Source organism: Theropithecus gelada, chromosome 11 (assembly GCF_003255815.1).
Source record: "Theropithecus gelada isolate Dixy chromosome 11, Tgel_1.0, whole genome shotgun sequence".
Taxonomy (NCBI): Eukaryota; Metazoa; Chordata; class Mammalia; order Primates; family Cercopithecidae; genus Theropithecus; species Theropithecus gelada.
In genome coordinates, this window is record NC_037679.1 from 82,014,457 (window position 1) to 82,155,110 (window position 140,654).

Here is a 140,654-nt window from a genome sequence, read left to right on the forward strand (position 1 = left end):
GGAGGTTGCAATGAGCTGAGGTCACACTATTGCACTCCAGCCTAGGCAACAAGAGCAAAACTCCATCTCAAAAAAAAAAAAAAGAGGCCGGGTGCAGTGGCTCATGCCTATAATCCCTGCACTTTGGGAGGCCGAGGCAGGTGGATCATGAGGTCAGGAGATCAAGACCATTCTGGCTAACACGGTGAAACCCCGTCTCTACTAAAAAATACCAAACAAAATTAGCTGGGCATGGTGATGGGCACCTGTAGTCCCAGCTACTCGGGATGCTGAGGCAGGAGAATGGTGTGAACCCGGGAGGCAGAGCTTGCAGTGAGCTGAAATCGCGCCACTGCACTCCAGCCTGGGCGACAGAGCAAGACTCCGTCTCAAAAAAAAAAAAAAAGAAAGAAAGAAAAGGAATTAATTTAATTATTCTTATTCTACTATTTGATGTTCTGCTTTGCTTTGTAACACCTAAACCAAATAAATATTCACAGGTGATCAGGTGTAGTGGCTAACACCTATAACCCTAGCACTTTGGGAGGCCAAGGCAGGAGGATGACTTGAGGCCAGTTCAAGATCAGCCTGAGCAACATAACGAGATCCCACCTCTACCAAAAAAAAAAAAATTAGCTGGGTGTGGTTGCACACACGTATGGTCGCAGCTTTTCAGGAGGCTGAGGCAGGAGGATCACTTGAGCCCAGGAGCTTGAGGCAGTCAGTTGTGATCATGCCACTGCATTTCAGCCTGGGCGACAGAGCAAAAGAACAAAAGAAAAAAATATTCCTAGGTAGTTAGCATTTGTGTTTGTAAACCTAAGCATTTAAAGGTGCCTCTTAATTTCCTGTAGGCTTCAACTGTGTTACCCTCCCAGGATGATTTCTCGCCCACGAGCAAGCTCCAGCGTTTGCTGGCGGAATCTCGTCAGATGGTGACGGACCTGGAGCTGAGCACGCTGCTGCCCATCAGCCATGAGAATCTCACTGGCAGTGCCACAAATGTATGCGTTTCATTTTCTCTTGACTATATTTGTCACATCCAAACGCACCACTGAACACCAGTGTGCAAATATCACCGGCAGGGCGGCCTTTCTGTTAGAGGAAGAGTTTCTGTGTCTCTAGGGAGGAAAGGGAACATGCTTGTTTTAAGGAGGAAAAAGTTACACTCAGATGTCACTGGACCCAAACTTCCTCTTTCTAATGATCTGGGGCATATGAAGATAAATTCTTGGGGATTTTTTTTGGGGGGGTGAGGGTACAGAGTTTTGCTCTTGTCGCCCAGGCTGAAGTGCAGTGGCATGATCTCAGCTCACTGCAACCTCCACCTCCCGGGTTCAAGTGATTCTCCCGCCTCAGCCTCCCAAGTAACTGGAACTAAAGGCATACTCCACCCTGCCCAGCTAATTTTTGTACTTTTAGTAGAGACGGGGTTTCACCATGTTGGCCAGGCTGGTCTCAAACTCCTGACCTCCAGTGATCCACCCACCTTGGCCTCCAAAGTGCTAGGATTACAGGCGTGAGCCACAACACCCAGCCAGAAATATTTTGAAAAACAAATTTTATTATACAAAGTTTCAAGTCCAGGCCCGGTGGCTCATGCCTGTAATCCCAGCACTTTGGGAGGCCAAGGCGGGTGGATCACCTGAGGTCAGGAGTTCGAGACCAGCATGACTAACATGGAGAAACCCCGTCTCTACTAAAAATACAAAATTAGCCGGACATGGTGGCGCATGCCTGTAATCCCAGCAACTCGGGATGCTGAGGCAGGAGAATCGCTTGAACCCGGGAGGTGGAGGTTGTGGTGAGTCAAGATCGTGCCATTGAACTCCAGCCTGGGCAATAAGCAAAATTCTGCCTCAAAAAAAAAAAAAAAAAAGAAAAAGAAAATTTCAAATATGCACCGAAGTAGAAAGAATGGCACAGTCACTCACCTTTGACCACCATCAATTTTATCTTACCCCATCCATACACGTTTTCTTTGGAAGCATTTTAGAGCGAATCTCAGCATCATATCATGTCACTCATAAATATTTCATGATCATGATGTCTAACAGATATGGACTTTTAATTTAAATTTTTTTTTTTTTTTTTTTTTTTTGAGACTGAGTTTCACACTTGTTGCCCAGGCTGGAGTGCAATGGCACAATCTCAGTTCACTGCAATCTCTGCCTCCTGGGTTCAAGCGATTCTTCTGTCTCAGCCTCCGAAGTAGCTGAGATTACAGGTGCACGCCACTGTGCCTCACTAATTTTTGTATTTTTAGTAGAGATGGGGTTTTACCATGTTGACCAGGCTGGTCTTGAACTCCTGACCTCAAGTGATCCACCCGCCTCGGCTTCCCAAAATGCTGGGATTACAGGCATGAGCCACCCTGCCTGCCTCATTTTAATTTTTTAAATTAATTTATTTTTGAGACAGCGTCTTCCTCTGTCGCTCAGGCTGGAGTGCAGTAGCTATTCGCAGGCGTGATCACAGCTCACTGCTGCCTCAAATTCCTGGGCTCAAGTGATCCTCCCACCTCAGTCTCCCAAGTAGCTGGGACCACAGGCATGCACTACCATGCCCACTATGTTTCCCAGGCTGACATTGAACTCCTGGCCTCAAGTAATCCTCCTGCCTCAGCCTCCCAAAGTGTTGGGACTATCGGCATGGGCCACCGTGCTCAGCTTATTTATTTATTTTTCAGAGACAGTCTTGCTCTGTCACCCAGGCTGGAATGCAGGGCCAACTTGAACCTCCAACTCCCAGGCTCAAGTGATCTTCCCACCTCAGCCTCCTGAGTAGCTGGGATTACAGGTACACAAAACCACACCCAGCTGATGTTTTTATTTTTTGTAGAGACAGGGTCCCACAATGTTGCCCAGGCTGGTCTCAAACTCCTGGGCTCAAGTGATCCTCCTGCCTCAGCCTCCCAAAGTGCTGGGATTACAGGCATGAGCTACTGCACCTGGCCTGGCTTTTCTTAACAGTGTCTTTTAAAAAGCGAAATTTAAAATTTTGATTACTTCCAACTTAAACAGGTTTTTTATTTTTTATCTTTTTAAAAACATTTTTTTTGAGACAGTCTCACTGTGTCACCCAGGCTGGAGTGCAGTGGCGCAATCTCGGCTCACTGCAAGCTCCGCCTCCCGGGTTCATGCCATTCTCCTGCCTCAGCCTCCGGAGTGGCTGGGACTGCAGGTGCGTGCCACCACGCCCAGCTAATTTTTTGCATTTTTTAGTAGAGATGGGGTTTCACCGTGTTAGCTAGGATGGTCTCCATCTCCTGACTTTTTTTTTTTTTTTTTTTTTGAGATGGAGTCTCGCTCTGTCGCCCAGGCTGGAGTGCAGTGGCCGGATCTCAGCTCACTGCAAGCTCTAGCTCTGCCTCCCAGGTTCACGCCATTCTCCTGCCTCAGCCTCCCGAGTAGCTGGGACTACAGGCGCCCGCCACCTCACCCGGCTAGTTTTTTATTTTTTTGTATTTTTTTAGCAGAGACGGGGTTTCACCGTGTTAGCCAGGATAGTCTCGATCTCCTGACCTCGTGATCTGCCCGTCTCGGCCTCCCACTCCTGACCTTTTGATCCATCCACCTCATCCTCCCAAAGTGCTGGGATTACAGGCGACCACACCTGGCCTATTCTAGTAGTTTTTTTGTAGATTCCTTAGGATTTTCTACACAATCATGTCATTTATGAATAGAGACAGTTTTTTTCCTTTTTCCAATATTTATGCCTTATTTCATTTTCTTCCCTTACTGCTCTGGCTCGGACCTCCAGATGAGTGTTGAATAGAAGGAGGAGAGCAGACATCTTTGTCTTATTTCATGAAATACTCTCTGATGGCATTTCTTGCTTAGGCCTTCTTCAGATTGGTATTTTGTTAGATTCAGAGTTCCCTGGAGCATTTTCTATGTGACGCGAATAGATCCAAAACTAGAACATTAATCATTTTAGAATCAAGATGCTCATTGCCATGAGCCTAAACAGGTAGTTGCAGAGATTACCTTAAAGAAGAACAGGATCCAAAAATAGAAGTTTTTCAAAGTATACCATGTGTGCCCTATAAGCTTTTCAAAGTGGAAACCTTGCTGGACTCTAGTGTTTCCTAGGAAGATTTCTTCTTCACAAGCTCTCTCTGAGGCATTAGTGAAGCATTGCATTTATACTGGGGCAGAGGAACGTTTTTATGCCAAAAGTGTTTTGGTGCTTAACTATCCCTTTAAATGTATGCAGTGAGGCTGCTGCTTCCCCTGTGTCTGGGGAGAACCTTTATGACTTTTCTGGTCATTCTTTGGCAGCTATTTCTTTAAAATCTATTTTTAAAAATTGAGATATAGGCCAGCCATGGTGCCTAATGCCTGTAATCCTAGCACTTTGAGAGGCCAAGGCAGATGGATCACTTGAGCCAAGGAGTTTGAGACCACCCTGGGCAACATTGGGAAACCCCACCTCTACAAAAAAAATTTTTTTTTTTAATTAGCTGGACACCCTGCCATGCACCTGTAGTCCCAGCTACTCAGGAGGCTGAGATGGGAGGATCACTTGATCCCGGGAGGTCACGACTGTAGTGAGCCGTGATCTTGCCACTGCACTCCAGCCTGGTTGACAGAGTGAGACCCTATATCAAAAAGAGAGAGGGGGGGGATTCACATTTTATTATTTACATATAATTCACCCTTCTAAAGTATACGATTCAGTGGTTTTTTAAAATCATATTCATAAAATCATGCAGCCACTACCCCTATCTAATTCTAGAATATTTTAATCACCCCAAAAGGAGACCCCACACCCACAGCCACAGCCACTGGCTACCACAATCTACTTTCTGTCTCTATGGATTTGTTGGACAGATAATTTTAATCAGACTTTGTTGAATAGAATTCAGGGGATCCATGAACTTTGATGGAATAAAGATTGCATGCCCGTTTTATATATTATATATATAATATATATAAAATATATATAATATATATAATATATATAAAAAATATATAATATATATAACATATATATAATACATATAATATATATATTATATATATATAAAACAATATATATATATTGTTTTGAGACAGAGTCTTGCTCTGTCACCCAGGCTGGAGTGCAGTGGTACGACCTTGGCTCACTGCAAGCTCCGCCTCCCAGGTTCACGCCATTCTCCTGCCTCAGCCTCCCGAGTAGCTAGTACTACAGGTGCCCGCCACCACGCCTGGCTAATTGTGTGGGTTTTTTTTGTATTTGTAGCAGAGATGGGGTTTTACCGTGCTAGCCAGGATGGTATCAATCTCCTGACCTTGTGATCCACCCGCCTCGGCCTCCCAAAGTGCTGGGATTACAGGCTTGAGCCACCACGCCTGGCCTGTTTTTTAATTTTTATTTTATTTTTGAGAAGGAGTTTCACTCTTTCCTTCACTTCCTGGTTCAAGCGATTCTCCTGCCTCAGCCTCCTGAGTAGCTGATATTATAGGTGTGAACCACCATGCCTGGTTAATTTTTTGTATTTTTAGTAGAGACAGGGTTTCACCATGTTGGCCAGGCTAGTCTCAAACTCCTGACCTCAAGTGATCCTCCCAACTCAGCCTCCCAGTGTGCTGGGATTATAGGCATGAGCCACTGCACCCTGCCCAAATTCACATTTTCCAAACAAGAGTTATAGCAACAGATGTCTCCTCCTTGTCCTCGTGGCTTCAGGTTGTCCTCTCAACCTCTTCTTTAGGATTTTATGTCAAATTCCTGAGATATAATCAAGCACTCCCTCACTTTTATCCTGCTAGTGTGGTGCTGTGTGTGTGTGTGCCTACACAGTGTGTGTGCCTACACAGTGTGTGTGTGTGCATGCATGTGTGCGTGTTTATCTATCTCCATCAGAGTGCACATCAGATACCCGACAGGTGACTGCGTCCATGCCTCCTGCTCACTGTGAGCGCCTCAGGACCCTTCTCCACCTTGGCACCCTGGCTGCAGCACCCAGCATCTGCCACAGGGAGTCTCAGGGCCTAACTTGAATGGAACTGATAGGAACATGCAGAAAAAAGACAAAGCTGGCCAGGTGCAGTGGCTCACACCTATAATCCCAGCACTTTGGGAGGCTGAGGCGGGCAGATCACGAGGTCAGGAGATCAAGACCATCCTGTCTAACACAGTGAAACCCTGTCTCCACTAAAAATACAAAAAAGTTAGCCAGGCGTTGGTGACCTGTGACTGTAGTCCTGGGTACTTGGGAGGTTGAGGCAGGAGGATCGCTTGAACATGAGGTCAAGGCTACAGTGAGCTATGATCACACCACTGCACTGCAGCTTGGGCCATAGACTGGGACACTGTCTAAGAAAAATAAAATAGGCCGGGCGCGGTGGCTCAAGCCTGTAATCCCAGCACTTTGGGAGGCCGAGATGGGCGGATCACGAGGTCAGGAGATCGAGACCATCCTGGCTAACACGGTGAAACCCCGTCTCTACTAAGAAATACAAAAAATAGCCGGGCGAGGTGGCAGCGCCTGTAGTCCCAGCTACTCGGGAGGCTGAGGCCGGAGAATGGCGTGAACCCGGGAGGCGGAGCTTGCAGTGAGCTGAGATCCGGCCACTGCCCTCCAGTCTGGGCGACAGCGTGAGACTCCGTCTCAAAAAAAAAAAAAAAAAAAGAAAAAGAAAAAGAAAATAAAATTAGCTGGACGCAGTAACTCACACCTGTAACCCTAGCTCTTTGGGAGGACTACACAGGAGGATTGGTTGAGCCTGGGAGTTCGAGACCAGCCTGGGCAAGAAAGCAACACCCCATTGCTAAAAAATAAAAAATAAAAATTAGCCAAGTGTAGTGGCTCACGCCTACAGTTCCAGCTACTAAGGACGCTAAGGTAGGAGGATCATGACTTTGAGCCCAGGAGTTCAAGGCTACAGTGAGCCATGATCACACCATTGCACTCCAGCGTGGGCAACAGAGCAAGATCCTGTGTCAAAAAATATATTTTTGTGAGAGTGTTTGAGCTAGAAAGAACCAGAAGAGATCTCTGATTCCAACATTACATTTTACAGGAAGGGAAAAATGACCAAATCTCTTTACTCAACATCCTACAGCTAGAATCAGAAAATCATTTAATTGGAAAAACTGTTGGCTCCAGATAGCATACATTTTCTGGTACATTAACTGATTCTAGAGATATTGGGAAGACAGAATTTAAATAACAGGGATTTACTTGGCAACATGCTTTACAAACCCCTCCCCCCATGCCTTTGTACTAAGTACAGCTAGGTACAGAAAAAGCAAATAATTTTGTTTAAAAATTCTTAATTTCTGCAATAAGGAAGCAGGGTAAAGTTCTGAGCAGCCTGTGTGCTTCTCCAAGGCTTTGCCATCTGTTGCTACAGACAAGGGTTGTAATTCAGAGCCTTGCTGTGAGACAGGCACTCTCCCACGTTGCCAGGGAGCATGAAATGATTCAGTCCTCCTGGCGGGGAAATTGGCAATGTTTTCTAAAAATCACCGAAGAACTGACACTTTGACAATGCAGTGTCACCTTGGGAATCTCTCCCACGGATACTTCTTCATGTGTATGAAATGGCATAGGCACATGTGTTTCTTTGCAGCATTGCTTTACGATAGCAAACGGTAGCAGGCCACCCAGTGTCCAGCAAAAGGGAACTGAGGGAATACGCTGTGGTCCACCCACATGGTGGAGTTCTGAGCAGCTGCAGAACAGAATGAGGTGCTCTAGGATGTGGAAATATTTCCAGGTATATTGCTAAGTGAGAAATGTGCAAGATACTGAAGATTCATATGGCATTCCACATACATAAGGAGATGCCCACAAGCAGTGGCTCACATCTGTAATCCCACCACTTTGGGAGGCCAAGCTGGGAGGATTGCTTGAGCCCAGGAGTTCAAGACCAGCCTGGGCAACATAGCTAGACCCTGTCTCTACAAAAAAAAGGTTTTTAAAAACATGAGTGGGGCATGGTGGAGCACACTTGTAGTCCCAGGCCCTCGGGAGGCTGGGACAGGAGGATCTTCAGTGAACTGTGATTGAGCGACTGTACTCCAGCCTGAGCGATACAGCAAGAGCCTGTCAAAAAAAAAAAAAAAAGAAAGAAAGAAAAGAAAAGAAGAAAAGAAAGAGGATGGAAATAAGAATATATATTTGTACAAGGACACAGTGGAAAGATGACATAAATTTTACCAGTAGGAGGTATGAGGGATGAGGTAGAGGCGGGACTCCTCAGTTTATACCTGTTTTTATTATTTTGATTTTTAAACTATTCAAGAAAAACTCCAATAATTTAAAAATAGACAAAGAAGAAAAAAGGAGTGAGAGTAAGAGGAAGCACAGCTGAGCACATTGCCTCATGGCAGGCTTCCTCCTTGCCTCGAGGGTAGGAGTGGCGAGCAGACCCTACCATAAACTGAGCTTGGAGTTGTGCCTGCTGCATGGGCCTGGCCGTTCTGATTGCTGGCTTGAGATGGTTGGTGTTACCTGTCGGGGCTCTTGGCCTTTCTTGTGGCAGGCTGATAAAGCCTGCGAATCCCTTTGAGAATGAAGTTTTTCTTTTTTTTTTTTTTTTTTTTTTTTTTTGAGACGGAGTCTCGCTCTGTAGCCCAGGCTGGAGTGCAGTGGCCGGATCTCAGCTCACTGCAAGCTCCGCCTCCCGGGTTCACGCCATTCTCCAGCCTCAGCCTCCCGAGTAGCTGGGACTACAGGCGCCCGCCACCTCGCCCGGCTATTTTTTGTATTTCTTAGTAGAGACGGGGTTTCACCATGTTAGCCAGGATGGTCTCGATCTCCTGACCTCGTGATCCGCCCATCTCGGCCTCCCAAAGTGCTGGGATTACAGGCTTGAGCCACCGTGCCCGGCCGAGAATGAAGTTTTTCAATGAATAAGAGAAAACACAGCATGGTAGCAAGGCACGGTGGTTCATGCCTGTAATCCCAGCACTTTGGGAGGCCCAGGCAGGCGGATCACCTGAAGGCAGGAGTTCCAGACCAGCCTAGCCAACATGGCGAAACCCCCTCTCTACTAAAAATACAAAAATTACCCGGGCATGGTGGCGTGCCTGTGATCCCAGCTTCTCAAGAGGCTGAGGCAGTAGAGTTGCTTGAACCCAGGAGGCAGAGGTTGCAGTGAGCCGAGATCGCGCCACTGCACTCCAGCCTGGGCAACAGAGCGAGACTCTGTCTCAAAAAAAAAAAAAAAAAAAGAAAATCAGATGGTAAAATACGTGGGCAATTTGCATAAAGAGGAAGCAGCATAAGTAAAAGCACAGAGGCCTGAAAGCACCCTTGGGTGCCCCTGAGGAACTGTGAGGGATCCTGGCGTGGGTGGAATGCAGGCCACACAGGCAGGAGGAGGTGAGAAGGTGGGCTCACCTGCAAGCCAGGGGTCACCACAGAATGCACCGGGGTCTTTCCGGGCATCATCTCCCCTTCATTCCTCCCCCTCACCTCTCCACTCCCCTCCTTCCCCTTTTCCCCACCCAGACACCTAAGCAGGCTAACGAGGCAGCGCAGCACTTAGAGTTGCTGATGCTTAACTACTGACCACTGTTTTCAACAGGGCTCACTTAGGGCTCACTGGATCAGTGCCTGTGTTAGGGCTGACAACGAGCCAGTTATATCTGGGTATTAGCTGATGGCCAGCCTGTAGCTGTGACACACATGATAAAGCAGACAGAGAAGTCCTTCTAGATTAGAGACAAAGGGGACCCCCACACATGAATGGGAAGTCAAGAAGCCTTTGTTGGATGGGTGGATGGCAATTGTATGCAGTCACTTCATTATATTTTGTTCATTTCCTAAGGTCTTATTTATTTATTATTTTTGAGACTGGGTCTCACTCTGTTGCTCAGGCTAGAGTGCAGTGGCACGATCATGGCTCACTTGCACCTCAAACTCCCAGGCTCCAACGGTCCTCCCACTTCAGCCTCCTGAATATCTGGGACTATGGGTGTGTGTCCCCACGCCTGGCTAATTTTTTTTTAAGTATATTTTTTGTCTCCCTGTGTTGCCCAGGCTGGTCTCAAACTCCTGGACTCAAGAGATCCTCCCACCTCAGCCTCCCAAAGTGCTGGGATTGCAGGTGTGAGCCACCACACACAGCCCCTAAGATCTTTTTTAAATTGACAATAATTGTATATATTTATAGTGTATAGTGCAATGTTATAATATGTATATAACGTAGTGGAATGACTAAACCAGCTGTATCTATCACCTCTCAGATTTATCATGTCTTTGTAGTAGAAATATTTAGAATCTATTCATTTAACAATTTTGAAACATATAATACATTATTATTGGCTGGGCACAATGGCTTACACCTGTAATCCTAGCCCTTTGGTAGGCTGAGGTGGGAGAATCACGTGAAGCCAGGAATAGGCAACAATGGGAGACCCTGTCTCTATAATTTTTTTTTTTAAACACAATACATTATTTATTTATCTTTTTTTTTCTTTTCTTTTTTTCTTTTTTTTTTTTTTTGATACAGAGTCTCGCTCTGTCACCAGGCTGGAGTGCAGTGGTATGATCTTGGCTCACTGCAACCTCCACCTCCCAGGTTCAAGCGATTCTCCTGCCTTTCAGCCTTCCAAGTAGCTGGGACTACAGGCGCCCGCCACCATGCCCAGCTAATTTTTGTATTTTTAGTAGAGACGGGGTTTCACCATGTTGGCCAGGATGGTCTCGAGCTCTTGACCTTGTGATTCGCCCGCCTCGGCCCCCCAAAGTGCTGGGATTGCAGGCATGAGCCACTGTGCCTGGCCAATACATTTTTATTAACCATAGTCATGATGCTGTGCAATAGATCACTGAAACTTTTTCCTCCTGTCTAATCGAAACTTTGTACCTTTGATCAATAGCTCCCCTTTCCCCAACCACTCCCTCCCCCAGCCCCTGGTAACCACTATTCTACTGTATGCTTCTATGGGTTCCACATTTTTTTTTTTTTTGAGACGGAGTCTCGCTCTGTCACCCAGACTGGAGTGCAGTGGTGCGATCTTGGCTCACTGCAAGCTCCGCCTCCCGGCTTCATGCCATTGAGCTCTACGTTTTTTAGATTTCATGTTTAAGTGAGATCAGGCAGCATTTGTCTTTCTGTGCCTGGCTTCTTTCACGTAGCCTAATGTCCTCCAGGTTCATCCACACTGTTGCAAATGACAGAATTTTGTTTTTATGGCTGAATAGTATTCCATTGTGTGTATATGCTACATTTTCCTGATCCACTCATCTGCTGACGGGCACTTAGATGGCTTCTGCATCTTGGCTGCGGTGAACATGGAGTAGAGTGCAGATATTTCTTCATCTAACATCTTATTTTTATTTTTATCTTTATTTCTTTTTGAGACAGTGTCTCACTCTGTCGCCCAGGCTGGAGTACAGTGGCGTGATCTTGGCTTACTGCAACCTCCACCTCCTGGGTTCAAACAATTCTCCCACCTCAGCTTCCCACATAGCTGGAATTACAGGCGGGCACCACCATGCCCAGCTAATTTGTGTATTTTTGGTAGAGATGGGGTTTCACCATACTGATGAGGCTTGTCTTGAATTCTTGACCTCAAGTGATCTGCCCACCCTGGCCTCCCAAAGTGCTGGGATTATAGGCATGAGCCATGGCGCCCAGCCTCATCTAATGTCTTTTAAAGGCATTTCTGCTATATTTGTGTTTAGTCTTCTTAATAATTTTCTAGTTTTTCTATCCTGGATACTAATCTGGGAGTTGTTTTCTAGAACTCGGAGGTCCCAGAAGAGTCAGCTCAAAAAAATACCTTTGTCAGTTATTGAAGGAAACAAAAGGCAACTTCAGTATTCATCGTGATCATGGGTAAGTCACCTTTGCTTATCTCACCTTATATCTCAATTAATATTTAATAAGTAACTTGGGAACATTGATAACGTTGAGTCAAGGCCATGCATTTGTTTGACTTGTAATACTTTCTCTTTTGCTCAACTGATTTATACATACCTTCTAAATTTAATCAGAGTAAAATGTCATTACTTGCAAGAGAAATGCCGATCAAAAAGTTCTTGTTCTTCTGCACTCCAGCCTGGGAACAGAGTGAGACTTTGTCTCTTTAAAAAAAAAAAAAAAAAAAAAAAAAAGAGGCCAGATGTGGTGGCTCACACCTGTAATCCCATCACTTTGGGAGGCCGAGGTGGGTAGATCATGAGGTCAGGAGTTCGAGACCAGCCTGGTCTGTCTCTACTGAAAATACAAAAATTAACCAGGCACGGTAGTGGGTGCTTGTAATCCCAGCTACTTGGGAGGCTGAGGCAGGAGAATCACATGAACCCAGGAGGTGGAGGTTGCAGTGAGCCAAGATCTACCACTGCACTCTAGCCTGGGCAACAGAGCAAGACTCCGTTTAAAAAAAAAAAGTTATTATTCTCAATACCTAGAATTTTAAATCTTGGGAAGTGAATACATAGACACAGCTTTAACAATAAGAATCTAATATGAAAAGATGCTCAACCTCACTAATTATCAGGGGAAGGCAAATCAAAACCACAATGCAGGCCGGGCGCGGTGGCTCACACCTGTAATCCCAGCACTTTGGGAGGCCAAGGCGGGTGATCGCTTGAGGCCAGGAGTTTGAGACAAGCCTGGTCAACATAGTGAAACCCCATTTCTACTAAAAATACAAAAATTAGCCACGCATGGTGGCGGGCACCTGTAATCCCAGCTACTTGGGAGGCTGAGGCAGAGGTTACAGTGAGCCGAGATCGCACCATTGCACTCCATCCAGGCGACAATAGGGAGACTCTGTCTCAAAAAAAAAAAAAAGAAAGAAAAAGAAAACACAATGCAGTACCACCTTACTCATGCAAGAATGGCCATAATTTAAAAATCAAGAAATAATAGATGTTGACGTGGATGTGGTAAAAAGGGAGCACTTTTACACAGATGGTGGGAATGTAAACTAGTACAACCACTATGGAAAACAGTGTGGAGATTATCCTTAAAGAACTAAAAGTAGGCCGGCCGCGGTGGCTCAAGCCTGTAATCCCAGCACTTTGGGAGGCCGAGGCGGGTGGATCACGAGGTCAGGAGATCGAGACTATCCTGGCTAACATGGTGAAACCCCGTCTCTACTAAAAATACAAAAAACTAGCCGGGCGTGGTGGCGGGCGCCTGTAGTCTCAGCTACTTGGGAGGCTGAGGGGGGAGAATGGCGTGAACCTGGGAGGCGGAGCTTGCAGTGAGCCGAGATCACGCCACTGCACTCCAGCCTGGGAGCACAGCGAGACTCCGTCTCAAAAAAAAAAACAAAAACAAAAACAAAAAAAAAAAGAACTAAAAGTAGAACTCCAATATGATCCAACAATCCCACTACTGGGTATCTACACGGAGGAAAAGTAGTCATTATATGAAAAAGACACTTCTACACACATGTTTATAGCAACACAATTTGCAACTGCAAAAATACGGAACCAGTGTAGATGCCCATCAACTAATGGATAAAGAAAATGTGGCATATGGGCCGGGCATGGTGGCTCATGCCTATAATCCCAGCACTTTGGGAGGCCGAGGCAGGCGGATCACCTGAGGTTGGGAGTTTGAGACCAGCCTGGCCAACATGGTGAAACCCTGTCTCTACTAAAAATACAAAAATTAGCTGGGTGTGGTGGTGCAGGCCTGTAATCCCAGCTACTTGGGAGACTGAGGCAGGAGAATCGCTTGAATCCGGGAGACGGATGTTGCAGTGAGCCAAGAAGCAATTGCCTGAAGCAATTTTCTTTCTTTGTTTTTTTGAGACAGAGTCTCGCTCTGTCACCCAGGCCGGAGTGCAGTGGTGCAATCTTGGCTCACTGCAAGCTCCGCCTCCCGGGTTCATGCCATTCTCCTGCCCCAGCCTCCCAAGTAGCTAGGAATACAGGCATGTGCCACCACACCTGGCTAATTTTTTTTGTTTTGTTTTGTATTTTTAGTAGAGATGGGGTTTCGCCAAGTTGGGCAGGCTGGCCTGGAACTCCTGGCCTCAGGTGATCCGCCTGCCTTGGCCTCCTAAAGTTCTAGGATTAAAGGCTTGAACCACCACGCCTGGCCAAGAAGTCTTCCATGGAGTAAAGCTTTATAAAAGTTTTACATGGTGTAGCTGGTCACGGTGGCTCACACCTGTAATCCCAGCACTTTGGGAGGCCCAGTGGGGCAGATCGCCTGAGGTCAGGAGTCTGAGACCATCTTGGCCAACATGGTGAAACCCTGTGTCTACTGAAAATACACACACACAAAAAAATAGCCAGGTGTGGTGGCACATGCCTATAATCCCAGCTATTGGGGAGGCTGATGCAGGAGAATGGCTTGAACCCGGGAGGTGGAGGGTGCAGTGAGTGGAGATTGGGCCAGTGCACTCCAGCCTGGGTGACAAGAACGAAGCTCCATCTCAAAAAAAAAAAAAAAAAAAAAAGTTGCCGGGCGCGGTGGCTCAAGCCTGTAATCCCAGCACTTTGGGAGGCCGAGACGGGTGGATCACGAGGTCAGGAAATCGAGACCATCCTGGCTAACACGGTGAAACCCCCTCTCTACTAAAAAATACAAAAAACTAGCCGGGCAAGGTGGCGGGCGCCTGTAGTCCCAGCTACTCGGGAGGCTGAGGCAGGAGAATGGCGTGAACCTGGGAGGCGGAGCTTGCAGTGAGCTGAGATCCGGCCACTGCACTCCAGCCTGGGTGACAGAGCGAGACTCCGTCTCAAAAAAAAAAAAAAAAAAAAAAAAAGTTTTACGTGGGGTAAAATCTTCATAAAAAACGTTTATTGACCCAGTAAGCACTTTCTGGATTTGTGTTTACTTCTGTCAAACCTGCATTTCATATGCAGTTTCTTCAGAACCCAGTTTGATAAGCTAAAGGGTACAGGCATTTCAGATCTTTTGAAGGTAAGCATATCAGCGTTTCAAAGACTCTGGGGAAGCAGGGAGCCCAAGCAGCACCATCCCCGCCCCCATCCCTCCTCTTCTCTCCCCTCCCTCTCTCTGCTGAGTTTTCATATTTACAGTATTTTGCACGTCTTGATGTTGATAAAAATCAGGATGTACAGTTAATATTTTAGACGCCAGGAGCTTATAGCATGCACTCCAATGTTAATTGATTGTATTTTATTAATGTGTTTTTTCTTCATCCAAAAGCAGATTTCTCATCTATGTGGAAGGCAGAAAGCAGACACCAATGCTGAATGAATACTTAACCGTAAAACTGAAAGAGGATTGTAGTTCTTCATAAACGACACTTAATTCCAGCGGGGAGCAGAACTAGAAAGTTAATTTTTAAACATCTACACTTTATTTTCAAGTTAATCATTTTTGTGCTGAAGAAATATTTTCGTGTGTAAGAAAGTAGACCTTATTGTACATACAGAAACTTGGAATTATGCTAAGAATGAAAAAGACTTCTCTGTAAAGATACAGACTACAGCTAAGTGCTAGAGAAGCTCTTTAAAAATGTGAACGTCAAATAGAGAAGGAACCCCTGCATAGAAAGTGCTGTTTTAACTATCTGATTTTTTAAAAATCTGTGCATACATTTAAATTCTAAACAATAGCTTATCAGAGTCAGTTCAAAATATATGAGAAATAGTATTCTCTCATGGTTTTAGCTCTTCACTTTGCTATGTAAAAAGACGTAAGATGCTTTGATATAAAATGTAACTGGAAAATAGCTCCCTGGTGACTTGAGGTCCTTCTGTCCCAAGCTGAGCAGAGCCCCATCTTTCTGGGTCTATAGTAGTCCCACCTACTGACACAAGCCAAAGCTTGTTGGAAGATCAAATTTTATATGCGTTTTTAAAAATCTTAAAGACTAAAACACTTCCATTTTAACTTGTAAAGTAATTTAATTTTTTAAAGATTATACTATATGCCTCTGTGTCTTCTCTAAAATAATTGATCAGCTTCAGTCAATAAAAGATATTTTTAATACTAAAGAAAAAAATATGTTTCCTTGGTTTCTTTTTATTTTACTGGAGTAAAATAAGGAAGGTTCATCGCGTTTAAACTGAACCTGGCAAGTTAATTTCCTCAGGAATGGGAATGTATTTTTTTAAGCATTGCAGATATCAAAGTTCTATTGTGCTGAATAAATGCGCCTTTGTTAACAGGTTTCAGGGTTACTTCAGAGATGATTTTCATGAGCAGGGAAGAGCCACCTCATTTAGCCTTTTTAATTAGGGTGCTGAAAAGAGAAGTTGGGTGAGGTTTGGTTATGTTCTTTATCAATGTGTGCTTTCTCCCTCAGGCTGGGCTGTCCAGAGCAAAACTGAGAAAGGTATAGTTGCTTCTGAGCTGCTGCCTGCCAAGTAGAAACCTAAAATGACCCTTGGGAGACTGACTTCCAATCTGAGAATCAAAATATTAAATTTTCTCCTCTTCTTCTTGTTCATGGCTGCACATCAACTTGCCTAGTGAAAAGGCAACACTGAACAGGAAAATGTCAGGGAACTAAAGGATTTGATAACAATTAAACATTATTTTATGGCTATATGTATTTTAGCTCATAGGATTATAGTATCTGCGACACCTGACACCTATTGTATCCCACCACCTTATTGTTCCATACGCAATTCAACAATGAGAAATTTTGGCTGGGTACAGTGGCTCATGCCTGTAATCCCAGCACTTTGGGAGCCGAGGCAGGTGGATCGCTTGAGGTCAGGAGTTGGAGACCAACCTGGCCAACATGACAAAACCCCCTCTCTACTAAAAATACAAAAAATTAGCTGGGCGTGGTGTCACGCGCCTGTCATCCCAGCTACTTGGGATTGTATCTAGCTCAACCTAAGTTATTTATTTTATTTTGCTTATTTTTTGTTTGTTTATTTATTTTTGAGATGGAGTCTCACTCTGTCACCCAGGCTGGAGTGCAGTGGCGCGATCTCGGCTCACTGTAACCTCCGCCTTCCAGGTTCAAGTGATTCTCCTGCCTCAGCCTCCCAAGTAGCTGGGACTATAGGCGTGTGCCACCATGCCCAGCTAAATTTTGTATTTTTAGTAGAGACGGGGTTTCATCATATTGGCCGGGCTGGTCTTGAACTTCTGACCTCATGATCCACCTGTCTCAGCCTCCCAAAGTGCTAGGATTACACACATGAACCACTGCACCTGGCCCAACCTAAGTTATTTAAATGACAGATTTTGTTTGTTTTTGTGGCTAAATAGTATTCCATTGTGTATATATATACTACTTTTTTTTTTTTTTTTTTTTTGTGACAGAGTCTCGCTCTGTTGCCCAGGCTGGAGTGCAGTGGCTCAATTTCAGCTCAGTGCAACCTCCACCTCCTGAGTTCAAGCAATTCTCCTGCTTCAGCCTCCTGAGAAGCTGGGATTACAGGTGCCCACCACCACTCCTGGCTAATTTTTTGTTGCTTTTTTTTCAGTAGAAATGGGGTTTCGTCATGTTGGCCAGGCTGGTGTTGAACTCCTGGCCTCATGTGATCCTCCCAACTCGGCCTCCCAAAGTGCTGGGATGACAGGCGTGAGCCACTGTGCCCAGCTAAATTTTGTATTTTTAGTAGAGACGGGTTTCACCATATTGGCCAGGCTGGTCTTGAACTTCTGACCTCGTGATCCACCCATCTCAGCCTCCCAAAGTGCTGGGATCACAGGCTTGAGCCACCGCATTTCTTTATCCACTCATCTGTTGATGGGCATTTTATTGCTTCCACATCTTGGCTGTTGTGAACAGTGCTGCAGCGAACATGGAGTGCAGATACCTCCTCCCCTAAGGTTGGAGAAATTTCTGTTAGAGAGGCGGTCTCCTTCTTTTTTTTTCTGTACTTTAATGGATGCAGAGAGGCAGTCCCATAGCGTATTTGAAATAGTGCTGTAATCCCAGCACTATTGAAATAGTTACAAGATAAAACTAGATTTTAGCATTTATGTTTTATCACCAACATTCTTAAGATCAACACATCCGAAGAGGAGGCAAATGAATTCTACTACAATCTGCCTGTCAGAAATAACCTCAGCATTGGAAAAGACTGATATAAGGGTATTTTTAGAATCTGTGAACGGATTTTTTTTTAAATTTTATTTTTAGTGACAAGGTCTCACTCTGTCACCCAGGCTGGAGGGCAGTGGTATCATCATAGCTCACTGTAGCCTCAAACTCTTGGGCTCATGTGATTCTCCTGCCTCAGCCTCCCAATTAGCAAGGACTCCAGGTATGCGCCACCATGCCTAATTTTTTTTTTTTTTTTGAGACGGAGTCACGCTCTGTCACCCAGGCTGGAGTGCGGTGGCACGATCTCAGTTTACTGCAACCTCCGCCTCCCAGGTTCAAGAGATTCTTCTGCCTCAGCCTCCCAAGTAGCTGGGATTACAGGCAACTGCCATCATGCCCGGCTAATTTTTGTATTTTTAGTAGAGATGGGGTTTCACCATGTTGGCCAGGCTGGTCTTGAATTCCTGACCTCAGGTGATCTGCCCACCTCAGCCTCCCAAAGTGCTGGGATTACAGGCATGAGCCACCATGCCTGGCCAAATTTTTTATTTTTCATGGAGACAGAGTCTCACCATGTTGACCAAGCTGGTCTCGAACTCCTGGCCTCAAGCAGTCCTCTCACCTTGGCCTTCCAAAGCTCTTGGGATTATAGGCATGAGCCACTGCATGCACCTGGCCTGTGAAGAGTTTATTTATTTATTTATTTATTTTCTAGAGATGAGGTTTCACCATGTTACCCAGGATGGTCTTGAACTCCTGAGCTCAAGTGATCCACCCATCTCAGCTTCCCAAAGTGCTGAGATTATAGGTGTGAGCCACTGTGCCTGGCCAGTGAACAGATTTTTGTCGTTGTTGAGATGGAGTCTCACTCTGTCACCAGGCTGGAGTGCAGTGGCGCTATCTCGGCTCACTGCAACCTCTGCCTCCCAAGTTCAAGCGATTCTCCTGCCTCAGCCTTCCGAGTAGCTGGGACTACAGGTGTGCGCCACCACACCCTGCTAATTTTTGTATTTTTAGTAGAGACGGGGTTTCACCATGTTGTCCAGGATGGTCTCGATCTCCTGACCTCATGATCCATCCGCCTCGGTCTCCCAAAGTGCTGGGGTTACAGGTGTGAGCCACCATGCCTGGCCACCAGATTTTTAAAAAACAGAAATAGAAATATCCTCAAAGAAAAAAAGTTCTGAATTAAGATAATACATAAACACTAAAAGCAGTTTTACCCCGAAAGCGTCAATAGAATGCATAGAACTTCTTGGCTGCATGGGATAAGGTTGTCTCCATACACTTCAGGAAGGAGACTGAAGACTGAAACCTTGTTATGTTCTGGCAAACTGATCCTGGAGTTTTCTTCTGTGGCTTTGTGTGGTTTGACACCTGTAGCTGGGGTGGTGGGTTTGCAATGTTGTACTTTTGTTTTTCTTGAGCCATTTGATGATGATTTTGTTAGGACACATTGCAGGAAAGTTCATTATTCTAGGCCTTCAACAGAATAATCTTAGCAACCTCTGGTGTGATAGAGAACAGAGTGAATAGGATCAAAATAAGAAACCAGACACATTCATCAAGACTGCAGCTGACAAGGAGGTTTAAAACCCAGAATGCGGCCAGGTGCAGTGGCCCATGCCTGTAATCCCACCACTTTGAGAGGCCAAAGCTCGTGGATCATTTGAGGTCAGGAGTTTGAGACCAGCCTGGCCAACATGGCGAAACCACTTCTCTACTAAAAATACAAAAATTAGCAGGGCGATGGTGGGTGCCTGTAATCCCAGCTACTCAGGAGGCTGAGGCACGAGAATCACTTCAAGCTGGGAGACGGAGGTTGCAGTGAGCTGAGACTGAGCCATGCACTCCAGCCTGGGCGACAGAGTGAGACTCTGTCTCAAACAAACAAACAAACAACACCCAGAATGGTCTTTGAGAGAAGCTGATTGAATGAAAAGTGTACATGAATCAGTCCTCCAAAGGATGATGTCTGGGTTCTCAGCCAGATGCATGCTTAAGAAACCCAACAACAACGACAAAAAGAATCAAAGAATTTTGAGCACACAGTAGGTGCTTTGCTGGCCACTGGAGACACAGCAATGAGCAAAGCAGACAATCTAGTCGTAGAGACACAGTAATCTAAGAATCCCATAAATAGTTCACGAGAGACTGGTTAGTGTTACAAAAGAAAGCTTTGAGATATGATGACAGCTTATAATAGGGACTCAGGCAAAGGGTGGAGTGTTCAGAGAACGCTTCCCTGAAGAAGTGACATCTGAGCCAAGAGTTAAAGACAGGTGGATGCTAAGTAGGGCGAACAGGAAGCAGAAGAGAATTCCAGGCAGTAGGAACAGCATGTGCAAAGGCTCTGAGGTGGGAGGGAACATGACGCATCTGGGACCTGATGGGCCAGGATGGTGCAAGATGAAGCCAGAGACAGAGGCTGGCGCCAGATCACGCATACAAGTCAATGAGTCACGGTGGGTGTGGCAGCATACCATGTTTTAGTGCGCCAGATGATGTAAACTCTCCTGTGTGTCTTGGGTTTTCCTTCAAACAAGGTCTTATTTGTATTCCAATTGCTTTGCTTTTGTAATAGGGGTGAGCAGGAATTCAACAGCCCTGGAGATACACCAAAACAGGACCCTGATTCTGATGGCATGAAGAATCTCAGGCTGGGAGCAGTGGCTCCTGCCTGTAATGCCAGCACTTTGGGAGGCTGAGGTGGGAGGATTGCTTGAGTCCAGTAGTTCAAGACCAGTCTGGGAAATGTGGTGAGACCCCGTCTCAACAAAAAATTTAAAAATTAGCCAGGCATGGTAGTGCATACCTGTCGTCCCAGCTATTCTGGAGGCTGAGGTGGGAGGACCACTTGAGCCCAGGACATTGAGGCTACAGTAAGCCATAATCCAGCCACTGCACTCCAGCATGGGTAACAGAGCAAGCAAGACCCTGTATCCAAAAAAAAAAAAAAAAATAAAAGGCCAATCAGTGACAGGGCCAATAGTAGACCAGGCCTCCTGTCTGAAGATATTAGAGAGATGAACCAGAAAAATTAAGAGTGGGGAAGTTTGGGCCAGGCACGGTGGCTCACGCCTGTAATCCCAGCACTTTAGGAGGTCGAGTTGGGTGGATCACCGGAGGTTGGGAGTTCGAGACCAGCTTGACCAATATGGTGAAACCCTGTCTCTACTAAAAATACGAAAATTAGCCAGGTTGTGATGGTGCACGCCTGTAATCTCAGCTACTCAGGAGGCTGAGGCAGGAGAATTGCTTGAACCCAGGAGGTGAAAGTTGCTGTGAGCTGAGATCATGCCACTGCACTCCAGCCTGGGGGACAGAGGGTGACCCTGTCTCAAAAACATCAACAAACAAACAAACAAATGAGTGAGGAAGTTTGTATCCTTATGTCCCCAGTGATGCTCTCTTGTGAGATCAGCTGTATGTTGAAGTATACCAAATGGGGTGTTTGTTTACTCACTTTTTCAGCCCTTCACTTCACATACACTTACTGAACATTGCTATGTGCCAGGTGCCCCGCTAGGCATTGAGTACATAAAACTGAGTAAGACAGAGTGGCCTTCTAATAGCTCAAAATCTTATCTACACATAAAGTACAGTCCCTTGGAGATATATTAGGAGAGTGCTCTTGGGCCCCAAACAGCAAGCCCAAGGTAGTATAGTACTGAAAGTCATCGACCACAAAATGTAGTCCAAATGGCATGGGTGTTGAGAGCACTGGCTTTGAAATCAGGCACATCTGGGTCTGGATCCCAAATGCACAGTTTATCAGTTGTATGAACCTGGGCTAAACTCTGAGCCTAAGCTTGTTTGTTGGTCTGTAAAAATACCATCAAGAGGCCAGGTGCAGTGGCTTCAGCCTGTAATCCCAGCACTTTCAGGTGGGGGAATTCACTTGAGCCCAGGAATCTGAGACCAGCCTAGGCAACATAGCGAGACTGTCTCTACAAAACAAATTTAAAAATTAGCTGTGCGGCTGGGCACGGTGGCTCAAGCCTATAATCCCAGCACTTTGGGAGGCCGAGACGGGCGGATCACGAGGTCAGGAGATGGAGACCATCCTGGCTAACACGGTGAAACCCCGTCTCTACTAAAAAATACAAAAACTAGCCGGGCGAGGTGGCAGATGCCTGTAGTCCCAGCTACTTGGGAGGCTGAGGCAGGAGAATGGTGTAAACCCGGGAGGCGGAGCTTGCAGTGAGCTGAGATCCGGCCACTGCACTCCAGCCTGGGCGACAGAGGGAGACTCCGTCTCAAAAAAAAATAAAATAAATAAAGTAAATAAATAAATAAAAATAAAGTTGTTGATGCTTTATTATTTACTTATTTAATTTGAGACAGAGTCTCACTCTGTTGTCCAGGCTGCAGTGCAGTGGTGTGATCTCAGCTTACTGCAACCTCTGCTTTGCAGGCTTAAGTGATCCTCCCACCTCAACCTCCTGAGTAGCTGGGACTACAGGCACGCCACCACGGCTGGCTAAGATTTTTGTATTTTTTGGTAGAGATGGGGTTTCATCATGTTTCCCAGGATGGTCTCGAACTCCTGAGCTCAAGTGATCCACCTGCCTCAGCCTCCCAAAGTGCTCAGATTGCAGGCGTGAGCCACTGTGTCCGACCTCATCAACAACTTTAAAGAAGAATAAGTGAGATACTGTTTAACAAATGCTGAGCCTGGTGCCTGGCATAGTAATAGGCTCTATGATTATTTAAAAAGCCGGTTGCTGAGGGGAAGTCACTGTGGCAGATGTGCTAGACCTAGAGGGGCTGTTGCCTGGTTGAAAAGGTATGCTGTATGTGCGTGAAAGGTCACAGGAGAACCACTTTTGTTCTGTGTGGAAAAAGGAGTGTGAGAAACAGCTGGAGTATAGCAAAAGGCCCCTTTACTGTGGTCTTTATTTGAGCACAGCTATTGACTAAGTTGCCGAGGATTAAAAACCCTTTATATATGAAGGGTAAAGCCCAGTGCCTGTCAAATAATAAGCATTCAATACATATCAGCTATTGTGATTCTACTGTTGTTCTGATAAAGAAGCTTTTTAGTGATTGGAATGAGAGAAAACAGGATTAATTTCTCCTTTTGGTGGAGTGAGAGGAGAGTCTTGGCAAATGTATCTTTTGGGGTCAGCTCTAGCTCTTGGGCTAGAAGGTGAGGAATCGGTTAAAGAAAAGAGTCCCTGGCCGGGCGCGGTGGCTCACGCCTGTAATCCCAGCACTTTGGGAGGCCGAGGCGGGCAGATCACCTGAGGTCGGGAGTTTGAGACCAGCCTGACCAACATGGAGAAACCCTGTCTCTACTAAAAATACAAAATTAGCCGGGCATGGTGGCACATGCCTGTAATCCCAGCTATTTGGGAGGCTGAGGCAGAAGAATTGCTTGAACCCCGCAGGCGGAGGTTGCAGTGAGGTGAGATTGTGCCATTGCACTCCAACCTGGGCAACAAGAGTGAAGCTCGGTTAAAAAAAAGAAAAAGAAAGAAGAAAAAGAAAAAAGAAAGCAAGAGAGAGAGGAAAAAAAAAGAGAAAGAAAGAAAGAAGAAAATAAAAGAAAGGAAAGAAGGAGAAGGAAGGAAGGAAGGAAGGAGGGAAGGAAGGAAGGAAGGGAGGGAGGGAGGGAGGGAGGAAAGGAAAGGAAAGAAAGGAAACAAAAGGGTCCTGAGGTTACAGTCTCACTAAGGAGACAAGGGTCAGGATTACGTGGGCGTCATTTTCCTCCTTACAGGCAGGCGGTGCCTCTCTCCCTTCAAAAGCAAGGGACCTTTATGCACGATTCCACATCTGCATTCCGATAGGAAAGGGAAACAGCAGAAACAAAACACCCATCTGAGCTGCGCTTAGAGAGGACTCTGGGCTTTTATTTATTTTTTTACTTCAATCTTGTGACCAGTAATTTTAAGGGGAAGCCAATAATAATGTTTTTTAAAAGCCTCACGCCACCCCCGGCGGCATCTCCTCGGTGTACTTTGCTTTCAGATCCGCCTGCCTTCTGTCCCAGCCTAATACTGCCCGGCCTCAGCCCCCATTGTCCCTGGCGCTGGCGAGGTGTCCGGTTGCGGAGCCGGCTGCGTCTCTGGAAATGCATCCTGCAACCCCGCATGGATAACAGCTGCAGCTATGTCAGAGATGCACAAAGAGGGGAGAGTGTCACTGTGTGCCTTTTGACACATACGTTAAGACCAAAAAGGAAAAAAAAAGTCTATCTGTGCTGCCACCGACCAGACTCATGGAGGCCAGATTTTCTCCAATTAACCAGATCTTGCCTTGGTGCAGACAAGACTTAGTGAGTTCGGGGAAGGGGTTGGGAGAGGGAATTGGCCGGGGTCCCTATCCTGGGTGAAAGGAGGAGGGAGGGGTTTCCCCTCCCTCTCCCCTCCTCTCCGGGTTTAGGGAGGTGATTAGAGGTGGGGAGGAGCTGGGGGGGGCGTTTGGCCTGTGCCCCAACCTTGTGAGATGGGGGTTGGAGGTGTGCGGGGGGCGGAGCGTGTGCCGGGGTCGCCGCTGGTTGGGGGTTGGGGGTGTGCTGGGGGAGGCGCGTGTCCGGGGATCGCTGGGGGTGGGGTTGGACGTGTGCGGGGGAGGGGCGTGCCCTGGAGTTGGGGGCGGGCGGGGCGAATGCGGGCGCGGGGGGCGGGGGTGGAGGGGTGCGGGGGGGGGGGGGGTGGGGGGGGGGGGGGGGGGGGCGAGGTGGGCTCCTCCCCGGCGGGCGGGCCCTGGCGCGGCGCGGCGGCCTCGCGGTGCCTAGGCTGGGGCTGTTGGACCGTGAGGCGCTGAGTCGCGCGGACTGAGCCGGGCAAGAACGGCCGGCGGCGGCAGGATGAACAGCATCAAGAACGTGCCGGCGCGGGTGCTGAGCCGCAGGCCGGGCCACAGCCTGGAGGCCGAGCGCGAGCAGTTCGACAAGACTCAGGCGAGCGGGCGGCGAGCGGGCGGCGAGCCGGCGGCGGGCGGGCGGGCAAGCGGCGTCCCTGTCCCCTCACGCGCGAACCGCTGGGGCCCGGGAGGCGCCGGCCAGGGGCGGGGGACAGCATGGGGGCAGGGCCTGTGTCCGCCCGGGCGCTCCGAGAGCTCCGCGGCTGCCCCTCGCCGGCCTCCGCGGCCCGAGCCGACCGGCGCGCAGGTGAACCGGAAGCCGCGCTCCCCACTCCCGCCGGGCGCTCGGGCCCAGAGGCGCCGGGGCTGAGGGGGCCGGGGTCAGGGTGTGCGCGGGCCGGGAGCGCTGGAGCTGAGGCGGCGGGGGACGGAGATGGGGCCGGGGTTGGGTGTGCGCGAGCCCAGCGCGCCGGGGGTCTAGGGGGCTGAGGATCCAGGTGCTCCCGGGGCCGGCGCGGCCCGACTGGGGCCCCCGCCCTCAGTACCGCTCCTTGCCGGCTCCCGCCCCCGTCTCCGACCCCCTGAAACCGATGTCCCCACGGGCAGTTTCCTTAAAGGAAATTCCTTAAACTCCCAGCTTTCTTCTCTCGTGAGCGGCTTCCCAGAGCTGCCCAGTCTCCAATTATTTGCTGGGTGAAAAGCTGCTCGTTGTCGCCAGACTTGTTTGCCCGAGCGCTGCCCACGTATAAATAGGTGCACACCCCCTCATTAAATACCGGCGCCCGACAGACAGAAACTTCCTGGGGCTCCCTTCCTGCGCCTCCCACGCCTGTATCTCTTCCAGATGATGCCTATCCTGGGAAGGCTTTAAAATTAAATAAGGGCGCGGGTGTGCGTTTTGTACTTGTGTTTGTGCCGGAGACCCACGATGGAGACATTGCTGCGTTTCTGGTTTCCTGTTGCTTTTTATTTTACAAACTCTTGAAGTGCTCTCAGGCTTGGGGGATGGGCGGTAGAGGGGGGGCAAATTGTTTATTTGCCAAAATAAGTCAACCAAGACTGAAATGGCTGAAGAATTTTACTCTAGAGATAAAGGAAGCCAGAGGATCCCTCCCACCTCTGTCTAAAGCAGGTTGGTGACATTTGCGTTTGTGGCGGCTATTTGCAAGTTCCGTCCCACTTGTCCTTGCAGAGAGCGATGACTTCTGCGGTTGCCTTCACATCTAGTTAGTACATGCACTCTGCAACAGCTTTCGTTTTGAAATGAGAGAGAACTCAGGGACACCTTCTAACCTTTGTGCTTGGGATTGACCCAGAAAGCGATAATAAATCCTGAGGATATCAAGGCTTTAGAAATGCCAGGTGCTGGAACCCACCTGGCTGCAAATTATCAATTTATCCTTGTGATCATCATCACCATCATCTGGTTCAGCCCGGATAGCCCGTCATTAAAAAAAATAAAAGGTATGGCTTTTAATTTAAAGTCACCAATACATAATTAATTGTGCCAGGAACTTGTAGATCACAGGGAGAAAACCTTAATTGGCAGACAGATCTGGATGTTGTCAGAAACTTTGTTTATTCACTGAGTTTTTTCTCGTGCCCTTGAGGAGGTATAAAGAGGTCTGATTGCTACATGGGGGAGACGGGATGTGAAGGACCAACTTCGTTGATCTTACTCTTAAATGATAAGAAATCAAGAGCAACCTTCCTGAGTGTCAAAGAGATAATCTCTGATACAACCACACATTTTAGTGGTTGGTTTGATACACAAGAAGGTGGATTTTTTTTTTTTTGGAGACAGTCTCTGTTGCCCATGCTGGAGTGCAGTGGCAGGATCTCAGCTCACTGCAACCTCCGCCTCCCAGGTTCAAGCGATTCTCCTGCCTCAGCCTCCCAAGTGGCTGGGACTACAAGCATGCGCCACCACATTTTTTTGTGTTTTTAGTAAAGACTGTGTTTCACCATGTTGGCCAGGCTGGTCTCGAGCTCCTGACCTCAGGCGATGCACCCGCCTCACCTCGGCCTCCCAAAGTGTTGGGATTACAGGTGCCTTGCTGAAGGTGGATTGTTTTGTTTTGTTTTGCTCCGGGTTTTTCTCAGAGACTAAGAGGGCCACTTACAATGAATAACTTTGTAATGGGTGAATGTCACAGGACTCACCTATTCCAGGGCCCCATTTTCTGGAAAGATGGAGTTTGAGTTCATTGTCTGGGTTTGCTCGTCTTCACAGTGACTTATTGAGGAATGTAAGAATGAGGTTTTGTACGTGGTTAATATTTAATTAGATCGTTCCCAGAAATAATCAAGTGAGCTGCCAGCCAGGCCCCGTGGTGGAAAAGGACCTGGAGAGCTGAGGTTGCTACTTCCATGTCTCTTTCAGGACAGAAAATAGCACATGCATTGCAGGGACCTGGCTTCCTTTGTAATACGCTGCTTGTCTTGCATTGACCACAGCACTGTGTGCTGTGCAGGAGCACTAGCCTGGCATAGAATTTAAATCTTCACTAGCCTGCCAGCCTCGCTTTCCTCCCCTGGGCTCCTGGGTCAGGAGGAAGATAATTGCTTTCCTGTGAGGTTTTTTAACAGGACACACCCTGTTTGCAAATATCTCTGGGGTTAGCACTCAGGAGTGGGAAGGGAGACGATCACGTGCCTGCTGGGAGCTGGTGCCTGTGATTGTTGCATGGTGTGTGTATATAATCCCAGGGGAGTGTCCAGAAAACCAGTGTATGCTTTTCTTCCTTATGACTTTAGTCCCTTTGGTGGGGAAAAAAAAAAAAACCCTTTTCAAAATGGAGGTGCAAACTTTTATTGTCTTGTTGCTGTTGTTTTCTGAATACAGAATTCTACAAAATACAGCATGCCTGTATTTGGAACCTGAACACTGCCTGTACCATTTAAAAAGAGGGTGTGGTATCATAAAGGCACTAGTAGGTAGGTAGACCTAGGCTCTAGCCTGTATCCCTGGGCAAGTTGCTTAACTCGTAAATCTGTGTCCTTGTCTGAAAAAAAAAATACAGATCATTTCATCTATTTTATAGGGCTGTTGTAAGGTGTAAGAGAGAGACCGTGTGGTAGCTAGAACCTGTGACTATGTTAATGAGTTAGTAAGGCGTTGCAGCTGGAATTAGAGTTTCTCAGCAGCTGAGATGGTCCTTGAGATGGGGCGATTCTCCTGGGTTACCAGGTGGGCTCAGTGTAATCACAAAGGTCTGTAAATGTGGACAAGGGAGGCAGGAGAGAAGGTCGGAGTGAGGCAATGTGAGAAAGACTCTACTGCCTGCTTCTAGGAAGGAGCCACTAGCCAAGGAGTATGGGCGTCCTCCACAACCTGGAAAAGGAGAGGAAATGGATTCTTCCTTAAAGCCTCCAGGAGGAAACACAACCTTTCTGTTACTTTGCTTTTAGTCCTGTGAGACCTGTTTTAGACTTCTGACCTCCAGAACTGCGAGTTTGTGTGATTTGTTATGGCAGCCATAAGGAACTAATACATCCAGTATGTAAACATGAAACAGCACCTAGGGCATAGCACGGCCTCAGCAGATACTTGGCCCAACCGTCTTTCTCCCTTCCCTCCCCGGGCTGAAAAGTTTAAAATCTAGAGAAGAAAGCATCTTTGAAGCATATCATGGAGAAGGACTCAGGAGTACTGGAAATGCTAATGGTGAGTCCTGCCTTTTCCTGATCTGTGAACCTTTCTGCTTCACCGGGCCTCAGTTTCCCCTGCAGGCCCAGCGAATGGGATCAAGCCCAGAAGATTCCTCTCAGGTTAGGATGAGAGAAACCCTTTACTACATTGCAAGGCCTCTGGCCACTGCTGAGTGAGCCAAGTCTGGCAGGTGAGCATTAACTGTAGACGTAAAACTACCCAGGTATGAGGGGTTCCTGTGGGGCAGGGACTGTCTAGGGGAGCAATATGTGGAAACAGTTCATAGGTCCAGTTTTCCAGGTTAGTGACATACATGCTTAGCATCCCCTGTGAAACCAAAATCCTGTCAAGATTAACATTTATTAACAACTGAGGGCTTCTTAGCCAGGCACATGGTAGAGCAGTACTGCCCGGTAGGAACCAGAGGCCAGCCACGTGTGTACTTTTAGATTGTCTAGTAACTACTAGAAAAGTCAACAGAAACAGGTGAAATTAACTGTAATTGCATATTTTATTTAACCCATTATATCCAAAATACAGCCCTTTCAACATGTAATTGCCACAAAAATTATGAATGGGAGAATTTACATTCTTTTTCTCCTACTAAATCTTTTTTTTTTTTTTTTTTTTTTTTTTTTTTTTTTTTTTGAGACGGAGTCTCGCTCTGTCGCCCAGGCTGGAGTGCAGTGGCCGGATCTCAGCTCACTGCAGGCTCCGCCTCCCGGGTTCACGCCATTCTCCGGCCTCAGCCTCCCGAGTAGCTGGGACCACAGGCGCCCGCCATCTCGCCCGGCTATTTTTTGTATTTCTTAGTAGAGACGGGGTTTCACTGTGTTCGCCAGGATGGTCTCGATCTCCTGACCTCGTGATCCGCCCGTCTCGGCCTCCCAAAGTGCTGGGATTACAGGCTTGAGCCACCGCGCCCGGCCTTACTAAATCTTTGAAATAGGTGTGTAGTGGACACTCACAGCTGATTTCAGTCTGGACTCACCACCTTTCCAATACTTACAGCCCCCACCAGCCAGTGGCTACTGTGCCGGACAATGCAAGTGTTAGAATCACCCGGCGGCTTTTAGAAAAGGGCAACGTCTAGGTGTCTAGGAGTGATTTGCCCGCAGCATGGCACGGACGTTGAGCTGGTTCTTCTTGGGCATGCACAGTTGTCTCGCCCTGTGACATCCTCTGCTGGGTTCCACCCCATCAGCCCACATGGCAATGCCCTCGTGATGATGCCTGGCAGGCCACTGACTTCCCGACCCCTGGGCTGCACATTGCCTCCCTGGCAGAGGTATTCCAGAAGCTGTTCTTGGTCCAGCTTGGGGTGGGAAGGGGCTGCCCATCCCTGGCCTCCCCCTCCCTGTCTCTGATGTGCTTTGATGCCCATGACACATTCCTGAGTGCCACTTGCTCTCTTTACCATTTGGCCAGTTCCTGTAGCTTTGGGGTATGCCCCAGGAAGGTCCAAGTCATCTTTGTCCTCTCTAAGAGGTGGAGAGATGTGAACTGTGGCCATGTGTGGAATGGCAGGGCAGTCAAGAGCAAGCTCCAGGTTCAGCCCCTGGCTCTGTCCCTTCACCGCTCTGCCTCAGTTTCCTCATCTACAAAATGGGGGCCATAACACTACACACCTCCTAGAGTGGTTGTGGAGATGTACAAGTGTTCACAGTGCCTGGTGTGTAGTGAAGGCCGTGTAAGTGTGGGCTGTTATGTTGTGTTTGGAAGAGCAGGCTGGGCTGAAAGAGAGAAGCAAGCTCCCTGTTGGACTCTGCCCGGCGGCCTTAGATTAGCTGTAAGCGGAGGCCTCGTGTGCTGGTGCAGCTGGGAGAAAAGCAGATGTGCACAGAGGTTGGGGACTCAGGCAAGTGGGGACAGCCCTTCCCTTTAAGAGTGAGCCCAGGGGTACCACATTATGAAGGCTCTCCAGGCTTGGGAGGATATTCTGGGGGAATGACGGCCTCAGGAGGTGCGGGCAAGGCCAGCAGGAGCCTTGCCTGGCAGAACTGCTGGCCCTTCTGAATAGGGACAGGGGCAGCCGAGGCCCCTTCTCTGACCTGACCCAGACGCCAGCCTTCCAGCCAGCGCTGCACCGGTCATTCGTGAATGACACCCAGCTGGCCACTGGATCCCAGCAGCTTAAAGTGGAAAGCCTCTGAGTGGAGTCCAGGCCTGCTTGGCCAAGGGACAGGGATGCCCAGTCGGCTAACCTGAGACGCCTTGGCTGCTCTGTTGGTGATGCCCTTACCTGCCCCGCTCCCCACCCAACTTGGTAATCTGCGATGCTGACTTGAATATCACCTCCTCTGTGCAGCCACCCGCTGCCGTCCTCCTGCCCAAACCTCACTGTGCTGCCCAGTCCTCATGACATTATTTGCGCTGCTTCCACATCTGCCCGGACACGCTGCGGCTGGCCCAGCAGAGTGGGAGGAAGCAGACAGACATGGGCTGGGCGCATGTGTAGACCAGGCTTGCCTGAGAAGTGGGAGTGTGTCACCTCCTTGCCGAGCTCCCTGAGCAACTGCTCAGACCTGCACTGGCCACCTACCCTGGGGTCCTCAGGCAGGGTCGCGTCATAAGTGGCTGGATGAGTGGATGCCCAGGGGTCGGTGGTCTCCCTTCTTTGATGCTGTCCTCTTGGTGGGGTCTGAAAGGCTCATGGCCATCCATTCTAGGGAATGACTGAGCCCTGGAGAAAAGTTTAGTTGGGGCGAGATTGTTTTTTCTCTGGCTAAAATAAACATGATCCTCAAACTGCAGTGGGTTCATCTGCCTGGAGGTGACTCAGCCCCCTGGCTTTTGGGACAGACAGGTTTGTGGAGTGATGTCACCAGGGCCCAGGGAACGAAACTGCACAAGCTGGCTGCCTGTCACTTCCAGAGCCAGTCTGGCAGAGGGGTGATGCAGGAACAGTCCTCCTACTACTGGGTGTCACCCACAAAGCCTGGGGCAGAGGTGGCAGTGGGTCAGGCGGCAACATTGTAACCAGCGTCCTGGGGAACCTGGGCTCTCATGCTCCCCTTCGAAGCTTTCCTAAACGCTGAAATGACAGAGCGGCCAGGACCAAGCAGGCCTGAGTGCAAGTGAAGGGAGATACAGGTTAAATGGAGCAGAGCAGTTGCCCCTGACTTCCTCTCTGCTGGAGCTGACCCAGCTGTCCACCTCGCTGCTTTGCATGTGGCCGTATCCCGGCCTCAGTGACAGAAACCCTGTGTTTGCTCTCGTCAATGGCCTTTGAGGGGGCAAATGCATTTGAATGAGATCTCTCTGTCCTTCAACTCTTTGGAAATGCTGAAGCAAAATAACCCACCACTCTGCCAGCGTCCGTGTGCCCCAGCTCTTTGAAGAGCGTTCTTGTTCCTGCCGAGTGCTACTGTTAGGCGCCATGATAACAGCACAAGGATGCTTAGGTCTGATTCATTTCAGGGTTGATTTTAAAAATAGAAATGGTTTTATAGTTACTTTTACTACGCAGCTCTAGTGGATACATTATTAGCTGGAGAAGGAGAGACTCAGTGCCCTGAAGTCTTCCAGGACTTGTCTTTGAAAGAGCTCTTGTTCCTTCGAGTGTTCACTCTTCCATTTGCCCAGTGGGGATCTGCTGACAGCCAGATGTTGGTTTGGGCCTAGAGATGCAGCAGGAAGGAAGATGTTCCTGTGTTCGGGCTTGGAGGTGGGGACAGAGTATAATTGGTGGACAGACGACTCCGGAGCCTCCTGGGCCACAGGGTGCTGCGGGGTTGGCGTGTGGGGCGGCCGCTGCCTGGAGCCTCCCCGCACGGTCGCCTGGCTTTGCTGCCAGTGCCCGTTCCTGCGGTCTGTTTCCATCTGGAGCCCACGTCAAGCCTGGGCCAGGAGCCTCTCGGGAGTGTCACCTGCCTCACCCCAATTTCCCCTCTTCTGAAACAGCACTCACTGAGATGCTGGCCAGGGTGTGCCCCGTGAGTCTCAGTCCAGGGACCAGTGCAGCTCTGGGCTGTTCACAAGTCAGCGCCCCGTCTGGCCTGATTGTCCCTGGAAGCAGGGCAGTTGTATCCTGAGGGCTTGGGCTCCCCCTGGCCACTGGACTGATCCAAAGGCCACAGCCCAGAGGCAGATGCCCTCGCCCCAAGGGATGGGGGAAGTGGGGAGTCCCCTTGGCTCTACCAGCCCCAAGGCCTTTGTTATCGGGATTGGAACAAATCCTGATCCAGAGCCCACTCCCAATTTGGAGGCATGTTAGCAGGCCCTTGGGGAACACAGGGTTCCTGTGGTGGGACAATAAGGATGTCTACCTTGATACACTTCTCCCGCACCCAGCCCTACCCCCGCACCCAGAACTGTGAAGGCCGTGCAGCCCAGGGCCTCCTGGGGGGGACCTGAGGGGGTTCATCTTCAACGGCAGCCTGCCATGGGTCCTGCCCAGCTCTTAGTAGCTGGGGGCCCTTGGGCAGCTGCTCGGCCCGGCTGCTGCAGCTTTAACACTGGAGGGTTGCACGAGGACTGAGTCAACACGTAAGGTGCTTAGAACAGCACCAAGTATGGAGCATGTGCTCAGCCACTTTATTATTTTTTTTGAGATGGCATCTCGCTCTGTCACCAGGCTGGAGATCTTGGCTCACTGCAACCTCCGCCTCCCAAGTTCAGCAATTCTCCTGCCTTAGACTCCCAAGTAGCTGGGACTACAGGCGTGCACCATCATACCCAGCTAATTTTTGTATTTTTAGTAGAGACAGGGTTTCACCATATTGGCCAGGATGGTCTTGATCTCTTGACCTTGTGATCTGCCTGTCTTGGCCTCCCAGAGTCCTGGGATTATAGGCATGAGCCACTGAGCCTGGCCCACATTTTTTTGTTATTTATGACCTTGGACAGGTGGTTAACCTGCAGCCTCAATGTCCTCCCTCACCTGCCTGCTCCGAGGTTCCTTATGAGCATTAATGAAGTAACATTGGAACAATGCTGTCTGCTCAGGGCCCAGTACAAGGCTGAGCTCAATAAAATTGATTTTATTAATAGGTTATTGAGACCTGTCTGCTGTCCTTATGGCACAGAGTATGTTCTCACACGCTTGGCGATGCCAGCAATCCTGAGTGTATCTGCAGAGCCTCACCTGCCCCCTGGGCCCCTGGGTACCCCTGAGCTTTGCTCCCACTCTCTGCCCTTAAAGGTCAGGCCCTTCCTGCTGCCGGCACTGGGCAGGATAAGAGCATACTTGGAGAGTTGTGAGCAGGTGGCCCCTGGGGCGTGGGTGTGGACTCCAAGGATTTTTCGAGACCCAAAAAGCTGCAGGGTCTGTGGAGCCGGGCAGGAGCTGACCTCACTCTGCCCCTCTCTGCCGTCTCTGCGGACCCTCCAGCTCCCTTCCGCAGGGTGTCTCGTGGCTGCTGTGGAACTCTCTATTATTATTGTTTTGTTTTGTCTTGTTTGAGATGGAGTTTAGCTCTTTTGCCCAGGCTGGAGTGCAGTGGCATGATCTTGGCTCACTGCAGCCTCCCAGGTTCAAGTGATTCTCTGCCTCAGCTTCCTGAGTAGCTGGGATTACAGGCACGCACCACCACGCCCAGCTAATTTTTGTATTTTTAGTAGACAGGGGTTTCGCCATGTAGGCCAGGCTGGTCTCAAACTCCTGGCCTCAAGTGATCTGTCTGCCTCTGTCTCCCAAAGTGCTGAGATTACAGGCATGAGCCACTACACCTGGCCTATTATTATTATTTTTTTTTTTTGAGACGGAGTCTCACTCTGTCGCCCAGGCTGGAGTACAGTGGCCGGATCTCAGCTCACTGCAAGCTCCGCCTCCCGGGTTTATGCCATTCTCCTGCCTCAGCCTCCCAAGTAGTTGGGACTACAGGCGCCCGCCACCTCGCCCGGCTAGTTTTTTGTATTTTTTAGTAGAGACGGGGTTTCACCGTGTTAGCCAGGATGGTCTCGATCTCCTGACCTCGTGATCCGCCTGTCTCGGCCTCCCAAAGTGCTGGGATTACAGGCTTGAGCCACCGCGCCCGGCCCTGGCCTATTATTTTTACTTTTAGAGACAGGGTCTCACTCTGTCACCCAGGCTGGAGTGCAGTGGTGCTATCATAGCTCACTGCAGCCAGGCACTCCTGGACCCGAGCAGTTCTCAGCCTTCTGAGTAGCAGAGGACTACAGCTGTGCACCACTACACCCGGCTAAGTTTTAAATTATTTTTGGTAGAGATGGGGTCTTGCTAGGCTGGCCTTGAACTCCTGGGCTCAAGTGATTCTCCCACCTCAGCCTCCCAAAGCGCTGGGATTATAGACGTGCACCACTGTGCCTGGTCCCCCTCCATTATCGCTTCTGTCCTGCTTCCTCCAGAGACCTCCCCTGAGCCAGCCAGACACCCCTCCCTGTTGTGCCCAGCAGTGGGAAGAACGGCATCCCCCTCCTCATGCTCTTGTGCTGCCCATTATCACTGCATCCCCTGCAGAGCCCTGGCCCCACGGCCGCTCACAGCTGTTTGGAAACTGCCCTGCCAGGCTCTGTGTGAGGCCCCTTCTTCTTGGGAGCTGGATGGGAGCTTTGGGTGCTGAGTAGCGGACAGACCCCGGGGCGGTCACGTGTACCCTTATGATCTTCCTTTCTCTAGCACTGGGTTTTTCCACCCTGAGCTGAGGTCCATAATCAATCCCTTCCACTCCTCAAAGGCTGCGCTGCCCCGAAGAGGGGGTGTCTCTGTGGCAGCCTCTGGCTTGTGTCAGAGCTTCTGGGGTTGTTCTGGCCTGAGGGGCCACACGGGGCACAAATGCAGGCTGGAGAGAACCCAGGGATGAGCCTGGGCAGCCCTCTACCTCCCATGACACGCTGCAGTTTCCCCACCTTCAAAATGGGGAGAACTATGTTCACCCCACTCAGCAGCCATGAGGATAGCATGTTGAGAACTTCAGCACCCAGAACCAGGTATTGCTGGCAGTTGGATCTGCCTCGGGACTGTAAGCCTCAGAGCAGAGCTGTGTCAAGGACACCCTGTGTGGATTTCACCACAGAGTGAGCCTCTTTGAGTGCCTGCGCTGCTGCAGCCCCTCAGCCTCCTGGAGCCACTTCTGCAAGGGACGATCAGCAGCAGACAGGGGAGTAGGTGGGACATCACTGGGACCTGCCCAGGCTTCTCGTGGGACAGGGCTTAGCTGCTACTGCCTGGTCAGAGGCGAGGCCCACGGAGCAACCACAGACTCCCACTGTGCAAGCACTGTGCCTCCTTGTGTGGCGCTCCGAGCCTGGTGCACACATCTGCCCGTCCTAGACACAACGGGGCTGTGTTCCCAGAGCCAGCCGGCACCCTGCCCGGGAGGGCCCTGCTGCCATGGATCCTGTCCCCTGCCGCCAGCGTGGGGAGCAGGCAGCACTGAGGCCCAGGCGCACAACAGGCCATGCCATGTGCCCAAGACGTGCCCCATCACACTGCATTCCTGGGGTCTCCCTCCTGCCATGAAAGTCATTCGTGTGCCAGGTACCGTTGAGGAGCTGGGGGTTCAGCAGCACCTATAGGCCGATCTGCTTCCCCTCATGTTGCTGACTGCTGGGTGAGGGGAAAAGGTGATAAATAAGGGAACAGTCCACTATCCGAGGGCGCCCGGTCCTCAGAGACCATCCATCCAGGAGGTGCAGATTTCAACAGGGCGGCTGCAGGAGGGTGTGAGGGTGCCGGGTGCGGGGAGCTGGAGCTCTGCTGCGTGGGCATCTGGAGCCTAGGGCCTGGGGGCACAGGGGTGGCTGCACCTTGGCCTCACCATGACTTTACTCGCAAAGAGGAGAGGGCGGCCCATTCCCCCAGAATGTGTTATCTGCTTCTGGGGTCCCTAGCTCAGCCCCGTCCTGGGGTTTCCTCAGTATCAGGAGAAACGCCCACATCTCTGTGCCCACAGCCTCTCCAGCCAGGTCTGCACCAGTCACTTCGGCTTCACCCTTCTTGCCAGGAATCTTCCGAACCAGGTGGCAGCTCAGGTGTCGGCAGCTGGGGATGGGGTTACACAGTCCAGAGACGGACACGCCTGGCTTGTGACAGGACAGCTGCTTGCCTGGCTACTTGGGGATGAGCTGGGGAAAGTCACAGCCCCTGCCTCCTGTCCCGGGAGGCCCTCCCCACGGAAGGAGCTGCCTGGGGACTGTTCAGAGTCACTAAGGACACAGGTCGTGGAGTCAGACAGACCTGGCTTTGAACCCTGCCTTTTTCCTTATTAGCTGTACAGACAAAAGTATATAAGCCTTCTGTGCCTCAGTTTCCTCACCAGGAAAATGGGATCGTCACCACTTCCCTGGGCTGTTGCTGGGAGGCGAGTTGCCCACGCCTGACTGGGGCTGGGCACTCAGGATCCTTATCATCGTCACGGCTGCTGTCATGGGCAGTGTTCCGCTTCGGTGGGGGCGTGCCACTCACGGCCATGGGTTCTCACAGTTGGTGGATACGAGTTTGTTCAAGGAAGGAGTTGAGGCCTGGGGGCCAGTGGCTGGGCAGCCCTCAGGGTCAGGCCCACCAGAGCCTCTGTGTGTTTCCTCAGGTCCTGGTTCTTTGAGATGGGACCGCAGCTCCTCCCCGACTACGGGGAGCAGATTTCAGGGCAGCCCCAGAACACCTGCCTGGGAGGGGTCCAGTACAATGGGCCCTGTGTGTGAAAGGGGCCAGCATTGCGCTAGGGGCCGGGGGTGGCCCAGAGGCTGCCTGGCCCAGCCCCACAGTCTGCTGGCACCCATCTGAGGTCCCACCAGGAAGGGCCCCTCAGCTTCCTGGGCTGGCTTTTCTCACAGAGGAAATTCCATGTTAGACCCTAATTGGATGTCCACTGCTTCAGTGCTGGGTGGGAGAGCTCGGCGGCATCCCGGAGAAGGCGCAGGAGTGCTGCGTGGTCCTGCAAGCTGGCTCCCTGCCCTGCAAGGCCTGCCTGGCTCAGGCCAGCCTGTGGCTCGGGCCCAGCTGCCCTGGCTGAGGCTGGGGGCTGGGGAGAATGACTGGCCTGGAGCTGCGTATCCCATCTCGGTGTCTGCCTGTCCCTCCTGCCCGTGGCCTGGGCAGCTCTTCTCAGTCTACAAATGGTGGTGGGGGGGCGGGGACAGAGGCTTAGCAGACCTGTTCCCGCATGAGAAACACCCCATGCCCCACAGAGCCAGGGACGGGTGGTAGTGACGGTACCGCCATGAGCCTTCCTCGAGAGCACAGTCACGTCCAGGAAGCCTCAGAAAAGGGGATGAGACACTGCCGTAGGTGGAGCGGGAGGGATGTTGACATTCTGGCCTTGGTCAAGTGTGAGGGTGCCACTTGCACAGCTCCGGGTGACGGCTGCAGACCCCACTCCTGCCTTCCTTTGCCCCTGGCTGGGCTACAGGTGGCAGCAGGAGCTTGACAAAGTTTGACAGGGCGAGGCCCCACCCAGGAGAGAGGCAGCCTATGGGGCAGTGGGCCACAGGCCCTGGGCTTAGCCTGAGTTTCCTGAGAATGCCTCCTGAGAGAGTGGGGACAATGTGATGTGCACCCTTCATGGGGCGCCGCAAAGGCCAGGTGGGCCCCAGCCGGGAGCTCCAGTCTCAGCTGCTTTTCCGCAAGGGGAGATGGGGCTAGAGGACACCACACTGGGCCATGACCTGGGCTCAGGGCATCTGCCAGGAGAGTCAGGTCGTGCAGGTTTTGGGCAGGATGGCCTCCCGGAGCCACAGCCCAGCTTTGGTCATTGTCCCCTGGCTCCTGGAGCTCTTGGTGTTCACTGTAGTTCCAGCTGCACCAATCAGGCACAGGGAAGTCCTTCGGCGGCTTAGGTTGAGGGGATTCCTATCTCCCCCATCGCTCCACTGGCCTGAACCCAGGCAGAATCCTGTTCGGTATTGTGCTTCTCCCACTTGGGGTGGTGTCTCCTGGGGTGGGTGCCTGGGGCTCTAAACACTGCTCCTTTGTCCCTCACAGGCCATCAGCATCAGCAAAGCCATCAACACCCAGGAGGCCCCCGTGAAGGAGAAGCACGCCCGGCGTATCCTTGGCCGGCTCCTGGGCTCAGGAGTCGGGTGTGGGTGTGGGAGCAGCATAGTGCTGCAGTCAGCTGTGCCGGGGGTCACAAGGTCCCTCACTGAGCCCGGGGAGGAGGCTCCCGTGCAGCTTGGCTCCTTCCCATCTCGGTCTCATCACAGAAACGCCCCCCATTGGGCCCAATGAAGGTTTCCTTGTCTTGCCCTACCTCCTGTCCCCTTGACTGGACACTGGAGCTCTGGTGACCCAGGGTTGATGGGCATGTGATTGGGGGCCGGCCCTCTTCCGGCGGCCCTGGCCTCTCTTCAACCGGGTTTGTCGAGCCCCCACGCTCCAGTCTCTGCTTCCACACTTGGCCTTGACATTGCAGGCATTATCCTGGGCACACACCACGAGAAGGGGGCTTTCACCTTTTGGTCCTATGCCATCGGGCTGCCGCTACCCAGCAGCTCCATTCTCAGCTGGAAGTTCTGCCATGTTCTCCACAAGGTCCTTCGAGACGGGCACCCCAATGTGAGTAGCAGCTGCTCCCTCTGCTCCCTGGAGGTGGGACACTATCCCGCTGACATGCGGGCTCCAGCCCTATTCCTGTCCCCGTAGCTCTGGGCTGTTCCTCCCGCCTCGGGTGGGGAGCGCGTGTCTCAGGGCCCTACCACAGGGTCCTGGACGCTCCCCCTCTCCTGTGTTCCCTGCGCTTCAGGTGCTGCATGACTGCCAGCGGTACCGCAGCAACATCCGGGAGATCGGAGACCTGTGGGTAGGTCCAGCCAGTCTAGGTCCTGCCTGGCACTCAGGGCTTTCCTTAGCGTGTGGGGCTGAGCGAAGGGTGGCTCCCTGTGGGCAGTTCCCTGCGGGTGGCTGGGACGGGCAGCACAGGGAGATGCTGCCTGCCTTTGAAGGCCTGCCCCAGGGCGCTCCACATGCATAAGTGGGCCCCCCAGTCAGCCCTCCAGCTCCGAAGTCACCCGGGGCCCTTTAGTCCTCACGAGTTGGGAAATGTGGCAACACCATTGCCCGGACACCTCAGTGGTGGTTAGAGAGCCCGTGGCAGGGCGCAGGTTTCTGGGCTCCCCTAGACCTGCTGCTAAAGAATCAGGACTGGGGGTCTGCATTTTGAGCACATTTGCTGGATGACTCTGAGACACAGCAAGGCGTGAGAGCCCTGGGAGCCTGCAATCTGGATGTGCTGCAAGACCTCAGGATTTAGAGATGTCCCTGGTGGGCAGAGGGCCTTGGCCTGATTCTCTCTGATTTTCTCTGGAGCACTGTGGGGTGCTCGTCTGCCTGGGCAGGGACATAGGAGCAGGGCAGGCCCTGGAACGGGGACCCACAGGGAGGCCTGACCGGGGCATTATCCAACCCAGAAGCACTGCACTGACTCACGTCCCTTGAAGCGAGGAAAACATTGCCCATGGTGCCATCTGCAGATGCAGGCCCAGCTGGCCTGGCCGCAGGGGCCATGGGGCTGGAGGAGGGAGCAGGGAGGATGTGTCCAGGCGCCCGTCGGGATGTGCCTCCCTGCCAGCACCAGCACTTTAATAAAGCGTCCCCACTCCGAATTGGCCTGCTGCCCTGGACAAAGGGCTCTCTTCTCACAAGGGTTTCTTTGGCAGGAATGACAAGGAGGAAGATTAAGGGAAAAAGCTAGAGACAGAGGGAGGTTGGTTGAGGCCAGGAGAAGACGTTTGTTGAATGAAGAAGTGCCCGGTGGCGGGTGACTCTCATGCCCAGGTCCTTTAGGACTCTTGGACGTGTTCATGAGCTGTGGCCCCTCACCCTGTCTGTCTTCCCACAGGGACATTTGCATGACCGGTACGGACAGCTGGTGAATGTCTACACCAAGCTGCTGCTGACCAAGATCTCCTTCCACCTCAAGGTGGTTTCCCCGGGGAGTCATGGGGCTGAGGGACTCGTGGGCTTTTCCCACTGTGACGTTATGGCACATGTTGGGACATCGAAGATGGGATGTGTCCTCTCCATGAGTCTCCATTCACCTTCTTGTCCCGACTGTGACTAAAGGGGAGACAGGGAAGCCAGGGCGTCACGAAGCTCCTAGAACACCTCAGGCATTTCCATGGACGTGTGCACGGGCTTCCCCAGGCGTTTCCATGGACACGAGCACTGGGCTTCCTCAGTCTCCGCTGTCCTGGCTGGGTGCTCCCCTCCTCCCAACCCCCTCCACTGCCTTCTGCCACCTATGTGGACCACAGCCTGGGTCTGCCAAGAGCAGGGCCCATGGCCCAGCATGGGGCCCCTGGTTCAGTGGCAGCTGGGTGGGGGTTCTTTCCACAGCATCCCCAGTTTCCCGCAGGCCTGGAAGTGACAGACGAGGTATTGGAGAAGGCAGCTGGGACCGATGTCAACAACATGTGAGTCACTCTGCATGGCTATATGGCCACTTCCGCTCAGCTTCCCCACTCCTTCCTACCGTGTCTCACGCCCAGGCGTCCACGTGGGGCAGTGGGGTTGAATGGCCTTGTTGGTTGACGCTCATGCTCCCAGAGCCAGAGGGTGAAGTTAAAAGGGTGGGATGTACTTGAGGACTATCGTCCTGGCAGAGGCACACTGACTCACCAGAGCCATGGTGTCGGCGGTGCCCCCATCCCCATCCGGGCGGGGAGTCTCAGGACGAGTCGGCGGCCCGCCCACCCTTTTCATCTCTCCCCACTTCTCTTGCGTAGCTTCCAGCTCACCGTGGAGATGTTTGATTACATGGATTGTGAGCTGAAGCTTTCTGAATCAGGTGAGTTGTAAAGAGGGGATGCGGGGATCTGAGTGTATTGCTAAGTCCCCAGAGGGTGGGACAAGAGGAGACAAGAAAGAAGACATTAGTGATCACTATGAAATGCCCCTGACCGGCCACAGTGGCTCACATCTGTAATCCCAGCATTTTGGGAGGCCGAGGCAGGCAGATTGCTTGAGGTCAGGGGTTCGAGACCAGCCTGGCCAACATGGTGAAACCCTGTCTCTACTAAAAAATATATAAAAATTAGCCAGGTGTGGTGGTGCATGCCTGTATTCCCAGCTACTTGGGAGGCCGAGGCAGGAGAATCACTTGAACCCAGGCAGTGGAGATCGTGCCGCTACACTCCAGCCTGGGCGACAGAGTGAGACTCCGTTTAAAAAAAAAAAAAAAAAGAAATGCCCCTGCCCCTCCCAGGGTCCTGCACCTCCAGGGATAGGTAATGGGGCCTCCTGGTACCTCCAAAGCATGGCAGGCCCCAGTGGGTACATCCAGGATACAGGTTCAGCCATCCCTTCCATCCAGTGTCACTCCATCAGCTGCAAGACGGGGAGGGTGAGGAGGTGTGCACAGGAGCCACCTTGCCAGGTTCTTGCCCCAGTCATGGGCCATCTGCAGAACCCAGTTGGAAAAGAGGTGGTTTGCGTCGTCCTGCCCATTTTCCGCTCTAGAAAGCCTCTGAGTCACGTCCGACTTCCTAGCGGGGAACCCAGCAGCTGTTAGACAGGAAATCTCAGCGTGCTCAGCTTCCAGGCTGGAGAAGTGCTTGTTCTGGGTGGCAGCTTCAGAACAGCTCATGGGTGACTCAGTGCTCTCCATCAGAGGGCAAGAAGCAAATGCCTCCTTAAGGCAAAATTGGGAGTCAGAGGCAGTTTGGGCAGCCTCCCTGAGTTCCCAGGTCTGGCCTCTGCAGCTGGGCGAGCCTGATGGGCATTCAGTTCCAGTGGGTGAGAGGTGGGCTCAGAGTTGGACCCTTGTGCCTGGGAAGAGCCTGCTCAGGATCTGACATGGAGAGCAGAGGGCAGATGTCCAAAGGTGCGGCCCCAGCTGTGCAGCAGGACAGGGCTCCCAGGCTCTGTGTCCTAGCAGAGATGTGCTGAGCCTGAGCCTCTCAGCACAGAGGCCACCAGGTGGGAGCCAGGTGCCCCTGGCATAGGAGAAGGCCAGTGTGGGCAGGCAGTGGCCCCACGAGGGAAGTGGAGAACACTCACAGGCCTGCTCCCTACCTGGTGACACTGGTGTCTTGATGAAGCACAAAGGAGGGGTGTACCAGCATCTGCTGGAGAAATTCCCAGATCTGCAGAGGTGATAGGTACAGGGGCTTCCCTGTCTCAGGGCCTGTAACAGCAAAGAAACAGAAACGTCCTAAACACACCTCAGCGGAGGCTGTGTCTCGCCGTCTGTGCAGAGCAGAGAACGGAGGGTGGCGGGAAGAGAGACGTGTCGAATCTGGGATGGCCGGGAAGATCTAGAAAACATTCTACTGTGTGAAATCAAGCAGACTGCCGAACAGCGTGGATATATGTGTTTAAGATCCAAGCAGTACTTGATGTGTGCTGCAGTTTTTTGCAGGAAAACACTTAGCATGACATGTAATTAGAAATTAATTTTTTAAAGGCAAAGGGGCAGCACTCCCCGCCCAGGCTGTCTCCTGTCACTGCAGAGATTTGCAAGTGGTCCCATCACAGGCAAGGCGAGAGCAGTACCTGAGGGGCCGGGGCACAGGTCTGTGCAGCAGGGACTGCCTGGCCACTCTCCCGTGCTGGCCAGCTGCCTGCTCTTTGTCATTCTCTCTGCCCCAGAGAAGCTGCCAGCCAAGAAGGAGGCAGCCTCGTGTTTGTCCTTTGTCCCTCCCACTTGGTAGTTCTGATACAAGGTCCAATTGTCAGGGGCAGGGGAGATGGGCCTCGGGGGCAAGTGAGGTCTCAGTGTCACTTGGGGTGTGCAGAGCCAAGTTGTGACCCTACTGCCGTGTGACTTGGAAGTAGCCCTGCCTGTTCCCACATCTGTAAAGTTAGGCATTTGGGGTGCTGCATCGTGAGCCTCCTTCCTGCTCTAACATTCAGTGCGGGTTTGAGGCCAGTGGGCATGGAGCTGTCCGTCACCCTTGTCAGTTGGGCACCTGGTCCTGGGCTCCCAGGTGGAGGTCTCTGGAAGCCCTTGCTGAGCTGAGCTGGAGCTGCTTTGCCCTGACCTTGCTGTTGCCCTTGACCTCCTTCATGGGAGCATCTGGTCTTGACCTGGGGCAGCCACCAGCACAGGAGGCGCCCATCTTGGAGGCGGAGGGCACACTGGTTTGTGGGAGCTGGCTTAGGGCCGTGCTTTACAGCCAGACCACCTTGGGCAAGTTGCCCAGCTCCCGAGGGCTCACACTCTTCCTCTTGCCCATCTTTTGCACAGTTTTCCGACAGCTCAACACAGCCATTGCCGTATCCCAGATGTCCACAGGCCAGTGCCGCCTGGCCCCGCTTATCCAGGTTATCCAGGACTGCAGCCACCTCTACCACTACACAGTCAAGCTCCTGTTCAAGCTACACTCTTGTGAGTGGCCCGGGGCGGCCGCTGCCCCAGAAGTTGTGTTTATGTGGCTTAGGCATTCACTGTGAAAAAGGAAAATCAAAAACTTAGAGGTTTATTCATTTAAAAATGGCAGTAATAAACCCACTACCCATTAATAGAAATAACATACATTTTATGAAAAAGACACCATTTCACCAAGCAAAAAATTTAGTGAGTGGTGTAGTTTTCATTTTTACGGCTGAATGCCTGGCTTGGCCAAGACAGAGGCCCCACCTGCTCTCGGGACTCTCCCGCCAGGCACCCTGGGATTGCGAGCACAAAAAGGCAAAAGGTGTCTGGGGTGTTTGGAGAGTTTTGATCTCACCAACCCTTTGAAAGGGTCTCGTCCCTTGACCACACTTTGAGAATCACCACGTTAGTGTCAGCCCGGGACAAATGTGTTTGGTGAAAGCGGCTTTCTAGTGCCTCCTGAACCTGGTGGGGGTTAGGAGGGATGTGGCCGCAGTGCCATCCTTTCCATTCGCTGTTTCCTTCTCTAGCTCAGTCTGACCTGAGTCCTCCCACAGCATCTCCCACAGGTCTCCCCCTCCCGATAGGAGAGCAGGCCTGGCCCAGTCTCGGGTGATCTCTAATCTATGAGTTTGTAGCATACGGAAGAACAAGGCAGGGCAGGTGAGCCCCTGAGCAGTGTGCAGAGAAGTCCTGTTACACTTGTGCCACCCTCCAGGTCTCCCTGCAGACACCCTGCAAGGCCACAGGGACCGGTTCCATGAGCAGTTTCACAGGTACTGCCTGGGACAGGGACAGGATCGAGGCTGGTGGGGGAGAGGCTCTGTGGCCCCTTCCTGAATTTCCCACCATCTCTGCAGCCTCAGAAACTTCTTCCGCAGAGCCTCTGACATGCTGTACTTCAAACGGCTCATCCAGATCCCCCGGCTGCCCGAGGTACCTCCCTGAAGATGGCCCTGAGGCCCTTTGAGGACCCCAGGCACCTGGCTGGGGCCCCACACAGGCTATGGAGATGGTGGAAGGAGGGCTTCCTTGGGGGACAGCTAAGCAGGATCCCACCTGCCGCCCCTGCAGGGACCGCCTAACTTCCTGCGGGCCTCAGCCCTGGCTGAGCACATCAAGCCGGTGGTGGTGATCCCCGAGGAGGCCCCGGAGGACGAGGAGCCGGAGAATCTCATTGAGATCAGCATGGGGCCCCCCGTGGGGGAGCCAGTGGTGAGCCCCCATCCAGCCCATGTTCCCCAGTTGTAGCATGAGGCCAAGGGGAGTGTTGGGTGGCCAGCCCTCCCTTTGCCCACTGCCCGGCCTGGAGGCACAGGTGAGTGGGGCGGGGGTCACCATGCTTTCCTGTGGCAGGTGGTGGCTGACCTCTTCGATCAGACGTTCGGACCCCCCAATGGCTCCGTGAAGGACGACAGGTGAGGGCTGGAGGAGCCGACTGGGCTGGGGGTGGTTGGAAACGGCCTCAGCTGAGCTGTGCTCTGGACATTTCTGTCTGGAAAGGCCACGGGTGGGGAACATGAACCCGTGAGGCGCCCAAATCCTGAGTGGCCACTGAGGAGAAGACAGGTTCCTGTGCCTGTCTGTTGAGTGTTCTGGTTGACTTGACTTGAACCCCAGGACCTCTGTCCCCAGGGACCTCCGGATTGAGAGCTTGAAGAGAGAGGTGGAAATGCTCCGCTCTGAGCTGGAGAAGATCAAGCTGGAGGTGCCGGGGGTGGGGATGGGCAGGGGCCGGGCCCCTCAAAAGCCCAGGCAGGGGCCCCACATCAGCCATCCTCCCGCAGGCCCAGCGGTACATCTCGCAGCTGAAGAGCCAGGTGAATGCACTGGAGGGCGAGCTGGAGGAGCAGCGGAAGCAGAAGCAGAAGGCCCTGGTGGACAATGAGCAGCTCCGCCACGAGCTGGCCCAGCTGAGGGCTGCCCAGCTGGAGGGCGAGCGGAGCCAGGGCCTGCGTGAGGAGGCTGAGAGTGCGTGGGGCCTCGGCCACAGGGGTCCAAGGGCGTGTCCCCAGCCCCTGCCACCCCACATGGGGCGTCACTGCCTCTCTCACCCCCAGGGAAGGCCAGTGCCACGGAGGCGCGCTACAACAAGCTGAAGGAAAAGCACAGTGAGCTCGTCCATGTGCACGCGGAGCTGCTCAGGAAGGTAGGTCCAGCCCCTCCTCCATCCCAGCTGGTGGCAGGGCCTCTCGGGGACGGCAGCAGAGCGTGAGCCCTTCCCCTGCCCGTGCAGAACGCAGACACAGCCAAGCAGCTGACGGTGACGCAGCAAAGCCAGGAGGAGGTGGCGCGGGTGAAGGAGCAGCTGGCCTTCCAGGTGGAGCAGGTGAAACGGGAGTCAGAGTTGAAGGTATGTCCCCTGTGGCACAGGGCCCTGCCCCAGCATCTCCAGCCCACTGCCCCAGTGACACGCTGTCCTGTCCCAGCTGGAGGAGCAGAGCGACCAGCTAGAGAAGCTCAAGAGGGAGCTGGAGGCCAAGGCCGGAGAGCTGGCCCACGTGCAGGAGGCCCTGAGCCACACACAGCAGGTGCATCTGGCTTCGATGACTGGGAGTGGGGTTCTGGGGCCAGTCCTGGGTGGAAGTCAGGTCCTCTTTCCCGTGAACAGGCCATACCTGGGTGCCACTTGGTGGTCCTGGGATGCAGCCCTGACCCAGACCCAGGGCCTACAGGGGATACAGGAACTACCACTGGTCCTCAGGGAGCCCTGAGTCTGATGGGAGTAATCACTAACCCCTAGGGCCCAATTTGTAAGTGTGGGGGCAGGGTGGATGGGGTCTGGGAGCTCTGTTCACACGCCAGGTGTCACGTCTGTCCATAGAGCAAGTTGGAGCTGAGCTCACGGCTGGACACGCTGAGTGCGGAGAAGGACGTGCTGAGTGGAGCTGTGCGGCAGCGGGAGGCAGACCTGCTGGCAGCGCAGACCCTGGTGCGCGAGACAGAGGCGGCGCTGAACCGGGAGCAGCAGCGTAGCTCCCGGGAGCAGGGCGAGTTGCAGGGCCGGCTGGCAGAGAAGGTATGGCCTCCCCAGACGCAGCAGCACCTCTGAGTTCACTGCCGCCTGGCAGCCATCGATCTGTCTCCGTGATCTGCCTGTTCTAGAGATTTCACATAAAGGGGATCATACACGATGCATCCTTTTGTGTCCGGCTTCTTCCACTCAGCATCATGTTGTCAAGGGTCACCACATCGTAGCCTGTGTCAGCACCTCATTCCTTTTGTGGCTGAATCGTACTCCGCTGTGTGGACAGACCACATTGTGTTTATCTTCATCACTTGGTGGACATTGGGGTTGTTGCCACTTTCTGCCTGTTGTGAATAGTGCTGCTGTGGGCCTTTGAGCACAAGTTTCTGTGTAAACATTTGCCATCACTTATCTTGGGTAGATAGCTGATGTGCGTGGAACTCAGTGGAACCGCTGGGTCTCACCTCTGTTACCCTGTTGAGAAACTACCAGAGTGTTTTCCAAAGTGGCTGCACCATTTTACACTCCACTAGCAATGCATGAATGTTCCAGTTTCTCCACATCCTTGCCAACACCTATTATTGTCTTTTTATTTTAGCCATCCTAGTGGGTGTGGAGTGGTTTCTCATGGTCCTGATTTGTGTTTCCCTGATGGCAAAGGGTGCTACATATCTTTTCACGAGCTCACTGGCCATTTGTGTGTCTTTGGAGAAATGTCTTTTAGGACCTTGAGCCCATGTTTTAATTGGGTTATCTTTTTATTATTGAGTTGTGCACCCTAGGAAGCCTCTTTCTAGAAATATCCACCTCCCTGACCAGTGAGGGTCTCAGCTGGGCTCCAACTGGCAGCTCATGGGTCAGTCCAGGGCTGGGGCACATCCTTGGCCTTAGGGAGGGTCTCTAAGCTGCCCTCTTCGCCCCCATTGCCAGGAGTCTCAGGAGCAGGGTCTGCGGCAGCGGCTGCTGGATGAGCAGTTTGCAGTGCTGCAGGGCGCTGCTGCCGAGGCTGCAGGCATCCTGCAGGATGCTGTGAGCAAGCTGGACGACCCCCTGCACCTGCGCTGTACCAGCTCCCCAGGTAGATGGTGGGGCCACACTCAGCCGCTCCTTCCCATCCCCCAGCCCTGAGCAGCGGGTGGCAGGGGCCTCAGTTCTCCTTGTGCTTGCAGACTACCTGGTGAGCAGGGCCCAGGAGGCTTTGGATGCCGTGAGCGCCCTGGAGGAGGGCCACGCCCAGTACCTGACCTCCTTGGCAGGTGAGTGTGGCCCGAGCAGGGCGGAGGCGGGGGCTGTGTCCCAGTTCCAGCGCCCATGGCCACCTCTTGCCTTTTGGGAGGTTTACAGACAGCAGGGACTTCTCTGGGAAGCTAAGCAGATGCCCCCTGCCTGCTCCTTCCCAGGAACCCAGCCCTGCCCTGTGGACAGATAGGCTTTTGTCTCTGGGGCCTGGGCTACCGTGCGTCTGCATGCAGGTGGCAGGGCACTGAAGGGCCCGGAGCCACACACACTGCGGTGTGGTTCCCACTGCCTGCTGGATGTCGGTCTTGCCGAGCCCTCCTTTCCTCTTCCTCCTCCTCCTCCTCCTCCTGGGACCGCCGACAGTGGTCCCAGTGCTCGTGTCTCGGTGTCATCCTCCCCCAACCTTGCCCCCACCCACCCGCACAGACGCCTCCACCCTGGTGGCAGCCCTGACCCGCTTCTCCCACCTGGCTGCGGACACCATCGTCAATGGAGGTGCCACCTCCCACCTGGCCCCCACCGACCCTGCCGACCGTAAGTGGGTCCCGGGATAGCAGGTTCTGTCTGTCTCACTAGCTTGTCTGCCCTGGGAGTCTTTATGGGGCCTGTGGGGGGTGTTCCACTTACGGTCCTTTCTCACCCCAGGCCTGATAGACACCTGCAGGGAGTGTGGGGCCCGCGCTCTGGAGCTCATGGGGCAGCTGCAGGACCGGCAGGCTCTGCGGCACGTGCAGGCCAGCCTGCTGCGGACACCCCTGCAGGGCATCCTTCAGCTGGGCCAGGTGAGGCGCCGCTGAGTGTGGGTTTGGGGGGCTTGGGCCTGCCTCTGACCTCTGCACCCGCCTCTGGGTTGGCTGAACAGGTGTTTGTGTGTGGAGCCTGCAGCCTCAGGACACACGGTGGGAACCATGCACCCTCCTTGGTCCCTGTGGCCCCCACCTCTTTCCCAGGCTGCCCGTGGGCTTGCGGGGATGGAGGCTACCCCTGTCTGACTCCCATCCTCACCAGGAACTGAAACCCAAGAGCCTAGATGTGCGGCAGGAGGAGCTGGGGGCCATGGTTGACAAGGAGATGGCGACCACGTCTGCAGCCATTGAAGATGCCGTGCGGAGGATCGAAGTGAGCATGGGATCTGGGGACTCCCCTCATTGCTGTGGAGCTTTGGGGGCCGAAGGCCCCAACTTGGCTGCATACAGGCTGCACCCACTCCTGCTCTCAGCCTCCAGGCAGGGGACAGATGGTGTTTTCCAGGGGCCTGTGAGGTCAGAGCTGAGAGGGCAGGAGGCAGCCCTGGCTTTCCCAGGACCACAGTCCCCTCCTCCCAGCCAGCTCACCGCTCTGTTCTTGGGTGCAGGACATGATGAACCAGGCACGACATGCCAGCTCGGGGGTGAAGCTGGAGGTGAATGAGAGGTGAGCCCCCCTTCTGTCCCCCAGGCCCAACCTGAGGGGGGCTCCCCATGGCCCCTGAGGTTCTGCCCCTAACTGTTTTGCTCATGGGAAAGGAAGGCCTGGCTCAGAGCAGACACTCCCTCCCTACCTGCTGAGCCCTGCTGTGGCCAGGCCCACCATGGTGTCATGTGGGCCGCCCTGCAGAGCAGCAGCCAAGTCTCCCCTTCTCTCCCCCAGGATCCTCAACTCCTGCACAGACCTGATGAAGGTGAGGGGGCTGTGACCCCGGGTAGGGGGTTCTGCACCTGGAGGACCACCAGTCATTGCTGTCTTGGTCTTGGCAGGCCATCCGGCTCCTGGTGATGACATCCACTAGCCTACAGAAGGAGATCGTGGAGAGCGGCAGGGTGAGGGGCCGGCTGGCAGCAGGGCACAGTCCGCAAGGAACCTGACCCCCAGGCCACCCTGGGCATGAGGCCACCCTGGGCATGAGGCCCCCCCACCCCCTACCACAGGGAGGCCTGAGGGATGCACCCTATTGCCAGAGTGAGGTGAGAAGGGCCCCTGAGGACCCCTTTCCACTTCGGTGTCCTTGACTGGCACGTCCTGCCCTGTTCTCCTGTTGCCACTAGGGGGCAGCCACGCAGCAGGAATTTTACGCCAAGAACTCACGCTGGACCGAAGGCCTCATCTCGGCCTCCAAGGCTGTGGGCTGGGGAGCCACGCAGCTGGTGTAGGTTGCCCTGGGTAGGGATGGGCGGGGGGCTGCTTCCTGCCAGTTGGAACAGTTTGGGGGTCAACAGGGTGCGGAGAGTAGATGGGGTGTGGAGTGGCACCAGCTGTCCATGGGGTCAGAGACTCTGGCCCTGACTGGCCCTTGCCCCTCAGGGAGGCGGCTGACAAGGTGGTGCTTCACATGGGCAAGTATGAGGAGCTCATCGTCTGCTCCCACGAGATCGCGGCCAGCACGGCCCAGCTGGTGGCGGCCTCCAAGGTGAGTTTGCACGCTGACAGCGGCACACCAGGCTCTGGGCCCAACTTGGCCTGGGCTGTGGCTGCCAAGCCCAGGCCTGCTGCTGTCCTGAGCTGGGAGACCTGGGCCCACCCTGACCCCTCGCCCCTTAGGTGAAGGCTGATAAGCACAGCCCCCACCTGAGCCGCCTGCAGGAATGCTCCCGCACAGTCAATGAGAGGGCTGCCAATGTCGTGGCCTCCACCAAGTCAGGCCAGGAGCAGATTGAGGACAGAGGTGAGTGCCAGGTGCCAAGTGGGGGCTGCTGGCTCCTGAGACTGAATGGGGGTGGGCGCCCAGATGCTCACCACCTTGTCCTCCGACCACAGACACCATGGATTTCTCTGGCCTGTCCCTCATCAAGCTGAAGAAGCAGGAGATGGAGACCCAGGTAGGCGCCCATGGCTGCTCCGTGGGCTGACCTCTGAGCTCATCCCTCGGGCGAAACCTGGACCCAGGAGAGGGCTCCCTGGAGAGTCTGAGCTGGGTTGAGCAGGCTGTGTGGCTACAGGTGCGTGTCCTGGAGCTGGAGAAGACGCTGGAGGCTGAACGCATGCGGCTGGGGGAGTTGCGGAAGCAGCACTACGTGCTGGCTGGGGCATCAGGCAGCCCAGGAGAGGAGGCGGCCAGCCAGCCCAGCGCTGCCCCTCGAAGTGTAACCACCAAGAAACCACCGCTGGCCCAGAAGCCCAGCATGGCCCCCAGACAGGACCACCAGGTGCCATCTGCACTGGGATGGGGGAGTTCCTGGAGGGGGGTGCCGTGCCCGGCCCCGGAGGGGCATGTGGTGCACGTCCCTGGGGAAGTCAGGGGCCACTGAAAACCCCTGGCGACACGGCATGCAGGGAGGAGGAGCTTGCTCAAGGGAGAGGTGGGGCCCCAGGAGCCTGGCTGTGACCACTGACCCCTCCTCCTTTAACCCCTGCAGCTTGACAAAAAGGATGGCATCTACCCAGCTCAACTTGTGAACTACTAGGCCCCCCAGGGGTCCAGCAGGGCGGCTGGTAGACAGGCCTGGGCCTCTGCGACTGCCCTGACAGGACCGAGGGGCCTTGCCCCTCCACCTGGTGCCCAAGCCTCCCGCCCCACCGTTCTGATCAGTGTCCTCAAGGCCCCTGGCCCTTACTGAACCTGCAGGGGCCTGGGCCATGTGGGTGGTGCTTCTGGATGTGAGTGAGTCTCTTATTTATCTCAGAAGGAACTTTTGGGTGCAGCCAGGACCCAATAGGCTTGAGCGTCAACTCTTCAGGAAATGCGTGTTTTTAATATTCCGAGCTCAAGCTCTTCTTCCTACGTTTGTATTCAGCACACTGGGAAACGGGGCCAGTGTGGGGCTCCCTGCCTTCCGGACTCCTGAAGGTTGTGGATGGACGGAAGGCACACAGTCCGTGCTGGCTAATGGGACGAGGGTCAGGCATCCTGTCTGTGGCCTTCTGGGGCACCGATTCTACCAGGCCATCCAGCTGCGTGGCCTCCGCAGACCAGGCTCTGGGTGGGCTGGAGGAATGTTGCCCGTTACTCCTCAGGCCTGGCCCTTGGGCCTCCGTGATGGGAGCCCCCAGGAGGGGTCAGATGCTGGAAGGGGCCGCTTTCTGGGGAGCGAGGTGAGACACAGCGGCCCAGGCGCTGCCTTCACGCCTGGAGTTTCCATTTCCAGCTGGAATAGGCAACCACCCCCATTTCCTGTTTTCCATTCCCCTGTTCTGGCCACGCCCCACTGCCCACCTGAAGGGGTGGTTTCCAGCCCTCTGGAGAGTGGGCTTGGCCCTAGGCCCTCCAGCTCAGCCAGAAAAAGCCCAGAAATCCAGCTGCTGGACCAGGGCCCTCAGGGAGGGGACCCTGCGGCTAGAGCGAGCTAGGCCCTGGCTTTGCCCATCAGATTTGAACGAATATGTGTCCCTTGAGCCCGAGGGGAGTGGCAGGAGGGGTGGGACCAGGCTGGGAGGACAGAGCCAGCAGCTGCCATGTCCTCCTGTCCTCACCCCCACCCCAGGCCCCAGCCCTTTAGCCCTTCACCCTGTGCTCTGGAAAGGCTACCACATACTGGCCAAGGTCAGGAGCAGTAAGAATGAGCCAGAACCAGCCCCTTGGCTTTGTGTGAGCATTTCCTCCTGTTGAAGTGTTGTGCTGGCAATAAAATGCACTTTGACTGTTGTCACTGATGCCCCAGAGGGGCTGTGCCTGGCTCTTCATTCCTTCAGGGACGCATGTTCCCTTGTCTAGGCCCTGGCCAGGCGCTGGGACGGGGAGCCCATCGTGTCTGCATTTAATGCTAGAATACTCAGGACTGCAGAAAAGCTCAGCAGGGCTGTCACAGGCTGTGCGTGTCTGCCTTGCACTCGGGGAGATTTATGGGCCTTGGGGCCCTCCTTTTATACAGGAGGCCAAGAGCCAGCTGCCTTCACAGAGGCCACCTCCACTCCCAGCCTCGATGCCCACAGCTTCCCTGGGGTTCCCAGCAGTTGCTGACCCCCTCAGTGTGTCTGAGACCATGGCTGACAGTTCCTAAGGTGGAGACCCTGACTCCCAGCTGGCTTGGACTTGAGCCATGACCACACACAGCTTTTGCACTTGCTGGAAACCTGGAAGGGCATTCAGTCCCTGGGTGTGTGGCAGCCTCACAAGCACCCACTTTACCCAGGAGCACATGCCAGAGGGAAGGCTGAGGTGGGTGAGCTCACCCTGTCCCACCCCTTCCAAGGTCACTGGCATTTATGGAGAAACAGGTCAGGGTGGGTCAGGGGAGAGAAGGCCCCTTGGCTGGCTCCTGTATGGCCTCAGACAAGCCTCCCACCTGTGCCCAGGTCTCCTGGAGGGTGAAGTGGGGCCTCAGCTGGGGCTGCGTAGCCAGGGTGCTTGTGCCAGGTGGCTAGGACCATGGATGTGAAAGGCCTTGCAAGCTGACCACAAGGCTCAGACCCCCGTGCCTGGCTCTTGTTTACACGGCAAGATGGCTTCAGAAAACACTAATGGAACTGATTCTCCACCAGATACAGACCAGTGAAAAGCCACAGGCACTGACACCACTTGACTGATCATTCTTGAGTTCTCAATGACCAAACTTTTTGAGATGGAATCTTGCTGTCACCCAGGCGGCAATACAGTGGTGTGCCTCGGCTCACTATAACCTCCTCCCGGGTTCAAGAAACTCTGCCTCAGCCTCCCGAATAGCTGGGATTACAGGTGTGCACCACCATGCCTAATTTTTGTATTTTTAGTAGAGATGAGGCTTTGCCATGTTGGCCAGGCTGGTCTCGAACTCCTGATCTCAAGTGATCTGCCCCCTCAGTCTCAGTGCTGGGATTACAGGCCACTGCGCCCGGCCAAAACCTTTAATTGGAAAGGCTGCCTCGTGTGGGGCTAGAAAGCAGGAGCTTGGGGTCTGCTCCTGCTTCTCCACCCTCTTGGACCTGTCACTGCCTCTCCCTGGTCCGTCCTCCTTGTGAATGGCGCACACAGCGGGAGGGAGAGGCAAGACTCTGTGAAGTCCAGCAGCCTCACTGAAGTGGACAACAGATTTGGCTATAAGCTTCCTGGCAGTCACTGGGAAGACAAACTATCAGACACCTTTTCTTTAAGGCAAACTGGCTCCTCAGGAAATGCTTCCCTCTTCCTCACAGAAGAACCACAGAAATTTCTCCTTCACATCCTCATAGGACAATGACGTGCCAGGAATGGCCGCTGTTAGAGACAGCAACAGGTGAGCTTGCTCTCATCTCAGTTCCTCAAGTCCCTCGCAGGGGCACTGTGACTCAGATACACAGCTCAGCTGGGATGGTGGGGACACAGGCGCACAGCTCAGCCGGGGCGGCAGGCACAGGGTACAAATTCTGTAGCTCTGCAAGGAGGCAGGGCTTGCGGGGTCCCCTCCTCTCAGCCTAGAGAAGGAAGCAACACCCACTGGGCTTTGAAGTGGGCAGAGGCAACTGCCTTCTTGAAACACCTGCTGGCAAGTCCCCAAAGCAAAACATCAGAGCCACTAGTTTTCCCACTAAAAACCACCACAAACTTTCACCCTTCACATAGCACACGGTGGCAACCTCATGGACAGAGAGCAGGCACAGCCTGAGCCCTGAGGTCACCCTCAGTCCCCTACTTGGACACAGTGGCTGTGATCCTGAAGACACGTTCTCTTACGCACAGAACATGCTCTGTCCATGACTGCTGTTTATGAGACTCTGGTGACCAAGAGGGTAAGAGGCCCCGCCTGCGCCAGGACCCTGGACAGGCAGAGATTTTTGTCTTCAGCTTCAAAAACAGACATCCCAGCCAGCTTCCCTGCTGGAACTTTGATCACTGATGTTTCAGAACCAGACATCATGAACATCCACATCCCCAATAAGTGACAGGCCTGTAATTAATAATTCTCTATTTATTAAAAAGGGTCCTACAGCTTTACAGCCACAGCACCGTACACGGCCCTGAACAGCGATGGCGAGCCCGGTCAGGGGCCCCTTTACAACTCCAATGCCGAGCTCGTTTGGCTGCGACCGTGGCCAGGCTGTGGCATCCCCGACAGCGGCCGCTGGTGGAGGTATGGGGGCGGGTGGCACCGCTCAATCGAGATTCACAGAACATGGCAAGCCCGCCTGACTGGCATGGCAGTGAATCATCCTGTACAGCTTCATTTCTTTTAAGAAAACAGTTACAGTAGAGTTCAAGTCCGAGAACAGGAATGTACAGTCACTGAGGACAAAAGGCAGTGGCCTGGTCCGTGGCCCACTGGGACAGATCCCGCTTCAGTTCTGCCTTCTGTCACCCTGGCGGCTAGGCACAGGTCAGGGCCCTGGATGCCTGACAAGTGACAGGGGAGAGGCGGGCCAGAAGGTCCACCGGTGAGCACCTGGGCCTTTTCTGTCAACAGGTGCCACTGCCCCCTGCTGGGCCCTGGGCCTTCAGCACACATGGCACGTGAAGATGAGGTCCCACGGGGGTGGAGGGAAGAGCAGGTGCAGGCGGTCGGAGTGCATCCCTGTCCCTCAATCCCATGGGGTGGGCTTTCACCAGACCCCTAACGCTGCCGACCCTGAGCCACCAGCCAGCCAGGGGCAGAGGATATTGGCTAAGGGTAGCCTAGGTCAAGGTGGCCGGACGTCTTGACCACCTGTAACAGGGCAATGAACTTGGACAAGCCCTTCAGAGAGAGCACAGCCGGGGCCCTGCCCAGCCCCTAGCAGGTGTAAGTCCTGGCACCTGGGGAAGCTAAGGCACAGCACGGACACCCGAGGGTGGGACCGTGCACTGCTTGCACGGAAGGAAATCACATCCACTTCATCAGCATTTCAATCTGCTCAAGACAGTATCTGCATTTTTAAAAAAATTTCCCTGAATGGTCTTGGGAGTGTCAAAAAGGTGTTTTCAATATAAAACAGGAAAATCACACACATAGTAAAAATATTGGGGGATTATTTCTTCATAGAAACCTTCAGGGCCGGCTCGAGGCAGGAGGGAGAGGAGGAGCTGGGGACACAATTTGCTGTGCAAGTCCCGCTCATGCGGTCCCCTCCCACACTGGCGGCCGTTCTCCGGCCTCTGGACTCGGCAGTGGGCCCAGTGCAAACTTTGCTTGTGGCTCTGAAGCAAGAGCAGCAGCCAGGTCAGGCGGGGACTACGATGACCTCTCCCCAGGTCAGGCGGGGACTATGACGACCTCTCCCCAGCAGGGTCAGTGAGCAACAACGCGTCCGCAGGTGGTGGCCGGCCACGGCGCTCTTCCAGGCCGGCCGGCGCCCACCTGCCCTCACCAGGGCTGTAGTGGCCGGTGGGTGAGACACATAGGACTTTCGAAAATAAAATAAGTATTATGAACCATGCTCATTAAATAAAACCGCAATGGAAGGACCAAAATTCTAAATGGGAATGGGGGAGAGGCCTTGTTTCTTCCCAAATACGAGTTCATCAACGCTAAGATACTTAGAAATCACATGGAGAATGCAAACCAATGCGACGCACAGGTGTCAGGCTGCAACCCGGCACACACAACTGCCTCGTTGCCCAAACTACTCATCACTGACCTACAGTTCTAAAATCAGACAGACACGCTGGCCTAGGGCCCCAGAGCCCATGGCACAGAGTGGACCTCCAGCCTCCCTCCCACGTGCGGAGCACAACACGGCAGGCGGAAGGAGTCTCCCGGGAAGGGCCGCGCCAGCGCTCACTGGAGGATGAAACCCGGCTGGTGCGGAGGGAGCCGGGGCGGGGGTCTCTGGGGGAGAGCCGGCGGATACGGGGACATGAACTGTGAAGAGAATCCTTGCTGAGTGGCGAGGCCCACGCGGGGGGGCAGGGGCGGGCACTGTAATCCTGGGTACTGCACGGCCTGTCCTGAGCTCATGGCCGCAGTAAACGGGGTGGCTAAGCGTCCTGCAGGCACTGGGGGTGGTGGTGGGGGGATGCGCCGAGGTGCAACGGTGGGGGGCCCACTGGCCTCTGGGGCAGGGTAGGGAAGGGGGGCGGTAGGTGCCAGTTCGGGCAGCCTGGGGGGCAGCGGGGCCAGGGCCTGCGGGAGTCTCTGCCCCTTCAGCACCATCTCCTGGAGCTTCTCGATTTTCACCCGTCGCATGTGGGCCAGTTTCCGCTTGCTCTGATAGACGTCAATGAAGGAATCCAGAGGAAGTTCTCCATCCAGAAACTTCTCTGCCATGTTCTGAAAGAGGCAGAAACCTGGTTACAGGGACAGCCAGATGGGGAGGATGCTCCCTTCGTGATCTAGGCACAAGGAGAGGCAACGCCCAGCTGCTTCCAACACTGCTCCTCCCTGTGGAGAGGGCCCTGCTCCTGCTCCAGATCCCAGAGGTTGTGGACTCAGGCTTCAGCATGAGCTGCCACCAGGCAGAGCCACTGGGCAGAGAGGAGGGCAGTCCTGCTGCGCACCCCACCACCAGCGTGACAGGCAGAGGAGCTGGCCTTTGGGTGAGGGCTCTGACTCCTGGGTCCCAGGACTCTCTCGAGCCCACTGGAGTCCAACACCTCCTTGCTTCCACCCGGCCGCACCCTGACTAACAGACTCGCCCTGGGTGGATCAGCAGGACAGAAATGCCTGTGCCCACTGGGGCCCCCCAAGGCTTCAGAGTTCATCGAACCCAGCCCTGTCTTGGCAGGACCCTGCCAGCCCCTGCCTGCGACAACTGCAACATTCGACCTTGACTCATTTCCTAATCGCCTGGCGAGGCTCAAGGCTCTAATGCGCAGCTGGACGTGTCCCAGTAGCTCTGTAGCCCCCAGCTGGCCCTTGAACCCATGGCACGTGGTAATTCACCACTGGCCCCAGGGGCTGGTGTTCTCAGAGTGGCCCACATGCCCTCTCTTGGCCCTCCCTCGGACCTGCCCTCACTCACCCTGCTGTTCCCTGGACCCCTGCCTGGCACTTTCCCCAGCACACAGGCCAGGCTGCCTGCTGGCATACAGCCTGCACACCTGGGAGGCACCACCTCCTGACCGTGGCAGTGTGGTGCTCACGCTCCCTGGAGGCAGCGGGCCCGCTGACTGCCCAAAGTGCCCCAAGGATTCCACCAAGGCTGGTTGGCTTTACCTCAGTGTCTTCCTCAATCTTGGCCCCTTCTGCCTGAAGAAGTGCTAACAGGGTCTCCAAGGAAGCACTGCTAGACTGTCTGTCTGGAAAAGAAGCAAGAGGCATGACAAGAGTGACAGGCGTACAGGTAAAGCCCTTCATGATGCCGTCCACACAGACCATGGCAGGATCACACCTTCCTTTCCAAGAAGCTGAATGTGAAAGGCTTGAAAACCTACAAGGAACAAGTGCACCAAGCCAGTGCCCAGGGGCCAACATCCCATGTCGGAGCAACCTGTGTCATGAGCTGCTTCTAGAGCCAGCTGTTTTCAAATATGGGGCAGTGACATTGTCATCATGCCATTTTGTATTTCCTTTATGTTTTGAGTGGTAACTTACATCAAGTACACACATCTTAAGTGTGTAACTCAAATGTCCACGTGTTTAACCCCCAACCACCACCCCCCAGATCCAGACACAGAACGTTTCCACCGGGCGCCCACAGGCCCACTGCACCCGCCAGGTAACCCCTACGCTGGCCTCCACCACCACAGAGGAGCTCCGCCTGGTCTTGACTCCACATCCTGGAATCAGAGTACAGGCCATACTCTGCTGGCTTCTTCCACTCAGCACCGCGTCTGAGACCCTGCTCAGGTCTGTGAATCAGTTCGTTTCAATGCTGTGTAGTGTTCCATTGTGTAAATAGACTTTACGTGCCCATTACCCCGTAGACGGACATTTTGATTGTTTCCAGATTTTATCATAAGGAAGGTAATAAGGATACAACATTCTCGTACCTCCCTTCTGAGAGACATTAATGTCCATTTCTGTTGGGTATACACCCAGGAGCAGAGCCGCTGAACTGCAGCGCACACACACTCTTAATGTTAGTAGGCACTACCCAACAACTTTCCCGAGGTGAAATGAAAAAAGGAGCTGGCTGTGGTGGCCACACCTGTAAGTCCCAAATGACCCAGGGACACTCCTACCAGCAACAGATGCATGGCACTTCACTAGCACTTGGTACTGCCGGTCTTTTTACTTTTCATCACTCTGGTTTGGGTGTGTTATTGTAAATTTTTACTGAAGTTAATGGAGAAAATGACAAGATGATAGCAAGTAGTGACAGACATCACTGTAAACCTCACTGTAGAAGGTGATTTTTAACCCAAATTCTTTTAAGGGATGGGGTCTCCGTTACCCAGGCTGGAGTATAGTAATGCAATCACAGTTCACTGTGGCCTCAGCCTTCAGAGTAGGTGGGACTATAGGCGAGCACCACCACTCCCGGCTTATTTCATTTCTTCTGTGGAGACACAGTCTCACTCTGTCGCCCAGGCTGGAGTACAGGGGTGCAATCATGGCTCACTGCAGCTTCAACCTCCAAGGCTCAAGCAATCCTCCTTCCTCAGCCTCCCAAGTAGCTAGGACCACAGGCGTGTGCCACCACACCCAGCTCCAACTTTATCTAAATGTCCCTTTGATAACTATCAAAAGCACTCAGGATGCTCAACAATCTTTAATTCTGATGTCTCCTCCTAATGGCTGCAAATTAAAGTATGCCATTAAAATAAAATGTTCCAGTGATGTGTATTTTTTTTTTACCATTAACAAACAGCACAAGACAAACAGGCAAACAGCATAAGACATCTGTTGAATATCATAATTCAGAAAACCGCTTTTTCTATGCTGTTTAGAGAAGGTGGGGTCTTGAATTTAAAAAGTGGCAAGTCTCCTCTTCTAAACTGGTGACTGCTAAACTGGCTGGCTTCCTCCTAATCCCCATCCCCTTTTCTGGTAAATGCCCCGAGTACCCACATTTCTGCCACCTGCTCCACGCTGCAAACCCTGGAGGTGTGTGTGGACCTGGGCTGACCTCAGCAGTCATCGCCACCAGGCAGGGCCACTGGGAGGAGGGGGCAGTCCTGCTATACACCCTGCCCTCTCGAACCACAAGTAAAGAGAGGCTGCAGGCCCGGGGGCCCTCCATATTCCATACATAAACTAGTCCAATACAGTGGCTCATGTCTGTAATAGCAGTGCTTTGTGAGGCAAAGGCCGGAGGATGGCTTGAGTTCAAGACCAGTTTGGACAACATAGCAAGACGACCTCTCTACAAAATATGAGAAACTAGCCTGCTTGGGTAGTGCACACCTGTGGTCCCAGCTACTCAGGAGGCTGAGGCAGGAGGATCACCTGAGCCCAGGAGGTCGAGTGGCTGCGCTGAGCCATGGTTGCACCACTGCACTCCAGCCTGAGACAGCAAGACTCTGTTTCTAAAAATATATAAATAATATACATAAGCCATTTCTTCACTGCAGTAGAGTCACTACCTTAATCTGAAATTTTTCAATAATATTTCCTTCCCGGTAGGGCAATGGCTTGAAATGTGTCCTTCTCTCAACTCTTTATTCTCAAGTGATCACCCTTAAAAAGTTACCTAATTTGGTCTTCTTTATCTGATAGGCTTCAAAGAGAACCTGGAGTTCCTGGTATTTCTGGGTCAAGCGTGCTTTCAATGTGTCCAGCTGGGGCTGGTACAGAAGGTTTCCTTCTGCCAGGCTCCGGTTGCTGGCAAGTGTCATTTCTTTGTTAAGCTGAACATTCTGCGTCTGCAAGGAACACACGAGATGATGAGAACCAAAAGTATATCAGCTCCTAGACCCCTGGAGGTCCCCACGCACACCCCAGGAGCCCACTGCGGCTGCTGCCGCCTCACTGGTCTCCACAGCTGGCACCGCATGCCAGGCAGATGCTACCGGCCCAGAGCCAAACCCCTGGTTTCTCATTTGGAGCTGCTGCCCGTCGCAAAGAATGAGGCCGACTTCCTTCCAGCACGTTTCCAGGACAGGCTTTGTCCTGTGACTCCATGCAGACAGAGCCTTCCCTGCCACGGCTGCGCTGTGACTTGAATTCCTTACTACGGCCATTGTGCTTGCAGAAGTAAACAGCTGTAAAGATTTAGAATTTGATTGTTTTCAAAACAAGTTTCTGCTGCTCCAGAGGAAGTTAAAGAACCACTTATCAGCAGTTGGCATGATGTCAATTCAGGCTTCATAAGCAGCCTAAGAGGTTCTACCAGCAAGCTGAAGAGACCCTGGGAAGGAACTGTGTTTCCAGTCACCGGAGTTCCTCGTCTCTCCCATGCCCACCCCAGCTCTTCTGAGCCTTCTAGCTCCTAGCTGTTGGTGGATGAGCAAAGCCGACCAAAAGTTGGGGGAAGAGGGGAGACATATTTTGCCCATCAGGGGTTTCATTTTGTCCTTTAGAGCAATGATAGGCTACCCTGGTAGGTAGAGAAGCCACATGCCCAGAACTTAGGGGAGAAAGACAGGGGTAGAAGGTCTGAGAAAAAAAAAAAAAAGGCAAAATGCTCCTAGCAAAGCTTAACAAAGTTTAAATAAAAAACACAAACGCATGGGTACCCTAGTTCCCTTTTCACTCACCGGTGATCGGCTTCCTCTACCACAGCCCAGCCACTGCCACCTCTTTCCTTCCACACCGTCAGTTTCAACAGCACGCGATTCCTTACCCAGTGTATGTCTGTTTCTCTTGAAGCAGCTCCTTCTTCAACCCCACCCATCTCATTTTCCCCTTAATATTTTCTACCACCCCACCCAGGCTATTTTTGCTGCTACTTCCTTCCTTTTGGTAGCTGGAGTATAGATTCCTGGCCATGCTGCCTCTGCTCCCCACCCCCAGTCATACCCGTTGATTGCTGTCATAGTTCCTGGTGTGCTCACACAAGTGCACACACACCACACACACAAGGAAGAGGCTCAGGGAATCAGAGAACAAAGAAACAAGCCCTTGGATCCATGCCTCAATCAGGAGATCCCTAACCCCAGGAGGAGGGCTCTGTTCAGCAGACAGTGATCTGCATCTCCAGACCAACAGCTGCGCCCAGAGCCCTGAAGATCAGGCTCCACTGAAAACCCGACAGGATTTAAATGACAATGAAAATCAAACCTCTCTCCCAACTCTGAAGTAAAAGCTAGAAGTGTCCCGGAAATGTGGGTGGTAGAAATGCTTTCATCTCTTCTGATGCCTTTAGCAAAAAAGGAGAATCTTGGGACTGGAAAGACCCAGTTTCAGTGAGGTTCCTGGTAAGCAGTGGGGCTCCCGACACCTCCTTCCCCACCCACAGGGCGGCTCTCCATGGGCTTTCTATGCCCGGCCCAGCAGAAGCGTCTTTCTTCCATTGTCAAGCCATTTAAAAGAGCAAACAAAAACTACAGTATTGGCCAGGCGCGGTGGCTCAAGCCTGTAATCCCAGCACTTTGGGAGGCCGAGGCGGGCGGATCACAAGGTCAGGAGATAAGAGACCATCCTGGCTAACCTGGTGAAACTCCCGTCTCTACTAAAAAATAACAAAAAACTAGCCGGGCGTGATGGTGGGCGCCTGTAGTCCCAGCTACTCGGGAAGCTGAGGCAGGAGAATGACGTAAACCCAGGAGGCGGAGCTTGCAGTGAGCTGAGCTCCAGCCACTGCACTCCAGCCCGGGCAACAGAGCGAGACTCCGTCTCACAAAAAAAAAAAAAAAAAAAACAACAACAAACTACTGTATGGCCACTCTGGAAAACAGGCGCTTTTTAATAAAGCTGAATATGTAACTACCGTATGACCCAGAAATTGTACTCTTGGGCATTTGTATCAGAGAAATGAGAACTTACATTCAACAAAAACCTGCCCAGGACTGTCGACAGCAAAATTTATTTGTAACAACTAAAATCTAGAAGCAGCCCAGGTGTCTTTTAACAGGTGAATGGGTAAACAAGCTGCAGGCCAGCCAGGCTGCAAAATACCACTCAGCAGCAAAAGGAAGAAACTTGACTGGCGGGACTGATAACGCTCTAGGGAATCACACTGAGTGAAAACAGCCAACCCCAAAGGACCACTCACTCCACGACCCCATGAGCACAACACCCCTGAAATACAAAATCACAAAAACGGAGAACAGATTAGCGGTGTGTGGGGGGACTACAAAAGGCCGACATGAGGGATTTGCATGGGGACGGAGCTGTCCTGATGTTTTGTGTCCTGGCAGTATCAGTGCCCCATCCTGGTGCTGAGAGTGCACTGAATTTCACCAGATGTTACCCCAGGGGGCGGCTGGGAGAAGGGGACACAGGATCTCTCTATATTCTTACAACTGCATGTGAAACTACGAGCATCTCAAAATAAAATTTAACCATAAATATAACCACCAACCACTGCTGAGATGGCTTTCTCCTGCTGGTCTCACCTAGCGGATGAGGAGAGGGGCAAGTGGTCCAGGCTGCACTGAGAGACAGGCCTCGCGCTCCTGCTCCCAGCCCCACAGTTGTGTGTGTTCCATCACTCTCAGTCAATTCTTTGTTCAATAAACATTTACTGAGCAAGTAGCATCTGCCACGCCTGGAGTTAGGCACAGGGAATTCTGAGAAACAGGAATGTTCCCACCCTCAAATAAACTGAGTCAGCATAAATGGAGCCAAACTCATCAGCCCTGATCTGTGAGGCCCCAAATGGCCTGGTCCCCACCAACCCTTCCCAGTCAGTTCTGAGAAAGCAGGTCCCTAACCATCCTGCCTACACCAGCAGCCACCCTCTGCGAGCACCCACGTCTTTCGTGGCATCGTCACTGTCATCAGTGAAGATAAAATCTGTTGTCTCAATCACTGTCGGTCCCAACACTAAATACAGATGACATACTTGCCTTTGGCATCCCAAGCACTTTGCACACGTCTGCCACTCAGTGAAGATCTGTTGAATGAATCAGAGAGCCCCCCACAACCCCCCCAAAAGCCAAAATTCACTCAAAGCCAAGCCCGGCCAATAAGGGACGTAAAAAAGTGTGGAGGAAGAAAAAGCGAGTTATGTTTGTTGAGTGCTAAGTGCCCCCAATCCTTGATGAAGTAGAGGTGCTCCCAGCAGAAAGTCACTAGAGACTGAGTCTGAGGGAGGGTGTCACACTGGACCTTAAAGTAATTGTCAAACAGAATTTCCTCAAAAGTCCTCAGTTAAAGTAGCACACAGCAAGTGCAGGTCTCCCACATAACCACCTGAAAGACAGCACTCAACGCAGCACCGACCAACATTCCCGCAGGTGGCCTGGACTACTCCACAACAGTCTCGGCCTCAGCTGTGCCTTACGATCCCCGATCCCCATTTACTGGGGAGTAGGGAGGCTGCTGTTAAAAATCTCACCGTCCGAGGCCGGGCGCGGTGGCTCAAGCCTGTAATCCCAGCACTTTGGGAGGCCGAGACGGGCGGATCACGAGGTTAGGAGATCGAGACCATCCTGGCTAACACGGTGAAACCCCGTCTCTATTAAGAAATACAAAAAACTAGCCGGGCGAGGTGGCGGGCGCCTGTAGTCCCAGCTACTCGGGAGGCTGAGGCCGGAGAATGGCGTGAACCCGGGAGGCGGAGCTTGCAGTGAGCTGAGATCCGGCCACTGCACTCCAGCCTGGGCGACAGAGCGAGACTCCGTCTCAAAAAAAAAAAAAAAAAAAAAAAAAAAATCTCACCGTCCCAACCAACCCCTACCTGTCAAGCTCTTCAGGAGGGGGCCCAGGCATGGATACTGTCTTCAAAGCTCCCTGTTGATACAGATCGCTAAGCTGAAAACTTGCTTCAGTTTCACCATAAAAAAGCATCTACAAAGAAAATCTTATTTCTGTAGAGTTTAAGTCAAGTCAAAATCACGTGTCCTACATGTTAGAAAGTCCTAGAGGAGAAGAACACAAGGAAAGCGTGGACTATAATAAAAAGACAACTCATTTGTCCACATTTCTGGGGTCTGGGGAAAAAAGGCAATTTGTTTTGTATAGGACACACATAAGCCACCAGGCATCAAAAGAGGCCAAATAAAACTCCAACTGAGGCCGGCTGTGGTGGCTCACACCTGTAATCCCAGCATTTTTGGGGGCCGCAGCGGGTGGATCACCCGAGGTTAGGAGTTTCAGACCAGCGTGACCAACATGGAGAAAACCCTTCTCTACGAAAAATACAAAATTAGCCGGGCAAGGTAGCACATGCCTGTAATCCTAGCTACTCGGAGGCTGAGGCAGGAGAATCACTTGAACTTGGAAGGCAGAGGTTGCGGGGAGCCAAGATAGCGCCATTGCACTCCAGCCTGGGCAACAAGAGTGAAACTGTCTCAAAAACAAACAAAAAAACCCCTCCAACTGAGGACTGTTAAACTGGCAGTGATTTTTTTTTTTTTAATATCCTTTGGGTATTCAGATGTTTTTAAATAATATAATTTTTTTTTTACAATTGAGACAGTCTCGCTGTCACCCATGCTGGAATGCAGTGGCGTGATCTCAGCTCACTGCAGCCTGTCTGCAGGGTTCAAGCGATTCCTGTGCCTCAGTCTCTTGAGTAGCTGGGATTACAGGTGTGCACCACCCCTGGCTAATTTTTTTTGTATTTTTAGTAGAGATAAGGTTTTGCCACATTGGCCAGGATGGTCTTGAACTCCTGACCTCAAGTAATCTCCCTGCCTCGGCCTCTCAAAATGCTAGGATTATAAGCATGAGCCACCACACCCAGACAAATACAGTAAATTCTAAGTGGCCACCCAGAGTATACCCACAGCACCCTGCAGGATAATGGCAGTGGGGACAATGGTCAGGATGCATGTGCTGAAGGTGGATGTCTTACGCATTGGATAAAATTTTTCAACACCAAAACCTGCCCCAGAACATACCTTGGATGCTACAATCAATGAAGAAACTCTTTCCTCAATCTTTTCGTTGTTACAGTTGGAAAATAAAAAGGGGGGGGGGAGGAGAAACAACAGCTTTGTTCATTTGCAAAGCAAAGGCAAACTGGCCAGGACAGGCCCGGGAGGCCTCCATGGGCGCAGCACAAACCACTCAGCAAGGCCCAGATGGCAGTCACTCCGGCCACATACACCCAACTCTCCACCCCTCTGGGACTGATTCCAGCCTCAATGTCTGTGACCAAATCTGTATAGTAAATCTGAGAATACTTAGAGAGGTATTTTAGGAACCATCCGATTTAAAAAAAAAAAAAAAAAAATCTTAAGTTGCCACTGTCTTTGTTTCATGGTAGGCACCAACAAATACCTGAAATTGAAAACAGTGATGCCAACCTCTTGATCATTCTCATGATTCTTTTTGTTAACCATAGAAAAGTCTTTTCAGGAAATAATCTCTCTGTGGTAAAGGAACATTCTTATACATTTACTCAGTTTCACTTCAGTTTCCATTTCTCATAAATGAAGAAAAATGAGATGCCTGATAACAGCATTTGTAGTAGGACCTGGCTTGTCTAAACTTATTTCTGCCCACCTATCCGTGCATGAGCACAGTGAACTCTGTGGAAGCATGCTCACCCCAGGGTAACAGCAGCAGCCTGAGTGGGTGTGATTCTCTTACTTTCCGCTTTCTACTTTTAACTATCACAGTATTTGATTCATTAGAGCAACCACACATAACTTTGTAGAAAAAGGTTTTTTTTTTAAGTTAAAAAAGTATCTTATGGCCAGGTGTGGTGGCTCACGCCTGTAATTCCAGCACTTTGGGAGGCCAAGGTGGGCGGATCACGAGGTCAGGAGATCGAGACCATCCTGGCTAACACGGTGAAACCCTGTCTCTACTAAAAATACAAAAAATTAGCTGGGCGTGGTGGCGGGCGCCTGTAGTCCCAGGTACTCGGGAGGCTGAGGCAGGAGAATGGCGTGAACCCGGGAGGCGGAACTTGCAGTGAGCGGAGGTCGCGCCACTGCACGCCAGCCTGGGCAACAGAGCAAGACTCCACCTCAAAAAAAAAAAAAAAACAGTATCTTATATATACTTATCCAGGCAGAAATGTGGAGGTCTCTTTTATCTCTTGGGATGCTTACATTAATATATGTAACTCTCTCAGAACACACAGTCTGGCTGGGCACGGCTCACACCTGTAATCCTAGCACTTTGGGACGTCAAGGCGGGTGGATCACTTGAGGTCAGGAGTTCGAGACCAGCCTAGCCAAAATGATGAAACCCCCACCTCTACTAAAAATACAAAAAAATTAGCCAGCTGTGGTGGTGGGCGCCTATAATCCCAGCTACTGGGGAGGCTCAGACACAAGAATTGCTTGAACCTGGGAGGAGGAGGTTGCAGTGAGCTGAGATCGTGCCACTGCACTTCAGCCTGGGCAAAAGAGTAAGACTCCGTCTCAGAGACAGAGAGAGAAAACACACACACACTTTCTCAAATATGCATGTCATTATTTATTTATTTGGGTGAGGGGAGTGTGGCAGAAAATAAAGTCAGCAAGAAAGCAGAGAGAGCTACAGTCCCCTCTGCATATGCCATGGCCGCTACAAAGGAGAGGCACGCAGGGGTAGAGGCAGGGGCGGGAGACTGCCTGCAGCTTTGTGGCCAATGCTGGGTCAAGGGTGTAGGTTTCCCGTGGATGCGTTCCAGACCAGACACTTGTACAATGTGAAATTCTGATTCCAGCTGGCCAGAGTCTAGCTCCTCCATCTGTAATTATAATTGTGCCTTCCTAAACACAAAGGCGGACAAATCTGCCCACATTTCCAAGCTAAATCTTCTTCATGGAAACATACTCATAGCAGTTCTTTTTTCCCCCTTCACACTGTAATATAATACTTGTAACAACTAAGTAAGTGACATGACTGAATCAGGTTAGCAAACTTAAATGAGCAAATGGGAATCCTTAATAGCACCGCAAGTCCTTTAAATGCCCAAAATCCAATGTGTACTGGAATCTGGGCTGCGTTAGGATAAAAACAAAGTATGCCCTACAGCATTCTCAGAAGGCATAGTATTTATGCAAAGTAAATAAATCACACTTTATTTAACAAGCAAACTTCATCGTAATTTTTTATTTTTTGAGACAGGGTCTTGTTCTGTCGCCCAGGCTGAAATGCAGTGGTGTAATCATGGCTCACTGCAACCTTGACCTCCTGAGCTCAAGCAATCCTCTCACCTCAGCCTCCCAAAGTGCTGGGATTATAGGCTTGAGCCACTGTGCCCAGCAACAAGCAAGCATGTTGTTAAACAAGCATTAGTTCCAGGAATATAAAATGCTCTTCCCGCCAAGGCTGTTCACACTGGCTATGCAGCCTGGAATGCCCTCCTATCCAAATCTCTGCTGCAAAATCTACCCTAACCAAGGCCTTAGCAATGGCAGAGCGTTTTCTAAACTTCTCCCAGCCCCATCAACGCCACACAGAGCTAGACCCTTAGTGGTGGGCATTCCCTGAGGCCCCACTTGATTGAGATGCAATTCACATCTCATACAATCCATCTACTGAAACCATTCCACTCAAGGGTGTCCCATTCACAGAGGATACTTCTGGCTTCACTGTATTCACACTGTATTCTTCTGTGCTCGTCTGTTCATCTATTTATTCATGCATCAAAAAATTTCTTTTCAGGCATCATCATGGGCTGGCTCTGGGCAGGCAACGGAGACAGAAAAGTGAACAGGAAGGTAAAGCTCCTGTCCTTAGGACAGTGGAGCTACTAAACATGACAAACACAATCATAAAATCTGTCCACTGCTGGACCAGGCGCAGTGGCTCACGCCTGTAATCCCAGCACTTTGGGAAGCCGAGGAGGGTGGATCACGAGGTCAAGAGATCGAGACCACCCTGGCCAATGTGGTGAAACCCCATCCCTACTAAAAATACAAAAATTAGCCGGGCAGGGTAACACACGCCTGTAGTCTCAGCTGCTCAGGAGGCTGAGGCAGGAGAATCGCTTGAACCCAGGAGGCGGAGATTACAGTGAGCCAAGATTGTGCCACTGCACTCTAGCCTAGTGACAGAGGGAGACTTCGTCTCAAAAAAACAAACAAAACAAAAAATCTGTCTACTGCTGTGTCACGAAGGTGATGTAACTCTCCTGGGAGTGACAGGATGCTTGTGGTGTGCTGAATGGTGCGCCCCCCTCCCCCAAAAAGATGTGTCTACAACCTAATCTCTGGAACCTACATTTATTGGAAAAAAGGTCTTTGCAAATTTAATTAAGGATCTGGAAATGAGGCAATCATCTTTAATCAATTAGGTGGCCCTAATCCAATGACAAGAGTCCTTTTTTTTTTTTTTTTTTTTTTGAGGCAGTCTTGCTCTGTCGCCCAGGCTGGAGTGCAGTGGTGCGATCTCGGCTCACTGCAACCTCCAACCTCCGCCTCCCGGGTTCAAGCGATTCTCCTGCTTCAGCCTCCTGAGTAGCTGGGATTACAGGTGTGCGCCACCACGCCTGGCTAATTTTTGTATTTTTAGTAGCGATGGGGTGTCACGATGTTGGCCAGGCTGGTGTCGAACTCCTGGCCTCAAGTGATCTGCCAGCCTTGGCCTCCCAAAGTGTTGGAATTACAGGCGTAAGCCACCGCGCCTGGCCTACAAGAGTCCTTTTAAGAGACACATGGAGGCCGGGCGTGGTGGTTCAAGCCTGTAATCCCAGCACTTTGGGAGGCCGAGACGGGCGGATCACGAGGTCAGGAGATCGAGACCATCTTGGCTAACATGGTGAAACCCCGTCTCTACTAAAAAATACAAAAAACTAGCCGGGCGAGGTGGTGGGCACCTGTAGTCCCAGCTACTCGGGAGGCTGAGGCAGGAGAATGGCGTAAACCTGGGAAGCGGAGCTTGCAGTGAGCTGAGATCCGGCCACTGCACTCCAGCCTGGGCGACAGAGTGAGACTCTGTCTCAAAAAAAATAAAAAAAATAAAAAAAATAAAGAGACACATGGAGAAGACAGAGGCAGACGAGAAAGCCATGTGAAGATGGGGGCAGCATGATGTGGTCACAAGCCCAGGACGCCAGCACACATGAGAAGCTGGAAGCAGCAAAAAAGAGTCCTCCCCTAGAGCTTCCAGGGGGAACAGGGAGGGCACCCTGATTTCAGACTTCTGGCCTCCAGAGCTGTGACAGAATTAAGCTTCTGTTGCTGTAAGCTGCCCAGTTTGTGGTCATGTTACAGCAGCCACAGGAAACTAGTACAGGGCTGGAATCTTCCACCTGTTCTTGAAAACCACTGTCTATCCTGCTTTGTGCCCCAGCAGCCACCTGGCTGAACTATACCAACCCTTCACTGGGACACTCACCCTCAGGTTCTGGTTGGATTCAGCAATGAGGATCAAGGGTAGGAGAAAGATGAAAAGGGACAGCGGGGATGGGGAGTACTCCTCGGGTTGCCTCGCAGAGGAGGGGCTGCAGCTGGGCCAGGTCCTCCAGCCCTCCCTTCCTCCAAGGCAGCCCTCTCCCCCGCCCCTCCCTCAGGCCTGGAAGTGAGAAGTGCGTGGCGTTGCTAATCCTGCATCAGGCATTGGGGGTCTCCACGCTGCCCTCTCCTTGTAAAGAATCCCTTTATTCAACTCCTCGCCAATCCCTAATGCTGACTGTGCCATATCTTGCCAGAAGCCTGATTGAAATAGCCAGAACAGTTTACCCTATGACACAAAATGACACTTGAGCTCACATCCACTCTTTAAATGGTGACCATAAAGCCCCTTAAGAGCAGAACCACGTCTTAATCATTCCCCTGTGCCCAGAACCTAGCACAGTACCCAGGCTAACACAGGCACATAGCTAAATACTTGCTTGGCTGGACGCGGTGACTCACACCTATAATCCCACCACTTTGAGAGCCTAGGGCGGGCAGATCACTTGAGGTCAGGCATTGGAGACCAGCCTAGCCAACATGGTGAAACCCCGTTTCTACAAAAACTACAAAAATTAGCCAAGCATGGTGGTGTGCGCCTGTAGTCCTAGCTACTTGGGAGGCTGAGGCAGGCAGGAAAATCACTTGAACCCAGGAGGCAGAGGCTACAATGAGCCGAAATCGTGCCAATGCACTCCAAAATAAAAACTTGCAGGGCCGGGCGCGGTGGCTCAAGCCTGTAATCCTAGCACTTTGGGAGGCCGAGACGGGTGGATCATGAGGTCAGGAGATCGAGACCATCTTGGCTAACACAGTGAAACCCCGTCTCTACTAAAAAATACAAAAAACTAGCCGGGCGAGGTGGCAGGCGCCTGTAGTCCCAGCTACTCGGGAGGCTGAGGCAGGAGAATGGCGCAAACCCAGGAGGCGGAGCTTGCAGTGAGCAGAGATCCGGCCACTGCACTCCAGCCCGGGCCACAGCGCGAGACTCTGTCTCAAAAAAAAAAAAAAAAAAAAAACTTGCTCAATTTCAACCATAAGAATCTTCATATTGGGGCCGGGCGCGGTGGCTCACGTCTGTAATCCCAGCACTTTGGGAGGCCGAGGCGGGTGGATCATGAGGTCAGGAGTTTGAGACCATCCTGGCTAACATGGCGAAACCCCGTCTCTACTAAAATTACAAAAAATTAGCCGGGCGTGGTGGCGTGCGCCTGTAGTCCCAGCTACTTGGGAAGCTGAGGCAGGAGAATGGCGTGAACCCGGGAGGCAGAGCGGAGCTTGCAGTGAGCCGAGATTGTGCCACTGCACTCCAGCCTAGGCGACAGAGCGAGACTCCGTCTCAAAAAAAAAAAAAAAAAAAAAAAAAGAATCTTCATATTGGGGCCTCAGGCCACTATCTGTCAGTCATTGTGAAAACCCTGCTAAAGCTTTTTTGAAGATTAGCCTTTTTGAATGTTTAAATTTGTAAACAGTAACATCATGGGTTGATACAACCAGCTATAAACTGGGAAACTACTTGCACTCCTAGCTTACTCCAGCAGTGATAACAGTATGGCAGTGAAATGGAAAGGGGAAAAATGAAGATGGCACTGATGGCTGGAAAGCGAAGCTACCCATTAACTGTGGTGAAACGTGAGACACACAACACACACGGAGACACAGACACAAGCGGCTGTGTGTGACGCTCCTCTTCAGCTGAAATTCAGCCCTCTCCCACTTAGCAAGCATATCAGAACGTTACAGTAACATTACTGTCATGAGAGCCTCGAAGCCACTATATTTACACATGTGTAATTTACACACGGGTGCAGTAGCTCACGCCTGTTATCCTAGCACTAAGGAAGGGAGAGGCAGGAGGATTGCCTGAGCCCAGGAGATCAAGACTAGCCTAGGCAACAGAGTGAGGCACCATTCTCCACAGGAAAAAAAAAAAAAAAAAAAGACACACACACACACACAAACTCTAATCCCAAGCTTCCATATCTACAGCTCATCAGGGCCACAGCAACATGCTCCAGCACAGTGGTTGGCCCATTCGTCCGTTCGTTCATTCATACAAGAAATACTTGGGAAGCACCTCTGTGTGCCAGGCTCGGGGGAGACAACATCACGGGGAGTCTGGCTCAGAGTCTCAGTCAAGCCCATCCTCCCACATAAGGCACTGAGCGTTGCGCACTGCCCAACTCCAGAGGGTGCCATTCACTTCGTACTGCAGCAATGCATACCCGCACAGACTGCATCTGCTCTTCCAATAAAAGGCTCAAAAGAGAAAAAGGGGAAAAATCAAAACAGATGTGATTTTAACGATTTAAGTAAGACAAGTCACTGGTGCTGATCTGAAAACTTTGCTCTTGTCAGCATCTTCCACATTTCAACAAAATTTGCTGATATTTGTTAAGCATGGCTAGCATGTGCCACCTTCTCTTAGTTCCACTCTCTCCATTCTATCCTCTGTGACAGTGAGACAAATTTGTCCTCATTTTACTCAAGAGACAGGAAATATAATCTTAGAAAGGTTAAATGAGCTGTCAAAGTTACAACTGCTAGCAATTCCCTCCAGAACTGGGATCTTACACTGTGCAGTGGCTCACGCCTGTAGCCCCAGTTACTTGGGAGGCTGAAGCAGGATCACTTGAGCCTAGGAGTTCGAGGCCAGTCTAGGCAACATAGTGAGACCCTATCTCTAAAAATAAATTATGCCGGGTATGTGGCTCATGCCTATAATCCCAGCACTCTGGGAGGCCCAGGCAGGTGGATTGTTTCAGCCCAGGAGTTGGTTGAAGAACAGCCTGGGCAATAGAGTGAGACCCTATCTCTACAAAAAATAAAAAATGAGCCAGGCATGGCAGCACGCACCTGTGGTCCCAACTACTGGGGAGGCTGAGGAAGGAGGATTGCTTAAGCCAGGGAGGGCAAGACTGCAGTGAGCTATAATCGCACCACTGCACTCCAGCAGAGGATCAAATGGAAATTTACTAATTTACTATTTCTCTATTTTCAAGTTATAACAACAATCATCTAAGGTTCATTCCTATTTATGTCTTTTTTAAAAACCCTTTTTTTTATTTATTTATTTTTTTTTTTGAGACGGAGTCTGGCTCTGTCGCCCAGGCTGGAGTGCAGTGGCGCGATCTCGGCTCACTGCAAGCTCCGCCCCCCGGGTTCACGCCATTCTCCCGCCTCAGCCTCCCAAGTAGCTGGGACTACAGGCGCCCGCTACCACGCCCGGCTAGGTTTTTGTATTTTTTTAGTAGAGACGGGGTTTCACCATGTTAGCCAGGATAGTCTCGATCTCCTGACCTTGTGATCCACCCGCCTCGGCCTCCCAAAGTGCTGGGATTGCAGGCTTGAGCCACCGCGCCCGGCCTAAAAACCCTTTTATTAAAGATACTTTCAAAAAAGTAAAGGTAGAGAGATAAGTATGATGAAACTATGTATAACCATCTCCTAGGTTCAACAATTAGCAACATTTGCCAATCTTACTTCATCTATACTCCCGCTTTTTTGAAAGTAGTTTAAAGCAGACTTCAAGCAACATCATCCTTCACACTTAAAAATTTTATATTTCTAACAGGTAAGAACTTTTTAACCCTAGCTACAATGCCATAATCACATTTAGCAAAATTAACAATAATCTTTTAATATCCTCTGCATGTGTTGGCTCAATTTCTTCTATAAAAGGCTTTTTGCCTCATCTATTTGACTATGTGAAATACAGTTTATACAGGAAAAGCAGCATAAATGCTTTTTTTTTTTCCTTTTAAACTAACTTTTGGAAGACTGAGTTCATACCTGAGCAACCTCCAAAAATGACCAATAAGCTTTTTGGGAGTATCATTATGAAGTAATGAATTTTTTGTCTCTGCTAAAAGGCTGTTCTGGGACACCACTGCTGTCCTGCTCTCCAGTAAAATATGTCTAAGACCCATCCGGTACATTTGCTGCCCCCAAGCTGAGCTGTCCCCTCTCAAAGGAATACTAGTTCCTTTTGGTGTGAAATTTGATTTTGATCTTTTCTTCTCCAGATAAAATTAAATTCAAAGTTATCTATAATACAAAGAAAAGGAGTAAAACAAATCTTATAGCTTTTGTACTATTCTACTGCTAGAAATATTCTCAAATTGCATTAAGACCTTAAATGCAGCAGGCTTATGGGTTAGGTTTGAAAAAGAAAGGCTGCCATATATTCAGCTAGGTTAACTGCATCTCTTTTCATTTTACTGTATTTGATTTATCGCACCAACTAATTTCAAGGTAAATTTCACCAAAGTAACATGCAATTTGAGTTTGGGCTTTACATTAAAGACTAGGTTACTTAAAAGCCCAAATTCACCTTCATTCAGTAGAAAGATATTCCCAATGACAAACTAATTTCACCAGTCTCCACCTGAATTCAGGCCTTCAGGTGAAGCCTGTAATCCAAGCCTACGATGTCCCACAGATGTGCTGTAAACACATTAATGTGGCTTAATTCAATTCAAATCTTCAGTTTTACTGAAAAAAACAGTTGCGGAGTTGGACTATTTAACATGTTGACAAAATTTAAAGATCTGAAAATACAGAAATAAAGTTAAAGAATCGGAGAACATTATGAAACAGTCCTAAAATATGACAATCCTGGGGGCTGTGTGAAACCATCTCCAAGGCTACAGCCCACTCAGGAAGGAAACTTACCAGCTGCTTATCGAATGTTCCACCAAACAACCCACTCAACACACAGAACCTCTAACTTCCAACTATTAGATTAATAAAGATAGCTATTTTTATCAGAGACATCAAAATCCTTCTTGAGAGAAAACTTGCTTCCCTCGAAAATGAGCAGACAGTGGCATCTAGACTCAGACGATCCCCTCCATATGTAGCCAACGTGAATCTAAAAATTGGTATGTCTAAGTGCAGCTAACCACAGAAACACAAAAAGCTAGGCTCAAAAATAAATGGACTATTCCTAGGGAAGATGGAAAGTGACACACTTGACAGTTTCCAGGGCTGGCAGGCACAACCAGGGATGGGTTTGGTTTTTCCTAGAAGACATTTTTTTTTTTTTTTTTTTTTTTTGAGACAGAGTCTCACTCTTGTCACCAGGCTGGACTGCAGTGGCACGATCTCAGCTCACCACAACCTCTGCCTCCCAGGTTCAACCAGCCTCAGCCTCCCGAGTAACTGCAACTACAGGCGTGTGCCACAATACCCAGCTAATTTTTGTATTTTTAGTAGAGATGGGGTTTCACCATGTTGGCCAGGATGGCCTCAATCTCTTGACCTCGTGATCCGCCCGCCTTGTTCTCCCAAATTGCTGGGATTACAGACGTGAGCCACAGCGCCCAGCCAGAAGACTTATTTTCTAAGACTCAGAGGAAAAACAAGCTCTCCCTTCTTCTTGGATTTATTATGTGGATAATGGTGTCAGTAATAAATAAATATAGTAACAGGTGTGAATGGTTCTGGTAACTGGCACATGTTATAAATTAATGTCCTAACTGGCTTTAGAATAACTGGAGACCAAGTTATTCTAATGGAGTCAGGAGTGAGGATCAGAAGGGCAGATGGAGGAGGGCAGGAGTGAGGATCAGAAGACAAGATGGGACACCCACACGGATCACAAAGTTAACTGCCTTTGTCCCTTGACCCTATCCTAGACCTTCTGAACTAGAATCTCAGCAGTAATGGCCAGGAAATGCACAGCGGAGCCCTCCACTCCACATCATCAGAACCAGTTAGGGCCTGTAACTGAGCAGTTTGGTTAAAGCACACACTAAACATTGTAAAGATCTATTGTCAATGTTTTATTTAAGGTAAAGGTCTTTTCTTAAGAGAATGGGTCCACTAGTTCAAGTTCCAAAAGTTCGTTTTCAAATAGACCAGGTCTTTTCATGTGGGGTGAGAACTGGACACTGGATAAGCAATCAGAGGGCAGAATCCTTTGGGAATTCTTCCACTTTCCCCCTATCTAGCCCACAACTAATTCACCACCAAGTTTTCTTTTGAGAGAATCAATTTATATCAATGCTTCCCAAAGCACTCAGTTGACAGTTTTTGTAGAAATAACTTTCTCCTTGCACTCATGGTTCATCAGTTGCCCCCGGATTTAATGAAATCACAGAATTACTATAAGAAAACCAGAATGAACAGATCTGGGAGTGAACACATTTGACCCTGTGTAAGTATGAGATTCCAGTGTCAGAGCAGAAACATCCAGACACCTAGTCATGACCACATGACCATGAGGGGTGTCAGTTAACAGCTTCTACTCCCCTCCCATTCCAAAAAAAAAGTTTATGGAAGACAGAATTCCTAAATTCTGATTTTCTTATTAATAGTTTCTGGCCAGGACCAACGACCAAAGCATTCATTTGTTTAGGAAGAGCTTAGGGTTGGTTTGTTTGGTTTGTTTTTTTCCCCCTCATCTCTATTTCCTTTTTACCACAATTTCTGGAAATTCATGTCTAAGAATTCTCCGGACTAGTCTTTACACAGGTGCAAATAAGAAAGTGCCTATCCAGGTGGACCCTGGATTTATGTTTATTAAGACTGTATCTTTTGACAATTTTGTTTTTACATTTAAAATACATCATGACATGAACTTTCCAACACCTGACCTGGAATTTGGTTCAACAGATAAAATTTAACTCTCACATGACTCCAATTACTCATCTTCTATTCTGTTTAAATGAGAAAATGCTATTCTAATAATGGAATTTTGTTTTCAGTCTGTGGGTAGGGAAAGGGATTAGTCAAAAGAGAATCTGTTGAGATTACTCCACTGAAATTTCATAATGAAAAACCTATATAATCATATCGCATGTAAGGGATCAGATATTTTACCTAAAAACTGCCTAGACAAGACAAAAAAGTTAAATGTTGATTTCTTTAACAGATTTGTTTTAAACAGATTTCAAAGATGTTAATTGCATTATAATTTATGACAGCAAAAAAGTGCCTAAATATCCAATAAAGGAATGGTTATATAAATGATATATCCACATGAAATATCATGTAGTTGTTAAAAATCATGTCATGTAAGAATACTCTGATTTAAAAAATAAGAAAATACCCAGAGTATAACTTTAGGTTAAAATCAAACAAAAACCTCTACAAAAACTCTAAAAAATCATCCCAAAAGGAAACAACAAAGGAAAAAAACTTAAATGCTTTAACAGTGTTTATCTCTGGGTAGTGATATGATGTGATTACACTTTTCTTCTCTATGGCTTTCTGTATTTTCCAAATTTTCTATAATAAACATGTAAAAACTATTATTTTTAAAAGTTTGATTAGTTGGGATCAGAAATAAAACATACTATTATACTTCCCTGCCTTCTTAAACAGAGTACATGAAACTAAGGTAGCTTTCCTTGAGGATCTAGAATTGTCGGGATGAATATCAAGTCACTGTGATGCTGTCTCTGATAGAGCAATGCCCTCGGGCTATGGAGGCAGACAGGTATGCTTCTCCCCTAAATAAGCACTTGCCAAAGTGTGCCCCCAAGGACCCAGTCCTGTGAGCTTTTCTAAGAGCCCTGCAATCAAGTGTGAATGAGAAATACTGTGTAAGCTGCCCCTCTGGAACTTCACCACACACTCCAGCAGAAGAAACAAAACAAAACCCCTCTTGGCCGGTGTGTTGGCTCACACCTACAATCCCAACACTTGAGAGGCGAAGGCAGAAGGACTGCTTGAGCTCAGGAGTTTGAGACCAGCCTAGGCAACCATAGTAAGACCTCATCTACATTAGAATCAAAAAAGTTAGCCAGGCATACTGGCAAGTGCCTGTAATCCCAGTTACTCAGGAGGCTCATTTGATGGAGGCTGTAGTGAACTATGGTCATGCCGACACACTCTAGCCTGGGCAACAGAGTGAGACCCTGTCTCAAAAAAACAAAACACAAACCCCTCTTTAATCCCCAAATTTATTTACCATGGAACTCTTTTTAATGTCATTATAATACAATTAACATCCACAAAATTAGAGATCTAAGGGAAACACTACCCTAGTCAAACAGCCACAAAATGTATTCACAGCAACAGCTTCCACTTACTGGGTTCTTTTTCTTGCCAGGCATGGTGTAAAGCAGTTTATACACATTATCTGATTTAATCCCCAGAATAACTCAATAAGGATGGTATTACTAACTCCCATTTTAAAGAGGAGGAAATTGACATTTAGGAAGGTTAAATACTTGCCCCAAAGTTTCCTAGCAACCCAAATCCTGTCTTAACCATGATGCTTCAACAGTTAACTTTCCAATTTTTGTGCAGCTTTTATGACTTTTGCCTCCTCTGTCACTTATTTCTTGATGATGTTATTGGCTCTTCTAGTTTTTCCCTAGTGTTAACATTTGCCACTGGTAGATAAACCATATGACTAAGTGAATTATTATTTGAACTGTGAGCAAAGCAAGACTCAGCAGGCTCTGCTATGAGTCCAGTATGTGTCCTTGAAGTCAGTTATCTGAGCTGCCCAAAGATCATTTTTCTCAACCATCTTTCAGCCTCCTAACTCATATCCCAGCTTTCTAATCTCATCCCCTCAAATCCATCCTTCCCCTGTCTGCCAGATGGATCTACATAAATGGTGAGTGTGACCAACCACAGCACTCCCTGGCTTAAATCCTCCTACGGCTCCCTGCCTAGAGGATCAAGCCCAAGCTCCTTAACAGGGCATATGAGGCCATCTGGTCCCTGGCTGCCTCTTGGGCCTCAGCCCCCACTACGCCCTGCCCTGGTCCCTCCAGCAATGCTTGTAATATTCCTGTGCACACACACACTCTCCCTCTGTCCCAGCTTCTTCCCTAAGTGCCTTTGTTCCTCCCATATGCCTGGGAGCCCTTCTCCCTCATTACCTGGCTAACTCTTAACTCATTCTCTGAATCACAACTTAGGAGTCATTCATCTTCTCCAGGAAACACTCCCTGCTGACCCCCCACTTCCAAAGGCTACTGGATCTCCCCCCACCAGCATGTTGGCCTCACTACTGGATCTCCCCCCATCAGCATGTTGGCCTCACTACTGGGTTTCACGGGTACCCTGTACACCTGCATGATCCTAAATGATGAAAACTATGTGGTTTACTGGTTTCACATCCCCCAAGTGGCACACCACCGGTGCTCCGCAAAGGCTGGGTACATGAATAAACTTCCTGACCTCAGTCATGTTCACATTAATGAAAACTGCTGTCTGATGGCAAACATTTTAGCCCACTTTTTTTTTTTTTAGAGACAGGGTCTCACTATGTCATCCAGGCTGGCTCAAACTCGTGGGGCTCAAGAGATCCTCCCACCTCAGCCTTCGGAGAAGCTGGATATACAGGTGTGAGCCACCACACCCAGCGCTGATGACAATCATTAATTAGCACTATGTTCCTCTACTATCCTAGACACTGGGCTGCAGATATAAATATAACCTCGAGGTGCCATCAGTTAACCTTGGAGATAATAAAAGGTTTGATTTAAAAGAAGCATTATTATAACACTGCTTGAAATATAACAAATTATTCAAATATCCACTTTTCACATAAACCCTTTGACAAAGTAATGAACAATGTTCCTCACAATTCCATGACAAATACTTTGAAAAGCTTTCCCTTGACACACTGTAATGTATTCTAGAGACAACAAAGCTAAGCTAAGTCACCTCTCTATTTTCATTCTTCGCTTGGAAGAAATTCTACAAAGACCCTTCCTCTGCTTTTGTATCACTGGGTAAGACATCATTTCCAATGATGAAATTTGAAAACTTACATGGCTGGGGAAGGAAATAAACCAACGAGAAGTCTTGTCTCAGCATGTTCTGAGCGCCAGTGATTACCTACAAGTGGCTGACACACGGTCTTCTAGATCACCTCCCACTGCGTACTTGGCATGAATAGCAACATTCTGCTACAAATACTGTAATCGAAGCCAAACAGGCAACAAGGCTGGCATTCCTCAGCTCAAGAGCACAACTACTCTGCATACAACCGACCGGTGAGGGTCAAACAGTGCAGTCTACTTCTGGGTTCCTCTTCCGGCCAGTCTCTAACAGGATGTTAGGTCATCCAACTTGTTTCTCTCGTTTCTCCAATCCCTTCCATGGCACCTCTTTCCTTCTCCCAACCCACTAATAGCTCCTAGTGGCCTTTCAAACTTTTATATTCTTCTTGATTTCCACAAGCACTTGGAGGAGAGTGGCTCGAATTTCTATCACCAAGCAGAGCATTCTCCCTGAGCTCCAGAACCACACTCCAAATGCTTGCGGGACAGAGCCCTGCCCATCCCTCATGCTCAGCCTAACCCGGCCTCAATGACTCCATCCTTCCTGCACCCCTACTGCCCCTCCCCTCCCCACTCACCAGAGCCCCATCTCCTACTCACTTCCACTTCAAGCCCGGTTATCACCACTCACTCAGCAGCACTCACCAGGCACATCCTGGGTGCCAGGCACTGTGCTGAGTGCCAAGGACAAAAAGACAAACATGACAAAATGCAGCACCCAAACCAGTGGGAGACACAGGGAAGTGACTTACAAAATGTGTGTCAAATGCCACAGGAGAGGTATACAAAGAAGCTAAGGGACCACGTGCTTGTGACTGAGGTGGGAAAAGCACTTCAGAAGGTCAGCAAGAGAAGGGACATGAGAAAGGGAGTCTGGCCAGCTGGTCCGAATACCTCTCCCAGAGCCCTAGCTCAAATCCTAATTTCTTCCTAACCTCCACTTCCGAAGCCAACCTGGTCCTGCCACGTCAAGCCAACTCACGCTCTGCTGCCAGATTAACCTTCCTTTTTTTTTTTTTTTTTTTTTTTGAGACGGAGTCTCGCGCTGTCGCCCAGGCTGGAGTGCAGTGGCGCGATCTCGGCTCACTGCAAGCTCCGCCTCCCGGGTTCACGCCATTCTCCTGCCTCAGCCTCCTGAGTAGCTGGGACTACAGGCGCCCACCACCGCGCCCGGCTAATTTTTTGTATTTTTAGTAGAGACGGGGTTTCACTGTGGTCTCGATCTCCTGACCTTGTGATCCGCCCGCCTCGGCCTCCCAAAGTGCTGGGATTACAGGCGTGAGCCACCACGCCCGGCCCAGATTAACCTTCCTAAAGATCAGTTTCAGGCCGGGAGTAGTGGCTCATGCCTGTAACCCCAGCACTTTGGGAGGCCAAGGTGGGCGGATCACCTGAGGTCAGGAGTTCTAGACCAGCCTGACAAAAGTGGAGAAATCCCGTCTCTATTAAAAATACAAAATTAGCCGGGCGTGGTGGCGCATGCCTGTAATCCCAGCTACTCGGGAGGCTGAGGCAGGAGAATCGCTTGAACCTGGGAGGCAGAGGTTGCGGTGAGCCGAGATCGCACCATTGCACTCCAGCCTGGACAACAAGAGTGAAACTCCGTCTCACAAAAAAAAAAGAAAAAAAAAAAAAAAAAAAAGCAGTTTCACCTGACTGCTTCTCTGCTCCAAAATGGTCACGAAGCTCCCCGTTTCCTCCTAAATTAACCACCACGGGGCGCACACCCTGACACTCTACCTCACCAGCCCTATTTCTTGTCATTTCTCTACACACAAGTACATGCCACCTGGCCAAAGTAGATGAGAACTCGCTCGTTGGACAACCCGTCCCTGCTTTCCTGCCTCTGTGCCTGTGTCACTTCCTCCCGAGCCCCCCCATTTTTGTCCACCAAAGACCTACTCAGAGAAATAACTAATTCACGACAGTGGGCATGGGGAAGAGCACACTGAGGGCAGAGCACGAGGCGGGAGGTTCCACTGGTTGGCAGTGTTTACTTCCTCAGCTGGGTGGCAGGTACACAATGTTCCTTATTCTCTGTGTCCTCTGGTAGATATTATCCTATTTAATAATTTATTTTCTTAACGCTTACCTACCTATCAAAGTCTGTCTCTTGTTTTGTGGGGACGTAAGTTAGAAAACAAAGTCTGCCTCTTGCATCAGAAACATAATGCAGCCAGAGAGCTTTTTCATCTGAACTTCAATGTCATTTAGAATTCACATCTGGCTTTTTTTTTTTTTTTTGACAGTCTCACTCTATCACCCAGGCTGAAGTGCAGTGGCATGATCATGGCTCACCACAGCCTCAACCTCCCAGGCTCAGGCAATTCTCCCACCTTAGCCTCTGGAATATCTGGGACTACAGGTGTGTGTCACTACGCCTGGCTAATTTTTTTTTTTTGTAGATATGGAGTTTCGCCATATTGCCCAGATTGGTCTCAAACTACTGGGCTTAAGTAATCTTCCCACCTCGGCTTTCCAAAGTGCTAAGATTACATCCACTGCACCCAGCCTGGCCTTTTTCTTATTCTCTTTTTTAAAAAAACTGTGGTAAAATATACATAAAATTTTCCATCGTAACCATTTTTAAGAGAACAATTGACAGTTCAGTGGCACTGAGTACATTCACATTATTATGCCACCATCACCACCATCCTCCTCTAGAGCCCTTCATCTAACTGAAACTCCCTATTCCCTCTTGTATTGTAGACATCTCTGTATTTAGTTTATTCCCCAATTATAACCTAGGGATTATGTCCCACTTGTGTATCTATCCTTTACAATGCCCTGCACATGGAAGTGTACAACAGCTGTGGAACTGAAATGGAATCTTCCATTTGGGCATCAAGGAGACCACACCTTTCAGCTAACAATAATTATCTACCAAGTGTTCACTCTGTGCTAAGTACGGTATTAGGCAGCTTACATACTGATTTCATTTAATCTACCCAACAATGCTATGAAAAAGTTATTGTTATTTTCTCCTTAATTTCCAGTGAGGTAACTACAATTAAAAAGACTAAATACTTGTCAAAATGTCACACTGCTGGTATCAAAAGTCAGTTCTGACTCCGACCACTGTGGAATGCCACCCCCACTGCACTTTTAGCAAATGCACAAGAGCAACTAAATAAATTGATCAAATTTCATCTAAGCTAGTCTACATATTCTGAAAATTGCATCTTAAAACAAAGGGAGCTGGCCTCTACTGAATGCTTCTTCTGTACCACTTCTGTTGTGACATTTAGCCTTACAAGTACCCTAAAAGGCAGGCATATTATCCTTCCTTTACAGTTGAGGAAACTGAAGCACAGGGTTTAAGTCACTTAAAGAAGGTCACACAACTCAGCTCCGTGCTTTCCATGAAATCTTGATGCTTCACTTACCGATAAACTGGCATACAACTGAATTTCAGTAGATATTCCTAGGCACAGTAAATTTTTTACTCACGTAAAAGGTCCATGGAAAAGATTTAAACGTAAAAGTTGAAGCCTTTATAGGTACATAATGATTATACAACATGGATAAAAAACTCCAGTAGTATTATACTCAGAGTGCAAATCTTAGCTTCTAAAACACAGTCTCACCAGGATTCAGAGTGTGTTCAGGAGCCGGTCCCTGGGTTTAAAGCAAGGTCAATACGTTTCAATGAGCCATTATGATTCATGCAGTAGCTTTCAGCCCCACACACAAATCACACCCGAACACGCCTTAGGGAAACAGCTTCTTCCAGACCAGAGCTCTTTACTTTCTACAAAACAATCTGTCTTTCAGACCCTCAGCATTTTTTCACACAGGCATGGGCATTTTCAAGCCATGGGAACAAAGATCCCCAATTTGAATCTTTAGTGGAATCTTTAGTTAGCAGCAACCAATCAGCACTTCCTCAGAAAGCAGAGTGAAGAAGTGACTCAAGAGGTCCGGTTTAGTTGCCTAATCCCGTAAGCGACAGTTCCTTTTAAGGGTGTGCCCTGCAAGTCCAATGGGGTTAATGTGGGCAGATGAAGGCGCATTCCACTGCCATGTAAAAATAACTTTAAATAAAAATAAAATACATGCATATGAAACATCAGCCTGCAGCACAGGCAAGAGCATAAGATCATGAAGGATATACTACATTTAGGGAATTGCATAATGAACAGGAGGAACAGGAAGAGAGAAACTGACACACAGGCCCAGAAAATGAGACTGTAGCTCCGAAATCATGTTCACTACTTAAACTGCACTGAAACTCAAACGCCACAATTAAAACAATGTAAGTGAAGCCTAATGAACAGCTGCACTTAAACCTAACAGCGAATGCCTTCAAAACCTAGCCACATTTTCCAGCCTCCACAAAATATCCCCTCAGGCTTAAAGAAGCCTTACTCTACAATTTAAAACACTTCCTTCTGCCAATTAGAAAAAAAAAAAAGAAAGAAATCCTTCAGTTCAGGTTAAGAGATTCTACACTGTGAAAGGCCTGTTTTATTTACCATTTCATCCTATACCTACTCAAATACATACTCATTTTGACCACAGAAAGGTAAATGTTTGGATGGGCATGGTGGCTCATGCCTGTAATCCCAGCACTTTGGGAAACCAAGGCAGTAGGATGGTTTAGGGCCAGGAATTCAAGAGGCAACGTAACAAGACCCCATCTCTACAAAAAAACAAAAATAAAAAATTAGCTGGTGGCGGTGGGGTGCAGTGGCTCATGCCTGTAATTCTAGCACTATGGGAGGCCGAGGTGGGCGGATAACCTGAGGTCAGGAGTTCAAAACCAGCCTGGCCAAAATGCTGAAACCCTGTCTCTACTAAAAATACAAAAAATTAGCAGGGAGTGCTGGCGGAAGCCTGTAATCCCAGCTATTCGGGAGGCTGAGGCAGGAGAATCGCTTGAACCCGGGAGGCAGAGGTTGCAGTGAGCTGCGATCACGCCACTGCACTCCAGCCTGGGTGACAGAGTGAGACTCTGTCTCCAAAATAAATAAATAAATAAATAAATAAATACACCTGGTGTCAGCGTGCATCAGTAGTTCTAGCTACTTGGGAGGCCGAGGCAGGGGGATCGCTTCAGCCTAACAGTTTCTAGCTACAGTAAGTTATGATCTTGCCACTGCACTCCAGCCTGAGGAAGAGTAAAACTGTCTCTTAAAAAAAAATAATTAATTTTAAAAAAAGGAAAAGGGGCCGGGCGCGGTGGCTCAAGCCTGTAATCCCAGCACTTTGGGAGGCCGAGACGGGCGGATCACGAGGTCAGGAGATCGAGACCATCCTGGCTAACACGGTGAAACCCCATCTCTACTAAAAAATACAAAAAACTAGCCGGGCAAGGTGGCGGGCGCCTGTAGTCCCGGCTACTCGGGACGCTAAGGCTGGAGAATGGCGTGAACCCGGGAGGCGGAGCTTGCTGTGAGCCGAGATCCGGCCACTGCACTGCAGCCTGGGTGACAGAGCAAGACTCCATCTCAAAAAAAAGTATTTAAAAAAAAAAAAAAAAAGGAAAAGGGGCCAGGCATGGTGGTTCACACGTGTAATCCCAGACTTTGGGAGGCCTAGGCAGATGGGTCACTTGAGGCCAGAAGTTCAAGACCAGCCTGGCCAACATGGCTCAACCCTGTCTCTACTAAAAATACAAAAATTAGCTGGGTGTGATGGCACACACCTGTGAGCCCAGCAATGCAGGAGGCTGAGGCATGAGAATCACTTGAACCCAGAAGGTGGAAGTTACAGTGAGCCGAGATTGCACTACTGCACTCCAGCTGGGCAAAAGAGCAAGATCCTTTCTCAAAAAAACAAGGAAAAGGTAAATGTTGTTTAGGCTAATTGCAAATCATAATTTACTCAACATTCTTGAAATGGGATCCTAGTAACTTTCAGGATGATCTGGTATTAATGATTGTCAGTCTTCTTTCAGAAAGAGAAAACTATTAATACAAGTGATTAATTATTGCAATTACTTTTTATTGAGCCCTACTGATGGGCTGTGTTAAGTATTAACAGGCACTATCTTACCTGATCCTCACATTAACTCTATAAAACAGGTATTACTGTCGTCCTTTTCCAACAGATACTCAGGCAGGTGAAGTGACTTGCCTGCAATCACACAGCTGGGTAGCGGCCAAGTCCAGTCTGGAGTGTGTGATTCCAAAGCCAGAATGTTCTTTAACACGCCATCACAAATGTTCCATTTGGTCAACAGTGGACAGTTCATAAAATATTTTCTTCTATTGTGTCTCACAATCACCCCCAACATAAGCCAATGCATAGCATTACCAGGTGAGTAAAGCTACCATGAACAAAAATTTTGGTTGTTCACATTACACCCATTCCCTGAGAAAGGCACCACACATGACCAGGACAACAGGATTGACAGTGATCCTCCCTAGGTGAGCTAAGATATTTTGGTTTTCAAGTTGTTTCCGTGTTTTAAAAGCACTACACCCAGAAAAGCAAACTACTGCTGAGTAATTTAACGTGAATTATGCAGGCTTATCAAGTGGAGTCACTCAGGCCTCAATACTTCTCTTGGGTATTCGGGTATGAAGGTCACTTTTACTCAAAAAAAAAAAAAAAAATCCTGACAGATGAATTTACCTTTCTCTTTAAAAAATGAGCTTCAGGTTCTGAGGTAGAGGAAACAGGTGAGGTTGTCCCTAACAGCCTCCAAGTGAACAGAATGAACTTGATTCTTTCCACAATCTTCCCTCCACTAAATGCAGTTTATTTCTATTAACGTTCCACCAACAAAGCTACAGTACTCAGTTCTTACTGCAACGGAATAGTCACATATACCAAAATAACTTGTAGGCAGTGTTACACATTAGAAAAATATACCTATCATTTTATTATTAAACCAGAAAAACCCTGCTGACAATCAACAAAAGGTCTCCCAGCAACTGAAAAGCAGAGAAACTAAGCAAAGATTTTTTCTTTGGAGACATGAAACTCATTTAGCTAAGAAAGATGGATTTTGTCACTTATTATTCTCCAAAATGGAAGGTGCCACATGGAGACCATAAACGCAGTAAATTGCATCTTGGAGCAACGTTATTATGTGCCAAGTTACAAAGCCCATGAATACAAGGGGTGTATTAATGGAAAGACTGATACCATCTTACTACAGTGGCCTCTCTGTAGCTCCGGACAATGATCTGTTGAGGGTTTTCCAGGGATTTTGAATGTGCAACCTCCATACAAGCTCTCTTTTAAGGGGGCTGGCTTGGTGCTGAACAATCCCTCTTCGGAAAGAAAGCCAAAAGCCCCCACACGGGCTCCTGGGTGAGAGGCTCAGCACAGTAGGTGTGGGAAGGCTCAGACTTCGGAGACAAAAAGGAGTGGTAGGTAGGCCAGGAAGAGCTGGGATTAGCCTGGGCCCACCTGCCTGGAGGAGAACCAGACCCATAAGATCAGACTTTCCGAGAATGAGTCCAAATTGGTTGAGAGAAAGGGAGCACACACTGCAAATCCGCAAGGATGAAGTCAGCTACCCCAGAGCAAGCCACACCTCAAGGTATGAAGGAAGATAACCAGAAACAGGAGCTGGCACATGCCTTCCAGGGGCTGGGCAGGGTCTGACTCTCAGAGGTGAGGGTTGGCAGCCAGCCCCAAACCCCCATTTTATCTTCTTCCTGAAACAGCTCCAGGAACCTTCCTTAGTCTCAGACACGTGGGACACAGTGGTACAAAGCCAGCCACAAGAAATTTCCCACCTTCCCTTCCTCGGTGGAGGGGGCAACCCTTAAAGAAAAATGTATCCTGTCGCCACCCTTAGGCCCATCCACGAACCCCCATAACTCTGCTGTGGCCACTTCAAAAGAAGTCAGACTCCAGGGGCACTCTTGGGACCCCTTAGATACAGGGAACCTTCAAACCTTACCCTGGCTATGGTATAACCATGGACTCCCGCCTCCAAACCCTGGGGACCCTCGCCCAGCCCTTAAAGCCCCTCAGAACCACCTCCCAGACTCAGCTACAGACCCTCGGCCACCCGAACCCATCTTGGAACCCTCAATCCTCTCCTAAGAGTCCTATTTGGCTAGTCCACTCAGTCCCCCAAAACCTACTCTGATCCCCTATAGCTGCCTCAGTCCCCCTGGATGCCCCCAACCTTTCCTCTCAAAGGAAACCCCTCAACCTCTACCAGATCTAGCTATTGGTTCCCCTCAGTCACCCCCAATCCTTGCCTCCGACTCAGCCCCCTATTACTCTCCCCTCTCCTCCTGCCAAACCAATCTCAGATCCCCCCAATTCCGTCCTCTCCCGCCTAGACCCAACAATAGCACTCTAGTCCCCAAATTCCCATTCCAGGCTCCCTAATCTCCATTTCAGACCCAGCCTTAAGTCCTCAGCCCCGCAAAACCTTGTCTCAGGACCCCCAATCGGCTCCCCAAGCCCCTTCTCAGGACCCTTTTTCCCGCCTCCGCCCTAGTCTCGGTCCCCTCAGTCCCTCAAACCCCCTCTCAGGCCCCCTATTCCTGCCTAAGCACCATTCGCGGTTCCCTGGCTCCCGAACCCCTCCCCAAGCGCCCCCATTTCTAACCCAGTCCCTCAACACGACCGGAGGCGCCGCGGTCGCCTCTGCCTCCGGCCACAGCTCGAGGAGCGAACCCCGCTCGAGGCCCCACAGACGCCGCCTTAAGCTCAGCACGGCTCACCTCCTCCATCTTCTGCACCATCTCCGTCAGCTGGTCCTCGTCCTCCAGCAGCTCGTTGAGCTGCACCAGCGACAGCCCGGCGAACCGGGCTTCGCTCCCAGCGCCCGCCATCCCCGCGTCTCGGCCGTCGCCACCACCGCTCCGGTCACCAGGCTCCACCGACCGGAAGCGCCGCCCTCAAGGGCCGCCCCCCGCGGGGGGGGCACGTGACGCCAGCCCTGGGTCGTGACGTCATCATTGTGCGGGCGGGCGGACGTGACGTAAGTGTCGCGGCTCGCGTGAAGTGGAATTATCAGGGACAGTCGGGACCTCTAAAGGGAGAGGAAGGGCCCTGTGATTGGGCTGTGACGCGTGACCGCATTAATGACGTCACTGCGACTCAGGAGAGTGCGCCATGAGGTCATAAGAGCCTTTTTCCTCCAGGAAGAGAGATACTGTGATCCAGGGAAAACCTGCAGCGGGAAGGAAGTTACTGCAGCCTGTGAGCCCAGCCGGATGCAGGGAACCCAAAAGACAGATACTTCATGGGGAAACAACTTTAGTTGTCATTGGTTCCTTGGAATTGTGGAGCTGCCACGTCAGTCATTTAACAAATATGTTTCGAGACCTACTCTGTACTGAGCATTGAGTATACGGTTCTGAATAAAGCAAAACGGACCCCTGCTTAAATGGAGCTAACAGAATGAAAAGGACGCAAACAAAACAAATAAGTAAAATAATTAGGAGATCACAAATAAGGAAATGTACACTGAAATAAGAGAATAAGAAGACCTTTAGGGTAGTAAGAGATGGCACTTGCAGTGAAGGTGGCGTCTAAGGAAATGTGAAGTATGAGAAGGGAGGAACCAGCCACCATTCCTGTAGGAAGCTCAAGGCAGCAAAACCAGCACGTGCAAAGGCCCTGACACAGGACTAGCTTGGTGCATTCAGGAATGGACAGAAGGCCAGTAAGGCTGGAGCATGTGAGCAAGGACCCATTGAGTGGCCCTTTGCATCACCTCAGAGGAAGGTGCCCAGACATCCAGGTGGGCCAACCTGTGCTCTTTCAGAAACAACACGATTTAGGGTGCAGTTGCTCTCAGTCTCCCAGTTATCGGGAAGCCTCTTAAGATCCAGGAGCCCGGGAACTCATTATCCTACTTTGGAATCTGTCACAGTTCTAACTGGAAGAAACCTAAGGCTGAAGTTAACCATGACAGCCCCTAATTTTACACATAAGAAACTGAAGCCCTGGGAGGGAGAAGTGTTTTGGGCTTTTGCTTTGTTTCTGAAAATCAAGTAATTGGCAGGTCTCCTGGCTCCCAGTCTGGCATCCACAACGCTGGCATCATAACACACTGACCTTGTCGCATAACTCAGCCCTGAACACAGTCGAGGCATTCAGCAAATGCTTATCGGCAGACTTAGGGGCTTTGTGTATGAAGCTGATGCTTCTGCAACTCCATGGGTAAAACATAAGGTCTAGTGTTCTCCATCCATACGTTAGGCTGGGCTCTGCCGACCTCTTCTCTCCTTCCAGCCTGTTGTACTAAGGGCTCATGTTTGCAGAAAAATGATGACAGTTAACGGAACTATTGTTTTTAATTTTTTTATTTTTTGAGACAGAGTCTTGCTCTGTCGTCCAGGCTGGAGTACAGTGGTGTGCTCTCGGCTCCCCTCAATCTCTGCCTCGTGGGTTCAAGTGATTCTCCTGCCTCAGCCTTCCGAGTAGCTGGGACTACAGGCTTGCGCCACCACGCCCAGCTAATTTTTGTGTTTTTAGTCAAAATGGGGTTTCACCATGTTGGCCAGGTTGGTCTTGAACTCCTGACCTCAAGTGATCCGCCCACCTCGGCCTCCCAAAGTGCTGGGATTACAGACCTGAGCCACTGGACCTGGCCAAAAGAACTGTTTCATATGATCTGTAAGCTAAAGGTTTTTGTTTGTTTTGTTTTGGTTTTGGTTTTGGTTTGGTTTGGTTTTTTTGAGACGGAGTCTTGCTCTGTCGCCCAGGCTGGAGTGCAGTGGCGTGATCTCAGCTCACTGCAAGCTCTGCCTCCTGGGTTCACACCATTCTCTTGCCTCAGCCTCCCGAGTAGCTGGGACTACAGGCACCCGCCACCCCACCCGGCTAATTTTTTGTATTTTTAGTAGAGATGGGGTTTCACCATGTTAGCCAGGATAGTCTCAATCTTCTGACCTTGTGATCCGCCCTCCCAAAAGTGCTGGGATTACAGGCTTGAGCCACCGCGCCCAGCCAAGCTAAAGGTTTTATTGAGCGCAAAAGGACACTCAGTAGTTTTCTTCCTTCTAACTTGTTATACTTGGTGAAGAAAGATGGCTCTGAGGAGGAAAGGACGGAAGTGGGAAGGAGATGTAGGAAGCTGGTGTTTCTTTTTTCCTTTTCCTCCAGCAGAAGCATAGACCTGTCAAATGGAGAATAGTAGCTCTATTTCTAGGAAATCCTCTCTACAAGGCTTAGGATGTCCAGGAATTTCTCATAGTCCCCACAGAAGGTAAGAATAAGGTCAGGGGTCAGAGCTCTCCAGAATCTAGAGGGATGATGTCATTTAACCAAGAGCATACCCCAGGAGCAAAACTGGCTTCAGAATGGCATACCCATATACAGTGACCTCTAAAGGCACTAAGTTTAAACAAGGCTCACTTGCCACCCTTGCCCAGTCCTTTTATAACTCTTCTCATACCTGCTGCCTGCCACCAACCTATTGGAGTCATACACCACTTCCTTTGTTAAACAGAGCAAACCACAAAATCATCTTGTTTTCTGCTGCTCTAAAAACTTCTTGTCACTCTTAAAAGGGGTTGAGAGAAGAAAAGAAAATGTCAAAGCTTTTCTCACGTCAGTGTTAAACCTGTCAATTTAGTGCATGGGTGGATTTGCATGTCTTTTTCCTCTTTTTGCTTGGCCGATATTTGGGTTTCTTTATGCACCTACATCTGCCTGTAATGCTTGTGGGTTAACTAAGATTTTGCTCTGATGAATCAAGGGCAATGTATGCATGTGCCAGAACTTCACCCTCAATGGGAGCATTGTTGCCATCTGAGCAATGAATCTCCTGTTGCACAATATTGGGAATTGTTTGGCAAGCATGCTTAAAACACACACACACACAACCTTCGCATAGTTGAACCTGAAAATCTTCTAGCCTTGGGATTAGAATTCTTTCTCTCCCATGGGCATTGGTAGATTTATCCAGAAATAATTTCCAGTTTGAGAGGCTGGGAGAAAACATTAATAAGAAGGTGTCCATAGCATAGCACACATAGCTACAAAACTATGTATGCGCATTAGAGGAATTATTCCCCCAGGTGTCAGGTGGAACGGCCATGCCTCTGTGGGGACTCACAGCCTGATGTCAACGCCATGTCACTGTCATGTACTAATACCTACATGTCCAAAATGACCTACATACTAGTCATCCAGAAAAAAGAAGTATTAGATACAGTCTCTGCTCTGGAGAGGAAGAGAAGATACACAAATATAGAATAGTATTTTTAAAATTATATTTAGGGTTGATGTTATTTTGGTGTGTTACAAAGGTAGGGGTCCAGGCCCGGTGTCTCAGACCTGTAATCCCAGCACTTTGGGATGCCAAGGTGGGCGGATTGCTTGAGATCAGGAGTTCGAGACCAGCCTGGCCAACATAACGAAACCCCATCTCTACCAAAAATACAAGAATTAGCCGGGTGTGGTGGCGTACGCCTGTAGTCCCAGCTACTTGGGAGGCTGAGGCAGGAGAGTCACTTTGACCTGGAAGACGGAGGTCTATAGAATGGTCATCGGAAGGGAGGGCAAATAAATGACCATTATTATGAGAACTTAAATGTCCAACAGTATGGGAATGGTTAAGTAAATTGTAGTAAATCTGATCAGTGGTATATTTTCAGCCATTAAAATAAGATACACAAAGACTATGAAGCTATGTGGAAAAACCAACGTGAGTTAAGGTACAAAGGCAAAATGTAAATGCGGGCTGGGCATGGTGGCTCACACCTATAATTCCAGCACCTTGGAAGCCTGGGGTGGGAGGGTCCCTTGAGTCCAGGAGTTCAAGGCCATCCTGGGCAATAGAGGGAGACTCTGTCTCTATAAAAATAAAATTAAAAAAAAAAATAGCCCGGCCTGGTGATGCATGCCTGTGGTCGCAGCTACTTGGGAGGCTGAGGTAGGAGGATTGCTTAGGCCCAGGAGGTGGAGGTGGCAGTGAGCTGTGGTCGCACCACTGTGCTCCAGCCTGGGCAAGAGATTAAGACCCTGTCTCTTTCTGTCTCTCTCATTCTCTCTCTCTCTCTCTCTCTCTCTGTGTGTGTGTGTGTATCACATATATAATGTGTGTACAGAATGTGATTATCATGAACAAGCTATATTTCTATAGGACCAAGACTCAAGGTAACAAAGTGTTTAAGCTGTTAGTGGAGCAGTTAGTAACATTTTTCTTTTAAGGTTACAACAATGCTTGTGGATTGAAGTGTTTTGTTTTGTTTTTTTTTCTTTTGGGACAGAGTTTACTCTGCCGCCCAGGCTGGAGTATAGTGGCATGATCTCAGCTCACTGCAAGCTCCGCCTCCCAGGATCAAGTGATTCTCGTGCCTCAACCTCCCAAGTAGCTGGAATTACAGGCACACGCTACCATGCCCAGCTAATTTTTATATTTTTAGTAGAGACGGGGTTTCAACATGTTGGCCAGGCTGGTCTCGAACTCCTGACCTCAGGTGATCCACCTGCCTCAGCCTCCCAAAGTGCTGAGATTACAGGAGTGAGCCACCACACCCGGCCAAGGTTTTTTTTTTTTTTTTTTTTAACTAAAAGGAAGAAAACCAATATAACTAAGTAAATGTAGCTGCTCACAACCTCAAGAAAAAAAAAGATTTTATTAAATATCACTGGCAAAACCAAAATGGTTACCAACAAAAATAATACAATCCCGCAAACCCAAACTTATGTGCTGCACCAACCCACAATAAATAAAAATGTATTGGGTAATATGCCGTGAAACAGAGCAGGGCAGATTTTCTTTCTCTTTTTTTTTTTTTTTTTGAGACGGAGTCTTGCTCTGTCGCCCAGGCTGGAGTGCTGTGGCCGGATCTCAGCTCACTGCAAGCTCCGCCTCCCGGGTTCCCGCCATTCTCCTGCCTCAGCCTCCCGAGTAGCTGGGACTGCAGGCGCCCGCCACCTCGCCCGGCTAGTTTTTTGTATTTTTAGTAGAGACGGGGTTTCACCGTGTTAGCCAGGATGGTCTCGATCTCCTGACCTCGTGATCCGCCCGTCTCGGCCTCCCAAAGTGCTGGGATTACAGGCTTGAGCCACCGCGCCCGGCCTGCAGGGCAGATTTTCACAGCCCGATTTCCACTAAACTCCCTGCTGGAGTGTTACTGAAAATTCACTTTTCTTACTATTTACTTAAAGGAAGATGGGGGGTCTTAATCTTGCTCTTTTTTAAATCTCTTAACAAAAATGGTTCTGTTTTGCATCCTTATTTCATACCTAAAAAATGGTGATAGGCCGGGCGCGGTGGCTCAAGCCTGTAATCCAGCACTTTGGGAGGCCGAGATGGGCGGATCACGAGGTCAGGACATCGAAACCATCCTGGCTAACACGGTGAAACCCCGTCTCTACTAAAACATACAAAAAACTAGCCGGGCGAGGTGGCGGGCGCCTGTAGTCCCAGCTACTCGGGAGGCTGAGGCAGGAGAATGGCATAAACCCGGGAGGCGGAGCTTGCAGTGAGCCGAGATCCGGCCGCTGCACTCCAGCCTGGGCGACAGAGCGAGACTCCGTCTCAAAAAAAAAAATAAAATAAAATAAAAAATAATAATAATAAAATGCTGTTAAATTTTAACAACTGCCTTTTAGGCATCTATGGATGATTTCAAATGTCTTTTCGCATTTNAAAAAAAAAAAAAAAAAAAAAAAAAGGTGATAAAGCTATTTTTACCTCTTGTGTTGATTGATCACCCCAGCCAGGGAGAACAATTGCAAGACCACTTAACTTTTGCTTCCCTTATGAATGATTTCTCTGGTCATCCCTAGAGAGAACCCCAACTGTTTTCAAGTCCCAGAACCTTGCTTTCCTCACTAAAATGGCCTTCAGAAAGTGGCCCTGCAGCATTTTTTGCCTGATTTGCCTTGACACTGCAGATAAACCACAGAGACAACAGCCTGTTCTCTGCTTATATGCATTGTGAAAAGCCTAACAGTTTCAAGAAGATTAGGTTCATCCACCAAGAAATTAACTCAGCTCTAACATTCAGTTCGAACCCTGACAACGTTGAAAACCCTTACATCTAAGTGGTTATAACACTTGAGTTGGTTTACACATGGGTAAAACTACAGAGACAGGATTTCCAGGCATTGGGTTTGCACATTCTCTAGAGAGAAACTAGAAACTGAAACCCTCTCAAGGTGGTTTTTTTTTTTTTTTTTTTTTTTTTTAAGGAAACCTTTATAGGTTTTTGTTTGCTTGTTTCTTTAGTTACAAAAGTACTTTGCATCTTGAATTTCTTAACTGAGTCATGGGCTTGTTATATTATTCTCTATTCCTTTTGATAAATTTGAAGTATTTATAATAAAATATACAAATTAACATCCAAATACTTAAAAATAACATTTGTTTACTGTAAAAACTGTCTAAACAGTGAGAAGTGTGTAAACTGAAAAGTTAACAACAAACCCTACTGAACCCATATCCCAGAGGTAGGTCGCCACAGTGATCAGTTCTGCTCCTGGTTCTAGAATTTTTTTAAAGATAAACATGTAGGGGCCAGGCGTGGTGCCTCACGCCTGTAATCCCAGCACTTTGGGAGGCTGAGGCAGGTGGATCGCCTGAGGTCAGGAGTTTGAGACCAGCCTGGCTAACATGGCGAAACCCCATCTCTACTAAAAATACAAAAAATTAGCTGGGTGTGGTGGCGGGCACCTGTAATCCTAGCTACTCGGGAGGCTGAGGCAGGAGAATCACTTGAACCAGAGAGGCGGAGGTTGCAGTGAACGGAGGTTGCAGTGAATTGAGACTGCGCCATTGCACTCCAGCCTGGGTGACAAGAGCAAAACTCCACCTCAAAAAAGAAAAACATGTACATAAGTTAACTTTTCATTTAATAGAAGTGGGATCTTACTACTCTACAAATGGCATTTCAGTACTGTAGTTTCGGCTATACCACATTCTTTTTAACTGCTGTATAGTATTCCAGAGTGCATACTGTGGCATGCATGGATGCATTTAGTTATGAGACAGGGTCTCATGTTATAGCGCAGGCTACAGTGCAGTGATGAGATCATAGCTCAGTGCAGCCTCAAACTCCTGGCCTGAAGCAATCCGCCCTACTCAGCCTCCTGAGTAGTTGAGACTACAGGTATGTGCCACCACGCCTGACTTACTGTGACATTGAGATTTCTCTTTGTCCGTACAATATGCTGTGAAAAACATTCTTGTGTACATAATATTTGTGTATATTTTAAGACTATATGTAGGATAATTTCCTAGAAATTATCCACCATGCCAGGACTTCTTTTTAATTTTAAAAAATTAAAAAGATCCTTGGCTGGGCATGGTGGCTCACGCCTGTAATCCCAACACTTTGGGAGGCCAAGGTGAGTGGATCTCTTGAGGTCAGGAGTTCCAGACCAGCCTGGGCAACATAGCGAGACCCTGTCTTTCAAAAAGAAAAAAAAAATAGCAGTCAGGCCAACATAGTGAAACCCCATCTCTACTAAAAATATAAAAATTAGCTAGGCATGGTGGTGTGCACCTGTGATCCCAGCTACTCGGGAGGCTGAGGCACAAGAATCTCTTGAACCCGGGAGGTGGATCTTGGCTGCAGTGGTGTGATCTCAGCACTTTGGGAGGCCAAGATGGGAGGATCTCTTAAGCCCAGGGTTTAAGACCAGCTTGGGCAACATGGAAAAACCCTATCTCTACTAAAAATACAAAAATTAGCTGGACGTGGTGATGCATGCCTGTAATCCCAGTACTTGGGAGACTAGATGGGAGGATCACCTGAGCCCAGGAAGTCGAGGCTCCAGTGATCATGCCACTGTACTCCAGCCTGGGCAACAAAATGAGACCCTGTCTCAAAAAAAAATTACCTGAGTATGGTGGCACATGCCTGTAGTCTCAGCTGCTTAGGAGGCTGAGTCAGGAGGATTGCTTGAGCCCAGGATTTGGAGGCTGCAGTGAGCTATGATTGTGCTGCTGCTTTCCAGCCTGGGTGACAGAGCGAGACCCTGTCTCAAAATAATAATAAAATCTCATAAAATAAAATTCAAACAGTAGATAAGGGGGTCAAACAAAAACCATTAACAACTTGTGTTTCCTTCCAGAAGTTTTTTCAATGCTTGTTCAAGCAACTATATTCATATCCAACCTCCTACCCACTTACTTTTTTTTTTAAAGCAAGAGAGATCACACTCTACTTATATGGAACATGTCACTTTGCAATCATATAGCTAAGGACAAACCAATATGACTGTTTAGCGACATTAGCTGACCCACAGCTGGTTCCAAAACCTCTTGAAACCTATTCAACAGGTATTGCCTGAATTTACCTTTCCCCTAGCAGTGCTGAAAATAATGTTGGTGGTTTTTTTTCCTTTGAATTCCGTGCAGGGTGTTTTCTTCTTCTTCTTCTTCTTTTTTTTTTTTTGCAAGTGAAGATTCTTCTTGGCAGAAGGTGTTAATCCAGGCACTAAATCTGGAACATTCTAATCACTGTGAAATTTTGCATGTCTCCTCCTAGGCAGAAAATGTGTGAAGATACCAGTTTATTCTGCTCTTACCTTGCGGTCCTTCTCGAGGTGATTCTGCATATGCTAACGATCTTACATCAGCTCACACCTCAGTCACCCCCACCTCTTCACCTCCTGGACTTGTTGCCCCCAAAGTCAGTGCTACCAAAACCCACCTAGTTTACGTTCTTCTTTCAAGAGGGGGTGCCTTATCTGATGCACTCAAAATCTACTCCCTCCTCCCAAGCCTTTCTATTTCTATAACTGCATAATGTTTAATTGTACAGGGAAGCTATGAATCCTTCTGTATTCACTTCCTATGCTGTGACAAACACTAACTTAGTGGCTTAAGCAACACACATTTCTTCTCTTACAGTTCTGCAGGTCAGATGTCCAAAATCACAAAGTCCTAAAGTCAAGGTGTTGGCAGCCCTGGTTCTTTCTGCAAACTCAGAGGGGGAGAATCTCGGCTTCCTTGCTTTCCTCCCAGCTTCTAGAGGCCTGGGTAATCTACCTGTTTTCAGATCACCTCCTCTGACCCTAATGCTCCTGCCTCCCTCTTAGGAAGCCTTTTGTGATGACATTGGACTCACCTGGCTAGCCCAGGCGCTGCTTCCCACCACAGGGCCCTTCGCTTAATCAGACCTGCAAAGACCTTGTACCACACAAAACAGCGCTGGCAGGGCATGAGGATGTGGGTGTAATGGGGGAATTATTATTTAGTCTTCCACCCCATCCTCCTTTACAAATAAATAAATTAGGACAAAGAAACTAAGTTCTCCTTGGCCCCCTAACTATTCATCCTTTCTCCCCAGGGGCGACCATTGTTCACACTCCTTGGTGTGAATTTTTCCAGACCATTTTTATTCTTTAACATATACACATATGAATGCACAACAGCTTTATTTAGTATTGTTTGGGGTAGTATTTTTGTTAAAAAATATGGCATCCTATTCTGCAACATGCTTCTGTCTCTGTTTTGAAATCCATCTCTATTAATACACATAAAACTAGTTCAGCTACCACTTTTAAAAAATTACTTCTTATTGTGGTACAATATACATAAAGTTTACCATTCTAACCATTATTATTTATTTATTTATTTTTGAGACAGAGTCTTGCTCTATCACCAAGGCTGGAGTGCAGTGGCAGATCTTGGCTCACTGCAACCTCCACCTCCTGGGTTCAAGCAATTCTCCTGCCTCAGCGTCCCAAATAGCTGGGATTACAGGTACGCACCACCACACCCAGATAATTTTTGTATTTTTAGTAGAGACAAGTTTCGCCCAGTTGGTCTTGAACTCCTGACCTCAAGTGATCCGCCTGCCTCAGCCTCCCAAAATGCTGGGATTACAGGCATGAGCCACCACACCCGGCCCCTGCTGTTGTGTGTGTGTGTGTGTGTGTGTGTGTGTGTGTGTGTGGTTTTTTTTTTGAGATGGAGTTTCGCTCTTGTTGCCCAGGCTAGAGTGTAGTGTGACTCAATCTCAGCTCACTGCAATTTCCACCTCCCAAGTTCAAATGATTCTTCTGCCTCTGTCTCCCAGGTTGCTGGGATTACAGGCATGTGCCACCACACCTGGCTAATTTTTTTTCTTTTTTTCCCTAGAGACAGAGTCTTGCTCTGTTGCCCAGGCTGCAGTGGCGCAATCTCGGCTCACTGCAACCTCCGCCTCCTGGGTTCAAGCAATTCTCCTGCCTCAGCCTCCCGAGTAACTGGGACTCCAGGCGCACTCTGCCACACCCAGCTAATTTATTTTGTATTTTAGTAAAGACAGGGTTTCACCGTGTTGCCCAGGCTGGTCTTGAACTCCTGAGCTCCAGCAGTCTGCCCTCCTCAGCCTCCCAAAGTGCTAGGATTGCAGGTGTGAGCCACTGCACCAGGCCTAATTTTGTATTTTTAGTAGAGACAGGGTTTCAGCATGTTGGCCAGGCTGGTCTCAAACTCCTGACCTCAGGTGATCCACCCACCTTGGCCTCCCAAAGTGCTGGAATTTAGGCGTGAGCCACCACGCCCAGCCTCTGCTGTATTTTTAAAGTGTCCACGAGGGGCTAGGTATGGTGGCTCAGGTTTGGGAGGCCGAGGCGGGCAGATCACAAGGTCAGGAATTCAAGACCAGCCTGGTCAACACAGTGAAACCTCGTCTATACTAAAAACACAAAAAATTAAGCTATGGAATACTATGCAGCCATAAAAAAGGATGAGTTCGTGTTCCTTACAGGGACATGGATGAAGCTGGAAACCATCATTCTCAGCAAACTAACACAAGAACAGAAAACCAAACACCACATGTTCTCACTCACAAGTGGGAGTTGAACAATGAGAACACAAGGACACCAAGAGGGGAACATCACACACCAGGGCCTGTCAGGGGGTTGGGGGTTAAGGGAGTGACAGCATTAGGAGAAACACCTCATGTAGATGATGGGTTGATGGGTGCAGCAAACCACCATGGCACGTGTATACCTATGTAACAAACCTGCATGTTCTGCACATGTACCCCAGAACTTAAATATAAAATAAATATATATATATGAAAATTAGCTGGGCATGGTGGCAGACACCTGAAATCCCAGATACTCGGGGGGCGAGGCAGGAGAATTGCTTGAACCTGGGAGGCAGAGGTTGCAGTGAGCCGAGTTCATGCCACTGCACTCCAGCCTGAGTGACAGAGCGAGACTCTGTCTCAAAAACATAAATAAATAAATAAAGTGCCCACAAGGACTTGTGCAAATCCTCTAAGGTGCCTTCTCAATTTTCTTATCTATAAAATGGGGATTAATAATATGTATGTCTACAGTGTTTTGAGGATTACATAAAGTGATACAGCATTTTTCACTATTAAAGAATACATACTCGGGGCCAGGCACGGTGGCTCACACATGTAATCCCAGCACTTTGGGAGGCCGAGGCAGGCGGATCACAAGGTCACGAGATCGAGACCATCCTGGCTAACACGGTGAAACCCCGTCTCTACTAAAAATATTTTAGAAATTAGCCAGGCGTGGTGGCGGGTGCCTGTAATCCCAGCTACTCGGGAGGCTGAGGCAGGAGAATGGCGTGAACCTGGGAGGTGGAGCTTGCAGTGAGCCGAGATCGTGCCACTGCACTCCAGCCTGGGCAACAGAGTGAGACTCCATCTAAAAAAAAAAAAAAAAAAAATACATACTCTAAGAAATACTGTGTCAGCTCCATGCCATCGTTTAAGTCTCCCTCTTTCAAAAAACTCACCTGCATGCTTTCATTTATTCATCTTTTCATAAATTTGTTGAGCATCTGCTGTAACCTAGTCACTGTTCTAAACACTGAGAATACAGCAGTGAACCAAACAAGCAACACCTTTGCCCCCATGAAGTTTACATTCCAATACAGAGAAAATAGATGCCAGTCACATAAACTAGCTATATAACTAGGATAACTCCAGGTAATAATACAATCAGATCATATACAGCCTTTTTTACTATAGTGACACAATTGGATTTTATTATGAGAACAGTAGGAAACAATGGAGAGGGGTTTTTTGGGGTTTTTTTGTTTGTTTTGTTTTTTGAGACGCAGTTTCACTCTCGTTGCCCAAGCTGGAGTGCAGTGGCGCAACCTCGGCTCACAGCAACCTCTGCCTCCTGGGTTCAAGCGATTTTCCTGCCTCAGTCTCTTGAGCAGCTGGGATGACAGGTGCCCACCACCACACCTGGCTAATTTTTGTATTTTTAGTACAGACTGGGTTTTGCCATGTTGGCCAGGCTGACCTCAGGTAATCCACCTGCCTCGGCCTCCCAAGTGCTGGGATTACAGGCCTGAGTCACCACACCCGGCCAATGGAGAGTTTTTTTGGTTTTTGGTTTTTTTGTTTTGAGACGGAGTCTGGCTCTGTGCCCAGGCTGGAGTGCGGTGGTACCATCTTGGCTCACTGCCAGCTCCGCCTCCCAGGTTCACGCCATTCTCCCGCCTCAGCCTCCCAAGTAGCTGGGACTACAGGCGCCCGCCACCACGCCCAGATACTTTTTTTTTTTTTTTGGGACAGAGTCTCACACTGTCGCTGAGGCTGGAGTGCAGTGAAGCGATCTCCATTCACTGCAACCTCCACCTCCCGGGTTCAAGTAGTTCTCCTGCCTCAGCCTCCCGAGTAGCTGGAATTAGAGGCATGAGCCACGCCCGGCTAATTTTTTGTATTTTTAGTAGAGACAGGGTTTCACCACATTGGCCAGGTTGGTCTGCGAACTCCTGACCTCGTGATCCACCTGCCTCCGACTCCCAAAGTGCTGGGATTATGGTTGTGAGCCCCTGCTCCCGACCTGTATTTTTTTTTTTCAGTAGAGATTGGGGGGTTCACCATTTTGGCTAGGATGGTTTCAATCTCTTGACCTTATGATCCACCCGCCTCGGCCTCCCAAAGTGCTGGGATTACAGCAGTGAGCCGCTGCGCCGGGCCCAATGAAGAGTTTTAAGCAGGGAAATGACAATTCACAATTTCTGGTCCCTCTATATCTCAATAAAGCCATTTTTTTTTTAAAGGCCCCTTTGGCTCTTTGTGGGGAAGGGGTCGTGGAAGGCCAGGGTTGCTTGTGCTAACGGTGCCACTCCCCCGCCATTGGGCCATCATTTGCTTTTTTTTTTTTTTTTTTTTTTGAGAGGGGGGGTCTCGCTGTCGCCTGGGCTGGAGTACAGTGGCCGGATCTCAGCTCACTGCAAGCTCCGCCTCCCGGGTTTACGCCATTCTCCTGCCTCAGCCTCCCGAGTAGCTGGGACTACAGGCGCCCGCCACCTCGCCTGGCTAGTTTTTTGTATTTCTTAAATAGAGACGGGGTTTCACCGTGTTAGCCAGGATGGTCTCGATCTCCTGACCTCGTGATCCGCCCGTCTTGGCCTCCCAAAGTGCTGGGATTACAGGCGTGAGCCACCGCGCCCGGCCCATCATTTGCTATCTATCGACATCTGCTTGTTTGTATTCTTTTTTATAAGCTGCCTGAAGCCTTTGCCACCTGCATTTGACCTGTCTCTGCCAATCAGCTGTAAACTCGAGGGTCAGGAAAACCAGAGAGTCTTCTCTACAGAAGCTGAGAGCACAATTTGTGTAAATAGGAACATTTTTTTTTTTTTTTCTGAGACAGGGTCTCACGCTGTTGCACGGGCTGGAGTGCAGTGGTGAGATCACAGCTCACTGCAGCCTCAACTTCCTGGGCTGAAGCGACTCTCCCACCTCAGCATCCCAATTAGCTGAAACCACAGGAACGTGCCACCGACACCTGGCTCATATTTAAAAAAATTTTTTGTAGAAATGGGGTCTTGTTATGTTGCCCAGGCTTACAGAAGGAACTTGATTCATGGTGGTAGGTCATAATGTACAGTCTTTTTCTTTTTTTAGAGACAGGGTCTGACTCTGTTGCCCAGGCTGTAGAGCAGCGGCACCGTCATAGCTCACTATAACCTCAAGCGATCCTCCTACCTCACCTTGGTCTCCCAAAATGCTGAGATTACAGGTGTGAGTCACTGCACCTGGCCTGATATGCAGTTTTAACAAGAAGAAACTACCTAGGGCTGGGTGTGATGGCTCACACCTGTAATCCCAGCACTTTGGGAGGCCAAGGTAGGCAGATGGCTTTGAGCTGAAAACACTGAGAATACAGCAGTGAAACCAAACAGGCAACACCTTTGCACCCATGAAGTTTATATTCATTCCTCTGAAGAGCAAATAGATGCCAGTCAAGTAAACGAGTTATATAACCAAGATAATTTCAGGTAATAAACCAGATCATATACAGGTGTTTTCATTATAGTGACACAGTTGGATTTTATTACGAGAATAAAATCCAGTTGTTTCAGCCTGGGCAACGTGATGAGACTCCATCTCTACTACAAATACAAAAAAATTAGCCAGGTATGGTGGCTTGCGCCTGTAATCCCAGCTACTCAAGAGGCTGAGATGGGAGGATCACTTGAGCCTGGGAAGCAGAGTGTGCAGTGAGACAAGATTGCACCACTGCACTCCAGCCTGGGTGACAGAGCAAGACCCTGTCTCAAAAAAAAAGACAACGACCTAGTCCAAATAACTTGGGTTGCGGTCATTAAGAGGAGGAGCAAACGATAGGACTTTGCTTCTGGGACCTCAATTTTCTCATCTGAAAAATGGGACTAATTCCTATCTCCACTCCACTACAAAAACAAGGCTTTATATTGACAGAAAAACATGCATGTGGCAGATCATGCCGCCTTGATCAGCCAGGCCTTGGCAGCCGGTTAGTGGTATGTGGTTGCCCTGAAGCCTGGTTGAGGTTCAACAGATGAGAGGAAAACACCAGGCGCCCTTTCTAACCCTCTTCTCTCCTACCCTCTCAGTTGGAAGGGTGTTTGGATTGTTTTTCTGAATTTGAAGTGTTTCCTTTTGTTCCAGGAGGGAAAGACTGCTAACCAGGTTGACATATACCTCTTCCCCAAGGGGCACATTTTGGAAGCTGTCTGAGGTCGCAGGCTTGTCTCCACTGAGTAGCTGGGCAACATTCCTCCCCTGGCCTATTTTAAACCACGCAGATAACTAGGGAGGTGGGGGCAAGACAACAAAGGCCGAGCAGTGGGTGAAGGACATCTGGCAGGAAGGGCTGGCAGCCGGCAGACGGGCTTTCAATGGCATGGATGGGCTCCCACTGTGTAGAGCCTGGGAGGGCAAGGAAGGGGCTCTCAGGCCATGGCAGCCCCCATGCGAGGGGAAGAGAGGCGGCAGGCACGCTGATCAAGGCATCTCCCCCCACTTATTCATTCATTCATTCAGCAAATGTTGGCCTCTTCAAACCTGCAGGTTGTCTTTCGTTGGTTCTGGACCATTCTTGGCCGTTAGCGATTCAGAGAGTTCTATACCACGCTCTCTTGCCTGTCTGCAACTCCAAACAAACATATGACAACATTTCCCAAAGAACCTCCCAACTCTCCTCTTCTCCCTTTAGTATTTTCTATCTTTTTGTCTCTCTGTGTTACATTCTGGATTAACTTCTGTGTGTGTGTGTGGTGTTTTTTTTTTTTGTTTTTTTTTTGAGACAGTGTCTCACTCTGTCCCCCAGGCTGGAGTGCAGTGGCGCGATCTCGGCTCACTGCAACCCTTACCTCCCAGGTTCAAGCGATTCTCCTGCCTCAGCCTCTGAGTAGCTGGGGCCACAGGCATACACCACCACGCCTGGCTAATTTTTGTTGTTGTATTTTAGTAGAGACAGGGTTTCACCATATTGGCCAGACTTGTCTCGAACTCCTGGGTTCAAGTGATTGGCCCTTGTCAGCCTCCCAAAGTGGTGGGATTAGAGGCGTGAGCCACTGCCCAGCCATAACTTCTGATATCTCACTAATTCTTCCACCATGAACAATCTTCTGTCACATACAGTAATTGAGTTTATTCCTTATTTTTTAAGTTTCTAAACGTTCTATTTTGTTCTTTTTGAAATATGTTATGGCTGGGCGCAGTGGCTCACACCTGTAATCCCAGCACTTTGGGAGGCCGAGGAGGGCCAATCACTTGAGCCCAGGAGTTCAAGACAAGCCTGGCCAATATGGTGAAACCCTGTCTCTACTAAAATACAAAAAAAATTAATGAGGCACAGTGGTGCGCGCCTGTAATCCCAGCAACTCAGGAGGCTGAGGCAGGAGAATCACTTGAATCCAGGAGGCAGAGTTTGCAGTGAGCCACTGCACTCCAGCCTGGGGGGCAGAACAAGACTCCCTCTCAAAAAAATAAAAGAAATCGGTTATGTTATTTTTTATAGCCTTATATTCCCTGTAAATGTTTTCAAGCTTGATGATTTTGTTGTTGTTTATTCTAGAGACAGGGCCTCTCTCTGTCACCAGGCTGGAGTGCAGTGGTACAACCATAGCCACTGTACCCTGGAAATCTTGGGCTCAAGGGATCCTCCTGCCACAGCCTCCCGTGTAACTGGGACTGCAAGTATATGCCACCATGCCCAGTTAATTTTTTAAAAAATCTTTTGTAGTATGGGGGTCTTGCCATGTTGCCCTGGCTGTTCTTGAACTCCTGGCCTCAAGCAATCCTTCTGCCTTGGCCTCCTAAAGCACTGGGATTACAGGCATGAACCTCTGCACCCAGCCCTGATGATTACTTTTTTAAATTGTTGAGCATAACTGTTTTAGAATCTGCGTTGGATAATTTCAGCGTCTGAGGTCTGCGTGAGTCTGTTTCTGCTGCCTGTTTCTTCTGGTTCCTGTTCGTATGGCCTTGTTTCCCTATGGACCATGTGTGTTAGTTACTGCCCTGGAACAGTTATTTGTGGGGAATTCTCTGAGGCCTAGAAGGAAGGAGCTCTCCTCTGGAGAAGGCAGGTACCTGCTTCTGCCACACTCTTGGGCACCGCCAGTCAGGGCAGCCTCAGATCGAGTTCCCGGCTTTACTTCCCTGTGCCCCCGGCTGATGTGTATCCATGGGCAGGCAGGCCAGTGGCAATAATCTTTCAGGAATTATTTATTCTCCTTCTTCCTTTTCCTTTTTCTGGTTTGTGCAGCGTCAAGGAAAACTTCTTCTTCTTCTTTTTTTTTTTTTTGAGACAGAATTTCGCTCTTGTTGCCCAGGCTGGAGTGCAGTGGCACGACCTTGGCTCATTGCAACCTCTGCCTCCCAGGTTCAAGCGATTCTCCTGCCTCAGCCTCCCGAGTAGCTGGGATTACAGGCATGCAGCACCACGCCCGGCTAATTTTGTATTTTTAGTAGAGACGGGGTTTCTCCATGTTGGTCAGGCTGGTCTCAAACTCCCAACCTCAGGTGATCCGCCCACCTCAGCCTCCCAGCATGCTGGGATTACAGGTGTGAGCCACTGTGCCCGGCCTGAAGGAAAGCTTCTTTACTGTCCCCTGAGGTTGGGGTCAGCAATATCCCTCAGTGGTTATCCAAATAAATGTTTAGCAATCAGCTACCTCTGGAAATACTTGGGAAAAGGTATTTCCCAGGTATTTATTTTCGTGAATGCTTTCACCTTTATTTCTCTCAGTATATTCATGATATTGATATTTTGTACATAACAAGGTTAAGTGACTTGTGTATGTTCTATGTAAAACAGAGACAGAACCAAGGCTAAAAAAGCACCTAGTCCAGCAACCAACTTGAGACGGGTCATAGGAAGTTCACCAACACCGTGAATAAGAATAACTTACTCCAGGGGGATTCAGAAAATGAAGTAATCAGAAGGCTTTTTTTTTTTTTTTTTTTTTTTTTTGAGACAGAGTCTCGCTCTGTCAGCCAGGCTGGTGTGCAGTGGCACGATCTCGGCTCACTGCAACCTCCGCCTCCCAGGTTCAAGCAATTCTGCCTCAGCCTCCTAAGTAGCTGGGATTGCAGGTGTGTGCCATCACTCACGGCTAGTTTTTGTATTTTTAGTAGAGACCAGGCTGGTCTCGAACTCCTGACCTCAGATAATCCACCCACCTTGGCCTCCCAAAGTGCTGGGATAACAGGCATGAGCCACCACGCCTGGCCAAAGAAGGCCTTTTTTTTCCTAGGGGAAGAAAAAGAATCTGGGCTGGGTGTGGTGGCTCATGCCTGTAATCCCAGCACTTTGGGATGCTGAGGTGGGTGGATCACTTGAGGTCAGAAGTTTGAGACCAGCCTGCCCAACATAGCAACATTCTGTCTCTAAGATTTAAAAAATTAAAATAAAAAAATACAAAAGACTACCTGGGAAAGAGTATTAATTTGTAGTACTTACTACTTCCTGTGGTGTAAAAACTCCCACCATGGTTGATGCCAAATTACCAAGGAGCAGTCACAAAGGTGGAGTTTAGAAGACAGAGTGGACTGGGCATGGTGGCTCCTGCCTGTAATCACAGCATTTTGGGAGGCCAAGGCAGGAGGATCATGTGAGCCCAGGAGTTTGAGATCAGCCTGGCCAACATGGTAAAACCTCATCTCTACTAAAAATACAAATATTAGCCAGGCATGGTGGCGGGCGTCTGCAGTCCCAGCGACTCCAGAGGCTGAGGCAGGAGAATCCCGGGAGGCAGAAGTTGCAGTGAGCCGAGATGGCACCACTGCAGTCCAGCCTAGGGGTCAGAGCAAGACTCTGTCTCAAAAAAAACAAAAACAAATTGATATTGGTGAAAACTCCTAAGGGGCTCAGGATTTCCCCCACGAGTGGAGACACTTGAGTAGAGAGAGACCTGGATGATGAGAGGGAGCTGGCCATGAGAATATTAGGGAAGGGGGTTCCAGGCAGAGCGAAGAGCTGTGCACAGGCCCAGAGGTGGGGACAAGATTGGCATGTTTGATGTAAAGAAAGAAGGTCATTGCGGCCATGCACAGTGGCTCACGCCTGTAATCCCAGCTTTGGGAGGCTGAGGCGGGCAGATCACCTGAGGTCAGGAGTTTGAGACCAGCCTGGCCAACATGGCAAAACCCCATCTCTACCAAAAATACAAAAATTAGCCGGGCATGGTGGCACATACCTGTAATCCCAGCTACTCGGGAAGCTGAGGCAGGAAAATCACTTGAACCCAGGAGGTGAAGGTTGCAGTGAGCCGAGATCACGCCACTGCACTCCAGCCTGGGTGACAAGAGTGAAACTCCATCTCAGGAAAAAAAAAAAAAGGAAAGAAAGAAGGCCATTGTGGTTGGAGTGTGGTGGGTGATGAGGAAGTGGCAGGAGACCAGGCTAGGGGTGGGAGTAGGGCCAGGCCACCAGGACCTGGGAGGTCAGCTTTACTCTTAGGGAAGAGAAAAGCTGTCAGAGGATTTGAAGCAGAGAAGTGATAGGAACTGATCTACCGTTGTAAAGGTCTCCATGACTCCTCATGCTTCAGGTGTGGATGGTACATAGCTACTTTCTTCCAAAGGACACAGTCTGGGCCGGGTGCCGTGGTTCATGCCTGTAATCCCAGCACTTTGGGAGGCCAAGGCAGGCGGATCACCTGAGGTCAGGAGTTTGAGACCTGCCTGGCCAACACGGAGAAACCCTGTCTCTACTAAAAATACAAAAATAGCCAGGTCTGATGGTGCATGCTTGTAGTCCCAGCTACTCGGGAGGCTGAGGCAGGAGAATTGCCAACACAATGAAACCCTGTCTTTACCAAAAATACAAAAATTAGCTGGGCATGGTGGCGCACACCGGTAATCCTGGCTACTTGGGAGGCTGAGGCAGGAGAATTGCTTGAACCTGGGAGGGGGAGGTTGCAGTGAGCTGAGATCGTGCCACTGCACTTCAGCCTGGGTGACAGAATGGGATCCTGTCTCAAAAATAAATAATGTAATGTAAATCTGGGATTGTAATGACGCAACAGATTTTTCTTGCCCCTTGCTCAGACAGAGCTGATTTACCAAGACAGAGGTATTGCCATAGAGAAGATGTTTAGTAAACACACTGCCAATCAAGCGGAAGATGGGAGTTTACTATTCAAATCAGTTTCCCCAAAAGTTTGGAGACTAGGGTTTTTTAAGTATAATATGGTGGGTAGAGAGCTAAGGAACCAGGAATGCTGACTGGTTGGGTCAGGAATGAAATCACAGGAGGTTGAAGCTGTCTTCTTGTCATCCTCAGCTCCTGGGTGGGATCACAAGACCAGTTGAGCCAGTTTACCAGTCTGGGTGGCGCCAGTTGGTCCATCAGAATGTAGGGTCTAAGAAACACCACGAACACCAATCTCAGGCTTGACGATAGTGATGTTATCTCTAGGAGCAATTGGGGAGGTTATGAATCTTGTGACTTCTGGCTACACAATTCCTGAACCATAATTTCCTTTTTTTTTTTTAGACAGGGTCTCGCTCTGTCGCCCAGGCTGGAGTGCACTGACGCAATCTCCGCTCACTGCAACCTCTACCTTCTGGGTTCAAGTGATTCTTATGTCTCAGCCTCCCGAGTAACTGGGATTACAAGTGCACACCACCACACCTGGATAATTTTTGTATTTTTAGTAGGGACAAGGTTTCACCATATTGGCCAGGCTGGTCTCAAACTCCCAACCTCAAGTGATCCACCTGCCTCAGCTTCCCAAAGTGCTGGGATTATACGCATGAGCCACAGTGCCTGGCTCTGAGTCATGATTTCTACCCTTGTGGCTAATTTGTTAGTTTTACAAGGGCAGTTTTGATCCCCAAGCAAGGAGGGGATTGTTTTGGGAAAGGCTATTTTCATCCTTGTTTTAAGATTAAACTAAATTCCTCCCAAAGTTACTTTGGCCTATGCTCAGGAATGAACAAGGACAGCTTGGAGGTTAGAAGCAAGATGGGGTCAGCTATGTTAGATTTTTTTTTTTTTTTTTTTTTTGAGACGGAGTCTCGCTCTGTCACCCAGGCTGGAGTGCAGTGGCTGGATCTCAGCTCACTGCAAGCTCCGCCTCCCGGGTTTACGCCATTCTCCTGCCTCAGCCTCCCGAGTAGCTGGGACTACAGGCGCCCGCCACCTCGCCCGGCTAGTTTTTTGTATTTTTTTTTTTTAGTAGAGACGGGGTTTCACCGTGTTAGCCAGGATGGTCTCAATCTCCTGACCTTGTGATCCACCCGTCTCGGCCTCCCAAAGTGCTGGGATTACAGGCTTGAGCCACCGCACCCAGCCAAATTTTTTTTTTTAACTGTCATAATTTGGTAAAGGCAGTTTCAGGATCCTGGAACAGAACAGGACGTTGGGGAAAAACTAAGAAAATTGAATAAAATATAGACTTTAGTTAATAACACTGTATTAATATTGGTTCATTAATTGTGACAAATGCAGCACACTAACATCAGATGCTAATAGCAAGGGAAAATGGCTGAGGGGTATGTGAGAATTCTCTGTACTATTTTCACAATTTTTCTGTGAAACTGTTCTAAAAAATAAAGTCGAATAAAGTCGATGTAAAAAAAAAAAAAGAAGAAGGCTGCCGTGTGCAGTATGAATTAGGAGAGCCGGGCAGCCCTGCAGGTGCTAAGTTAGCTTGGATTTGGGTGGGGCGAAGGGATCGGGAAATAGACTCCTACACAGGAAGTTGAGCCAATGCTCCAACAGGTCATGGAGAAAGGGAGGAGTCAGGTATGACACTGAGATTTTTCAATTTAAGCAACCAGCATACGGTGCCATTAACTCAGACTAAAAAGAAAACAAGTTTGGGAGAAAATCTTGAGGCTTCGTTTCCACCATGATGAGTCTGAGATGAGTCAGAAAGGAGCCATCAGGCCAAGTGTAGTGGCTCATGCCTGTAATGCCAGCACTTTGGGAAGCCAAGGCAGGTGGATCATTTGAGGTCAGGAGTTCGAGACCAGCCTTGCCAACGTGGTGAAACCCCATCTCTACTAAAAATACAAAAATTAGCTGGGCATGGTGGCACATGCCTGTAATCCCAGCTACCCGCATGGCTAAGGCACGAGAATTGCTTGAACCCAGGAGGCAGAAGTTGCAGTAAGCCAAGATTGCACCCCTGCATTCCGGCCTGGGCGACAGAGCAAGACCCTGTCTCAAAAAAAAAAAAAAAAAAAAAAAGAAAAGAAAAGAAAAGCACCTACTATGAGCAGGGAGCACACCTGCTACATGATGACACAGGTACCAGCCTTTAAGAAATTCCTAGAATGGGCTGGGTGTGGTGGCTCATGCCTGTAATCCCAGCACTTTGGGATGCCGAGGCGGGCGGATCACGAGGTCAGGAGATTGAGACCATCCTGGCTAACAGTGAAACCCTGTCTCTACTAAAAAGTACAAAAAATTAGCGGGGCGTGGTGGTGGGCACCTGTAGTCCCAGCTACTCGGGAGGCTGAGGCAGGAGAATGGCCAGAACCCGGGAGGCAGAGCTTGCAGTGAGCTGAGATCGCGCCATTGCACTCCAGCCTGGGCAGAAGAGCGAGACTCTATCTCAAAGAAAAAAAAAGAAAAGAAAAAGAAATTCCTAGAATGTTTGAAGAGCAAACAACATGATAGAAAAGCCTATACAGGCCAAATAAATGAAGATGGAGGAGACCAGCTATGGTAGTGAGAAATCCGGGGAGACTGCCTGGAGGCTGTGGTGCATGAAGGATGTCCAATCCAGATGTCCCCAAAGCAGCCATCTTCCTGTTCCAGAGAAGCCCGTCCTCAACCAGAGCCAGCACACATCAGTCACCACTACCGTCTCATGGCCTCCAGCCAGGCTCCAGTTTGAAAAGAATCTTCCCTTTCTTTAGGCCATTGATTGTCCAGAAAAGCCAGATCATTAAGGACCAGAGGTCAGGGAATTGTATTTGGCAGCTGACCAGGCCTTGTCAACACAGGGCCTCGGGCAGGGCTTGTGTAGCTGCCCTGAATTAGTTCTTCCCAGCCAGGGCGTGCCCAGCACAGACCTGGGTCCGGAGGAGGTAAAGGCCCTCTATTGTATGTCTGTGTGGCTCTGCGCTGCTGCCCCAGGGCCCTTGCTGACCAGTGTTTTTTGCTGTATGCAGAGCAGAAAATCCCTTGAAGCATTTCTCAATGCATCCTCCACTCACGAGGTTCCTTCAGCTATAAATAACAGCAGGACATGCTGAATAAGGGTTGCAGAAAGCGATGAGAGCATGGCTGCAGCCTCTGCAGGCAGCATTTCCTTATCTACAGAGTGGGGTGAGCCCAGGCCTGGCTGCCTGGGGTGTGGGGGGAGTCACCTCTCTTGGTCCTCATCTAGTACCTTCTCCATACTGAGCCCAGAGGATCAATCAGGTCACGCCCTGATCAGAACCCTTCAGTGGCCCCGGTTTTCATTAAATAAAAGTCAACCACCTCACCATGGCCCCAGGAGCTCTTGCCTTCCTGTCCCCCCCTCCTTCCTCACTTGGGTGCCCCCCGCTCTGTCCCCTGGCTATGTCCTGCTTGGCAGATGTCCCGCCTCTTGCTGCCTCAAGGTCTTTGTACTTCACAATCCTTCGTGGGATCCATCTCCTCCCCTACTTATCTTTTTTTTCCTTAATGAGGTGAAATTCACATAACATGCACTTAACCTTTTTTTCCTTTTTATTTTTGAGACAGTCTCACTCTGTCGCCCAGGCTGGAGTGCAGTGGTGCAATCACGGCTCACTCCAGCCTCAAACTCCTGGGCCCAGCAGTCATTCCCCATCAGTCTGTGAAGTAGCTGGGACTATAAGCACGGACCACCTTGCACAACTCATATTTTATTTTTTGTAGAGATGGGGTCTCCCTACGTTGCCCAGGCTGGTCTTGAACTCCTGGACTCAAGCGACCCTCCCACCTCAGCCTCCTAAAGTGCTGGGATTACAGGCATGAGCCATTGCACCTGGCCACTTACCAATTTTAAAGTATACGAATGCATTGGTATCAAATGTATTCGCAATATTGTGCAAACACCAGGTCTCTCCAGCTTCCAAACTTTCTCATCACCCCATAAAAACACCTTGTAGCCAGCAAGCAGTCACTCCCCATTCCTCCCTCCCCATGCCCTGGTAACCTCTAATCTGCTTTCTGTCCCTGTAGATTTGCTTATTCTGAATATATCATGTAAAAAGAATTATATGATATGTGACCTTCCCTGCCTGGCATCTTTCATTTGCATAATGCTTCCAAGGACCATCTATGTTGTAGCACGTACCAGTACTTCATTCCTTTCTACAGCTGAATCATGCCCCACGGTATGCGCATACTGCAGTTTGCAGTTTATCCATTCATACATTGGATTGTTTGTACTTTTTGGCTTTATTTTATTATTTTTAGAGATGAGGTCTCACTGTCATCCAGGAGTGCAGTGGCACCATCACGGTTCGTTGCAGCCTCAACCTCCTTGACCTCAAAGGATCCTCCTGCCTCAGCCATGCAAGTAGCTGGGACCACCAGTGTGTGCTCCACGCCCGGCTAATTTTTTAATTTTTGTAGCGATGGGGTCCCACTATGTTGCCCAGGCTGTCCTCAAACTCCTGGCTTCAACCAATCCTCCCGCCTCAGCCTCCCAAAGTGCTGGGATTACAACTGTGGGCCACTGTGCCCAGGCCATGTTCAGCTTTTTGAAGAAGTGCCAGACTGTGGTCAGGATCATTCTTTCCTCTAGATACCCAAAGCTGGTACCTCCTCGTCATTCAGGGCTCAGATCCCATATCACCTCCCCAGACCACCCCGGCTCAAACAGTGTCCCTCTCCCAAATCACTCTCTTGTCTGCCACCATCTTTTCACCATCTGGGGTTTATTACCCAGTAGGATGTAGGTGATCTCAGGCCTATTAGTCTCCACCGTGACCTACAACCTAGCACAGTGCCTGGTAAGCGGAGGTTCTCAATAAATGCTTGCTGAATGACTGATCTCAGGTAGTAAAGGTAAAGAGCTGTAACAATGTGAGGCACTGTCACTGTCACCTTAGGTCGCTGTTAGGACCTCCCCCCGGGTGACTCACCTGTTTATTTATTTATTTTATCACTCTGTAGTCCAGGCTGGAGTTCAGAGGCACAATCTCGGCTCACTGCAGCCTCTGCCTCCTGGGTTCAAGTGATTCTCCTGCCTCAGCCTCCACACCCAGCTGATTTTTGTATTTTTAGTAGAGACAAGTTTTCACCATGTTGGCCAGGCTGGTCTCAAGTTCCTGATCTCGAGTAATCTGCCTGCCTCAGCCTCCCAAAGTGCTGGGATTACAGGCATGAGCCACCACGCCCGGCCAACTCACCTGTTTAAATGGTCAACCTCCTCCTCTCTGAGGAAAGAATAAAAACCAGGAAAGGGAAACCATTGGCGATGTTTCTTTCTCAGTCCTTTCCTGTTAGTGACTCGGCACAGGTATCTCCTTTACTATCCCCAGCTCCTGAGGTGCAACAGGCAGCCCTTACTGACAACTGCAAAAGAAAAAAAAAAAAAAAAAAGGCAAAGGTGGAAAATAATTTGGGTGGAGATGAGATAAGCATATAAACCTGCTTATCTAGTCTAGGGCAAAGGTTAGGGGCTCCAGTCAGAGTTCAGGCTGCCTGTGTTCAGTTTCCAGTGCTGTGCCACTTAATTTTTGCAGGTTACTTAACCTCATTTTTCTTTCTTGAAAAAAAAAAAAAAAAAAAAACGGCATTAACCGTAGTAGCTGCTTCATAGATGTGTTGTGAGGACTGAAGGCATTAAAGTCACATAAAGTGGGCCAGGCACAGTGGCTCACGTTTGTAATCCCAGTACTTTGGGAGGCCAAGCTGGGAGGATCACTTGAGGTCAGGAGTTTGAGACCAGCCTGGGTGACATGGTGAAACCCCGTTTCTACAAAAAATACAAAAAAAAAAAAAAATAGCCAGGCATGATGGCACATGCCTGTAGTCCCAGCTACTTGGGAGGGTGAGGTGGGAAGCTCGCTGGAATCTGGGAGGCAGATGTTGCAGTGAGGTAACATCGTACCACTGCACTCCAGCCTGGGCAACAGAGTGAGACCTCTATCTTCAAAAGACAAAAAAATCACATAAGGTGCATAGACTCGTGTTTGCTGCACTGAAAATGTTTTATACCTGAATAGTTATCATCATCATCATCATCAATCCATCTCGGTTCTGATATCTGCAGGCTGGTCGTTCAGATCAAAGGAGATAATAAATACGCTAGCTAAATGTCAAAGGAAACACTGGGAGTCTGCTTAATGCCTTTGGATCATGCGATTTAAAATGGTTTGGCCGGGCGCGGTGGCTCAAGCCTGTAATCCCAGCACTTTGGGAGGCCGAGACGGGCGGATCACGAGGTCAGGAGATCGAGACCATCCTGGCTAACCCGGTGAAACCCCGTCTCTACTAAAAAATACAAAAAACTAGCCGGGCGCGGTGGCGGGCGCCTGTAGTCCCAGCTACTCAGGAGGCTGAGGCAGGAGAATGGCGTGAACCCGGGAGGCGGAGCTTGCAGTGAGCTGAGATCCGGCCACTGCACTCCAGCCTGGGCGGCAGAGCGAGACTCCGTCTCAAAAAAAAAAAAATGGTTTGTTGGGTGTGATGGGGCACATCTGTAATCCCAGCACTTTGGGAGGCTGAAGCAGAAGGATCGCTTGAAACTAGGAGTGTAAGATCAGACTGGGCAACATAACGACAACCCTGTCTCTACAGAAAATCTAAAAATTAGCCAGGCATGGTGGCACAGGCCTGTGGTCCCAGCTATTTAGGAGCCTGAGGCAGGAGGATCACTTGAGCCCAGAAGTTCAAGGCTGAAGCGAACTATGATGGCACCACTGCACTCCGGGCTAGGCAACAGAGCAAGACCCAAGACCCTGTCTCTAAAAAATAACAATAATAAATAAATGCAATGGTTAATGTTATATTATGTGTATTTTACCACAATTTAAAAAGCAAATATTGGCCGGGGACAGTGGCTCACGCCTGTAAACTTTGGGAGAGCAAGACAGGTGGATTACCTGAGGTCAGGAGTTTGAGACCAGCCTGGCCAACATGATGAAACCCCATCTCTATTAAAAATACAAAAGTCAGCTGGGTGCGGTGGCACGTGCCTGCAATCCCAGCTACTCGGGAGGCTGAGGCAGGAGAATCGCTTGAACGTGGGAGGTGGGGTTTGCAGTGAGCCGAGATCGCACCACAGCACTCTACCCTGGGAGACAGAGTGAGACTCCGTCTCAAAACAAAACAAAAAGCAAACATTAAAGAATTAACCTCCTTCTGACCTCCCTCTGCCATAACAAAAAATTTAAAAAATTTCCATATTATTATTTGAAATAGCAGCTCCTTACCTGGAGCCAGAAACAAATGGTCAGCAGCAAAGGCTGTGTCCAGAGTTTCTTCTCTGTGGAACTGTCTAGAATGCCAGGCCCCTGTTCCAGGCTGGGCTCAGGGAATAGAGGGAGCCAGGGAGGGAGGAGGTGGAGATGCCCGGCCGGCCGCTCAGGTCTGGGCCAGGTTCTCAGCCGGATGCACTGGCTTGCTGTTGGGTGGCTTAACAACTATTTTCAGTCAACAGAAGTCAGAACAGCTGCTTTCCATTTCTCCCAGGAAGTCTTTCTGAGACACAGCAGCACTTATCATGCCAGGGTTTGTTTAGTTTGTTTAGTGTTCCCTCCCCCACCCCTGAAGAAAATTCTAGTATTCAGAAATGTACATAGAACCATAAAACAAACACATGGAACCCACCGCTCAGGACTAGCCATTGCTAATGATTTCCGCTCTTTGCTTTGAGTCTTTTTTTTTTTTTTTTTTTTAGAAATATGGACTTTATTTTTTTGAGATGGAGTCTCACTCTGTGTCCAGGCTGGAGTGCAGTGGCACCATCTTGGCTCACTGCAACTTCTGCCTCCCGGGTTCAAGTGATTCTCCTGCCTCAGCCTACCGAGTAGCTGGGACTACAGGCATGTGCCACCATGCCCAGCTAATTTTTGTATTTTTAGTAGAGACCGGTTATGCTGTGCTGGCCAAGATGGTCTCGAACTCCTGGCCTCAAGTGTTCCACTCACCTCAGCCTCCCAAAGTGCTGGGATTACAGGTGTGAGCCACCGTGCCCGGCCAAGTCTATTTTTATTCTTTTTTTTTTTTTTTTTTTTGAGACGGAGTCTCGCTCTGTCGCCAAGGCTGGAGTGCGGTGGCCGGATCTCAGCTCACTGCAAGCTCCGCCTCCCGGGTTCCCGCCATTCTCCTGCCTCAGCCTCCCGGGTAGCTGGGACTACAGGCGCCCGCCACCTCGCCCGGCTAGTTTTTTGTATTTTTTGGTAGAGACGGGGTTTCACCGTGTTAGCCAGGCTGGTCTTGATCTCCTGACCTCGTGATCCGCCCGTCTCGGCCTCCCAAAGTGCTGGGATTACAGGCTTGAGCCACTGCACCCGGCCTCTATTTTTATTCTTAAAGAAGTAAGGTATTGCATATCTTCATGCTTTTGTCTCCAATCCCCAGACTCCAACACGAATTGGTTGTGTAGCCTTCCAATCTATTATTATTTTATTTAGAGAGAAGGTTGGGCTCTATCACCTGGGCTGGAGTGCAGTGGCGCAATTACGGGCTCACTGCAGCCTCGAACTCCTGGACTTAAGCGATTTTCCCACCTCAGCCTTCGGAGTAGCTGAGACTATAGGCACACGCCACCACACCTGGCTAATTTTTCTTCTTCTTCTTCTTCTTTTTTTTTTTTTTTTTAAGTTTTTAGTAGAGATGGGGTCTTGTTATGTTGCCCAGGCTGGTCTTTAACTCTTAGACTCAAGTGATCCACCTGCCTCAGCCTCCCAAAGTACTGGGACTACAGTTGGGAGCCACAGTGCTTGGCAATTTTTTTTTTTCTTGAGACAGGGTCTCACTCTGTGCCCAGGCTGGAGTGCAGTGGCGCAATCATGGCTCACTGCTGCCTCAACCTCCCAGGCTTAAGCAATCCTCCCGCTTCAGCCTCCTGAGTAGCTGAAACTACAGGCGTGCACCACTGTGTCCTGCCTTACGCCAATACTTTTTTTTTTTGAGACGGAGTCTCGCTCTGTCACCCAGGCTGGAGTGCAGTGGCGCGATCTCCGCTCACTGCAAGCTCCACCTCCCGGGTTCACGCCATTCTCCTGCCTCAGCCTCCCGAGTAGCTGGGACTACAGGTGCCCGCCACCATGCCAGGCTAGTTTTTTTTGTATTTTTAGTAGAGACGGGGTTTCACCGTGGTCTCAATCTCCTGACCTCGTGATCCACCTGCCTCGGCCTCCCAAAGTGCTGGGATTACAGGCGTGAGCCACCACGCCCGGCCACACCAATACTTCTTTTTTTTTTTTTTTTTTTTTTTTGAGACGGTGTCTCACTGTTTCCCCCAGGCTGGAGTGCAGTGGCGTGATCTCGGCTCACTGCAAGCTCTGCCTCCTGGGTTCACGCCATTCTCCCGCCTCAGCCTCCCAAGTAGCTGGGACTACAGGCGCCCGCCACCGTGCCCGGCTAATTTTTTGTATTTTTAGTAGAGACGGGGTTTCACCATGTTAGCCAGGATAGTCTCGATCTCCTGACCTCGTGATCCACCCGCCTCGGCCTCCCAAAGTGCTGGGATTACAGGCTTGAGCCACCGCGCCCGGCCCACACCAATACTTCTTATTGGTTAATTCTTAAATTCTTAATTGTTAATCCCAGCGGAGCAATGGTCCTTAACTCAGGGCCCCCTTACAGAGGAATTGTAAAATACCATGTTTCCCACAAATTGCATACAATGCTTTATGTGTATGGGTATTTTTCTAGGGAGAGTTTCTAGAATTTTCATAAATTTCCAAAGGGATTTATGACCCCAATAGGTCTGGAACAAAACCCTGAAGAGCCAGGGTCATTGGGCTTAGCCCTCCTCTGTGCTGTTTCTGTTTTCTCAGGCGTGGCTTTTGAAGCTGCCGACATGGGGTAAAGTTGACACAGACCAGTCCAGTTGACAGGGGAGCTGCAGCAGACAGCAGGGGGCATGGGGAAGGGGCTCTGCCCCGCAAGCTTCTTCGTGCACATCTTCATCCTGAAGTCATAACCAGGGTCCCTGTGGGCTCCTAGGACCCCAAGGCACCTCAGGGACCTCTCATGGCCCAGCAGCTGCCTCAGCCATTGACTTGGGCTGCTGTCTTCCTGGGATCGGGGTTGTCTTTAGCCCTGGCAAGTTGGAAACTGAAATACACTCTCCAGACAAAGGCAACAGCAGGGAGTCTGGGGACCTGGGTTCCAGCCTCAGCCATTCTGCTGAATACATTTATAACCCCGCAGTCATTTCTTTTCTCTGGGCCTCAGTTTCCCTGTCTGTTAACTGAGGTGATTGGACTGTATTCATTGTTTTCACACTGTGTTATGGTGTGTCCAAGAGTTCAGTCATCCCTTTCTTTTTCAAGTTTTGTAGAGACAGAGTCACGCTCTGTTGCCCAGGCTGCAGTGCAGTGGCACGATCATAGCTCACGGCAGCCTCAAACTCGTGGACTCAAGCGATCCTCCCACTTAAGCCTCCTGAGTAGCTGGAATTACAGGCATGGACCTCTATGCTCAGCTCAAACATTTCTTTTTTTTTTTTTTTTTTTTTTTGAGACGGAGTCTCGCTCTGTCGCCAAGGCTGGAGTACAGTGGCCGGATCTCAGCTCACTGCAAGCTCCGCCTCCCGAGGTTCACACCATTCTCCCGCCCCAGCCTCCCGAGTAGCTGGGACTACAGGCGCCCGCCACCTCGCCCAGCTAGTTTTTTGTATTTTTTAGTAGAGACGGGGTTTCACCGGGTTAGCCAGGATGGTCTCGATCTCCTGACCTCGTGATCCGCCCGTCTCAGCCTCCCAAAGTGCTGGGATTACAGGCTTGAGCCACCGCGCCCGGCCAGCTCAAACATTTCTTTAATGGCTGTTTACTGAGTACATACTATGTGTCAGCCACTGTTCTAGGCACTGGGGAATACAGCAGTGACCAAGACAAAATCTAATGTGGGAAAGAAACAATGACAGAGTAAACTAAGTTCGGGCACCAGGACTAACCCAGTCCTGGAGCGCTGTGCTCCTCTTCATTCTCTCTCATCCCTGCTTGTTTCCTCGTCTGTCTCTCTGGCCAACTGTGCTGTCCCCAAAGCCCTCGACTGCAATGACTTTCTCCTGGTTTACCTAGCACACTGTGTGGGACAGAAGGAGGACAGTGACATTTGCTAAATTGTAACAGAAAAAAGTCAGCTTTAAAAGTCATAACCCTCCACACCCACCAGGATGGTGACAATTTTTTATTGTTTGTTTTTGAAACAGGGTCTCACTCTGTCACCCAGGCTGCAGTGCAGTGGCATGATATCAGCTCACCACAACCTCCACCTCCCGGGTTCCAGCAATCCTCCCACTTCAGCTTCATTAACAGCTGAGACCACAGGTGTGTGCTACCATGCCCGGCTAGTTTTTGGATTTTTTAGTAGAGATGAGGTTTCACCACGTTGCCCAGGCTGGTCTTGAACTCCTGGGCTCAAGCAATCTGCCTGCCTCAGCCTCCCAAAGTGCTGGGATTACGGGTGCAAGCCACCATTCCCAGCCCTGGATGGTGATAATTAAAAACAAAATCAAAACCAGAAAATAACAAGTGTTGGTGAGGACGTGGGGGAAATTGCAACCCTTGTGGATTGTTGGTGGGAATGCAAAATGGTGCAGCTGCTGTGGAAGACAGTCTGGCAGTTCCTCAAAACGCTGAGCATAGAGTTCTCACGGGACCCAGCAATTCCACTCCCAGGCATCTACCCAAGAGAGGCAAAAGCAAACTCCCACAAAAAAACATGAATGTTGGGCCAGGCGCGGTGGCTCACACCTGTAATCCCAGCTACTCGGGAGGCTGAGGCAGGAGAATAGCGTGAACCTGGGAGGCGGAGCTTGCAATGAGCTGAGATCGCACCACTGCACTCCAGCCTGGGTGACAGAGTGAGACTCCCGTCAACAACAACAAAACATGAATGTTCCCAGCAGCACTATTCACAATAGCCCAAACGTGGAAACAGCCCAGATATCTACCAACAGATGAACGGATAAACAAAATGTGGCCTAGCCATGCAATAGGATATTATTCAGCCATAAAAAGGAATAAAGTGCTGATTCATGCCACAGCATGGTTGGACCTTGCACACATGATGAGAGAAGCCAGACACGAAAGGCCACATAGTATGGGGTTCCATGTACATGAAAAGGCCAGAGGGGCCAATCTGCAGAGCCAGATTTTAGATTGCTGGCAGCCAGGGGCTGTGTGGAGGAAGAATTGGGGAGTGGCTGTTAATGGGTATAGGGTTTTGTGTTAGGGTGATGAAAATGTCCTGGAACTGGATAATGATGATGGTTACACAACATCATAAATGTACTAGATGTCACGAATGATAAGTTTTATATCATCTGCATGTTGCTGCAGTAAAAACAATTTTAAAAACATTAGGATGGGCGCAGTGGCTCACACCTAAATCTCAGCACTTTGGGAGGCTGAGGCAGGTGGGTTACTTGAAGCCAGGAGTTCGAGACCAGCCTGGCCAACATGGTGAAACACTGTCTGTACTAAAAATACAAAAAAATTAGCTGGGTATGGTAGCAGGCGCCTGTAGTACCAGCTACTCAAAAGGCTGAGGCAGGATAATTACTTGAACCAGGGAGGCAGAGGTTGCAGTGAGCTAAGATTGTGCCACCGCACGCCAGCCTGGATGACAGAGAGAGATCCTGTCTCAAAAACAAAACAAAACACCCCACCAAAATAAAACAAACAAAAGAAAACATTAGATCTCTGGCCGGGTGTGGTGGCTCACGCCTATAAGCTCAACACTTTGTGAGGCCAAGGTGGGAGGATTGTTTGAGGCCAGGAGTTTGAGACCAGCCTGTTCAACAGAGCAAGGCCCTGTCTCTACAAACAAACAAACAAAAAAAGAATTAGCTGGGCATGGTGATGTTCACCTGTAGCCCCAGCTACTCTGAAGGCTGAGGTGGGAGGATCACTTGAGCCCAGAAGGTTGGGGCTATAGTGAGCCGTGACAGCACCTCTGCATTCCAGTCTGGGCAATAGAGCAAGAACCTGCCTCTAAAACAAACAAACAAACAAACAAACAACAACAAAAAAACACTCCTATCTTAAATGTAATGTGGGACCCTGGAACAGAAAGAGGACATTAGTGAGAAAACTAGTGACACACAAATACAGCTTGCAGTTTCACTGATAGTGACATGCTGTGTTGGTTTCCTAGTTGTGACAAATATACCCCAGTACCGTGGGATTTTAAGACAAGAGGAAACTGTGAGGGGCGGGCCATAGGGAACTTTCTGTATTGTCTTGTGACTTTTCTGTAAATCTAAAATTATTTCAAAATTAAACTTTTTTTTTTTTGAGACAGAATCGCTCTGTCACCCATGATGGAGTGTAGTGACGGCGATCTCAGCTCACTGAAACCTCTGCCTCCTGGATTCAAGCAATTCTCCTGCCTCAGCCTCCCGAGTAGCTGGGACTAAAGGAGTGCGCCACCACGCCTAGCTAATTTTTGTTATTTTTAGTAGAGACAGGGTTTCACCATGTTGGCCAGGCTGGTCTTGAACTCCTGACCTCGTGATCCACCCACCTCGGCCTCCCAAAGTGCTGGGATTACAGGCATGAGCCACTGCACCTGGCCTAAACATTACTTTTCTAAAACTCCTATGTATCTCCTAAAAAGAAGCTAGTTCAGTCTCTGGAAGGTTCTTTTGTCTGCCTATGGCACACTTTTGGGTGTGGGTTTACAAATCAAGGCGCTGGAGCTGACTCCATAGGAGAGGGAGAAGAATTTGGAATTCTCAGCCTGAAAGTGGAGGGATGAGAAGAGACGGGCAGATGGGAGAGGAGCTCAGACTGGAACGGGGCTGGGCTGGGGCCAGCTGCTTGGGAGGGACTTTGCAGAACAGGAATATCCAACACTGACACTGTAAACTAGAGACCCGCAGGCTGGAGAGCACCCCTACACCTGTGCCGTGTTGTCCTTGGTTGTGTCAAAATAATTTGAGCCAATACATAAAAAACAGCTGATCTCACATGAAAACTGGAATTTCCAACTTCTCTGGAAACATCTGAAGATATGCTAAGTCTCTGAAAACTTAACCCCCTCTGCTTCCTAAAATCGAAAAGGAAGTCCTGAGGTTACCTTCAACCAATTGCAAGTTCCCCTCTGTAGCAGGCTGAGTGGTGGCCCCAAAAGCTTCCCTTGTCAAACCCCTGAATCTGTAAAGTGACCATATTTGGAAAAAAGGGTCTTTGCAGATGCAATTGAGTTAAGGACCTCTAGAGGAGATTAGCCCAGACTCTCTAGGTGGCCTCTAAATCCAATGACAAGTGCTTTTATAAGAGAAAGGCAAGGCTGGCCGGGCATGGTGACTCACGCCTATAATCCCAGCACTTTGGGAGGTCGAGGTGGGCAGGTCATCTGAGTTCGAGACCAGCCTGGCCCACAAAGTGAAACCCGTCTTTACTAAAAATACAAAAATGAGCCAGGTGTGGTGATGGGTGCCTGTAGTCCCAGTTACTCAGGAGGCTGAGGCAGGAGAATCGCTTGAACTTGGGAGGTGGAGGTTGTAGTAAGCCAAGATTGTGCCACTGCACTCCAGCCTGGGTGACAGAGCAAGGCTCTGTCTCAAAAAAAAAAGAAAAAATAAATTGAAATACTACTCTACCAGTTGGCACAGAGCCCTTCCCCTGCGACCCAGACTTCTTCACAATTCAGCAAGTAACAATAACTGCCGCAGGGGTCTTCCCGTGTCCGGGCCCAAACCTCCCTGCGGATCGAGCTGTCCTGCCGGGTAATATTTCTTTGCTGCATGGATTGGGGTGGGTGTTGGGTGCCTGGACCCCGATGGAAAAGAACAGGTGGCATTTGCTGGGCCTCAGTTCAGCTGTCACGGGAAGAACAGAGGCCCCTGGGATTTCGAGGCAACGTCTCTATTCCCCTGCACAATCCCCGTGGAGACAGGCAGACAGGAATGTCTGCACCAGAGACCCTGGGATGGGAGGAGTGCAGATGGGGCTCCCAGACACAGGAGGAGGCCCTGGACCACCCAAAGTCTCTCTGCAACTCCACCAGAGAGGGCTGAGAGGAGAGCTGTGGTCTGGTAGAAAAACCTAACTGGGCAATGAGGCAGTTGGCCCAAGGAGAAGTCAGAGGTTAGGGGTAAGAGGTAGTACACTTTATTGACTGGGTTCTCCCAACATGTTGCAACCTCTGGCAAAGTCAGACCCTGGGCTTTGCCACCATCCCATCCACCAAAGACAGAAGAGAACACATCTCATGAACATCCACATGGCCTCCAGACAGCAGAGCGCAGGGGCAGGTGTGGGGAGGGAGGCTGCCAGCCAGGGGTGGGTGGACGAGGGGCGAAAGCGCCGGGTGCCAGGCTGGGGGCACCCCTGAGGCCCCGCCAGACCTGGCCAGCCCCTCACTCCCCCAGTCGAGGTTTAGTGTGGTTCACAGTGAGACTGGCTTAGATTGGCAGCGGGCGATGGTAGACAGATGCCCTCCACGCTCCCCACCCGCCCTGGCCGGACTCACAGAGCTGGCAAGAGGGAGAGACGGAAAATCCCGTTCCCTGTGTCTCCCTCTGGGACAGGGAAGCCCCTTCTCTGGGGGGGTAAAGAGGAGAGGCCTAGTCTCTTGACATCCCCCAGGCTACTAAGTAAGGGCCATTCACTCCTGGCTCAGAAGTTTCTAGAACATCTTGGTGAATGTGCCCGCCATTACTCCCAATTAGAAAAAGGTGTTTGAAATCTAGGAGTTGACTGGGGTGCCTCAAACCAAGCAGTAAAAACCCTGGTAAGATCTAGGTTTAAAAAGGCAGCTCTACCTTTGCTTAGGAGGCTGGGGAGGTCCGTGAAGGCGTTGGCTCAGGGCAGCAGGGGTAGGGAGTGCCCTGGGAATGGGGCGGGGACCAGGGGCAAGATGCAGGAAGCGGTGATCCATGGGACATGGCAGGTCGCCCTCCAGTGCTGGAGGCCTGGGCTTGGAGGGCAGCTGGGGGCCACCAGGGGCCTCCATGGGCACATCTGCCAGGCAGGCACCGGGGCCTCTGCCCCACCGGGAGAAGCAGGGGCCCCCCATCAGGCCTTGTGACTGCCGTTAGCTGCAGGCTCCTTGTGGCCAGCTGTGAAGTCCACGGCGGGCTCAAGCCCCAGCATCTGCCGCTGCACCAGCTTGGCATAGAGGCCACCCTGGGCCAGCAGCTGCTGGTGGGTGCCCTGCTGCACTACGCGGCCCTTGTCCAGCACCACAATGAGGTGCGCGTGCTCCACAGTGCTCAGCCGGTGCGCGATGATGAGTACCGTGTGCTTCTGCAGGTTGCCGTGGATGGCCTGCTGGATCTGCGGGGACAGTGGGGACCTGGCTTGCATGGCACAGACGCCCCACCCGCAACCGCGCTCCATGCCACCGCCTATGGGCTGAAGCTTAACCTCTTTGAGGCTCAGTTCATAAAGGATGGCCAGCTTCCTGGGTTTTTCTTAAAGGGAGACAGCCCAGGGCCAGACACAGGGAGGCACCTGGTGAATGAGGGATCAGCCCTACCCTGGCCCTGTAGTCTTCTGGCCCCTCCCTTCCCCCACCTTTTTTTTTTTTTTTTTTGACTAAGTCTTGCTGTCACCCAGACTGGAGTGCAGTGGTGTGATCTCAGCTCACTGCTACCTCTGCCTCGTGGGTTCAATTGATTTTCATGCCTCAGCCTCCCAAGTAGCTGGGGGATTACAGGTACACACCATCATGCCCAGCTAATTTTGTTTTGTATTTTTAGTAGAGGTGGGGTTTCGCTATGTTGGCCAAGCTGGTCTCGAACTCCTGACCTCAAGTGACCAGCCTCCCTCCTTTTTCTTTTCTTTTTGAGACAGAGTCTCTCTCTGTGGCCCAGGCTGGCGTGCAATGGCGTGATCACGGCTCACTGCATCCTCAACCTCCTGGCCTCAAGGAATCCTCCTGCCTCAGCCTTCCAAGTAGCTGGGACCACAGGCATGCACCATCATGCCCAGCTAATTTTTGTATTCTTTTGTAGAGACAGGTGTCCCACTATGTTACCCAGGCTGGTCTTGAACTCCTGGCCCCAAGCCATCCTCCCGCATTGGCCTCCTAAAGTGCCAGGATTATAGGTGTGAGCCACTACACCCAGCCTCTGTTTAATTTTTTTTAAACCTAAAACCACTCTAAAAAATAAAGCCACTGGAAGCAGTGGCTCACACCTTTAATCCCAGCACTTTGGGAGGCCAAGGCAGGTGGATCCCTTGAGCTCAGGAGTTTGAGACCAGCCTGGGCAACATGGCGAAACCCTATCTCTACAAAAAATACAAAAATTTAGCTGTGTGTGGTGGCGTGCTGCTGTAGTCCCAGCTACTTAGGAGGCTGGGAGATGGGAGCATCACTTGAGCCCGGGAGAACCGTGATTGTGCCACTGCACACCAGCCTGGGTGACGGAGTGAGGCCCTGTCTCAAAACAAAAAAAACCAACAACAACAAAAATAAAGCCTATTAATTTTTACAAACAATCCAAACTCCGTACTAGAGGCCGAGGAGTTTGCCTCCCTGCGACTTTGTCCTCACCCCTCTCCGTTCAATCCCCACCCACCAGCCACACTGACCTTAAGGCTTTGAACTTGCCAAGCTCATTCCCCACTCCGGGCCTTTGCACCTGCTGACCCTTCCTCCTGGCACGTTCTTACCTCCAGAACTCTCCACCACTGACTTCTTTTCTTTCATGTCTCAGCTCAGATGGCACCTGATGGCCTTGGTTCTAACGGTGAGAACCACAGAACTCTTGGCACATGGTGACTCCATCCAAACCGCTGTGCCAAGTAACCAAACTCTAGTATGGCTTCTAGCAGCAGAAAGCCATATCCCTGGGATGACCACAGCCCCCATTCAAGTGCCTGTGTGAGAAAGCTCAGCTTGGCAAGGAGAATTTGCTGTGTTTTAGTCAATACCTGCTGACTGGCCCCAACCTCTTTTTCTTGGAGTGTTTACTAAAAAGGGCTTACAACTGTGACTCCTTCCTCTGTCCCTCTGAGATGTGTATGTGATCTCCTGTATCTCAGAAGTGTCTCTCTTAAGGACCTGAAAGCCATGCCCTTGAAATGGACAGCTAGACACAGGTGGCCTCCTGGCTGTCCCCTGGGCTTGCTTTTATTTTTCCTGGGGGCCTCTTCCTGCTCCGCTCTCTACCCCCTCATTCTCCCTTTAAAATGCCCGTCACCACCAAATTGGGATGGCACATGGCTCCTTTCCCACTGTCAGGAGTCACTGCATAAAATCTGTTTCTATGACTTCTACTGGCGGCCAGTTGTGCTCATCTTTGACAACGGTGTCCCCTCCCAGTCTCCTGGTGCCCCAAGACTGTTTCATTTGCTTCGTAGCACAGGCCACGGGGTGAATGCATGCTTGTTTCCTTTTTTTTTTTTTTGAGACGAAGTCTTGCTCTGTCGCCCAGGCTGGAGTGCAGTGGTGTGATCTCGGCTCACCGCAAACTCCACCTCCTGGGTTCAAGCCATTTTCCTTCCTCAGCCTCCCAAGTAGCTGGGATTACAGGTGCCCGCCACCACACCCAGCTAATTTTTGTATTTTTAGTAGAGATAGGGTTTCACCATGTTGACCAGGCTGGTCTCGAACACCTGACCTCGTGATCTGCTGGCCTCGGCCTCCCGAAGTGCTGGGATTACAGGCGTGAGCCACCACGCCTGGCATTCCTTGTTTCTTATCTGCCTTCCCCACTGGAATGGAAACACCGTGGGGACAAGGGTCTTGGTCTGGTCAGCCTACCACGATAACCCCAGAACGGTGCCTGGTGCCTGGAAAGAGCTCAGGAACTCTCTGTGTAATAAGTGCATCAATCTGCGGATAGACTGAGATTGCTAGCCATCTACAAATACATGACTGGGCCCACCTGACCAGTGAGAATGAAACTCAGAGGGGAAGCACTAGCTTGAGGTCACACGGTTATAAACTGCAGGACGGAGCTGCTAGTCCAGGTCTCCCCATTCTGTTTTTTGTTTTTGTTGGTTTGTTTGTTTTTTGAGACGGAGTCTCGCTCTGTTGCCAAGGCTGCAGTGCAATGGTACAATCTTGGCTCACTGCAACCTCTGCTTCCAGGTTCCAGCTATTCTCCTGTCTCAGTCTCCCAAGTAGCTAGGATTACAGGCACCCACCACCACACCTGGCTGACTTTTGTATTTTTAGTAGAGATGGGGTTTCACCATGTTGTCCCGGCTGGTCTTGAACTCCTGACCTCAGGTGATCCGCCCGCCTCAGCCTCCCAAAGTGCTGGGATTATAGGTGTGAACCACTGCACCCAGGCTTTTTTTTTTTTTTTTTTGAGATGGAGTCTCACTCTGTCACCCAGGCTAGAGTGTAGTGGCACAATCTCAGCTCACTGCAACCTCCATCTCCCGGGTTCAAGTGATTCTCCTGCCTCAGCCTCCTGAGTAGCTGGGGTTACAGGCATACACCACCATGCCCAGCTAATTTTTGTATTTTTAGTAGAGACAGGGTTTTACCATGTTGACCAGGCTGGTCTCGAACTTCAGACCTCAAGTGATCCGCCTGCCTTGGCCTCCCAAAGTGCTGGGATTACAGGCGTGAGCCACCATACCGTGCCTGTTTTGTTTGTGTTTGTTTGTTTGAGCCAGATGGAGTCTGGCTCTGTCGCCCAGGCTGGAGTGCCGTGGCACGATCTCGGCTCACTGCAACCTCCACCTCCCAGGTTCAAGCAATTCTCCTGCCTCAGCCTCCCAAGTAGCTGGGATTACAGGTATGTGCTACCACGCCTGGCTAGTTTTTGTATTTCTAGTAGAGACGTGGTTTCACCATGTTGGCCAGCCTGGTCTCCAACTCCTGACCTGAGGTGATCCACCTGCTTTGGCCTCCCAAAGTGCTGGGATTACAGGCGTGAGCCACCGCTCATGACCCAGGTCTCCCCATTCTGATTCCTTCTCTCGCCCCACACCATACAGCTCTGCCTGGAGCCTGAAGGCTGGGCCCAGAGTGGCTCCTGGTTCCCCACTCTCAACACCAGGAATTCACCAGCCCAGGAGGCTGACAGCCTGGGAGAGCTTCTGGGGCCCGTCTCTTCTCAGCACCCATCTGCAGGGTGATGGGGGCTCTGGCCGCCTGGAGCCGCTCCTGCCCCGGCATTGCCCACCGCCCTGTGACTCACCAGATACTCGCTCTCGGCATCCAAAGCGCTGGTGGCTTCATCCAGGATGAGGACCGGGGGGTTCCGAACCAGAGCCCGGGCCATGGCCACCCGCTGCTTCTGGCCACCTGACAGCTGGGCGCCCTTCTCCCCTGTCTCTGTATGGTGGAGACACAGAGACAATTTAGCAACAGGTGAGGCCAGGCAGCCCTGGGGAAGAGTGAGGGGCCCTGCCCTGCAGCTGTGCAAAGGGCCGGCTGGAACCCACAGCTTGAAAGCTCATGAAATGATGTTCCCCTCACCCAACTCATCAGGGGCATGCAGATTAAGCCTACATGTGAATTGATACCAAGTTACCAATTTTCACCCATTCATTTGGCAGAAACCCAAACATCTGACAGTACACAGTGCAGGTGAGGCTGCGGGGAGACAGGCCCTCACCCATCCTCCTGGAGAAGGGGAGTTGGAGCAAGTCCCATGGCTTGAAGAGCTGCAGCCATCACCCTGGGTCTGAGTCTGTGCAGTGAAAAGGTTGTGTGTATTCACCACAGATGTGCGGCCTATGGCCCAGCAAGCCCACCTGGACCAGTTTTCCCCATGGACCAACTTCCTCCCATGCACAACAATATAGACACAGGTCACGCATGACTCACAGCACTGTTATTGCAAAAAATAAAACAAATAGACTCAAATGTCCATCAACAGGAAATGGAGTCAATAAATTATTATTATTTTAGAGACAGGGTCTCACTCTCTCACCCATGCTAGAGTGCAGTAGTGAATCATTGCTTACTGTAGCCTCAAACTTCTTGGTTCAAGCAATCCTCCAGCCTCAGCCTTCTGAGTAACTGAGAATACAGGTGCATGACACCACACCTGGTTAACTTAAAATATTTTTCTATAGAGGTGGGGTCTCACTACACTGCCCAAGCTGTTCTCAAACCCCTGGCCTCAAGCGATCCTCTTGCCTTGGCCTCCAAAGTGCTGGGATTACAGGCGTGAGCCACTGCACCTGGACATGCCACCAGCTCTTTATTATTTCATTTTGCTTTCATTGAGATAAAACTGACATAACATAAACATAACCATTGTAAAGTGAATAATCTGGGCTGGGCGCAGTAGCTCACGCTTGCAATCCCAGCACTTTGGGAGGCTGAGGCGGGCAGATCACAAGGTCAGGAGATCAAGACCATCCTGGCTAACATGGCGAAACCCTGTCTCTACTAAAAATACAAAAAATTAGCCAGGTGTGGTGGCACATGCTTGTAATCTCAGCTACTCGGGAGGCTGAGGCAAGAGAATCACTTGAACCCAGGAGGCAGAGGTTGCCGTGAGCTGAGATCGCGCTACTGCACTCCAGCCTGAGTGACAGAGTGGGACTCCATCTCAAAAAAAAAGTGAATAATCCAGTGACATTTAGTGCATTCACAGTGTTGCATAACTACCACCTCTGTTTAATTCTAAAACATTATTTTAAAATATTTATTATATAAATTAATTAGAACCACTTAAGTTCATATTAATTAGGTAACGTTTAAAAAAATAGTATATTTAGTATATTTTTATTTAGAAATTATTTTAAATTGACAAGTAAAAATAGTTCATATTTAATGGTGTACAATGTGATGCTCTGAAATACATATATACTGTGGAATGGCTAAATCAAGCCAGTTAACATATGCATTGTCTCACATATTTATCACTTATTTTTAGAGGGAACACTTAAAATCTACTCTCTTAGCTATTTTCAAGTACACAGTACACTGTTATTAACTATAGCTGGCCAGGCATGTTGGCTCACACCTGAAATCCCACCAATTTGGGAGGCCGAGGCGGGCGGATCACCTGAGGTCAGGAGTTCGAGACCAGCCTGGCCGACATGGTGAAACCCCGTCTCTACTAATAATACAAAAAAAATTAGCCAGGCGTGGTGGCGGGCACTTGTAATCCCAGCTACTCGGGAGGCTGAGGCAGGAGAATGGCTTGAACCTGGGAGGCAGAGGTTGCAGTGAGGTGAGATTGCTTCACTACACTCCAGCCTGGGCGACAGAGTGAGACTGTCTCAATTAAACAAACAAACAAGGCCGGGCGCGGTGGCTCAAGCCTGTAATCCCAGCACTTTGGGAGGCCGAGACGGGCGGATCACGAGGTCAGGAGATCGAGACCATCCTGGCTGACACGGTGAAACCCCGTCTCTACTAAAAAAATACGAAAACTTAGCCGGGCGAGGTGGTGGGCCCCTGTAGTCCCAGCTACTCGGGAGGCTGAGGCAGGAGAATGGCGTAAACCCGGGAGGTGGAGCTTGCAGTGAGCTGAGATCCGGCCACTGCATTCCAGCCTGGGCGACAGAGCAAGACTCCGTCTCAAAAACAAACAAACAAACAAACAAACAAACAAAAAACTATAGTCAACAGGTCTCTTGACCTTATTCCTAAATGAAAATTTTTATCTTTTGATCAACATCTCCCCAATCCCCCCTATACATTGTATATATTTAATTATTGAAAAGGGGCTATTCGTGTGATTCAAAAATCTAAAAATATAGGCTGGGCACAATGGCTCATGCCTGTAATCCCAGCACTTTGGGAGGCAGGAGGATTGCATGAGCCCAGGAGTTTGAGACCAGCCCGGGAAACATAGCAAGACCCCATCTCTACAACAAAAATAAAAAATGGGGCAGGAGGATAGCTCGAGCCCAAGAGGTTGAGGGTGCAATGAGCCGTGATCACGCCACTGCACTCCCACCTGAGTGACAGAGCAAGACCCTGCCTCAAAAAAAAAAAAAAATTCTAAAAATATATAAAACTATAAATAAGTCGGGCATGGTGGCTCATGCCTGTAATCCCAGCACTTTGGGAAACTGAGGTGGGCGGATCACGCGGTCAGGAGATCGAGACCATCCTGGCTAATATGGTGAAACCCCATCTCTACTAAAAATACAAAAAAATTAGCCAGGCTTGGTGGCGGGCACCTGTAGTCCCAGCTACTCGGGAGGCTGAGGCAGGAGAATGGTGTGAACCCGGGAGGTGGAGCCTGCAGTGAGCCGAGATCGCTCCACTGCACTCTAGCCTGGGTGACAGAGCAAGACTCCATCTCAAAAAAAAAAAAAACAAAAAACTATAAATAATGAAAAGTTTAAGTCCTTTCTTCAGTTCCCTCCTGCTCCCACCAAAACTTCTTTCATTAGTTGCTTACACGTCCTTATCGAGTTTCTTTATGCAAATATGAACATGTTATTTTTATCTCCCTGATCCTTTAATAGGAAAAATCAACAGCTCGTTATACTCTGCACCTGGCTCTTTTCACTTAGCATCATATCTCAGTGACCTTTCTATACTGATATATGGAGAGCTGCCTCCTCCTCTGCCTCCACCTCCTCCTCCTCCTTCTACTTCCTCTTTTTCCCAGCAGCATAATATTCCAGTGTATGGGCTTCTGTAATAATTTAGTTAGTACATACTTTGGTGAGTCAGAGCACAGTGGCTCATGCCTGTAATCCCAGCCCTTTGGGGATTGCAGGAAGATTGCTTGAGCCCAGGAGGTCGAGTCTAGCCTGGGTAACGTAGCGGGACCCCATCTTCACAAAAAGAGAGCAGGTAGCAGAGGGCAGTCCTTAACCCTCAAGAAGGTTATGTCCCTGAGGGTGACCCTGTGGGCCCAGGAGAAGGGCCACCCCCAGCTCCACACCTGTGCTGTAGCCGTCCTGGAGTTCCATGATGAAGCCGTGGGCGTTGGCCTTCTGTGCGGCCTCCACCACCATCTCGAAGGGCACAGTGGGCAGGCCATAGGAGATGTTGTCTGTGATGGAGCGGGCGAACAGCACGGGCTCCTGGCTCACCAGGGAGATCTGGGGAGGAGGAAGCACGGGGCATGAAAGGCCAGGAATGTGTTCATCCAGCTGCCCCCAGCAGCCTTGCTGCCTGGGGCCTGGAGACGCCAGCAGTCTCAGGCCTGAAACCTGATCAGGGCCCAGTGACTACACTGAGCTGCTTCTCTTCTTCCCCAACAGTGACTCCTGCCTGTACCCACAAGCCCTCACCCTCCCCTAATCAGCAAACGGGGCCTGCTACATTTGCTGCTCTGGGATAAGCCAAGTTCCCTGACCTCCAAGAGAAAGCTCACTGGCCATCCCTGTCCTGGAAAAAAAGAAAGAGGAATAGAGTATAGAATGTTGCTCTGAATGAGTTTGCCCATCTCAGGAAGCAAGAGGCCACAGCAGGGCTTCAGGTCACAGACTGCCCAGGCGGTGGTCCCCTCCCCTCTAAGAGAACAATTTAAAGGAGCTATCATCTCTAGATTCCAGTTTCAGGAACCTGGGCCTGCAAAAATAATAGTATGGCCAGGCTTGGTGGCTTATGCCTGTAATCCCAGCACTTAGGGAGGCAGAGGCAGGAGAACTTCTTTAGTCTAGGGGTTCAAGACCAGCTTGGGCAACACAGCAAGACCCCATATCTACAAAATGAAAAAAAACATAGTATGGAAGATATCATTGCAACACGGTAAGTAGCAAAAAATAACTAGTTAATTAATTAAATTAAAATAGAAACAATCTAGGTGTCCATAAGTGGGGATTGGTTAAATAGTGACAGCGCATCCTTAAAACTGACTTGCAATAGGTACATATACACAGCATGATTCTATTTTTGTTTAAAAAAATTATCAGCATGTGCCTTCACATACTGATATATTTCTATAAAGATAGGAAACACACTGAAAAGGGTATTTACTAAACTGTTAACACTGGTTACCTCCATGTGTTGGAACTCAAAAGGTAAGGTAGAGGGGGACACTCATGTCTTAGTTACAAGATTCATTATAGGCCGGGCGCGGTGGCTCACGCCTGTAATCCCAGCACTTTGGGAGGCCGAGGCGGGCGGATCACAAGGTCAGGAGATCAAGACCACGGTGAAACCCCGTCTCTACTAAAAATACAAAAAAAATGAGCCGGGCGCGGTGGCGGGCGCCTGTAGTCCCAGCTACTCGGGAGGCTGAGGCAGGAGAATGGCGTGAACCCAGGAGGCAGAGCTTTCAGTGAGCCAGGATCGCGCCACTGCACTCCAGCTTGGGCGACAGAGCAAGACTCCGTCTCAAAAAAAAAAAAAAAAAAAAAAAGATTCATTATAACTATGAGAATATGATTTGCTTGTAGCATTTTATTGTTTTATGTTTACGGAAATTAACATTTTTAAATTTAAATTTAGAGGCCAGGCATGGTGGTTCACACCTGTAACCCCAGCACTTTGGGAGGCTAAGGTGGGAGGATGGCTTGAGCCCAGGAGTTTGAGATCAGCCTGGGCAACATAGTGAGAGCCCGTCTCAATAATTAAAAAATTGGCCAGGTGTGCACAGTGGCTCATGCCCATAATCCTAGCACTTTGGGAGGCCAAGGTGGGAAGATCATCTGAGGTCAAGAGTTCCAGACTAGCCCGACCAACATGGAGAAACCCCGTCTCTACTAAAAACACAAAATTAGCCAGGTGTGGTGGCGCATGCCTGTAATCCCAGCTACTCGGGAGGATGCGGCAGGAGAATCGCTTGAACCCATGAGGCAGAGGTTGTGGTGAGTGGAGATCGTGCCATTGTACTCTGGCCTAGGCAACAAGAGCAAAACTCCATCTTGGAAAAAAAAAAAAGTTGACCAGATGTGGTGGTGTGCACCTATAGTCCCTCAGGAGGCTGATGTGCTGATGTGGGAGGATTGCTGGAGCCCAGGAGGTCGTGGCTACAGTGAACCATGATCACACCACCAAATTCCAGCCTGGGTGACAGAGCGAGGTCCTATCTCAAACAAAAAGTACATAAATAGGCCAGGCACCATAGCTTACTCCCAGCACTTTGGGAGGCTGAGGTGTGTGTATCACTTGAGGTCAGGAGTTCGAGACCAGCCTGGCCAACATGGTAAAACCTTGTCTCTACTAAAAATACAAAAAATTAGCCAGGTGTGGTGGTATGTGCCTGTAGTCCCAGCTACTTGGGAGGCTAAGGCAGGAGAATTGCTTGAACCCAGGAGGAAGAGGTTGCAGTGAGTCGAGATCACGCCACAGCACTCCAGCCTGGGCCACAGAACGAGACTCCATCTTAAAAAAAAAAAAAGAAAAGAAAGCAAAAGTACATAAATAAATAATTAAGAGAGGCTATTCATGAAGAAGGAAAACCAAATGGCCAATAAATATATGAAAAGGTGTTTAATATCTTCGGTAATCAGGAAAACGCAAAAAACCACAATAAGCTACCACTACATTCTCACCAGTTAGCAAAAATTCAGGACTGATAATGCTAGGTGTCTGAGAATTGAAGCGTGGTACCTATTGCAAAGTGTGAACAGCTCTACCCAGGGGCCTCTTCTAAAACTTGGGTGAGCAGCAGCCTGGTGGCTCCCCACTTGGCGCCACTTCACAACAATCTACCTCTGATTACATGCACATGATGTGGGCAGATTTCACAACCCATGGCCCTCACCACCATCTAGAACTTGGCTAGGAGTTCTGGAATCTCTGTGCCAACACCCGGGCTTTCACATAATTTATATTGATGATGTAAATGGTGCTCCCTTAATAGTTTATATTTCTTGGACAGTGCACAACCTGAGCAACCATCCAGGGCATCCCTGCTCTTAGGCCAGCACAGGGACAGGTGTTACGGTTCCTTTCCTGAAAGGATTACTAAAAACTGTACAGTCATGAATAGCCTATTTTGAGTACTGGAGATGACCTAAATGTGGAACAGTTGACACTCTCCTTCACTGCTGGTAGAATGTAAATTGTAAAATATAAATTGGTATAACCACCTGGGGATAGCTGTTGTGGCAGAAACTACTGCAGCTGGGGATGTACATCCACTATCACCAAGCTTTCTACTCTTAGGATTATACCTTGGGAGAACATACTCATGTACACCAGAAAACATAGACAAAATTGTCCATATCCCACATTGGTATTTTTAGTAATGGTAAAACAAAACAAAACAAAACTGAAAAACAGGCCAGGTACAGAGGCTCACACCTGTCATCCCAGCACTTTGGGAGGCTAAGGTAGGAGGATCACTTGAGGCCAGGTGTTTGAGATCAGCCTGGGCAACATGGTGAGACCATATGTCTACAAAAAAAATAAAATTAGCTGGGCATGGTGGCATGTGCCTGCAGTCCCAGCTACTTGGGAGGTTGAGGTGGGAAGATGGCTTGAGCACAGGACTCTGAGGCTGCAGTGAGTTGTGACTGTGCCACTGCACTCCAGCCTGGGCAACAGAGGGAGACCCTGTCTCAAAAAAATAAAAATAGGCCAGGCGTGGTGGCTCATGCCTGTAATCTCAGCACTTTGGGAGGCCGAGGAGTGTGGATCACGAGGTCAGGAGATTGAGACCATCCTGGCTAACATGGCGAAACCCCGTCTCCACTAAAAATACAAAAAATTAGCCAGGCGTTATGGCGGGCACCTGTGGTCCCAGCTACTCAGGAGGCTGAGGCAGGAGAATGGCTTGAACCCGGGAGGCAGAGCTTGCAGTGAGCCGAGATCATGCCACTGCACTCCAGCCTGGGTGACAGAGTGAGACTCCATCTCAAAAAAATAATAATAATAAATAATAACTAACTAAATAAAATAAAATAAAATAAAATAAAATATAAAGGGAAACAACCCAGCCAGGTGTGGTGGCTCATGCCTGCAATCCCAGCACTTTGGGAGGCCAAGGCAGGCTGATCACCTAAGTTCAAGGGTTTGAGACCAGCCTGGGAAACACGGTGAAACCCTGTCTGTATTAAAAATACAAAAATTAGTCAGGCATGGTGGCGCACTCCTATAATCCCAGCTAGTAGGTAGGATGAGATAGGAGAATAGCTTGAACCCGGGAGCGCAGAGGCTGTAGTGAGCTGAGACTGCACCACTGCACTCCAGCTTGGGCAACACAGCAAGACTCCATCTCAAAAAAAAAAAAAAAAAAAAAAAAAAAGGGAAGCAACCCAAATATCCAGCATGCATAAATAATTGTGATAGACATTTGTACAGTGGGCTACCACCCAGCAATGAAAATGAACGAACTCTGTCCCCAGCCTCAACCTGGATGACTCACAATGTCGAGTGGGAGACACAAGACACAAGCGAATCCACACACCAATCAGGATTCTACCCAGATGAAGTTCCAAGCAGGCAGCACAGAGCTCTGCTGTTCGAGGGTGCACACAGAGATGGCAGAACCAGGGAAAAGCAAGAACATGAAGACTCTAAAAGTCAAGACATTACTTCTTGGGGGAAGAGAAGGGACACATGGCAGGGGGAGGAGGAGGCTTCTGGAGTGCCAGAATGTTCTATTTCTTTTTTTTTTTTCCTTGAGACAGAGTCTCATTCTGTTGCCCAGACTGCAGTGCAGTGGCCCAATCTCAGCTCATTGCAACCTCTACCTCCTGGGTTCAAGTGACTCTCGTGCCTCAACCTCCCGAGTAGCTGAGATTATAGGCATGTGCCACCACACCCGGCTAATTTTTCTTTTCTTTTTTTTTTTTTTTTGAGACGGAGTCTCGCGCTGTGTCACCCAGGCTGGAGTGCAGTGGCGCGATCTCGGCTCACTGCAAGCTCCGCCTCCCAGGTTCAGGCCATTCTCCTGCCTCAGCCTCCGAGTAGCTGGGACTACAGGCGCCCGCCACCACGCCCGGCTAGTTTTTTGTATTTTTAGTAGAGACGGGGTTTCACCATGTTATCCAGGATGGTCTCGATCTCTTGACCTCGTGATCCGCCCGCCTCGGCCTCCCAAAGTGCTGGGATTACAGGCTTGAGCCACTGCGCCCGGCCTAATTTTTCTATTTTTAGTAGAGATGGGGTTTCGCCATGTTGGCCAGGCTGGTCTTGAACTCTCGAGCTCAAGCAATCCACCTGCCTCAGCCTCCCAAAGTGCTGGGATTACAGGTGTGGGCCATCACACCTGCCCTTTTTTTCTTTTTTAATAGAGACGGAGTCTCACTATATTGTCCAGGCTGGCCTCAAGGAATCCTCCAGCCTCAGCTTCCCAAAGTGCTGGGATTACAGGTGTGAGCCACTGCGCCCGGCCAAGAATGTTCTGTTTCTCTAGGAGGGCGCTGTAATTGGTGATAATTCTTTGAACTGTCCATTTATCTTTAGTGCCCTCTTCTGCACCTGTTACAGCTCACAAGACAGACAGACACAGAAAGGGCAGAGGCGTGTGGCCCAGGCCCATCCACATACCACACGGTGCAAGTACTTGTGGTCGTAGGCGCTGATGGGCTTGCCGTCCAGCAGCACGCGGCCTCCCTCCAGCGGGTAGAAGTTCTCTAGGATGTTGACGCAGGAGCTCTTCCCACTGCCCGAGGGCCCCACCAGGGCCGTCACCTTGCCGGGGCACAGGCTGAAGGAGACATTCTGCAAAGAACACACAGGCACAGTGTGGGGTCATTGGCTCAGGTCCCAGGACTGGATGCCCTGGCCTTCAACACAGGTGGGTGCCCTTCCCAGCCCACCCCATGTGCCTCTGCCTCGCTTGGACACTGCTGGCCCCTAAACGTTCTCCTTTCTAGGACACTAGGACTTGGAAGCACCTTTAGATTTGCTGTTTCCTCTGTCTGGAATGTTCTCTCTGCCGGGAACCCTCTGATGAGGTCTCACCTCAAATGTCACCTCCTCCGAGAACCCCTTCTTGACTGTTATCACCATTCCCATGGACCATCCCTACCACAGCACCCTGATCTATTTTCTTTCTAGCACTTATTATCTGGAATCATTCTGTTAAGTATCTGTCTTCCCCAACTGGAGCCCAAAACTCCTGGAGGGCAAGGATCTTGCCTGACATATTCCCAGCTGCACTGCCACAGCCTGGAGTATAGGAGGTACGTGAGAAATGGGGTGACGGAAAGGCTGATTCTGGCAGGCCTCAAGCCGTGCCCTCACCTGCAGGACCTGGGTGTGGGGCCGAGTGCGGTAGGTGAAGGTCACGTTCTCAAAGTCCACCCGGCCCTCCAGGTGGTCGGGGGCCAAGCTGCCATCGTGCACCATGGTTGGCTGCCGGTCGATGAACTCGAACACCTTCTCAGCAGCCCCCACTCCTTGCATCAGGCCACTGTAGACGGAGCCCACGGACTGGGGAGAGGAGACACGCGTTCCTGTCCCACTGACACCCGACTCCTAGCACCCACCCCTGCTAGTAGAGAGATGAGGCGGGTACAGAGAAAGCAAAGAGTTCTGGTGGGGAGGTGCAGGAGGCCAGTGACCACTCACTGTTGCATTAGATAACGACAGTTAGGGGAGGTGAGGACAGCAGCGTCACCAGCACTCTCCCAGCCATCCAGCCGAGTAGGTGCTACCATCCCGACAGGAGCAGATGGAAGCACAGGAACCGGCAGGGGTGTGGCACAGCGGGAATCCAGCCTTGGTCTCTCAATTGTCGTAACACAGCTTTTTTTTTTTTTGAGATGGAGTCTCACTCTGTCGCCCAGGCTGGAGTGCACTGGTGCAATCTTGGCTCACTGCACCCTCCACCTCCCAAGTCAAGTGATTCTCCTGCCTCAGCCTCCAGAGTAGCTGGGACTACAGGTGCTCGCCACCACACCCAGCTAGTATTTGTATTTTTAGTAGAGACAGGGTTTCACCATGTTGGCCAGGCTGGTCTCAAACTCCTGACCTTAAGTGATCCTCCCACCTCACCCTCCCAAAGTGCTGGGATTACAGGCATGAGCCACCAGACCTGGCTTGATTTCAATTTTCAAAATGGGTCTTAATGTGTACTATAAATATATTCTCCTTGGGTAAAAATACATAGAATATGAATGTAAATCACAATAACGGCCCATTTTCTTTTTTTTTTTTTTTTTTGAGGCGGAGTCTCCCTCTGTCGCCCAGGCTGGAGTGCAGTGGCCGGATCTCAGCTCACTGCAAGCTCCGCCTCCCAGGTTTACGCCATTCTCCTGCCTCAGCCTCCCGAGTAGCTGGGACTACAGGCGCCCGCCACCTCGCCCGGCTAGATTTTTGTATTTTTTAGTAGAGACGGGGTTTCACCGTGTTAGCCAGGATGGTCTTGATCTCCTGACCTTGTGATCCGCCCATCTCGGCCTCCCAAAGTGCTGGGATTACAGGCTTGAGCCACCGCGCCCGGCCACGGCCCATTTTCTTGAGCATTCTGCTTTTATGTATTTATGTTTTTGAGAGGAGGGTCTCACTCTGTTGCCCAGGCTGGAGTGCAGTGGTGCGATCTTGCTCACTGCAACTTCTGCCTCCTGAGTTCAAGCGATTCTCCAACCTCAGCCTCCCGAATAGCTGGGACCACAGGCATGAGCCACCACCACGCCCAGTTAATTTTTTGTATTTTCAGCAGAAATGGGGTTGCGCCATGTTGCCCAGGCTGCTCTCAAACTTCTGAGCTCAAGGAATCCGCCTGCCTCAGCCTCCCAAGTGCTGGGATTACAGGTGTGGGCCACTGTACCCGGCCAAGCATGCTCTGTATGTTAGGAGGCAGGTTCTAACATTATCTCTTTTTTTACTGATGAGGAAACTCAGGCACAGAGGGCTCAAGTAACTTGGCCCAGGTCACACAGCCTAGAAGTGGCAGAGCCAGGATTTGAATCCAGGCCCGTCTGTCTCCTGAGTTCAGGCTCTTAGGTGCTGAATGTCCTCACTGGTGATATGGGGGTGATATCAGCACCTGTGTCCTGTTGCTGTGAAGACAACAGCTGGTAGTAAACACTCAAAACCCCAGAGCTGGTCGGGCACAGGGCCTGTAATCCCAGCACTTTGGGAGGCCGAGGCAGGAGGATCATTTGAGGTCAGAAGTTCGAGATCAGCCTGGCCAATATGGTGAAAACCCCTCTCTACTAAGAGTACAAAAATTAGCTGGGCATGGTGGTGCGTGCCTGTAGTCCCAGCTACTGGGGAGGGTGAGGCAGGAGAACAGCTTGAAACCGGAGGCAGAGGTTGCAGTGAGCTGAGATTGTACCACTATACTCCAGCCTGGGGGACAGAGCAAGACTCTGTCTCAAAAAAAAAAAATTAGCTAGGTGTGGTGGCATGTTGGGTGTGGTGGCGGGTGCCTATAACCCCAGCTACTCAAGTGGCTAAGGTGGGAAGATCACTTGAGTCCAGTCTCGAACTCCTGACCTCAAGTGATCCACCTGCCTCCGCCTCCCAAAGTTCTGGGATTCTAGGCCTGAGCCACCACGCCCTGCCTAGTATTATCATTCTTGACATGATCGTGCTGTCTCCCCTACTTACCTTAGGGAGAAATACCACATTGCTCAGAGCCCCCAGAGCCCCACCACCCCATTAAGATCCTTCTTCCCCACACCCCTCCCTTCTCTCTGGATCCCTGGAAGCACTG

The 140,654-nt window shown here is 50.0% G+C and overlaps 4 protein-coding genes across 12 annotated transcripts in view; 2 read left to right on the forward strand and 2 right to left on the reverse strand.

Moving 5' to 3' along the window:
* The window catches only part of CCDC62 (coiled-coil domain containing 62), a 57,025-nt gene extending 40,995 nt beyond the window's left edge, over positions 1 to 16,030 (forward strand). The window contains 4 exon segments of the mRNA XM_025402833.1: positions 834 to 983; positions 11,672 to 11,696; positions 11,699 to 11,765; positions 15,069 to 16,030. Coding sequence (XP_025258618.1) covers positions 834 to 983; positions 11,672 to 11,696; positions 11,699 to 11,765; positions 15,069 to 15,159 — 333 coding nt within the window. The 3' untranslated portion in view covers positions 15,160 to 16,030.
* A 7,580-nt stretch (positions 16,031 to 23,610) lies between these two features.
* HIP1R (huntingtin interacting protein 1 related) lies at positions 23,611 to 52,319 on the forward strand. 2 transcript variants are annotated; one of them, XM_025401473.1, is made up of 32 exons: positions 24,569 to 24,784; positions 38,223 to 38,286; positions 38,653 to 38,795; positions 38,983 to 39,039; positions 40,078 to 40,158; positions 40,575 to 40,651; positions 40,964 to 41,025; positions 43,426 to 43,566; positions 44,273 to 44,330; positions 44,415 to 44,490; positions 44,629 to 44,769; positions 44,911 to 44,972; positions 45,190 to 45,262; positions 45,342 to 45,525; positions 45,615 to 45,703; positions 45,791 to 45,907; positions 45,984 to 46,085; positions 46,379 to 46,573; positions 47,453 to 47,600; positions 47,692 to 47,778; positions 48,188 to 48,295; positions 48,407 to 48,543; positions 48,770 to 48,880; positions 49,116 to 49,174; positions 49,391 to 49,421; positions 49,498 to 49,560; positions 49,786 to 49,886; positions 50,042 to 50,147; positions 50,279 to 50,402; positions 50,495 to 50,556; positions 50,677 to 50,883; positions 51,094 to 52,319. In XM_025401473.1, exons 1-32 carry the CDS (start codon positions 24,692 to 24,694, stop codon positions 51,139 to 51,141), a joined length of 3,207 nt encoding a protein of 1,068 aa, XP_025257258.1. In that variant the 5' UTR covers positions 24,569 to 24,691; the 3' UTR covers positions 51,142 to 52,319. The 2 variants fall into 2 exon arrangements, with proteins under 2 accessions (XP_025257259.1, XP_025257258.1); XM_025401474.1 differs by lacking the exons at positions 24,569 to 24,784; positions 47,453 to 47,600; positions 47,692 to 47,778; ... (10 more) ...; positions 50,677 to 50,883; positions 51,094 to 52,319 and adding an exon at positions 23,611 to 24,157 and having other exon boundaries at positions 46,379 to 46,688.
* A 2,202-nt stretch (positions 52,320 to 54,521) lies between these two features.
* On the reverse strand, positions 54,522 to 89,171 carry VPS37B (VPS37B, ESCRT-I subunit). 5 transcript variants are annotated; one of them, XM_025401476.1, is made up of 4 exons: positions 88,201 to 89,171; positions 60,116 to 60,281; positions 57,697 to 57,779; positions 54,522 to 56,811 (listed from the first exon to the last, which is right to left on the reverse strand). In XM_025401476.1, exons 1-4 carry the CDS (start codon positions 88,309 to 88,311, stop codon positions 56,320 to 56,322), a joined length of 852 nt encoding a protein of 283 aa, XP_025257261.1. In that variant the 5' UTR covers positions 88,312 to 89,171; the 3' UTR covers positions 54,522 to 56,319. The 5 variants fall into 5 exon arrangements, with proteins under 5 accessions (XP_025257261.1, XP_025257260.1, XP_025257265.1 ...); XM_025401475.1 differs by having other exon boundaries at positions 60,116 to 60,287; XM_025401480.1 differs by lacking the exon at positions 88,201 to 89,171 and adding an exon at positions 79,617 to 79,655 and having other exon boundaries at positions 60,116 to 60,287.
* Positions 89,172 to 119,050: 29,879 nt separating this feature from the next.
* The window catches only part of ABCB9 (ATP binding cassette subfamily B member 9), a 43,547-nt gene continuing 21,943 nt past the window's right edge, over positions 119,051 to 140,654 (reverse strand). For 2 of the 4 annotated variants that reach the window (XM_025401686.1, XM_025401685.1), the window contains 5 exons: positions 138,236 to 138,424; positions 137,537 to 137,710; positions 132,033 to 132,192; positions 128,367 to 128,503; positions 123,350 to 124,539 (listed from right to left, as the gene is read on the reverse strand). In XM_025401686.1, coding sequence (XP_025257471.1) covers positions 124,279 to 124,539; positions 128,367 to 128,503; positions 132,033 to 132,192; positions 137,537 to 137,710; positions 138,236 to 138,424 — 921 coding nt within the window. In that variant the 3' untranslated portion in view covers positions 123,350 to 124,278. Of the gene's footprint in view, positions 119,336 to 123,349; positions 124,540 to 128,366; positions 128,504 to 132,032; positions 132,193 to 137,536; positions 137,711 to 138,235; positions 138,425 to 140,654 lie in introns of those variants that run through there. The other 2 variants (XM_025401689.1, XM_025401687.1) reach the window with 2 other exon arrangements.

Excerpts from the sequence above, each read along its gene's own strand:
- HIP1R (XM_025401473.1), top strand. The coding sequence starts at position 24,692 with ATGAACAGCATCAAGAACGTGCCGGCGCGGGTGCTGAGCCGCAGGCCG. Across the intron at positions 46,086-46,378 it reads CCCTGAGCCACACACAGCAG|AGCAAGTTGGAGCTGAGCTC; the intron begins GTGCATCTGGCT and ends GTCTGTCCATAG. Across the intron at positions 47,779-48,187 it reads GTACCTGACCTCCTTGGCAG|ACGCCTCCACCCTGGTGGCA; the intron begins GTGAGTGTGGCC and ends CCACCCGCACAG.
- VPS37B (XM_025401475.1), bottom strand. The coding sequence starts at position 88,311 with ATGGCGGGCGCTGGGAGCGAAGCCCGGTTCGCCGGGCTGTCGCTGGTG. Across the intron at positions 57,780-60,115 it reads GATAAAGAAGACCAAATTAG|ACAGACAGTCTAGCAGTGCT; the intron begins GTAACTTTTTAA and ends CTTCTTTTCCAG. Across the intron at positions 56,812-57,696 it reads AGATTGAGGAAGACACTGAG|AACATGGCAGAGAAGTTTCT; the intron begins GTAAAGCCAACC and ends TGCCTCTTTCAG.